This window comes from Oryx dammah, unplaced genomic scaffold (genome assembly GCF_014754425.2).
Source record: "Oryx dammah isolate SB20612 unplaced genomic scaffold, SCBI_Odam_1.1 HiC_scaffold_2, whole genome shotgun sequence".
NCBI classification, from domain to species: domain Eukaryota; kingdom Metazoa; phylum Chordata; class Mammalia; order Artiodactyla; family Bovidae; genus Oryx; species Oryx dammah.
The window spans coordinates 170,760,422-170,882,317 of NW_024070186.1; the positions used below are offsets into that span (position 1 = coordinate 170,760,422).

Sequence of the window (121,896 nt, forward strand, 5' to 3'; positions counted from 1 at the left end):
AAGAAGGAGGGGTAGCCTGGTGTCTACCCCTTATTTTTGACAGGAACTGCCATGCAATGCCTTTCAAATGATTAATTCATTGGCCTGGCATTTGTTGAATTTCTATCAAGTGCCAGGCATTCCATTAGGTGTTAGAGATTCAGAGATAAGGTGCCCCTGTTCTCCAAGCACTCACTGTTTATCGAGGAATGCAGATCTAGGAATAATTAACACAGTGAAGATCCCCTGGAGGAGGAAACAACAACCCACTCAGTATTCCTGCCCGGAAAACCCCTTGGACCTCTGAGCTGGCGGGCTACAGTCCATGGGGTCGCAAAGAGTCAGACATGACTGAGTGATTGGGCACACACACACACACACACACAACAAGTGCTTGTAACACAAGTCTACTCGGTCTTCCAGAATACAGGTGTGGGCTGGGTGAAGGATTTTTGATCTAAAGCCTGTGCGAAGCAACGAAGACCCAGAGGTATCCATTGGATGAAGAAGATGGAAAGAATATTCCATGCATGGGGGAAAATCAACAGAAAGGCTCAGAGGTTTAACAGTCCGTGACCTGCTGGGGACACACTTGGGAAAGGATAATCTGAGGCTGTAGTCAAGAGTGCTTGGGGACTTTCGTTCCTGGTGGTCAGTTGTTGAGGTTAGTAGGCAGTAACTGAGCCAAGAGGCTGCAGAATCTGCTGGCTCTTTGTCAGATTACCCAGAGGATCGTGAATACTGCTTCACACAGGCAGTCTGAGCATAACGTTCCAGGGAAACAAAAGCTGTTTCAGGAAGGTAATGTTATTCCAGTGCATCTGAAAGGTGGGATAGCTGACGCCCTCCTGTATAGGGCCACCATGATTCTTAGAGCTGATGAAATGGCATATGCCATATATCAACTGACTACGACTTCATTTCCCAAGAAGCTGGATTGACTTCAGTTTATCCTCCCAGCAGTCACTTGGCTCAACTCTGTTCAGCTCACCGTGAACCAGTAATCTGATAAATAACTGAGTTTGGGGGAGATCAATATTTATTGATTTGTATTAACTGCCACCAATAAAGCAGTCTTTACCATGAAAAAAAGAGTGCCTGGGATTCCAAAATTGGGGGGTGAGAAATCTTTGCAGGCCTTCTTTTTTTAAAACTGCTTATTTATTTTTGGTTGTTCGGGGTCTTTGTTGCCCTGCATGGGCTTTCTCTAGTTGCGACAAGCAGGAGCTACTCTTCACTGCAGTGCACAGGCTTCTCATTGCGGTGGCTTGTCTTGTGGCAGAGCACAGGCTGTAGGCACAAGGGCTTTGGTTGCTCGTGGCTTGTGGGATCTTCTTGCACCAGGGATCGAACCAGTTTCTCCTGCATTGCCAGTGGGTTCTTATCCACCGAACCACCAGGAAGTCCCCTTGCTGGCTTTTTAAGAAGGGTAATTGCGTTCATAATTCTACCTATGTGCTCTGTTATAAAGTAATGGCAGTAGGCCAATAATTAGTGAATAATTGCTGAATTCTCTCCTGGTTAGTTCTAAGCTGAAAACAGCCCTCTTTGATGTTAGCAACAGTTTCTAACTAGAGTGTAGGCTCCATGGGTATTCATCCTGGAAGACAGTGTTAGGTGTTTATTTACTTGGGCATAACATTTTACTTTGGCTACAAAGATTGTTGCCAGGCCCTTTCTAGCTTCTTGGACAGTACTACCATAGAAATGAGTATCATTTCCCCAAGGAAAGGAAAGCTTAGGCAACAAAAGCTTATATATAATATATATATATAATTATATATATATTATTTATTTACTTATTTTTGTATGTATTTATATTTTGGCTGTGCTGGGTCTTCGCTGCTGCGTGCAGGGTTTTTCTAGCTGCAACAAGTGGTGGTTACTCTCTAGTTGTGCATGGGCTTCTTATTGCAGTGGCTTCTCTTGTTGCAGAGCACAGGCTCTTGGGTGTGGGGGCTTCAGCAATTGTGGCTCACAGGCTTAGTTGCTCCACGTCATGTGGAATCTTCCTGGTCTGGGCATCGAACCTATGTCCCTTGCATTGGCAGGTGGATTCTTACCCACTGTACCACCAGGGAAGTCCCAAGAAAAGCTTTTTATTAAAAGAGATAGCTTGTGCACAAAGGAAAAAGTGGCAAAGAAAAAAACACACAACTACAAAACAAAACTTTCAGCTCCTGGAGTAGAAAGGGTGAGTTGCTTTTATGACAAAAGGGAGGGTTTGTCTGATGGAGCACTGAAGACTTCCAGAAATCGTCAACCTTTGATTATCAGCAGGTGGCTCCGTGATGACTATCAGGAATAGGAAGTGCTTCTATGAGGGGGAAGAAATGCATGAGAATTTTCTGTAAGAAAGCACAGGAACAGATAAGGTTACAATTTATAGTTGAGCTTCTTGTCTTGTGGCAACTAGCTATACTCCTTAGTGTAACAGAGATAAAGTTAATCTTTCATTCCGCCCCCGCCCCCCACCCTGCCAGGTTTTTTGTCTCTGGGCCCGAGATCCCTGGGGCCTTTGTTCTTAGCTCACAAGGTCTGTTTTTCTCAAGGCCCTTCCCGGTCCTTTTCCAAAATGGCTATGCTCTTGTCTTCCTGTCTCATGATACCATCAGGGAGAATGACACTGTTTTGATACATTTCTCTGTATTGACAATAGGATGAGTGCTTATCTAACATGGAGCTGAGACTTCCCTGGTGGGCCAGTGGTTAAGGCTCCATGCTTACAATGCAGGGGACCCAGGTTTGATCCCTGGTCAGGGATGTGGTGAAAAATAAATAAATAAAATAAAATGGAGGCTGGCAATATTTTTTTCTATAAAAGCCCAGATGATAAATATTTTAGGCTCAGTGGGTCAAAAGGGAAAATCTGGGCTATTTCGTGGCTGCTTGTATAACAAGAGAGTAACTACTCCCGCCCACCCCACCTCCATTCCCACTCATTGGGGGGGTGGGTTGTATAGCTGCTTTGACTCCAGTTGCCTCAGCTGGGATCATCCACCTGACCAAGAGCAGCTTCTCAGTTTATATGACTCATTGCCTCTTTTCTTCTTCTTTAAAAAAAAAAAACAAAACCCACAACATTTATTTGGCTGCACTGGATCTCTAGTTGTGGCATATGAGATCTAGTTCCCTGACCAGGGATTGATTCTGGGACCCCTACTTGAGAACGTGGAGTCTTAGCCTCTCGACCCCCAGGGAAGTCCCAGACTCACTACCTCTTAAATATAGTAGTAGTCGCTTCTCCACTAGACCATGAGGATCTCATTCACCATTGTTTTATTTATCTTTGTGTTCCCACTTTGTATAATTTGGAATCAACACACACACACACGGGGTATTTGTTTATAATAGTAGCTAGCATTTATTGGGTGTTATTGTACATTACCCACTGTACCAAGTAACTTACAGGCTTTATCTCTTTTGTCACAATAGAGACAGGCACCACTCTTATCTCTACTTTAAGGAAAGGAGATTTGATTTTGGAAGGTTATGTAATTCTTTCAATGTCATATAAATTGAGAAGCTGGAATTGATATATAATTAATGTATGATTTGTTATAAGGTATATGCTATACACTTTCCCTGCAAGCAGTTGTTATTAATGAGCCTTTTTCTTAAGCCGGTTAGTCATAATGAGCTGTAATACCCCGGATCAGTCTGTGGCTTAGTTCTCCATTTAAAGCTCTACTTCCAGAGAGAATGAAAATCAACAACTCTTTAATTTTTTTGTACCACTCGCATCTGAAAATTGCTTTTTTCTTTTCAGAACCCACCAGTATTCCTTCAGATTTCAACACCAAGTTTATAAAAGTACAATTACTTACCTTAACCTCATTTTGGAAACCTTCACCTGGAGTCCTGACCTATCTCAGACCAGCAAACGTAACCAGACTGCCTCTTCTAAGTATACGTTTCAGGGTTGGGGAGAATATTCCAGCCTCAGATAATAAAGACATTATCAGAATTTTAACTCATAATAAACTGTGCCAATGAACAGTTTGTTGAACAGCCAAATGAACTTTGCTTTAAAATAAGTTGGTTTTTAAAATAGATTTCTCTTGTGAAAGCATTCCAGCATTCTAAGTGGAAAATAACATCACTTTGGGTAAAGATATAAATACAAATCCCACAGAAATGGACATTGAAAAATGTGGCTTCTTTTTTAAGGATACCACGTGGCCTCATCAAGCTATCAGAAAGATTAGTACAATCAACGTATTACAGTTTGTATTTTCATTTTTTTAAATAGCAGGAGTTTCCCTTTTTCCCAAGGATTTAAAACTGCTGATTTGATTGCATATATTAATGATAACTTCCAGATGTTCAAGCTGGTTTTAGAAAAGGCAGAGGAACCAGAGATCAAATTGCCAGCATCCGTTGGATCATGGAAAAAGCAAGAGAGTTCCAGAAAAACATCTATTTCTGCTTTATTTATGCCAAAGCCTTTGACTGTGTGGATCACAATAAACTGTGGAAAATTCTGAAAGAGATGGGAATATCAGACCACCTGACCTGCCTCTTGAGAAACCTGTATGCAGGTCAGGAAGCAACAGTTAGAACTGGACATGGATCAACAGACTGGTTCCAAATAGGAAAAGGAGTACGTCAAGGCTGTATATTGTCACCCTGCTTATTTAGCTTCTATGCAGAGTTCATCATGAGAAACTCTGGGCTGGAAGAAGCACAAGCTGGAATCAAGATTGCCGGGAGAAATATCAGTAACCTCAGATATGCAGATGACACCACCCTTATGGCAGAAAGTGAAGAAAAACTAAAGCACCTGTTGATGAAAGAGGAGAGTGAAAAAGTTGGCTTAAAGCTCAACATTCAGAAAACGAAGATCATGGCATCCAGTCCTATCACTTCATGGCAAATAGATGGGGAAACAGTGGAAATAGTGGCTGACTTTATTCTTGGGGGCTCCAAAATCACTGCAGATGGTGATTGCAGCCATGAAATTAAAAGACACTTACTCCTTGGAAGGAAAGTTATGACCAACCTAGACAGCATATTAAGAAGCAGAGACATTACTTTGTCAACAAAGGTCCATCTTGTCAAGGCTATGGTTTTTCCAATGTCATGTATGAATGTGAGAGTTGGACTATAAAGAAAACTGAGCACTGAAAAATTGATGCTTTTGAACTGTGGTATTGGAGAAGACTCTTAAGAGTCCCTTGGACTGCAAGGAGATCCAACCAGTCCATCCTAAAGGAGATCAGTCCTGGGTTTTCATTGGAAGGACTGACGTTGAAGCCGAAACTTTGCCCAACTGATGTGAAGAGCTGACTCATTTGAAAAGACCCTGATGCTGGGAAAGACTGAGGGCAGGAGGAGAAGGGGACGATAGGATGAGATGGTTGGATGGTATCACCGACTCAATGGACATGGGTTTGGGTGGACTCCAGGAGTTGGTGATAGACAGGGAGGCCTGGCATGCTGTGGTTTATGGGGTCGCAAAGAGTGAGCGACTGAACTGAACTGATTAATGATAATCAAAGTTCCTGTGGGACTGTTCTCTTTTATGTTCTTCCTTTGTATCATTGGATTATTTGTGCAAGAATGCTCTAATATAGGGATAGTTTCTTTTTTTAGATTTCCAATTACAAGCAAAAATACGTGGTATGGTATGTTTTATCAAATCTTCCAAAAATGTTAGTTGTTTTTATATTTCCTCCCATTTTCTGTCCCATGCTTCAGTATTTCTCTGTTCAGAATTTTAAAAAATTAACTCAAGCTGGAAGCCTTTATGCATTGCAGATACTTGGAAAAAAGAATAATGGCAAGATATTATGCTAAGTGAAATAAGCCAGTTACAACAAGACATATGCTGCTGTGTGAGTCCACCTACATAAGATTTCTCATGTCAGAGAATCAAACTCACAGAGACAGAAAGAAGAGTGATGGTTTCCAGAGTTGGGGATAGTTGGGGGAACGGGGATTTGTTTAATGGGTACAGAATTTCAGATGAAGAGGGTTATGGAGATCGATTGCACAACAGTGTGGATGTACTTAACACTACTAAACTGTGCATTTGAAAATGGTTAAGATGGTAAATTTTATGTGTGCATGCTTGCGTGCTAAGTAGCTTCAGTTGTATCCAACTCTTTGCAACCCCATGGACTGTAGCCCCCAGGCTCCTCTGTCCATGGGATTCTCCAGGCAAGAATACTGGATGGGCTGCCATGGCCTCCTCCAGGGGATCTTCCTGACCCAGGGATGGAACTCGTGTCTCTTATGTCTCCTGCACCGGCAGGCAGGTTCTTTACCACTAGCACCCCCAAAACTTTCTGTGTATTTGACCACAGTCCAAAAAGAATAACTGGATTAAACCAGCAATTTATAAACCATTTAATATTTATAGATTTATTTTTAACTAATAAATATATGCAATTTCTGAGCTTCTGTATATAAAATGCACCAGGTAAGCACAGTTGTCTTGTTGTTGCTGTTTTTAATTTTATTGATTATTTGTTTTGGGGGCTGCACCAGGTCTTAGTTGCAACATGTGGAATCTAGTTCCTTGACCAAATATTGAACCCAGGCCCCCTGCATTGGGAGTGTGGAATCTTAGCCACTGGACCACCAGGGAAATCTCAGCAGAGCTGTTTTAAGAATTGAAGAGCTATAGTTAGGAATTCAGAGAAAAATCAACTTTAATGTAGTGCAGAATAAGGGACCAAGTAAGTGCAAAGGACATTCTTGGAGGACAGAGGGTGTGTACATATGCACAGTTCAGGAACCTGCAGAAGAGCCTTTTATCTTGCAGAGGCTAATCAATACTCCTATGATTGGATTTTATCTTGGGTAAATAGAGTTGGTTCTTAAGAATTGTGATTAATGAACCTCAAGCGTCACCAATGCTGAGCAGCAGGTAGTCACCTTGAAAGAAAAATAGAAACAACTTTATAATCATCTTAGTAGATATAGGTACTTAGGTATTTTACAAACACTAGGTCCCCAAGTGACTGACTACCTATAGCAGAGCTGCACCCCCAGCCAGGACTCCACACAGGCCTTGATATGAAGGAAAAATAAATATTAAAAACATAAATGTATGAATCAATCAAATATACAATAAAGTAAAAAACACTAGACTCTTCTGGTTTATCTTACCCTCAAATTAAAGGAAGTATTTTTATACTATTCAGCCATTAAAAAAAGAATAAAAATTTGCCATTTGAACAACATGGTTGGACTTGGAGGGCATTATGCTAAGTGAAATAAGTCAGATAGAGAAAAACAAATGCTGTATGATATCAGTTGTATATAGAATCTAAAAAACACAACAAACTAGTGAGTATAACAAAAAAGAAACACTCAAAGATACAGAGAACAAACTAGTGGTTACCAGTGGGGAGAGGCAAGACAAGGGGTAGCAGAGTAAGAGATACAAACTATTATGTATAAAATAAGCCACGAGGCTATATTGTACAGCACAGGGAATATAGCCAATATTTTATAACAACTCTAGATGGAGTATAACCTTAATTAGGTATCACTATATTATACACATATCATACATCAACTACAATTTTTTTAAAGTGACATAAAACATTTTATAGGATGAACAAATTTTTAAAGTTTAAATCTTTGACTAGGTAATGTAATTCCATATTGCAAAATCCGAAAAGCATAAAATAGCACATATTAAAGCCTTCAACCTTCAGAACATTTCTACTGATAGACATCAAAAATGTTATTAGGGGCTTCCCTGGTGGACCAGTGGTTAAGAATCTGCCTGCCAGTGCAGGGGAAACAAGTTTGATCCCTGGTGCAGGAAGATCCCACATGCCACAGAGCAACTAAGCCCGTGCCACAACTCCTGAAGCCCTCACTCTCTAGGTTCAGTGCTCTACAACAAGAGGAACCGCTGCAGTGAGAAACCTGAGCACTGCACCTAGAGAAAGCCAGTGAGCATCGATGAACACTGCTGCTGCTGAGTCGCTTCAGTCGTGTCTGACCCTGTGCGACCCCGTAGACGGCAGCCCACCAGGCTCCCCCATCCCTGGGATTCTCCAGGCAAGAACACTGGAGTGGGTTGCCATTTCCTTCTCCAGTGCATGAAAGTGAAAAGAAAGTGAAGTCGCTCAGTCGTGCTGGACTCTTTAGTGACCCCCATGGACTGCAGCCCACCAGGCTCCTCCGCCCATGGGATTTTCCAGGCAAGAGTCCTGGAGTGGGGTGCCATTGCCTTCTCCAACGAACACAGTGCATCCCAAAATAAATACATAATTTTAAAAAGTGTTACTGATCTTATAAATCCTTTCATTCAAGCATATATATATAATGATTCATTATATATATATCATTTATATATGCAAAGTGCATATACATTCTAGTGTTTCTTTACAGGCTTTTTTAAACTTAATATATATCTCAGAGATCTTTCCATTTTGGGTGTCAAAGAGCTTTCTTATTTTTTTTTAATGAACACACAGTATTCCATTGAATAGATGTATCATAATTTCACTTGTTTCCTATTGATGGACATTTTTGTGGTTTCCATTCTAATAAATATTTAAAAGCAATAATAAATTTGGACCTAATAAATACATATTGACCAATTAGCCACTAGTGATTGAGCTTCAACTTTAACAATTCCAAAGGCTGTTTAGCCCATTCCTGCCCCCAAACAAACAAAATCGTAAGTGATCTGCCTATACCTAGTTAGTGGCAGAGGCTGGACTAAAATTTGACCTCCCTGAGTATGAGTCCTCCTTCTAGCAAATCAGTATAATTATTTCATTGTGTTGTAGTTTCCTTAAAAAATACATTATCTCAGAGATTTGAAGTTGAGCTCAGAAAGGACAATGAATCTTTTTACTTTATTACCAGAACATTTTAATTTTTTTAAGGATGGAGTACATGAACATGGTTAGCAAAGAAAAAGGGAAATAGTACTAAAAGCTATACAGTGAAAATAAATCTTCTTCAGCTTTTGAACCCCACCCCCCTGCTCCCCAGTCCTTAATGGCCCTTTCCCAGAAGGAATCATTGTTTTTAGTGTCTGGAACACCTATCCAGAGTCTGTGCAAAAGCCAGCATATATTTTTATACAAGTCTGTGTGTTTTTAAAAAGTGACTAGCAGGATACTATGCATCTTTTTCAGTACCTTCCCTTTTTCTGTCCCTCTTCCCTTTTAAAGTTTTTCTAAAGTTGTTAACAAAGGTATGTATAATCAAAGCTATGGTTTTTCCAGCAGTCATGTACAGGTGTGAGAGTTGGACCATAAAGAAGCCTGAGCACTGAGGAACTGATGCTTTTGAATTGCAGTGCTAGAAAAGACTCTTGAGAGTCCCTTGGACTGCAAGGAGATCAAACCAGTTAATCCTAAAGGAAATCAACCCTGAATATTCATTGGAAGGACTGATGCTGAAGCTCCAATACTTTGGCCACCTGATGTGAAGAGCTGACTCATTGGAAAAGACTCTGATACTGGGAAAGATTGAGGGCAGGAGGAGAAGGGGATGGCAGAGGATGAAATGATTAGGTAGCATCACTGATTCAATGGACATAGATTTGAGCAAACTCCAGGATTATTTTTTGGTTCATGGGTCCACCTTCTCCCCAGGATTGCCATCCTCCTCAGTAAAGATGTCTTTCCTTTTACCTGACACTTGTCTCTTGGTATCGGATTCTTGAGCGAGGAGCAGGTGAACCTGAGTTCAGTAACAATATGGAGAAGATTTTCCAATACCATTATCGGATTATATTATGGTGAAAGTGAAAGTCACTCAGTCGTGTCCGACTCTTTGCGATCCCATGGACTGTCCATGGAATTCTCCAGGCCAGGATACTGCAGTGGGTAGCCTTTCCCTTCTCCGGGGAATCTTCCCAACCCAGGGATCGAACCCAGGTCTCTTGCATTGCAGGTGGATTCTTCACCAGCTGAGCCACAGAGGAAGCCCTGTATCATGATGAACTGCTATTAAATTAAATAATGTATTACTTCTGAAATTTAACATTCACTCCGCTTAGATTTTTGTACTTTGTGTCTTGCATTGCAAAAAGCTAACATATTTGAATATTGAGAAGGGAAAGGAATGCATATTTGCATTACAAAAGGATTCCCAATCATTCATTTATTTCAAGATTCCAATTTTGACTGTTTTCTCAATGGATTGTCTTCTCAACCACCACCACCTTCCTCCAAAGGACTATTACCTTAACCTTGGACTGTTAAACTCAAATCCTAACTCATATCCCCTATTTTACTCTTGCCTTGGGGTCTTGCACACACTTTTCTCCTTGGTTTAAAAGTGCTGTCCCCACATAGCCTGTTGACCCTTTCACCCTTAGTGATTTTTAAAATTTTGATTCAATAATCACTTTCTTAGGGAAACTTCCCAGAATGCCTCACAGATGTAAAGTATGCACTTCATAGAACCCAACAGCAAGTAGTATGTCGTCTCCTTTAAAGGACTTAATAGATTTGTGCTTGTGTGCTAAGTCACTTCAGCCATGTCTGACTCCTTGCGACCCCATGGACTATAGCCCACCAGGCATCTCTGTCCATGGGATTTTCCAGGCAAAAATACTGGAAATTACACTCTTGAAATCCTGAAAATACACTCCTGGATTTTCCAGGAGTGGGTTGGGGATCTTCCCAGCCCAGGGATAGAGCCCACATCTTCCAAAGGATATTAAAGGCAAAAATGGAAACTATATGACTGTTCATAATATAATTTTGTATACTGTTTTACCTCTTTGTCCTCCAGTTGTTTCATATATGTTTTGTGTCTTCAACTGGACTAAAAGTTCACCTCGTTGTTGTTCAGTTGCTCAGTCATGTTTGACTCTTTGCGACCCCGTGGACTGCAGCACACCAGGCTTCCCTGACCTTCACTATCTCCCTGAGTTTGCTCAGACATATGTCCATTGAGTCGGTGATGCTATCCAACCATCTCATCCTCTGTCAGCCCCTTCTCCTCCTGCCTTCAATCTTTCCCAGCATTAGGATCTTTTCCAATGAGTCAGTTCTTTGCATCAGGTAGTCAGAGTACTGGATCTTCAGCTTCAGCATCACTCCTTCCAATATTCAGGGATGATTTCCTTTTGGATTGACTGGTTTGCTTGCCTTGCTGTCCAAGGGACTCTCAAGAGTCTTCTCCAATACCACAGTTCAAAAGCATCAATTCTTTGGTGCTCAGCCTTCTTTATGGTTCAACTCTCACATCCATACATGATTACTAGAAATACCATAGTTTTCACTATATGGACCTTTGTTGGCAAAGTGATGTCTCTGCTTTTTTGTTTTCCCCTCCAAATTCCTGGTTAAATAAGGACTTGTTTATTTTGAGGGAAAAAAAGGTCCCGAACACCAAGCTGTTCACAAAAATAACCCACAGTATCAACTTTAAAAAACAAACTTTAAAAAAACAAACAAACAAACAAACTTTAAGTCTATTACACTAGTTATTTTTCCAGAGGATGCATTTAACATGCCAACTCTCATTCACAAAAATACATTGTTACATTTGTGTTTAACAGCCCCACATAACACTGTTATGTGGGGTATAACACAGATACCTCCAACTCAAAGCTGCTCTCAGGTTCTACTCAACTAATGAGATTGCCTTTGTAGTTAGCGAAGCAGCTACTGTATGAATGGAAAGAACTGTACTCCCTCTATAACAAGAGATTATTTTGGAGACAGTTGATACATCCTTTTTATTGTTAAGTCATAAAGACGTATCAAAATTAAAGCAAAAATTACAGGGTAAAGACTTACCGTAACTACTAGGAGGGTCAAAGGAAGTGAAAATGGGCAATATGAATTAATGAACATGGAAAGGACAAGGGTGCAGAGAACAGTGAGCATGTGCTGAAGAGACTAGGGGAGAGGATCTGGTGAAAATTTTGGTCTTAGACAAGCGCCTAGGTAAAGAAATCATGGGACAAGATTTCTAAACCCCGCTATGTGCTTAAGAGTCATCCTCACCATTGGTGCTGTCTCTGTTATCCTCTCTGTTTCATCATCCTTGATCAACTCCATCTGGTCATCCCCCTGATCTTCACTATCGTCATCATCCAGTAGGTCCCCCTCCTCAGCAGAGTCATCTGCACCCCCCACTCAGACTCCATCCTCACATTAGTCTCATCTTGCTCAGGGAGCTGCCGCTCTGTTCCTCTTCTGACTTACCCTTCTTCATCTCCACTCCTTTTTTGCTCTGTTGCTTTTCATTTTTTTCCCCCAGGCTTTCCAGTAAAGAACTCACTTTTTCTTTTATCTGGGTTAACTCCTTCTTAATGGTCTGAAGGTCCTCTTTCAACTTTCCAGACATAGAGGGAGATCCCCACTGTCTGCTCTTAGGATTGAAGCCACGTTTGCCCCTTCATGAGGTGTTTCCTGAAATCTGCTGGCGTTCCGAGGGCACCACAGCCCGAGCAATAGGAGGAGGAGGAACACGTGCTGGTAACTGTACAGCCTGTCATAATAATCCTGTTGAAAGTCACGGTCCAAGTCAAAAGATGGGCTGAGTGGAGGGGACGGAGAAGGGTGTTCTGGTACTGACCTGTAATCTGCGCTGCAGATCGTTTCACACCTGCTTTTCCTTGGTTCACTTTTGGCTCTGCAGCCAGATTAATATCTAAAACCTCGCCACCAATCATCCTGCCATCCTGTCCTGCCACAGCAGCCCGGGCGTTTCTCTCATTAACACACTGAATGAAGGCAAAACCCCTATGAACAGAGCAACCCACGATTTTGCTGTATTTTGAGAAGATTGCCTCCACGTCGGATTTCTTGTCCACAAGGGTATTAAGATTCCCAATGAACACACGAGAGTTCATGGAGCAAGGATCCATCTTATTGGTAACATTGTTGGCCATTGTCTTTGATGATACGGTGCCTCACAAAGCTGAAAAATGTAGCTGAAGATCAAGAAAAAAGTCACGGGAGGGGGAAGGGAAAAGAGATTCGATTCTGAATCTCCTATCCCTGGGGTTCTACGTGGAGAAGCCAATTGCTGCTAGAGGGTGGCAACGCGGTTGCAATCGCTCAGTCTTCGCCTCTTCACAAAACGTGTCTCTGTTTTTTAATATGCTGTCTAGGTTTCTCAGAGCTTTACTTCCAAGGAGCAAGTGTCTTTTAATTTCGTGGCTACAGTCACCAACTTCAGTGATTTTGGAGTTCAAGAAAATGAAATCTGTCACTGTTTCCACATTTCACCCATCTATTTGCCATGAAGTCATGGGAGCAGACACCAAGATAGTTTTTTGAATGTTGAGTTTTAAGCCAGCTTTTTCACTCTCCTCTTTTGCCTTCATCAAGAGGCTCTTTAGTTCCTCTTTGCTTTCTGTTGTTAGTTAGTGTGGTGTCATCTGCATATCTGAGGTGGTTGATATTTCTACCGCAATCTTGATTCTAGCTTGTTTACCCAGTGTGGCATTTTGCATGATGTACTCTGCATTAGAACTTAAATAAACAGGGTGACAATATACAGCCTTGATGTACTCCTTTCCCAGTTTGGAACCAGTCAGTTGTTCCATGTCTGGTTCTAACTGTTGCTTCTTGACCTGCATACAGGTTTCTCAGGATGCAGGTAAGGTGGTCTGGTATTCCCATCTCTTTCAGAATTTTCCACAGTTTGTTGCGATCCACACAGTCAAAGGCTTTAGCATAGTCAATGAAGCAGAAGTAGATTTTTTTTTAACTCCCCCGCTTTTTCTGTGATCCACTGGATGTCAGCAATTTGATCTCTGGCTCCTCCACCTTTTCTAAATCCAGCTGAACATCTGGAATTTTTCGGTTCATGAATTGTTGAAGCCTGGCTTGAAGGATTTTGAGCATTACCTTTCTAGCATGTGAAATGAGCACAGTTGTGTTCACTAAGATCATGATTTATACCAGTGGTTCTTAATTTGGCAATACTGCCTCCCTGGGGCATTTGGCACTGTCTGGAGACCTCTGCTTGTCACAGTGGCACAGAGGGGAATGCTACTACCACCTAGGGGGTGAAGATACCTTGGGGGTGAAGACAGGAGATACTGCTAAACATCCTACAATGCGCAGGACAGTCTCCTCCTCTCATAAAGTATTATCTGGTCTAAAATGCCAAGGTTGATAAACTGCTTTTATTTCTCTGGGACAAGGAAAGCTCTAAATTAATGTTCTTTGGATATACTTATATTATTTAATCAAATATTAAATACATTAATTATATTGTATATAATTTTATATTACATACACAGTATATGAATATTTATTTATAATTGCATACATAATATGTGAATATGATATATTAATTAGTAAATATATATACATTATTAATATTCATTATCTACATGAAAGATATACAGTTGACATCTTGTATTAATGAATGTTTTTATAAAGATAAATGACTCATAAAATAACTGTTGACTCTTTGGAAAGGGGAAAGGAACAAATAAGATATTTATTATTGGCTTTGCTATTTAGAATTATTCATTTGGAACGTCCCTGCCATTCAGTGATTTGAAAAACATTTCTGGAGCATTGATAGTGACCCTTTCATCTACAGCAAAAATTCATTGGAAGCCATTTGGTACCATATGATCTCATCTCTCTAGACTGGGTTAGAGGAGGGCTTATTGTTGTTATTTAGTCACTAAGTCATGTCCTACTCTTTGCGACCCTATGGACTGTAGCCTGCCAGACTCCTCTGTGCATGAGATTTCCCAGGCAAGAATACAGGAGTGAGTTGCCATTCCCTTCTCCAGGGGATCTTCCCAACCCAGGGATCATATCCATATCTCCTGCATTGGCAGGTGGATTCTTTACCCCTGAGCCACCAGAGAAGTCCCTGACTCAAATTTGGCCAGTGAGAAATTCTTTTTTGGTGCTTTAATATATCCTGTAATCTTAGAACAAATTCTTCTTTTCTGCTTAAACTAGTTAAAGATAGCTTCTGTTACTTTCAAGCCACGATTGTGGCTTTACCCAAAAGAACTACTCTGGGGATGAGTGTAAAATTCATCTCTAGAGGAAGACTGCTCTTTTGAAAACAGTTTAATGGGTCATCTGGGTACATGAAAGTAAAATTTCACTCTAGAGTGAAGAAGCTCAGAGCAATTATGAACAATGATAATACCCAGTGATACAAAAGGATGACTACATTGTAGGTGAGGTTGTATCTTTGCAAGCACATGTTCTTATTTGTTTGCTTTCTGTTGTTGTTGCAGTTGGAGAAGGAGGGGTCTTCATCAGTACTGGTACTTTTTGTTTTTAAGAGTTGGAGACAAAAAGCCATGAGAGTCTGAGGAAGGCAAGGCTGGATAAAGGAGGCTTTTATCCTGTCACGCTGAGGTGGCCCATGAAACAGAGTGAAGTGGCACCCCACTCCAGTACTCTTGCCTGGAAAATCTCATGGACGGAGGAGCCTGGTGGGCTGCAGTCCATGGGGTCGCTAAAAGTCGGATACGACTGATGTCTTCACTTTCACTTTTCACTTTCATGCATTGGAGAAGGAAATGGCAACCCACTCCAGTGTTCTTGCCTGGAGAATCCCAGGGATAGGGGAGCCTAGTGGGCTGCTGTCTATGGGGTTGCACAGAGTCGGACACGACTGAAGTGACTTCGCAGCAGCAGCAGCAGAGGATCCACAATGAAGGAGCATGACCTGAGAACTCCCACAGAAGATTATGCCAGTTTTAGGATTTTTTCTGTATTGTGCTCAGGTGTTATTGAAAACAAATTTAACACATAAGCTTTGTCATAACTGTGCTTCATGAAAATAAGGAAGAAGCTGTGTTCAAGCTTATGGACGAAGTATTGCAGGGAGTGGCACAAGCACTTAGGAAAGTTCTTTGACTGTGTCTGGTATATCTCCAAGAGCATCTCTACCCTAAGACAAATTCTTGCACCTGTGAATCAGGAGGATGTGTAAGAATATTCATAACAATGTATGTAAGAGTAGGGAGAAGCCGGGAAAGGAAACAATCTAAATATTGGAGACAGGAAAATGGATTGAGAAATCATGGTTGTTGCTGTTTAGTTGCTAAGTTGTATCCAACTCCTTATGACCCCATGGCCTGTAGCCCTCCAGGCTCCAGTCTGGGATTTTCCAGGCAACAATACTGGACTGGGTTGCCATTTCCTTCTCCAGGGGGTCTTCCTAATCCAGGGATCAAACCCGCATCTCTTGCATTGCAGGTGAATTCCTTTTCTCTGAGCCACCAGGGAAGCCCATGCTATGTGGTAGGAGAAACACAATTATACACAACAGGATTGGATTCTAGAAGCAAAATGTTGATTGAAAAGAAACAGCAGTATGATGCCACATTGAAGTAATTTTATCATTGAAAGACAAGAGAAAAGTTGAAATGATTTTTTAAAAACTCAGGATAGTGGTTACCTTGAGAGGAAGCAGGCAGATGGTGGGGGTCTGGAAGGAGCATATAGGAAGCATCAGTAATACAGGCTGTTTCATAAGTTGGTTGTACATTCACAGGTCTTCACTTTACTATGTTTAATAACTTACATTAACATACATTCTTTAATACATATCAGACTTTTTACAAGTGACGGAATAAAGTAACTGTCAAATTCCTTGACAGTACAGTTAAACTTCTACTGGCTGAGAGTGCAAAGAATTGTGATTTTCCTTTTTCTTTTTAGCTCTGCTTTGTGGGTATAGGGGAAGAGATTCCCACTTAAACAGCTATCTTGAACATCTTTGTGAGCTACCACACAGTTTCCTTGGTTCCTGGGACATGGATGATTTCTGCCCAGCATTATGCAGGAACTCTGAAGCAGTGAGGCAAGAAATGGTGTGCCCATATGGAGGCAGCAGAAGGACAATAACTGATTTTACACCATTGCCAAAACAGAACAATGCTTTATATTTTAAAAGTTGCTGTACCTAGTTTATGCCCTTTTGATATAGTTCTATACAGTTTCCAAAGGTTGCAACAATTCCTTCTTAGAAAGTGAGGGGAGGGACATCCCCTTTTTCCCTCTGCCTCCTTCCCACCCACCCTGCCTTGGCACCTGTTGTTCCCTATGTTTGGAAGACCCTTCCCTGCTTTGCTGATCTGGCTGACTTGGTACATCTTTAAACATTGTAAGTTTAAGGGTTAATCCCTTTTGAAAACTGCCTTCTCTCACTCTTTGATTTCTAATCCCAGAATTATCACAGCTCTGAGATTTTTGGATGTGTCATCAACCCCGTTTCCAGGAGGGTAAGATTAGCTTGGGTGTTTGTGAGAATAGCCCAGTAGGTAGGAAGAAGCAGGTTTCTGGGTTAGGCTGACTTGTTCAAAACCTGACCCACCCCATCTTTCTGTGGGTTTAGATTAATCACAGGACTTCCAGTTCTTCATTTTTATTATTGCTTTTTATTGGAGTATAGTTGCTTTACAATTTTGTTATTTTCTACTGTACAGCAAAGTGAATCAGTGATATGTATACATATACCCACTGTTTTGCAGATTTCCTTCCCATTTAGGTCACCACAGAACACTGAGTAGCATTCTCTACGCTGTACAGTAGGTTCTCACTAGTTATCTGTTTTATGAGTGCCTGCATGCTAAATTGCTTCAGTTCAGTTGCTCAGTCGTGTCCAACTCTTTGCGCCCCCATGAATCGCAGCACGCCAGGCCTCCCTGTCCATCACCAACTCCCGGAGTTCACTCAGACTCACATCCATCAAGTCAGTGATGCCATCCAGCCATCTCATTCCCTGTCGTCCCCTTCTCCTCCTGCCCCCAATCCCTCCCAGCATCAAAGTCTTTTCCAATGAGTCAACTCTTCACATGAGGTGGCCAAAGTACTAGAGTTTCACCTTCAGCATCATTCCTTCCAAAGAAATCTCAGGGCTGATCTTCAGAATGGACTGGTTGGATCTCCTTGCAGTCCAAGGGACTCTCAAGAGTCTTCTCCAACACCACAGTTCAGAAGCATCAATTCTTTGGCGCTCAGCCTTCTCACAGTCCAACTCTCACATCCATACATGACCACAGGAAAAACCATAGCCTTGACTAGACAGACCTTAGTCGGCAAAGTAATGTCTCTGCTTTTGAATATGCTGTCTAGGTTGGTCATAACTTTTCTTCCAAGGAGTAAGCGTCTTTTAATTTCATGGCTGCAGTCACCATCTGCAGTGATTTTGGAGCCCCCCCAAAATAAAGTCTGACACTTTCCACTGTTTCCCCATCTATTTCCCATGAAGTGATGGGACCAGATGCCATGATCTTCGTTTTCTGAATGTTGAGCTTTAAGCCAACTTTTTCACTCTCCTCTTTCACTTTCATCAAGAGGCTTTTTAGTTCCTCTTCACTTTCTGCCATAAGGGTGGTGTTATCTGCATATCTGAGGTTATTGATATTTCTCCCGGCAATCTTGATTCCAGCTTGTGCTGTTTCCAGTCCAGCGTTTCTCATGATGTACTCTGCATAGAAGTTAAACAAGCAGGGTGACAATATACAGCCTTGACGTACTCCTTTTCCTATTTGGAACCAGTCTGTTGCTGTGTCCAATTCTCTGCGACCCTATGTACCTTAGCCCTCTAGGCTTGGGTTCTTCAATTTGATTGAGGGAGGCTCTGACTCCAGAAAGTTAAAAGTCGACAGACCAAGCCACTGATTGGCCCCTCCCGGTGTCCCCGCCCCTTCTCTGGGAAACTCAGGGCTGGACAGACACCTCCCAGGCAGCTCTCCGGTCTCATTACAGTTGTTCAGTCGCTCATTCATGTCCGACTCCTTGTGACCCCATGGGCTGCAGCATGCCAGGTTTCCCTGTCTTTCACCGTCTCCCGCAGCTTGCTCAAACTTAAGTTCATTGAGTCAGTGATACCATCCAACCATGTCATCCTCTGTCGTCCCCTTCTCTTCCTGCCCTCATTCTTTCCCAGCTTCAAGGTCTTTTTCTAATGAGTCGGCTCTTCACATTAGGTGGCCAAAGTACTGGAGTTTCAGCTTCAGCATCAGTCCTTCCAATGAATATTCAGGACTGATTTCCTTTAGGATTTACTGGTTTGAGCTCCTTGCTGTCCAAGGGACTCTCAAGAGTCTTCTGCAACACCACAGTTCGCCTTCTTTATAGTCCAACTCTCACATCCCTACATGACTATTGGAAAAACCATAGCTTTGACGAGACGGACCTTTGTTGGTCCAACTCTGAGTCAAAGTTGGCTCAGTACAGTGCATTGGCTAAATCGCTTCAGCCATGCATTCTTTGCGACCCCATGGACTATAGTCCTCCAGGCTCCTCTGTCCATGGGATTCTCCAAGCAAGAACACTGGAGTGGGTAGCCATGCCCTTCTCCACCCGACGTTCCCGACTCAGGGATCGGCCCCAAGTCTCCTGCATTGGCAGGCGGATTCTTTACCGCTGAGCCACAAGCGGAGTCCACAGCCGCCGTCAGCAGTTAGCTTGGCGGGGAAAGTCCTCCAAGAGGAAGAAGGGGCCTGATTCTCGGCAGGAATTACGCTTTGGCGGCGCTCTAGCCTAGACCGGGGTAACTCAGCTCTCCCCGTGTGGGGCTTCTGATTGGCTGAAGCCCGTTGCTCTCACGCGAGTCTTCCGGGACGGAGGCGGACCTAGAGGGAGAAAGACTTCCTGCACAAGCCGCAGTCGTCGCGTTTGTCCGGCCGGATGGCGGCTCCTCTGCTTCACACGCGGTTGCCCGGAGATGCGGCCGCTTCGGCCTCTGCTGTCAAGAGGCTGGGCTCGTCGAGGACCGGGTAAGAATCCAGGACGCTTCCTTCTGCGCGTCCGGGACCAGAGCACTGGACCGGGATTAGGAGAGCGGAGCTGAAGGGTCTGGGCCAGAGTTCATGGAATGGGTGGGAGCCGAGGGAAGAGGGTCACTTTAGGTCGTCAGGAGTGAGCCCGTGACCCTTAGATGGGTAATAAAGGTGGGAGAGGGGCTGGGAAAAGGAACCTACTTGGTTCCAGAGTCCCCTTTTCTCCCCACTGGGCTCCCTCATATTTTTCCAGGCCTGGGTACTACCTTATACTCCTTTACTCTTCCCTCCTGCTTCTTCGACTAGATTCAAAAAGAGATACTTGGGCTATTTGGATTATTAACCAAATGATGTCACTGATGGCAGATTGTGTCTTTAAGTTTTTGTTTGCTTGAAGGTTATTTTGACGCACGTTTGCTTAACAGTGTTTTATATCTAGCTTAACTTTTAAAACCCGTAACTCCCATAAAACACTTTGGGGTTTAACTTTGAGAGTCTTTCAGTTCAGTTCAGTTGCACAGTCGTGTCCGACTCTTTGCGACTCCATGAACTGCAGCAGGCCAGGCTCCCTGTCCGTCACCAACTGCCGGAGTCTACCCAAACCCATGTCCATTGAGTCGGTGATGCCATCCAGCCATCTCATCCTCTGTGGTCCCCTTCTCCTCCTGCCCCCAATCCCTCCCAGCATCAGAGTCTTTTCCAATGAGTCATCTCTTCGCATCAGGTGGCCAAAGTATTGGAGTTTCAGCTTCAACATCAGTCCTTCGAATGAACACCCAGGACTGATCTCCTTTAGGATGGACTGGTTGGATCTGCTTGCAGTCCAAGGGACTCTCAAGAGTCTTCTCCAACACCACAGTTCAAAAGCATCAATTCTTCGGCGCTCAGCTTTCTTTACAACTCACATCCATACATGACTACTGAAAAAACCATAGCCTTGACTAGACGGCCCTTTGTTGGCAAAGTAATGTCTCTGCTTTTTAATATGCTGTCTAGATTGGTCATAACTTTTTTTCCATGAGAGTCTTTAGCAGGATGCTATGTTTTTTTCATTGACTTGTTTAAAAGAAACAAACTGTGGAATTCTTGGCATAATATCATAATTTTTTTTTTAAAGTACCTACTTTGGATGTTAGAGTTGGGGACAGTATATCAAAAGAGACAATGTCCGTGCTCTCAACCGAGTTTGAAGTCTAAGGAGGGAAAGGCAGTAAATCAACGATAATTTCAGATAGTGGTAACTACTGTGAAGAAATAAAACAGTGTGACGGTAGGGAAGAGGGAGAGGATGGGTACTTAAGATTTCTGATATGGGGGGAGGGGTAAAAAAAAAAAAAAAGATTTCTGATATGGAAGGCCTCTCTGACATTTAAGCTTCAACTTGAAAGAAGACAAGGGTCCAACCATGTATACATCTGGAGAATGAGTGTTTCTGACAGAGGGTATAGTAAGTTATATGCGAATCTGACTGGTGAACTTGAATAGCAGAAAGGACTCTGGCTGCAGTATGTAAGGGTTGGAGGTGAGGTCAGAGAGATAGGTAGGGGCTAGATTAATGTAGGACCTTGAAGATGATAAGGAGTTTAGGTTTTTTATTTTAAGTAAAGTAGGAAACCTTTGGAGAATTTAAGCAGAAGAGTAGCATGATCTTTTTTAAGTTTAAAAAAAAATAAAAAATACTGGGTTGCTGTGAGCTTTCTCTAGTTGCAGCAAACGGGCTCCTTTCGTTGTGGTGTGCAGGCTTTGCACTGCGGTGGCTTCTCTTGTTGCAGAACACAGGCTCGGGGGTGCCCAGGCTTCAGTAGTTGTGGCGGCTTATTTAGTTGCCCCTTGACATGTGGGATCTTCCCGGACCAGGAATCAAATCCGTGTCCCCTGCATTGGCAGGCAGATTCTTAACCACTGGACCACCAGGGAAGCCTGTCTTTAGTTTTTGAAAGATTTTTAGATCACTGAATGAAGAATCCGTTGATGGGGGATTCAAGTGGGAGGAGGGAGGCCAGTTAGGGGGCTTTAGCAGTGGTCTCACTGAATGATGAGATTGTTCCTTGTCATGCACTTAATGGCTTTATACTTTTGGTTCTGTAGGCTTTCAGACATGCTCTCACTAGAGAATGATTTCTTCAATTCTCCCCCAAGAAAAACTGTTCGGTTTGGTGGAACTGTGACAGAAGTGTTACTGAAGTACAAAAAGGTAAGAGGGGATAGTGTGAGGTTTGGTGGGTTTGTCCCTCAGATTTATTGAAATATAATTGATGTATTGAGGTTTGATTTTTGGTGGTCAGAATAAAATTATAGCTATTATACTAAAGACCAATAGGCAGATAAGATGGAATTTAGATATCAATATTGAAGTCAAATCAGTTTAACAATAGCATGGTGCTCTCCGCTCACAATTAGAATAGTAACCCTTTTTCTGAGGTTTTATACCTTCAGATGCTTTATTTAAAGCTTTATTTACGCTTTATTTAGTGTCCTTTAAAATCTTTAGCAAGTGGTATAATTTTAAAAAACCCATTAGATCAAAGCATTTTATTTCTTAAGTAGTTACATAAGCATTGCTTTGGGATAATAAACCAGCTCTATTAATGGGCTTTGTTTCCATGTCAGTTTAGAAGCGATTCTACTGTGTCTCGGTGATGGTGGGAAAATGTGCATTCTGTGTAGTTTCATGTGTGACCTGCGTTTATATCCATATATATGCATGGATACTGTCATGGTCAGATGTTAGTACACAGGTGTACACAAGTGTACCCAAACACCCCAGAACTGACATGTAAGTGTTACAGTTTTCTTGTTGCAATAGTTTAAAGTCCTGCTGTTGGTCTTTAAAAGGAAAACCCAAGCAAGCAGAAATTCATTTTTTTTCCTTCTTCTTAAGGGGGAAACAAATGACTTTGAGTTGTTGAAGAACCAGCTGTCAGATCCAGAGATAAAGGTAACTAATTTTGTGTTTGATTATTAGCAAAGTTGTTACCACTTTGTTAATGTTATTAACAAAGATGTTAATTTGCACTTTTTGTCCTGTTCCATTCTCTAGAACTTACTTACTTGGTGATCCTGCTTTAACGGTTCTCAACCAGGGGCATTTTCACCCCTGAGGGAACTTAGTGATGAATTGGGGACATTTTTGATAAGGGAACAGTGGTACTGTCATCCAGTGAGTGGGTGATAGGGGTGCTGCTGAAAAGCATACAACACACACAGCAGCCCTTCACAACAGTGCACGATTTGGCCCAAATCCCAGCGGTCCTGAGGCTGGGAAACCCTGCTTTAATTTGCCCTTTTAGAACCCGTCTCCTATGCTGCATGCAACGCTCATGGCTCTGCAGTGCCAAAACAACAAAATGAAACCAACAAACGATGACTTGTATTTCAACCTACTACCCTGTTTCAGTGTTTTTGGAAATGGTTCGAGATATGTACGCGTCAAGTAAATGTTATTCCCCCTTTCTTCCTTGACTGCCCAGTTGTGGGAAGAATAGTCTGTTACTGTGGGCAGTGGTGGTCAGATTGCCTGGGATAGAATCCCAGCTCCATTGTTTCCCAGTGTGTGATCTTGGGCACATTCTTTAACCTCTCTGCCTCTGTTTCCCTTCTTGTAAAACCAGAGAAATAAGTTCTTTAAGCATAGAGGTCTTTCGAGGATTCAGTGAGAGCAGTGTCTGACTCAGAGGACTTTGTAATTGTTCATGTCGACAGTCTGCACTTTTCTCATTCGTGTTTAAATCCACTGTGACGTCCACTGCTATATGTACTGTGACAAAGGTTACTGATGATTTCCTACATTTTGATTTCATGGACTTTCTCTTTCAGCCCCATAGTAATTTCTTGTAGCAATTTGTACAATTGACTGCCCTTTTCTTAAAACCTTTCCTTCAGTTTCTTTGATCTTCCTGTCTTCTTACTGCTTATCTCTCATCACTCTTGACAGGTTCTTCAGAAATTTGGTATTGATTGGATTTCCTAACTTACCCCGTCCTCACTTTACAGATTCTTCCTGTGTGATTGCCCTATGGTCTCGTGGCTTTGGGATATATCTGTGTCCTCATAATAGAGCTATTTGCATTTATAGATCAGATTGCTCTTGTGGACTTCAGACTTTGTTCTTTCTTTTTTAATTTTAATATCACTTATTTTTTTTATCAAAGTATAATTGAATTACAACGTTGTGCGGACTTCTTAACTGCAAACCCACAGGTGTTACAGATGCCCTGGGTTTAGCGTTTTCTCTCTTGCAAATCCACTTCTATACAGGCTTTATGTGCTTAAATGATTTATTGCTTGTCTGTCTCATGTACACGTCCCCTCCATCCCTTATATCTTAACAGTGCATCTGAGTCATCTCTAAAGCACATTCTAGAAATGCTATTGCCCTGCTTCATGCCCACTGAGGAATAGAGGACCAGCCCCTTAGCATGGCCTGCAGCAGACTTGGAGTGTTCCATCTCACTAGAGACTCTGTTTCTTGAATTTGCCACTTTACGGCTTTGATGTGCCTTTTCTTTCTGCCTGTGAGAGGTTCTTGGATCCACTTTGCTTGCTGCCTGTTTGAGTATGGGCTCTGGTTACATCACCTCCCTCTCTTACTGGCTTTGTGATTGAGGGCAAATTACTGCATTTCAGTGCCTAGGTGTCCCCAGCTATGAACCAATGGTTCTATCTATCTCATGGAATGTTAAAAGTCTTAGAATAGTGCCTTGCACCTAGTCTTATATTAGTGTTTTTTATTATTATTACTGTAATTATAAGACTATTCTTTGAGACCCAACTGAAAGGTCATCTTCACTAATGAACTTTCCCAGATATTGTCTAAGCACATGATTGTGCCCTCGTTGAGACCATGCCCCACACTACCAGCAGATCTCTAATTAGAAATCTGGCTTACAGAGACTTCAGTGATATGTCTGGTCCCTCATTGCTCTCCAGATTTATCTGTTGGCTTGCTTGCTCACAGTATACTCCAGCCAGACTAAACTGCTCTTGGTTTTCTGAAGACATGCTTTCACCTTTGTAAAGTGTAAAGCCCTTGAGAGTACTCAGTCTGTTTAAAGACAATGGAAGCATCACTTCGTCTTTAAAGCTTTCTCTGACCTGTGCCTTCTTCCCCGGGTGCACATTCTTTGTGTTCTACTGTATTTCATATCAGCACATCTCCAGGGAATTTTTATAGACTCAAGAATCACATCAGTTATGTTTATGTTAGTTCAGAGGAGTGTTGAAATAATTTGTTTCTAATGATTGTTCGGTACCATAGTCTCTGACTGGTTTACTTGAAAACTGGAGCATTAAATGTCCTTATGATTTTGTTGCACTTGTTTTAGTGGAAAAGTGACAGACTGGAGCCAACTTTGTGTGTAACTTAGCTTGACCTCTCTGCTTCAGGTCTTGTTACCCTTAATGAATGTGGACATTATGAAGTTAAACTGAGGTGCAGATGAGTTGTGACTTTATTTTCCGGCCAGGTTAGTTAGGGTTTCATCAGCAAATAGTGTCTTGGAGGTTTGTCACATAGATAATGCATAGGAAGCTCTCACTGGCTGAGTGGAGGGGCGGGAGCGCCACTGTGTGGGGCGGGGCACTGTGGGGAAGTGGGCGGGGCATCGATCTAGGCAGCCGGTTTTGAACCTAGTTTTTTACTGGTGAAAGTGAAGTCGCTCAGTCATGTTCAACTCTGCGACCCCATGGACTGTAGCCTATACACTCCTCCATCCATGGGATTTTCCAGGCAAGAATACTGAAGTGGGTTGCCTTTTCCTTCTCCAGGAGATCTTCCTGACCCAGGGATTGAACCCAGGTCTCCTGCATTGTAGGCAGATGCTTTACCGTCTGAGCCACTAGGGAAGTCCTTTTTTACTGGTGTGGTGGGCAAATTAATCTTATTAATTTTTCTTAGCCTCAATTTTTTCATCTATAAAATGAGAATAACAGTAATCCCTTTGCAGCATTTTTAGGATTAGCGAAAGGTATATATGTATGGTGTTAAGCACTGTGCCTGGCACATGGTGTGTACTTCCTATAAGTAGTCTAGGGCTGTAGATCCAGCCCTGTCTGTCAGTAGTTTATCACTGGGGGTTCAACATTGTCTGTTTGTAGTCTGTTGCTAAAGGTGCAACACTGTATTATTTTTATTTCTTTATTTCTCTTTTCCCCTACTGAATCTTTACCAGCATTAACCATTTTCTTTAAAAAACTAGGGGATTTTTTTTTTTTTTGGCCATACTGTGCAGCTTGTGGGATCTTAGTTCCCTAACCAGGGATTGAATCTGCCCGCTGGAAGTGAAAGCAAAGTCTGGACCACCAGGAAGTTCCCCAGAATTAGGGGCTTTAATTTTTTCTTGCACATGTGTGTTGTATATATGCTTGAATGCAAGCAATATCTATTAAGTATCACTGATACCTTATTCTCTACATGGCCTCTTTTTTGAACTTAGCAGGTTTTCCTGTGTCATGGAAAGTATTATGAATAGTAATTTTATTGTCTGAAAAATATTTAATGGAGTAGTGGAACCATCATTTATATAGAACACATTTTGATTCCTTTAGACCCATTTGCATGTTGGGTTAAAAAAAAAGTTACATTTATTGATGACTCTGGTTAATCAGCTTAGACTGAATATTATCCACAGGCTTGCAGGTCATCATGAGTATAGAGGAAGTAGAAGTACCTGTTGGTCTTTGTGGCCTTAGAATATTTGATCTGTTAGAATTCTTCACTTTAAAAAAGTCCCAGGTGTCAACATTTACCGTTTGAGGTGTTCTCACTTTTCTAGGGCAAGCAAAAATGATTAGAATTAAATATTGCACTTGATTAAATATTGCACTTGATTCCTTTCCCTGATATCAATTACTATATTACTTCTTCTTCTTCTTTGTTTTTAGAAAAAAGGAAAATTTATTGTAACATCTTTTTGTATTTTGATACAAACTAAGAAATCCTCATCCCAATTTTGGCTTAAGTCCAAGTTTGTGACTTTCCCCCCCTAATTTAAATATTGCTGATAGATGACCAATGCCAGGTAATATAATTTCTCTGTTATTTTAGAGGACTTGTGATTTTGAAAGTACTTTTCTTTTTTTAACTTAAGGATGACCAGATCATTAACTGGCTGCTTGAATTCCGTTCTTCCATCATGTACTTGACGAAAGACTTTGAGCAGCTTATTAATATTCTGTTGGTAAGTTCACTATTTATTTCAATGACTTATATGTAATTCAGTACTTTGAAAATAGTATCTGTTGAAAATAGTATATATTGTATATGTTGAAAATAGGATATATTGTATCAGTAAAATGTTTCTTTTGTCTTTCCCTCCCATCTCTAGAGATTGCAGTGGTTGAACAGAAGTCAGACAGTGGTGGAGGAGTATTTATCCTTCCTTGGTAATCTTGTATCAGCACAGACTGTCTTCCTTAGACCATGTCTCAGCATGATTGCTTCTCATTTTGTACCCCGTAAGTCATGGCTCTTTTCTTGCTTCAAGTTTTCTTTTTAAAAATTTATCTCCGTTAAAAAGGCTGCCTTCCCACTGTATTTTGGAGATTATGCCACCATGGAAGAGGCCAGGATACTTACTGGAGCAGCAGTAGTTCTGGTACTTGTCTGTTCCCTGTAATGACCTCCATGGAAGTGTCTGGATTTATTTGTTGCTGTGATTTTTATGGATTTAATTCGCTTTAGTGAGCTTCTTGTGATGTCTTGGAACTCAGGGATTTTTAGCTGCTTAAACTTCATGCCCACATTGTAAATTTTATTGTATTAAGTTTGGATAACAGAAAAATTGCTTTTTTTATGTAGCTATTGCTTGTTTAGATCGTTAGAAGTATAACATATTTTCTTTTTTCCTCTAAAGCCCGAGTGGTTATTAAAGAAGGTGACGTAGATGTTTCGGATTCTGATGATGAGGATGAGAGTAAGTACAAAGAGGATTAAACAAAGGCCACCTCTTGTGTCTGAGTGAATGTGTGCTGACCGCTCACGTATCCTGGTTCCTCTAGGACTTAGTCTCACAGGTAGACGGTAACAAAGGGCAACCTTTGATGGGGTCTTTTTGTTATATATCTAACAAAAAGAATCTCAGTTATATTTAACTGATTACTATGCAATCAGTTGCCATTACTGGCATTATTTATAGTCTTCATTGATAGTCATGGAGAAAAGTCTTGAGATTATTATTTTGCTGACATGTGATTATTTAACTGACAGATGATTCTGTTTTGGTCAGCAGACGATCTTAGCCTTAAGTAGGTAGTTTTTCAATTTTCAGTCTTGTCTTAATGCTCATGCTCTCCCTTTTCACCTGTAGATCTTCCTGCAAATTTTGACACCTGTCATAGAGCCTTACAGATAATAGCAAAATATGTCCCATCGTGAGTATACTTCAGTTACTTATTTTGTATTGTGGTGTTTAAGTCTCAAGAAAATTATGATCAGTTAATAGAAAATTATAAAATGTTCACAGCATCAAACCTGAAGTTGTATGCAGCATGTTTTTGTATTTCATTGCTGTCATATCACAGTTTAGAAAAAATGGCATTTCAGTTCTCTATTCATTGTCTTCAATTATTTTTCAAAACCTGTATGCCAAGTCTACCCTCCAGCTTTTTATGGTGGTTGGACTTTTGCTTTTAACTTCAACAGACAAAATACCCAAAATTTTTCAGTGAGAACCGCCTATGTGTTTGTGTATTGTTTTAAGAATAAAAATTAGCTCTATGTGTAGGTTTCTTTTGGAGGGGTGAACTTCAAATTGCCCCAGTAAGTTTAGCACATAAGCTAACTTTAAAAAGTCCAAGTTGGTAATTTTTTCTCCTTTTAAAAATAACATGTGTAGTGGGAAGTGTTTAGATTTTAAACTGAAGCTCTTTGTTAAAACTTTTGTAGAAAAAAAAGAATCCTCCTTTAATATGCTGATGATATCAAACTCAGCAGAAGCTTATTTTTCCCTAAGTTGTTACAGATTTTCTCTGAGGTGTTTTCACTTCCAGTTGTTTGAGGTAGGAGTTGCCTTTTGCCTCTTGTATCCATATTTGCTCTTAGAATGGAAATGTTACCTTCTGAGAAAGTCTTGTTATCATGGATTTATTGAATTTTTTTTTTTTTTAATAGCACACCATGGTTTCTTATGCCAATACTGGTAGAAAAATTTCCATTTGTTCGAAAATCAGAGAGAACATTGGTAAGAAATCTTTTCATGGGGGAAATAATGGAAAAGTTGTTTTGTGTGGTTTAGTTTTAGGTGAATTTGGGTCTTTTTCTTCAAAGTTTTGTCTGCTGAATTTTAAACTCAAAACTAAGAATATGACTCATTCCTTTCTTAGCAAGCCACTGACTGAGGATTCTTAGTGCCTTTTCTCTTATCCCTGTGTGCGTGTCAAAGGCAGAGTCCATTTCAGAAATATCTAGATAGAACTTAATGTTAACACAGGTAGGAATTGCTGGAAGATAATAGTTCATTTATTACCAGCTGTAAACATGCCTTATTTGAAGGCAGAGCCTTCTGTTAATGAAGTCTTGGAAGCCTTTTGCATAATACTTAGATCATCTGTGTAGCGTTCAGTAACTAACAGTGGTTTCCTTCTAAATACAGAATATTTTTTTCTAAATAATGTATTATAGGTATTAAATAAAGAGTTAATAACTTCTGTTGATATTTGTGAGTGTGTGCTTCAGCTGGAATGTTAAAAATTCTGTATCTCTTATGAGCATAGATGCTAAAATTCTCAGCAAAATACTGGGAAACTGAGCCTAACAACATACAAAAAAGAATTATACACTGAAATTTATCTTAGGAATGCAAAGTTGATTTAATACTCCCAAAGCAATTAGTATAATAGGCTGTATCAGTAGAATAAATGGTAAATACCACATGATCATCTTAGTAGATGAGAAACGCCAAAACCATTTTGTGACAAAAACAGAAGAGAACTTCCTCAGCCTGATGAAGGGCATCTGTGAAAAAAATCTTTGAAAAATTCAGAACTTGTCTTTATACTCAGTAGTGAAAGATTGAAGGCTTTCCCCCACAATAAGGAACAGAACAGGGGTGTCCACTTTTGCCACTTCTGGTCAGTATTATTCTAGAGTTTCTAGCCAGGGCAGTTAGGCAAGAAAAAGAAAGGCGCCCAGATTGGAAAGGAAGTAAAACTGTCTCTTTTTGCAGATGACATGATCTTATATACAGAAAAATCCTAAGGAATTCACAAGAACACTAGTGGTAGTAAATGAGTTCAGTATAGTCACAGGATGCCAGATCAATGTATAGTGATCGGTTGTGTAGGACAGTGGGGAAGAGAATAAATAGTCTTTTCAGCAGTTGATTCTGGGACAGGAGTACGTTCATATGCCAAGAATGAAATAGGACTGCTGTTCACATTGTATACAAAATTGAACTCAAATTGGATAAAACTGTTAGAAAAAACGTGGGTGAAAATATTTGTGATCTTAGACAATAATTTCTAGATATACCATAAGAAACCACAGCAAAGACAGTTGAATTGCATCAAAATTAAAACCTGTTGTGCTTCATAGTCTTCAAGAAAAAGACAAATAATGGAAAAGTATTTGCAAATTATATATTGGATAAAGGACTTGTATCTAGAATATTTAAAGAACTCTTATTGAACCTAATTTAAAAATGTACAAAGAGTCTAAAGGGGTATTTCTCCACAATAGATATACAGATGGCTAAGGAGCATGTGAAAAACTAAACATTTTTAGTCATTAGGAGAACACAAGGCAAAACCACAGTGAGATACTGCTGCTTACCTACTAGGATGGCTGTACTCAAAATGATAGATAGTAACAAGTGTTGGCAAAGATGTGGAGAAACCAGAACCCCCCACGCTCTGGTGGGGATGTAAATGGTAAATGGTACAGCTGCTTTGGAAAACAGCCTTACAGTTCCTCATAAAAGGTAGAATTGCCATATGAACCAGCATTTCCACTGCCCCCAAGGGAAGTAAAAATATGCGTCCACCTAAAAACTTTTGCACAAATGTTCAAAGCAGCTTTACTCGTAGTAGCCAAAATATGGAAGCCAACTGTTTAGCAGCTTATGAGTAAATGGAACGTGCTATGCCTGCAGATTGGAATATCAGTCAACAATAAACACGGTTTACTTGCTGCAACATGAATGAACTTTGAAAACATTATGCTAAAACACCACATGTTGTAATATTCTTATATGAAATATCTATGCTAGGCAAATTTATAGAGAAAGAAAGTAGACCAGTCGTTACTTAGGGCTGGGAGGAGGTACCTTACTGGAAGATACAAGGTTTTTTTTTTTTTAGGGTGATGAAAATGTTCTGAAATTGATTATGGTGATGGTTGCACAACTCTGAATAGTTGAGAACTATTGAATTGTACACTTAAAGTGGGTGAATTGTGTATCAACAAACCTGTTTTAAAAATACTGTAGGAGTATATAAATCATGATTATGCTGATATTGTGTATATAAACAGTGTAGTTTCTGTGTTGCTTGATAGTCTTTTTTTCTATCTTTTTATGTTTTAGGAATGTTATGTTCATAACTTACTCAGGATTAGTGTGTATTTTCCGACCTTGAGGCATGAAATTCTGGAGCTTGTTGTTGAAAAGCTACTCAAGTTGGACGTAAGTATTGGATAATCTGTTTTCTCTTCAATTTTCTTTTCCCAAATATTATGTTATAGTATTTGTTAAAATAATTGAAACAATAGTAGCAACAATAGAAGAGAATCTGCAGTTCCACCTTTGATTCGTTGAACATTTCTTAAACATTTCCTTTGAACATTGGTGTGTTATTGCTTATAGACAGTCCTATCTCTCATGGTTGGGGAACAAGGCATTAATTAGAAAGTCATATAAGTGGAAAAGTTTGTGGTAAATGCTGTGGGTGGAACACATGCATTATGAGCTAGAAAACCTGTTGTAGTCAGAAGTTGGGAAGACATTCCTAGGAAGTGACCTGCAATAAGTTGCAGAGGGAATGAGAAAGTGGTGGATTCTGGTGACACGTGGAGGAAAGGGCCTTGACTGGATTGGAAGTAGAGGAGTTGGGGGTAAGGGAAAGGAATCCCTCAAAGGTAGCTCCCTGTGGAACAAAAGCCTGGTGTTGCCATAACAGTATTAAAAAACATCAGGAGGAAGTTGCAGGGTGATGAGTTCCTCTTTGGATGGGTTGAGGTGAGGGTGAGGGAACTGGAGGGAGGACAGTCAGCCGGCAATTGAAGCTGCAGGTCGAGGACTGAGAGCAAACCCGACAGGAGAGAGAAAGTGAGATTGGAAGTGGGAGGAAAAGCAAGAGCCTGGACACCCAGGGAGGATCAGGCGTCTCTCAGCAGCATGAGACGTTGCTGGCCTTCTTCAGGTTGAGGAAAGCAGAGTCCTTGGATTTGGTGTTTTGGAGGCAGTCTGTTGCTGCGGAGAGTGTGGCTGCTGGAGACCCGCTGAGGGTTTGCGGTGTAGAGAGAGGAGGAAGCAGGGGTGAGAGGCGTGTTTCAGGGTTGGGGAGAGGAGGTTTGTGGAGTGAGGAGATAGAGGTTGATGGAAAGCACGCTGATCCTGTAGTGGGGAGGGAGTTCTAGGGAAGACCAGAGGTTGGGTGGGCTTGCACATTGTTCACTTGGAGTTAAACCTCTCTGATCACCTGCATCCATAATCTTTATAAAGTCCTCTGATGTATGCTTATGGAACATTTTAGAGTACATTTAGGAAGAAGGTCATGTATATAGACATATTAAAAAGTCATATTTGAATGATATGTTAAACAAGCTATCTGGAGGGTTATATGCTAAAATAAATTTTCAGTAATTCAAAATTGACTTTGGTTTAATAATTTTCTCCATTGATTGATCGTGTGCTCTTATACTCCATGCGTGTGCCTTGTGCCTAGTAAGTGCTGGGATAAATGTTAAATTTTGAAGCTGTCTGATACAGACCGACATAGCACAGTTCGTATTGATTTTTATGAAAATATGTAGTACAGGGTGCTTGATTTACAATCTTGTCAATTCATTCATGACCGAGTTTCATATATAGGTTTGTGCCATAATTGTGTATTGAGTTACAGTGCTGTATAGGGTGCTAGTGTGAATATCTTTAGAACATGTACATTAGATGAATTTCCAGTTGCTGAATACTGTGGTTGTATTTTATATGTTTTTATTCTTTTTTTTTTCCTTTGTTACGATGTAGGTGAATGCATCCCGGCAGGATATTGAGGATGCTGAGGAAACAGCAGCTCAAACTGGTGGAGCCGATGCCACAGAAGCCCTATTTAATATGGTCAGCATTTGTGAACGTAGTCAGACATATACAGCTCACAGTCCCAGAGGGTGGCAAGAGACAGCTGATGGCTCCTCACCTTTGTCAAGGCTTTGGGTTAAAGCAGTAGTTTGGCAAGCTTGAACATGATTCTTTAAATGGGTAGTTTGCTGCCTTGTTGCTTATCGACTAGTAGAGTTCATTTCCAAGGCTTTGAATTTGGGTTTGGTGAAGTCTGTTTCCCTTTTATTCTTCCGTCTGTTCCTTAAGTTTGTTTCTGTACACCACATATTGTTTGTGGAGGAGTGATACGTAGAAAAGCACGTCAGTGTGATTCCTGTGTTCTACAAATTGTGTACCTTCACGCAGTGCCTCTCTGCTCGGAGTCGTGTCTTAACTTGGGTTCACTGGGAGGAGCCTGAGATGGGGATGCAGTTGCCCTTGGGACACAGGGTGTGGGGAAGCAGGAAGGGCAGGGGAAGGAAGGAAGGGAGAGTTGGGTTTTGACTGGAAGTCACTGCAGCCTGATCCCCCCCAGGAGCTCTGGAGCATGAGTTACAGGACAGAGTTAGTCCTACCTTGAGACTGGGGGGAATGGCCTCTTGTGACCTCATGTCAGTTACTAGGTCTGATTGGGAGGGTTGGGAGGAGCCAAGGCAGTTCTCTGGGGAACGGGGCAGCTGTGAGCTGGCAGCCAGTGCTCATAGCAGCTGAGGGGGTGGGTGCCCTGTCCCAGGAAAGGAAACCTGGCACCAATAGTTTGTGCCAGAAACTGGGGGAAATCTGTGATGTTTGCACGGTCACACTGTAGGTTGCTCTTCTACGTGAGAGTCAGAGGCTGGATCTGTGCTTTCATGTTGAATTCCAAGGGTGATTCTGATTCATGCCTCTGGTTGACAGCCTCTGCCTGGGAAGACTTCTGGCTTTTCTCTTTATCTTTTAAAGGAAACAGTTACCTCAGAGTTTTCTCCCTAAACTACTTTTACTGAGTTTTTATAACATCAGTTTTTACTTTACCTTCAAAGGATGAAGATGAAGAAGCTGACCACGAAACCGAGGCTGATCCGGGAAGGCTCGATCAGATGGTCCATCCCGTGGCTGAGCGCCTGGACATCCTGCTGTCTTTACTCTTGTCCTACATTAAGGACGTCTGCTACGTGGACGGTAACAGCCTGCAGTAGCCACAGCTGGGATGCACTGTGTTGGGCATACTGATAGAAAATCACGATAAAAATCCTTGTTTTGAGTATGAGGAAAAGAAAGTTTAGAGAGATTGTTTGCCAACGTGACATTGCTTGAGAATAGTGGGACTGGGACCCAGACTCAGTTGTGTTTGTCTTCAAAGGCCTTGGTGATCTTTTCACTGCCTACTGTATTAAAAGATTATATACGGAGTTTGGACAGTTTAAGGTGGACCTCAAGTTGGAGACATTTAAGAATGGTATAGTGGATATTTTGGAGAAGGAAATGGCAACCCACCCCGGTATTGGACAGAGGAGCCTGGTGGGCTACAGTCCATGAGATTGCAAAGAGTTGGACATGACCCAGCATACGTACACATAGTAGATATTTGGGGCTTTTCTGGTGGCGCTTGTGGTGAAGAATGTGTCTGCCAATGCAGGAAGTGTTAAGAGGATGCGGATTTGATCCCTGGGTCTGGAAGATCCCCTGGAGGAAGGCATGGCAACCTACTCCAGTATTCTTGCCTAGAGAATCCCATGGACAGAGGAACCTGGCAGGAACCATGTGATTGCAAAGAGTCAGACACGACTGAAGCGACTTAGCATGCATGCATGCACACACTTGGTGTTATGTTTGAAATTCAGAGTCTGGGTACTTTTGGTTGTTGCAAGTGTTGATGGACAAGTTGATATGTTTCTTGCCCTTAATGGAATTTTTAGATTTTTAGTCTAGACACTTTGCCTTGAAAAAAGCAGTTTTTTTTCTATTTGCATTTCTCAGATTTAAGAATGAAACTCAACCACTCAGAATAATAGGGCTTGAATCTGAGTTGAGTATGTTACTACTTTAACTTTTTTGCTGCTATAAAAGTAATACATGTTGGTTAGAGAAGATTTGGAAAATACAGGAAAGGATTTTTTTTTAAAAGACAGTTTATATGGTCACACTCCTATTTGGAGAACCATTATTAGCATTTTTTTATTTTTTTCTGTTCTGTTTGCATGGGTGTATGTTTCTCTCAACGGATTTGGGGAATCACACTGCTGCTGCTGCTAAGTCGCTTCAGTCGTGTCCGACTCTGTGCGACCCCATAGATGGAAGCCCACCAGGCTCCCCTGTCCCTGGGATTCTCCAGGCAAGAACACTGGAGTGGGTTGCCATTTCCTTTTTCAATGCATGAAAGTGAAAAGTGAAAGTGAAGTCACTCAGTCGTGTCCGACTCTTAGCGACCCTATGGACTGCAGCCTACCAGGCTCCTCTGTCCATGGGATTTTCCAGGCAAGAGTACTGGAGTGGGGTGCCATTGCCTTCTCCGGCGGAATCACACTATATGTAGTATTTTATAATCTTCCCTTTTTACCTCTTAAGAACATTTTCTCATACAATTCACGGTTCTTCTGAAATAGTTATTAATCTTATGGATTTAACTGGTTCCTTACTTTTTTCTTCCCCCTGCTTTATTTGCCATTGTAAGTAACAGTGTAATGAACGTACTTATACCTATATTGTCACTTGTTTGCTTGTGATAAATTCCTAGCAGTAGAACTTGTAATTGGCGATTTTCCAATGTGTGGAATTACAGTGGTGTGTGTGAGATGAGGGCCCACTTCCTTATCAGTCCTGGATTTTTATAATTAAAATGGAAACTCTGTGCCAGATAAAGATGGCGTCCTATGCCCCCACCCCCGACCCCCATTAGCTTCATGGATGAAGTATTTCTTAATGGTTTTGTTTGCTTTTTAAAAATGTAAATGAAACTCGTGGCTTGAAAATAATGTATAAAACTGAAATGCCAAATTTTCTTCACAGGTAAGATTGATAACAACAAAACAAAAGATTTATATCGAGATCTCATAACCATCTTTGACAAGCTCCTGTTGCCCACCCATGCCTCTTGCCATGTGCAATTTTTCATGTTTTACCTCTGTAGCTTTAAATTGGTGAGTATGTCATTTGTGTTATCGTAGCTTTTGTTATTCTTGCCCCAAATTTTCCTTAAAAAATGAGGGGTGGAGGGAAATGTTGAAGAGGGACCATGAATCGACTATTTCTTTGTCTGGAGCTCATTTTACTTAGTGCCTCTAGTCAAATAGAAAACCCTTCTCAACCTGTGGAAGGAGGAGAGGGCATTGCTGCCTATCAGCTGAAGCTGTGCTCTGAAAACGTCATCCTGCGTTTGGTCCACTAGGTGGTGTCCTTCCTTTTAATTCAAGCCTTCACTAAACTCTCACATGGACACAGTTGTAAAGCAATTATATTCCAATTTTTAAAAACCTCATATACAGTATGTAACTTTATTTTTTTTAATTCTGTTTCAGTTGATATTAACTAGCCCAAACTAAAGTTTTAATCCAGGATTTTAAAACTTAAGAGTTTGTTTTTCTGTTTTAAGAACAAAGCGAAAGAACACAGGACTCTTCTTTGTGCTATTTCATAGCTTCCTAGTCCTAGTCTAGGAGAGTACTGTTGATGGGTAGGAAGGTTAAACTCAATCTGCCCCAAAGCATATATTAGTAGCTTTTGAAAAGAGCTGTTTGAGAGAAGCTGGAGGTTGCATTCTTTGTTGAAAAGAAGTGAATTGGTCAGTTTTTCCCCTACAGTTAGCATAATTAGTCAAATATCAACTGTACTTTAATCCTTGTTTCTGTTTCTGGTTGAGTTTGTTATGTGCAGTCTGGAGGATATGGCAAAAGGGATTCCCATGTGAGTGTGGATAAGCACTGCTTTCTAGTTATGGCTAAATATCAGCGTCATAGAGCTTTATTTATTTGTTTATGTTTTGGCTGCACCCTGGCAGTGAGAACACTGAGTCCTAAGCCCCGGGCCGCCAGAGAATTCTCACTTAACAGAGCTTTTACAGATTGCTGGATCCCAGCGTCCTATCAGGGATGTGTGGGGTTCTAGAGCCCTAGGCCTGATGCTCATCTGGCTTGGGCATCCATTGAATTGTTTAAAGCTGGGGAATGCCTTTTGTTTTTGATAGTATTATCTCAGAGTGTTTTCAAAATAAGAACCATGATGACCCTATTCATTATTTAGCAGTATAACGGAGATACTGGAGCTTTCCCATGTTGGTGAGTTAAAAATCTTAGAATTCTGCTACCTAGAATATCTGAAGCATTAGAAAAAGAGGAGACCAACACCTTCTCTTTTTATAGGGATTTGCGGAAGCATTTTTGGAACATCTCTGGAAAAAATTGCAGGATCCAAATAATCCTGCTATCATCAGGCAAGCTGCTGCAAATTATATTGGGAGCTTTTTGGCAAGAGCTAAATTTATTCCTCTTATGTAAGTAACCTGATTTTCCAAGTGCTTTTCTTATCATGCTTTAAAAAAGAATATAGTATTGTCTCAAGTCAGAGAAATAACTGCCTTATTTTTGTGGCCTTTCTTTAAAGTGGAAATTTTGTTTCTCCACTCTATGCAAGATGTTTATATTTCCAAGAGGCAATTTCAGAATAAAATGTCTCATTTTTAAACTGTAAAACCTCACATGCAAAGCTTTTGTCATCTGTATCATTGCACTTAAACATGAAGATCCATTTGTCTTCATGGATGGGTACAGTGTTGTATACTGTTTTGATTCTTTTTATAGGTTTGTCATTTTTCATTTGCATTCCGAATCAATTGTATCTGTTAAAGCTGAAGAAAAAAAATCCCCTTTGAAGGTAATGGATCTGTTTAGGAGGCCGGTGCTGGGCCTGTTTCTTCTAGTGATCCATGAAGATATCCTTGGGCCAGAACGCTATTAAAAACCCTTCCCTGACAACTAAAAGCTGTCTGGGTATTCTGTCCTAAATTGTTGACCACAGGACTTTATCAGAATCCCCAGGGAATGGTGAAGTCAGCAGGTTGTTTTTCTCTTCTGAGATGTGGGTAGACATGCTTCTTCTTTGACCATTTTCCCTCAAGAGGACTGGGAGGCCACTGGAAGAGCCCTTCTGAGTTGACCAGGAGAAACTGTTCTCCAGCTCTTGACTCTTTAGGCCGCCTTAGGGGCCTTCCTGTTGTTCATGGAAGGTCCACATTCTTGACTTTGTAATGGAAGGCTGCCTTTCCACCTGCCCATCCTTTCCTTTGCTTGCTTCTCCTCTATGCCCATGGGTAATAGATAAAGAAGCCAGTGGACAGATTTTTCTTAGTTTGCAATGAGAGGCAATTGTGTGTTTTTGTGTTACTCTAGTGTGTTATGAAGCAAGTGAAGTTGACTTTAATTTTTCTTTTCTCTAGTACTGTAAAATCATGCCTAGATCTTTTGGTTAACTGGCTGCACGTATACCTTAATAACCAGGATTCAGGAACAAAGGCATTTTGTGACGTCGCTCTCCACGGACCATTTTATTCAGCCTGCCAAGCTGTATTCTACACGTTTGTTTTTAGACACAAGCAGCTTTTAAGTGGAAACCTGAAGGAAGGTCAGTGATGTGGGGTTGATAGATATGAAACTGGATTTTCCTATGTACTAGTTACCCTTCAGAATGAAGATTTATTACTTTTTTTGACAAAAATCGTTTGTTAGAAAACTACATGTGCACTCAAGCTTTTACAAATAATTTCTAGCAGCTTGTGGGCCCCTAAAAGTCCAGTAAGCCTTTTTAACAGTCGATGGATTTGTGATTGAGAAGCTCCACTCTAGAAGGTGGCAGCAGGAGTCGTCAGATGTGAGGTGTGGCTCAGCACTTGCGCTGTGGCCGCGCCAGGCTCGGCACTTTTGATCCTCAGCCCCCGCCCCCATGCTGCCCCCATCCCATCCCATCCCATCCCATCCCTGCAATGGCCTAGTGAACTGTGGACGTCATCCCTGCTTTACAGATGAGACCAAACCCCAGGAAAGTAACTTACTGGCAGGATGAGAGATTAAAACCAGATGAGAGATTAAAACCAGATGAGAGTGACCCTGAAGCTTGAGGTTATTCCAGTTATGCTCCTGGACCCAAAGACTCGAGTTAATCTCCTGGTTTTCAGTTTTGCTAATTTCTAAGAGTTAAAATTTGAGTCTACCAGATGAAGCTTGTTTCTTGGGTTAGTGTATTACAGTTGAAGGCAGTCCCCAAGAACAGTATCAGTTAAGTCAGTTTAAATTGTTTCATTTTCATGAATAACACAAATGGTTTAATATACTGTTTGCTCTAAGCCAAAGTTTCTCAGACTCTGCACTGCTGATACCTTAGGCTGGATAATCCTTTGTTGTGGGGGCTGTCCTGTGTATAATAAGGTGACCAGCAGCATCTTGCACTCTCTACCCGCTCGATGCCAGTGCTAGCCCTGTTCGTCCTCTGTTGTGACAACTAAAACTATCTTCCAGACACTACCAGATGTTCTCTTGAGGGCACTGTGGACTTCAGTTGAGAATCACAGCTCTAAACTGAAGCCTGTGCATGTTGCATTACATGCACTTTCTTATATCATGACTACTAAAAAGATGGGGGCTTAAAAATAGGTGTATGAACAGTAGTAGGACAAGATGTTATCACAAGGTAAGTAAAATCAGTGCTTTTCTCTGTAAAAATAAATGCTAAGAGTCTTAGTTAAAGAGGATCTATTTCTTTTCTTTTTTTTCTATTACAACATCATGATTTATTAAAGCACAGCATTCTGTACAACAAAGGGCCTTAACAGTTGTCTATTCTCAGCCAAGCTTCTCTATAAGTTAGCTTTCCTTAATAAAAAACATGTTATACTTTAAATTAGTAATTTAACTGATGAGGAAGTTACCATAATACCTATTTTAACACTGAACAAATCTAACCACCTATTGGACATTAATGTAAAATCCTGACATAGAATTTGATTTAAAACTTCTCAAAATAAATTCATTAAAACAGGTTCCCTGTGAAAATACGTAAGAATGAAAGCTAGTATAATAGCAGGTGTAGTCTTTACATTTTATTAACCTTAAAAGATACTTTTCTAAAGAGTCTAATAGAGACATTAACTGTGCAAAAGCTGATGAGATTTACAGTCTTAAATACAAGCACCAACACAGAAAGGATATTGTGTCAGTTCAGTTCAGTCGCTCAGTCGTGTCCGACTGTTTGTGACCCCATGGATCACAGCACGCCAGGCCTCCCTGTCCATCACCAACTCCCGGAGTTCACCCAAACTCATGTCCATTGAGTCAGTGATGCCATCCAGCCATCTCATTCTCTGTTGTCCTCTTCTCCTCCTGCCCCCAATCCCTCCCAGCATCAGTCTTTTCCAATGAGTCAACTCTTCAGATGAGGTGGCCAAAGTACTGGAGTTTCCGCTTTAGCATCAGTCCTTCCAAAGAACACCCAGGACTGATCTCCTTTAGAATGGACTGGTTGGATCTCCTTGCAGTCCAAGGGACTCTCAAGAGTCTTCTCCAACACCACAGCTCAGAAGCATCAATTCTTCGGCACTAAGTTTTCTTCACAGTCCAACTTTCATATCCATACATGACCAGTGGAAAAACCATAGCCTTGACTAAATGGACCTTTGTTGGCAAAGTAATGTCTGCTTTTCAATATGCTATCTAGGTTGGTCATAACTTTCCTTCCAAGGAGTAAGCGTCTTACTTTCATGGCTGCAGTCACCATCTGCAGTGATTTTGGAGCCCCCTAAAATAAAGTCTGACACTGTTTCCACTGTTTCCCCATCTATTTGCCATGAAGTGATGGGACCAGATGCCATGATCTTAGTTTTCTGAATGGTGAGCTTTAAGCCAACTTTTTCACTCTCCTCTTTTACTTTCGTCAAGAGGCTTTTTAGTTCCTCTTCACTTCTGCCATAAGGGTGATGTCATCTAAAAGTCCATTAATTCTACACTTAAGAGGATCATTTCTTTATGTAAGCACAATCTCATTTATGAGTTACACACGATATGTAGTTTAGGATCCATCTACATTATGCTTGTAACTGCATGCTGCTGCTGCTGCTGCTAAGTCGCTTCAGTCGTGTCCGACTCTGTACGGCCCTGTGGACTGCAGCCCACCAGGCTCCTCCATCCCTGGGATTCTCCAGGCAAGAGCACTGGAGTGGGTCTGTTTCTTGTAAGCCTTTACAGAATTGCATTTTTAGTCACTTTCATCAAAATAGATACATCAAAGGATCTCCTAACAGAAATATACTGAGGCACGAGTTGGTTTGCTCACCTCTTGGAATAAGTGTGGTGGTGTTTTTAATATACGAGAGAAGTATAGTCATTGATTCCAAGACAGTAGTAAGTACCTAATTTTTCCTTCTACCTCCATAGTTTTGTTACAAAAAACAAAAAACCCCCGAAATACAGTGAATGCACACTTGAAAAATAGGCTCAACTTTACTGATAATTTAAGTTTTGTAAGGCTTGCTGTTGGCTTTGTTAACTGTCATATTAGTGTGTGTGTATATATATATGGAATTCAGGAAGGAGAAATTCCATACTGTACAGTCATTACCTTGAGGGAATGGAGAATTCACTGTGCTGCTCAACTGCTTAATGAGTCCGTGATTATTAGCAGAAGTCAGATCACATGTTCTGTGTTTCCCGCGCTGCAGTCAACATGTGCTGAGCTTGCACGTATCTGAGTTCCAAATTGTCTTATAAGCTCGTAGCCCACTAGGAGTGTATCTTTACTTTCCTGGATCTTTAAAAGAGTAAACTCTTTTCTTTAGAAAAGTTGGTTTGGTCGTAAATGTGTGTGGTTAAGCTAAACTATGTTCTTTGGGCTTTGCACTATGTGAATATCTACGTGAACCTTTAAAACATTTGTGCAAATACCCTTAAAAAAAGTTTTTTTTAATATATAGAACAATGAGTGTTGCTTAGACTGTTGTGTTTGTACCTTTAAAAAAAATTTTTTTTGTTGTTTTTTAATCAAAGGTTTAAGGTACCTTCAGAGTCTAAATTTTGAACGGATAGTGATGAGTCAGCTGAATCCTCTGAAGATTTGCCTGCCCTCGGTCGTTAACTTTTTTGCCGCAATCACAAAGTAAGTTCTTTCTGCTTTATTTCTGGAAGTTACTTAAAAAGTAAACTTATGTTAGTATTGTAAAATTCCATTAAATTTCTGTAATATTACTTAACAAAATTCATAACGAAAAGACATTTAAAAACCAGTAACCCAGTGCCTACAGAAAACACTGCATCGAAGGCGTTGTTTTTGTACTTTTGGTGGCATTGCAAATTGCTACTGCTTTTTAGTCTAAAGAGGATCATTCAGCAGAAGCTCAGGCACTTTAAGTTCGCAAGCCAAGAGGTACAAACCACAGATGTTTATTAGAATGACTCCTATAATAGTAATAAAAATAGACTGGACACGAGATAAACATCCAACAAATAGGGAGATGGTTCAGTGGAGGCCCTGTGGCCGCAGCTGATGCATGGCATTTGTTGTGTGCCCAGCACGGTTCCAGTAAGCACTCTACACAGAACTCACCTATTCCTCACACTGTCCTATGACTGTGTTACTAACCGCTGTTTATAAACGACAAGGGAGGGTCACAGAGAGATTGAATGACTTGGGAGAAGTCATGGGTAGACTGTGGCAGAGCTAAGGTTTGAATGCCAACAGGCTGGCTCCTTTGTCAGCATTCACTGAACTATCCTGCTTTGTGTAGAAAGTGAATTGGAGACCTTGGGCCTCTAATTAGGATATTGAGGACAGAAAGAAGTGTTAGTCGCTCAGTTGTGTCCAACATCTCTCGACCCCATTGACTGTAGATCGTAGATTAAAATGCTCAACAGATGGTGCTATTAGAAGACAAGGATAATTTCCGTTCCCCTAGACATCAGCACCCTCATTTTTCCTTCACTGGGTATCTAGTCTAAGGATTTCTCTCTCTCCTTAGATCTCAAAAATGATAGTGAAAAAATAAGAAACCAACCAGCAATAGTGCCTAGCGGGTGGACATTTCTAGCATGTTGTAGGAAGATAGCCTCTGGAAGAATAAGGATGGATGGAGCAAGGCAGAGGCTGCTGCCTGTAGAGTATGTGTGGGTAGGAGTAGGGGCTGCAGCTGAGGGGCAGGCTGGTCATAGAGGCTCGAGATTTGGGGCTGGGATTAGCGGTGGAGGTGAGGAGTAAGATGGGAGTCTGTAAGCAAGAGGTGGAAATAAAGGTTTGTGTCAAGGATCTGAAGTATTATTCTGTAGCTGCTGCTTCTGCATACTTATTGAGTTGACCATGTGGACCCATATGGCTGTCTTTTGATGTTGACTGCTGTGTAATTTTCTCGTAATTTAAAAAAATCGATTCTTTGTTGGGATTTAAGGAGAAGGCAATGGCACCCCACTCCAGTACTCTTGCCTGGAAAATCCTGTGGGTGGAGGAGCCTGGTAGGCTGCAGTCCATGGGGTCACAAAGAGTTGGACATGACTGAGCGACTTCACTTTCAGTTTTCACTTTCATGCATTGGAGAAGGAAATGGCAACCTACTCCAGTGTTCTTGCCTGGACAATCCCAAGGACGGGGGAGCTTGGTGGGCTGCCGTCTATGGGGTCGCACAGAGTCGGACACGACTGAAGTGACTTAGCAGCAGTAGCAGCAGCAAGCTGCCTTAGTTTTCCAATGTTGGGAACATGGTTGTATGTGTGTCCTGGCGCACAGGCATAGACTCCTGTCACCCAGAAGTGCAGTTGCCGGGCGATAGAAGTATAAACCTTCAGTTTTACCAGATCCTGGAAAGTGCAGTTTTGCCATACTACCTTCCCACCAAGAGTCAAATGTGATCCTTGGCTAATGGAATCGAAACAGCCATACTTAAGATTGCAGTAATGAGCTGAGAGCCTGAGAACAGATGCCTGAACGAGTACCGTGGGAGGGAAGCGGGGTGCCGGGGGAGTTAGCAGAAGTGAGCTAAGTCTTCATCGCCAAGAAGCGGCCCAGTGAATGATCTTGAATTGCTAAGTTATAACCCACAAAGGGATTGACCGTGTCTTGGTCCCATGGGTTTTTATTGCAAGGTCTTCTGTCCACTTAACTGTTTTCACTCTCTGTTCCTTTCTTTACCATTTTCTGAGGTTGTGATTCAGTAAACCCCATGTCTCTCCCTTAGGACCCGTCTTAATTTCTTCAGTAGCCAAGTCTCTCCATCAACAATGCGTATTTTCTCTCAGTGGAACCCAAAGCCCTTTTTTTCACCAACCCACTAATTCTCTTACAAACAGTAAAAATAAGTAGACAGCTACATAATTTTGTAAATTATAACAATTACCGTGAACCCATTTGTTTTCAGTGAGTGGTGCCTGTTAATAATCTAAGCCCACTCTCATAGTCTTAAAAGTGATAGTACATTTTCTTCCTCTTTCGCCAATTGTAAATAGTAGGCCCAGAGGACTGTTCCCAAAAAGGATTACTTTCTACTTTATGCTGTCTTTTCTTGTAGTTGTTATGTTCAGTAAGGTCTATGTGTTGGGGTGGCTGTCACACAGAAATGGGCATGTCCATAGAGTAACTGTGGCACGTTAATGCTTCTGTCGGTGTTGGTTTTGTTCCACAGCAAATACCAGCTTGTCTTCTGCTACACTCTCATTGAGAGGAACAACCGCCAGATGCTGCCCGTTATCAGAAACACTGCTGGGGGGGACTCGGTGCAGACCTGCACGAACCCACTGGACACCTTCTTCCCCTTTGATCCTTGTGTGCTGAAGAGGTGGGTGTTACACAGTCGCCCTTTCGGTGGTGAATTTAAATGTGGTATGTATATGCCTTTCCCAGGATCAGCACTTAGGGTTTCTTTGTCATGCGTGGCTCTTCTAGCCTTTGACAGGGTCTCGTGGTCTCCTTGTGTGTATTCCAGGCCCAGTGTGGAAAAGCCAGTTTGAGGCTGCTGAGGGTCCACCTCAGTAGGAGCCCAGATTGATACCAAGGGGTTTTTGTCATCCTTGAAACTTGTTGGTTTGAACATAGAAGAGGCTGGAGAAGGAGGATGCTGCCTTTTCTTTGCTCATAAATTTCTCCCAAATGACTCGTTCCTTCCTCTAGAGACTACATCCCATAGTCTTGCACGATATAAGCAAATGCCAAGTGATTTATCTGGATGGGTAATTATAGAAAACCTCAGGCCAGTCTTAAGGAAGCAGAATTTCTGTTATGACAGTCTGTAACTAACAGCAAAGGAAGTTCTAGAATAATAGTTTCACCTTCAGTTTGGACATACTGTAACTCACTGTCAATCTTTGCACAGTTGAAGTAGTTTTCACTTGAAAAGATGAGAAACAGTAGGTGTAATACTCCGTCTGTGTGAGTGGATGTGCTCTTACAAAGGAGCCACGGTAACAGATCCTGCGTAGGGTATTTTTGGACACTATTATTTGAGTTATAGTTTTTACTTTTTTATTTTGGATCTTGTGAGAAAAGAGCTAATAAATATATGACTTTCGCTGTTAGTATTTATTTAATTTGATTTTGAAATGTGATCTTTTTGACAGGTCAAAGAAATTCATCGATCCTCTTTATCAGATATGGGAAGACATGAGTGCGGAAGAGCTTCAGGAGTTTAAGAAACCCATTAAAAAGGTAAATAAAGTTGTGATTTCAATACACTTTCTGGGAATCTCCTATGTGGCGACAGATCACAGTAAAAGAGTTAAAGGCAGTGTTACATTTGAATGCTACATTTGTTCATTCAGCCATTACAGAACACCAGACTGAGGTTATATTCTTATGAGAAGAGTGTTTGCCTTTTGTTTGTTTGTTTGTTAAAGGTTTATATATTTATTTTTGGCGGTGCTGGCTCTTTGTTGCTGTGTGGGTTTTCTGTCGTTGGGATGTGCAAGGGCTACTCTGTTGTGGGGTGTGGGTTTCTCACTGGAGTGACTTCTCTTGCTGCGGAGCACGGGCTCAGGTGTGCGAGCTTCTGTGGGTGTGGCGCGAGAGCTTAGTTGCTCCACAGCAGTGGGATCTTCCCAGACCAGAGGTTGGACCTGTGTCTCCTGCATTGGCAAGTGGATTCTTAACCACTCGACCACAAGGGAAGTCCTGCTTGCTTTTTAATGAATTGTTCAAACCAGATATCTCACATGCTGACTCTGGGACATGAAGGATAATTAAAAATCAGCTTAACAAATTTAGATCTTTACCACTTGATAGTTACCACCAAGAAACAGTCTCAAATTTGCTTATTGCTGAAACATCCCCAGAAGTTCACACTAATTTTGTAGGTCTTCATGAATAGGTGGTGAAGATAGGAATGTCACCATCTGTTTCTTTGTGGCACATTCATTTCTTCATTAAAAATCAGATTTAATATGCCTTTCTTTTTCATAAGTTATCATTGGAATGCTTTTTATTTTTATTTTTTCTTTAAATTTTGCATTTGAGGAAGGTGGTTATTCATTCCATGTTATGTTAGATTGAGTAAGAGTGATATATGATGTTACCTGTCCTCCTTGAACTTAAAATCTGTTTAAAAAAAAACCCAGATTTTAAAGAGATGTTCACAGTATGTCATGAGCAATTGTGTGAGTGGTTTGTAACAAAGAAGTATGCATCAGAGGAAGCCTTCAATATGAAGATTTTTTTTTTCTTCACTTTTTTTTTTTCTCCAGAAGTAGCACATTCCTGAGGAAAGGAATTCTTGAAAGCATTTCAAACTGCTGCTTGCAATCTTGTTTGTAATCTCTGTTTTTGTGCAGGAGGTGGTAGAAGATGAGGAAGACGATTTTTTGAAAGGTGAAGTTGGAATTACACCAAGCTCCTTTGACGCACATTTACGCAGCCCTTCAAGTAGTGTGGGCTCCCCACCTGTTTTATACCTGCCGGACCAGTCCCCGCTGGTCACAAGGATTTGTGACTGAGGCTGACACTCTTCCCGTAGTGCCCTTCAGTACTGGGTTTCATCCTATTTGAGTGTTTCTTTGAACTTGAGCAAGTACATGCTTCAGGCATCTTACTTTCAAGTTAGACTTACTCTGGTGTCTGAACAGATGTGGTTGGGTTTTTTGTTTTCTTCTTCTTTTTTTTTTTTTTCTGTTTTGTTCCTGTAGAGACTAAAGGAAAAGACAGAGTATCATGTGCAATATTTTACAGTGGAGTTGGTGATAAATGTTGAAAGCTCAGCTCATACTTACAAGAGTTTGTTGACATGATATCTTTTCACTGAAAAGTCCTCTAGGACACTCTTTAAAATCTTCAGAATGAGTTTAACTATTTTGGATACACTGTGTACCCTCTGCCTAATTGCATTTGTGTTCTGGAGTTTCTGTGGGGTGCAGGGAACATAGGAGGACAGATGGGGGAGGCGGCCAGGGCTGGTCCTGGATGCTGCAGGTTGGAGCTGGCACTAAAGGAGATCTCCAAGGACTTCAGAAACCAATAGACGCCTGGAGGGAGAGAGAGAGGATTTAGAGAAGCAGAATCAGACAGATCATACATTTGTGAGTGTAAAAATGGATTTAAGAGGAAAAAAGGGGTTCTGGGTTAATGTAATTCACATTGACTAAAAGAGGGGTTGAACTTTTATAAAACACAGTATTTTATCTTGAGGCTCCTAAGAGTGCAGTTAGAACTGGAACTGCTTGTTCGTAGTGGAATGTTATGTTGGTAACTAAGAATTCCTTTGTCCAAAAGTGGGGGAAGAGAGGGGATTTTAGGTTATTTGGTGGAATGGTTTTGCTAGCAACAAGAGGCCAGGGTTACAACGCAGTCCCTGTCTACTGACTATTCATTGTATCATGAATTCCAGCTCACTGAAATCCTCCTCTCTCCAGTCTCTTTTTGTATTTTTATAACCAAACACTGAGAGAGAGGAGTCTAAACAACATTGCTGTATAACAGACTTATGCAAGCGCTGCTAGAGTCATTTTGAAGCTCCTGCATATTTTAGCTTCATTTGTTATCTGTGTACTTTTTTGTTATTTGTGAAAATGGACATCTTTAAATATATTTATTTTTCTGTCACTTTTCCTATTCTTTATTTAAAGTTAAGCGATATTTTCTTGATCACAAATATTTTGTAATGAAATACTTTTCTCTTTCCTAGGGCTTTGTATGCTCTTGTATATTACATTGATGGCAATGTAGAATTTGGAGTTTCAGTCTGTAAATACGTTTTTGAAAAACAAATTTTTATTGTTTTAAAAAGTTTTGGATATTGGTGATTTTCTTTTGGTGACTTGGTGGAAGGTCCTTTGAGAGCCTTTAGGTTCTCTTTTTAACTGCGGACAAAAAGATGGGATTTTTGTATAGTGCATAAAATGAGTGATTGAAAATGTGTCTATAGAAATTAACGGTGAGTGGAGTCTTTGTGAGTTGGGGAATAGCTTTAATGTAGAAGGATATATTTACATAGAAGTCTAAAATTTCAAAGGAGTTGGAAAAAAACAATCTATTGTGAGGATAAAACAGTGACATGGTTAACTTGGAACTTTTGTTCTTACACTCTCTGAGCTCCATTTTGAAAATAAAAGTGGAAATTAATAACTGCTTGTGAGGATTTGATGAACGTTCACGTAAAGTCGGTTGTTTCACCACCTTGGGTAAAGGGAGATACCCCGATAAAGAGGCTTGTCACATAAACGTTCTTTTGATTTCTGTGTTTTTTTTTCTCCTTAATTGATCTGTATTAAAGCACCATTTTGCAATAGAATACTGAAATTGAGACTTTACTAAACTGAGACTTTATTAAAGAGGCAAAAATAATTGTCAGTGTGTTTGCAAGTTGTTGTTTAGTCACTAAGTTGTGTCTGACTCTTTTGCAACCCCATGGACTATAACCCACCAGGCTTCTCTGTCCATGAGGTTTCCCAGGCAAGAATACTGGAGTGGATTGCCGTTTCCTTCTGGAGGGGATCTTTCCAACCCAGGGATCAAACCCACGTTTTGTGCATTGGCAGGCGGATTCTTTACCACTGGGGCACCAGGGAAGGCCAGGTTGCAAGTACTCAGAAATAGTTGCATATTGGTGATGAGGATCACTTCCAGGTGCGTCTAGAGGGCATCCCACCCAACTGGTCCAACGAGAACAAACACTTCCAGAAAGTTACAGGTTTTTAAGGAACATCTGTGAAAAAAAAAAAGTTGTTTAATCTTTGGAATCATGTGAAAACAGGATTTTTCTATCCCTCGTACTCAAAAGCAGGCTTTCAATGGAGTAGGAGTCCCAGGGTCCATCATTTTGTCTGCCAGCTACTGGTGCGCCTTCTTTAATGAGAAGTGGCTAATTCTTAAAAGATGTGAAAGGACTTATAGTGTCGAGGGTGTCAGACCTGTCTTCTTTCTGAGGTGTGACCCTGAGCAAGTTACCTAGTCTCTCTGAACTCCACTTTGAAAATAAAAGTGGAAATTAATAATAACTACTTCATGGTTGTGAGGATTTGATGAATGTTCATGTAAAGTCAGTTGTTTCACCACCTTGGGAGAAAGTTATGCAGGAAGCATGGAAAAGTCTTTTCAAGGCGAAGATAACTTCCATTTCTCCCATGTTTACCTGTTCAGTACCAAGTTAAACTCAACTGGAGGAGAAGGGTCCGAAGGCTCTGCCTGCCAGGCAGTGCTTACTGCAGCATCCTAGAGACAGTCTAATAATTTTTGCTCTGTGTGAAGTGCGTCCCCCTTGATCGTCTCACCATTATGACTTTTCTGAAATTGTTTTGTTCATTGTGGAGTCGGATCTATTTGAATAGTATTGGCTCCAAGGTGAGAAGCCTCACACCAGTGTACCTGTCCTCAGTAGGGTCTGTAGGGCATTTTGCTGATCTTTACTCCCAGGGTTCTTAGCCCATCTCTTCAGTTCAGTCGCTCAGTTGTGTCCGACTCTTTGCGACCCCATGAACTGCAGCACGCCAGGCCTCCCTGTCCATCACCATCTCCGGGAGTTCACTCAGACTCAGGTCCATCGAGTCCGTGATGCCATCCAGCCATCTCATCCTCAGTCGTCCCCCTCTCCTCCTGCCCCCAATCCCTCGCAGCATCAGAGTCTTTTCCAATGAGTCAACTCTTCACATGAGGTGGCCAAAGTACTGGAGCTTCAGCTTTAGCATCATTCCTTCCAAAGAAATCCCAGGGCTGATCTCCTTCAGAATGGACTGGTTGGATCTCCTTGCAGTCCAAGGGACTCTCAAGAGTCTTCTCCAACACCACAGTTCAAAAGCATCAATTCTTTGGCGCTCAGCCTTCCTTCACAGTCCAACTCTCACATCCATACGTGACCACTGGAAAAACCATAGCCTAGACTAGACAGACCTTAGTCGGCAAAGTAATATCTCTGCTTTTGAATATACTATCTAGGTTGGTCATAACTTTTCTTCCAAGGAGTAAGTGTCCTTTCATTTCATGGCTGCAGTCACCGTCTGCAGTGATTTTGGAGCCCAACAAATAAAGTCTGACACTGTTTCCCCATCTATTTCCCATGAAGTGATGGGACCGGATGCAGCCCATCTCTTAGTGCCTATTTAATGTCAAGCATCAAGCATTATTGTGCCTACTTGCGTCCTAAGTCGCTTCAGTCACATCTGACTCTACAGACCCTATGGACTGTAGCCCACCAGGCTCTCTGTCCATTGAATTCTCCAGGCAGGAGTCATGGAGTGGGTTGCTCTTTCCTCCTCCAGGAGGTCTTCCCAACCCAGCGATCGAACTCGCAGCTTTTTAGTCTCCTGCGTTAGCAGGCAGGCTCTTTTACCACCTGCCCCGCCTGGGAAGCCATGATCTGAAAGAGATCATTATTAGGGATCTCTAAATGTGTGGGGCTAGCAAACTTCAGGCTCCATTTTTTCATCTTAGAACAGTTTATGTTTATCATTAAATACAGCCCTTTGAAGCAACACGTAGGTTCGCAGACTTGCTCTAGTTCACTACGATGAACTTAGGCGACCCCAGTGCCCAAACTCAGGCCAGGTTGGCTGAATTGTGAGCCTGGCTGCCGCTGCTGCTGCTGCTAAGTTGCTTCAGTAGTGTCCGACTCTGTGCGACCCCATAGACGGCAGCCCATCAGGCTCCCCCGTCCCTGGGATTCTCCAGGCAAGAACACTGGAGTGGGTTGCCATTTCCTTCTCCAACGCGTGAAAGTGAAAAGTCAAAGTGAAGTCGCTCAGTCGTCTCCGACTCTTAGCGACCCCATGGACTGTAGCCTACCAGGCTCCTCCGTCCTTGGGATTTTCTAGACAAGAGTACTGGAGTGGGCTGCCATTGCCTTTTCCTGTGAGCCTGGAGCTGAGCGCAAAGGCCCTCTGGAGAAGCGCGGCTCCTCCCCATCCTGCGTGTCTTTCCACGCTTTCAGGACTACATTTCCCAGGGCCCCTTGCGGAGGAGGCGGGTTCCCTCAGGTTTGTACTACGTTTCCCATGGGGCCCTGCGACCCCGCTCTAGGTTTCCTTAGCCTCTTGGGACTGCGCCTCCGTCGGACTCCATTTCCCGGGGGCACGCGCGGCGCGGCGCGGCGGGGCGGGGCTGCCCGAGGCTGGGGGCGGAGGGCGGCCCCGGAGTGGGGAGGCCACTGCCTCCCTGGGCCTGCCCGGGCGGCCGCCTCCGCGATGCCGCTGCTCGTGGACGGGCGGCGAGTGCGGCTGCCGCAGTCCGCCGGGGACCTGGTCCGAGCCCACCCGCTTCTGGAGGTGAGCAGGGCCCGGGCGGGGGGCTACGAGGCGGGCCCAAGGGAACCGCAGGCGGGCCAGAGCCCTCCTCAGCCCGCCGCCGCCGGCACCACCAGCTCTCCCCGGAGTCAGGCTCGAAACTTGGCGCAGCTGAGGTGCTGTCGGCACCTCCGGAGCCCGGGCTGGAGGCGTCTGTGGGGCTTTTACCTTCTTTGGGCCTTACAGGGCATCTGCGGAGGCCCCCTTCTTTTTCCAGAGGAGGGGACGGGGGCCCAGAGAGGTTAGGTGACTTGCCCAAGGTCGCCCAGCGCCGCGGCTGGAGGACACGCCGGGACCCCCTCTCACATATAGGGCGGTCCCAGCCCCCAGTCCGGATTTTGACCCGTTTAGGCGAATCTAGGCAGCGCCCTGGGTCACTCCCTCGCCGCGCATCCCCACCCGCGGTGAGTGCACCACCCTCCTGGGGGTTTCAGGAAGCCGGAGGCTGTTCGGGGTGTGGGCAGGGGCATCCCGGCGGGTCCTCTGGGCTTCTAGCCCCGGGGTGTGGGGCTCCCGGGTATTTTTAGAAGGAAGGAAGGGCCCTCGGTATTTTTGCCCCGCTGGGCTGTGTTGAGGACCACACCCTATGGAAGGCTTTTTGTTTCCTGCTTTTGTCCTTAGATAGACCTCTGAACCCTTATTCCATGCATAAGCAGAGACTGTTTGGAAAACGGTTTTTACTGAAAAAAAAAAAAAAAAAAATCGGAACCAAACCTCCCACTTGCCTCTGATCCAGTTCAACCCATTTCATGGATTTAAGAGATGCCCGCTGAGCCCCTCATGTGCCTTGATTATGGCCTTTGCCTCTTTCCTCACAGTCAGGGTATGTATAGGGTGGGGATGGTTTTTATGTTTTTTAGCCACAGAGTGGCTCAAACACCATAACTGTTAATTAAGTGCCATACCGGGGAGAATGCCCCTTTTCACTCTGCAAAGTGAAGCTCAGGAATCTGGCCAAGTCTGTGGGCTTAGGAAAGATATTCTTGAGGTTTCTTCTGTACCAGTTGGGTGGTGTGTAATGATCTTGTCCAGCAGGCTTGTTCTGTTTATTTTCCCTTGATCTCCTCCTCCCCTTGCAAGAACGCAAGCTTCCTGAAGGCAGAGTATGCGTCTTCCCTTTGTATCCTCAGAGGCTAGGGCAGACCCTGGCCGTGAATCTGTGCTTTGTAAACATGTGTTACACAAACAAGTGAGCAGAATGACCCCCGAAAGATGAGGCGATGTTACTGACAAGGGAAGAGGGGACAGCTCTGTGATTCTCAACTTACATTTCAAGAAAGCCGTAGTAATATCAGCCAGCACATACTGGGCGCCCAGCGGACACTAGTCATCGTGTTCAGCACTTTCCTTCCTTGGGCTGCGTCACTGCCACACCATTAACTGCTGAAGTTGGGACTGGGGCTCAAAGGGGAAAAAGTTGCAGCTGCCTAAAGAACTTAGTGACACTCTATTTTTATGTCTGTTAGAAAGTTTCTATGAAAAAGTTAGTCCAAGGCAGCACCCTAAGTGTGGAGAGAAGGGGAATGAGGTGAGATACCAGGAACCTCTAGAAGGGAGGTTTGGCCTCTGGGGAGACTCGGCCTAGAAAGGCTGTGGAGTGGGGACCAGTTTGCCTTACAGGAGTGTGGCTGGGGTGCGCAGCCACTTCCACATGCAGTGGCCTAAGGGGAGAGGGGAGGCATTCTCGCTGGGCCAACTGGACTGTGCCCCCCTGGCCCCTGGGCAGGGCAGGAGGGGCTCTGAGGGCGGGTGAACTGGCTGGTTTCCCTGGCACAGAGGGCAGGAGGGCCTGGCACAGAGGGCAGGAGGGCAGAATGGGAGGCAAGCCGGGAGAGGTCAGTCATACGTAGGTTGCAGAGGTTTAGATGGGTCGTTAAGCTGACACACAGTGTAGAGAAATGAAAAACTTAATTATTATTTGTTTAATAGCAAGTAGTATCCCCTTGGTAAGAAAATGAAGTCTCAAAAAGAAGAAAAAGGAATCTGTGACCACAACCATGCTTCACACTTTGGTGAATATCCTTACAGAGGTTTTTCTTTGTATATGACGTACTTTTTTACCTGATAGCGTACTGTATGTTCTGTTCTATAAGGTGTCTTTTTTCCTGTGACAGTAGGTTGTGAGTATGCAGTAGCAGCAGTTACTAGCCCGTCTATAGCTGTGTTTCGCGTAGGATAATAATAACAGCAGCAACAGTAATAGCAGTGCTGTGGAGCTCACCAAGCATCCCAGCCCTAGGAGGCAGGTACTAATACTGTTCCCATTTTACAGTTGGGGACTCTGAGGCACGGAGGGTGGAATAAGTTGCCCAAGGTTTCACATGCTGCGAGAGGTGAACACTGGAGGGTTTGCCTTTGCCTCTGGAGCAGCGCTGTCCAGTACTGTAGCCACTGGCTACAGGTGGCAGTTTACATTTAGTTAAAATTCGATAAAATTAAAAAATCAGCTCCTCAGTCACACTGTGCTTCCCAAGTGGCTCAGTGGTTAAAGAATCCACCTGCAGTGCAGGAGACTCAGGAGATGCAGGTTCTGTTGTGGGCTTGGGAAGATCCCCTGGAGGAGGGCAGGGCAACCCACTCCAGTATTCTTGCCTGGAGAATCCCGTGGACAGAGGAGCCTGGCGGGCTACAGTCCATGGGGTCGCAAAGAGTCAGACATGACTGAAGCAACGTGAGCACACACACAGTCACACTAGCCACGTTTCTAGTGCTCGACAGTCATGAGTGACAGCGGCTGCAAGATGAGACAGCAGTGCAGATGCTGCCGTCCCCATAGAGAGCACCCTCGGACGGTGCGGTCCAGAGCCTCCGCTCTTATCCAGCCTCTGGATGCTCAGAATCCGGTCCTGCAGCATCTTAAGACGTAATGGTCCCATGGAATTCCGCATAATGTAGTTCCTGCTTTTAAGCATGGGAGACATTTCTGCTCTTTCCCCTTTAGGAACATTCACAGAGCTGAATCTTTATAAATCCCTGTAATTATCCCATGGAAGGGCTTTTTGAGCAGAAAAACCCTGTAACAGAACCAGTGTTTTGAAGCAAGGATGTGCAGGCAGCCATCCCAAGGATAGAGTGGGTAGGGGAGACCTCAGGGTCAGGACCGGGGAGCAGAGGTGGGGAGTAGGGACAGCCACTCCCCACAGGCCTGCTCCCAGTTAATCCTCCCACACCCTAAGCCCAGAGGACGGGTTGAAGCACAGGGGCTCAGGCTCTGCCCAGGTCACTCACTCCAGGACGGTGGGGGGCGCCCCCCGCCCCCTGCATTGTCATGCCTTGTACCTTTCGCTGGGGGCACGAGTTGCAGGAATTGAGGCGAGAGGCACATGGGGTTCAGTGGAAGAATTCTCACCTCCCACACAGGAGACCCCGGGCCCTATTCTCGGCCAGAGTATCATTGTGCTCCCATTTCTTGGGCTTCCCAGGTGGCTCAGCAGTAAAGGAGCCACCTGTCAATGCAGGAGACGCAGGTTCGATCCCTGGCTCAGGAAGATCCCCTGGAGGAGGAAATGGCAACCCACTGCAGTAATCTTTCGTGGGAAATCCCATGGACAGAGAAGCCTGGTGGGCTACAGTCCATGGGGTCGCAAAGAGAGTCAGACACGACTGAGAGACTACACAGCTGCAACAGCAGGTGTGAGGGAAGACGGGATGGAGATGGGGTAGGGCCCTGTGGGGGGAAGAAGGCTCAGTCCCGAGGGCTGGGCTGGGCGGTGCTTTCATACTTGCTTTCCCGTTTTTGAAGGAAGAAAGACAGTCTGGCAGAGGGGTGAGGGGGACTTAGTTGTCCTCTGGGGTGCACCCCAGCAATGGGGGAAACCCAGGGACAGTCAGCTACAGCCACGGGCCGGGTTCTGTTGGTGGATGACCCACCAGCCCAGAGTGGTTTCTACATTTTTAAACGATGAGGGGAAAGAAAAGAATGCCTCCTGATATGTGAAATATGAAGTCATTTCGTGACACATGAAGTCTCATGAAATTCAGTGTTCATTGTCACCCATAAATATTTTCTGGGGACACGGCCATTTGTCACGTGTCCTCTGTTGATTTCACACTGAGGAGCTGAAACCGCACGGTCTGCTAAGCCCCAAATAATTACCGTCTGGCCCTTTGCTGAAACAAGTTCACTGACCCCGGGGATAAGAGGACAGTTCCCTCAGATAGGAATTGAGAAATGAGGATGAGCAGTAGCAGGAGAGACTGAGGGAAAAGGTGTGGGTGGGTATGTGTGTGTGTGAGAATCTGAGCGTTCAGAACATTTAAAAAAAACTTGAGAAACCTGGGCTGCTTTTATTTCAGAAGGGATACGAGTTTATATAGTAGGGCTGTGTGTTTTTGCTTAGAGGAGAACTTGAGCTAATCTTATTTTCCTTTTTGAAAGTGACAGACCAACGTCGCTGTTTTCCCTTTCAGGCCGTCCTCTCTCCCGATCAGCGCGCTTCTGTTTTTCTGGGAAACAGTAGGCACTGTAGATCAGAGACGTTGTGATTTGGGGTTCTTAGGTAAACAAGTGATAATTCATTTCTCAGAAATAGCTTTGCTTTTGGGTGGTGACCCAGTTGTGAAAAGGAGCGGTAAAAATTTGCCTTGACTCCTCCCTCCCTCTCCCCGAAACGAACCAAAGTAGGTGAGTATTAAAGGAATGATTAAAAAAAAAAAAGGAAATTCTGCGTTCTCCTTTATCTTACCTTGAATTGAGGTGAGAAGTGCTATGAAAAGGAAGAGCGCTCACTGCTCTGAGGTGTGAGTTTTTGCACAATCGGCTGCATTTCTTCTCTGACTCCAGGCCGTCGGATCGCACACTGTGCTTCATTCAGTCCTTGTTCCTTTCTTTTGAGAAAAATATTTTAAATTGAAGTATAGTTAATTTGCGATGTGTTAATTTCTGCTGTATAGCAGTGATTCAGTTTTATGTATTTATATTCTTTCTCATATTCTTTTCCATTATCATTTATTACAGGACACTGACTGGTTCCTTGTGCTACATACAATTAGGACCTTATTGTTTATCCACTCTGTATGTAATAGTTTGCATCTGCTAATCCCCAATTTAATTCCTTTCGGAAGTGGTTCCTCACTGTTTCTCACTGTAGTTCCTCATTGTAACTGCTGCCTTGCTTCTAATTAGTGGAAGTTTATTAGAAGAGAACTCTTTATAACTCATCAAATGGATTGTCATGTTCTCTTCTATCTCTTGTATTTTGTCCGGTAAGCCAGCACTAACCGAAATTAGCCCCAGCTGTGAGGAATGGCCAGCAGCCAGTCTATAAAAATGTTCCCTGGTCTAGACAAGTACCTACACGCTCTGTATTTGCACACGTGGTTAGGAAATTGTTTATTGAGGAGTTTATTTGTTGTAAGTAAGAAGGAAATTAGGATACATTTTAGTGATGCATCAATTTGACATTTTTGAAAAAAAAAATTAATTCTCATTAAAGAATTAATTGGGCTTCCCTGGTGGCTCAGACAGTAAAGAATCTGCCTGCAATGCAGTCGATCCAGGTTTGATCTCTGGGTCAGGAAGATCCCCTGGAGAAGGGAATGGCAACCCACTCCAGTATTTTTGCCTGGGAAATCCCATGGACAGAGGAGCCTGGTGGGCTACAGTTCTGGGATTGCAAAGTCGGACACAACTGAGTGACTGGGCGAAGAATTAACTGGCCACCTGAGTTTTCCCCACTCCAGATTTACTACATAAGAATTTATACAGACACTCAGTGGACACCTAATGTTACCCTACCTTTTCGTTAATTTGCTTATTTATGAGTTCTCCTGTTTGGTTCTCTGCTGTAGCCTTTTTTTTTTCTTTTGGGCCATGCCATGTGGCATGTGGAATCTTAGTTCCCTAACCAGGGATCCAACCCGTGCCCCCAGCATGGGATGCTCAGTGTCTTAACACTGGACCACCAGGGAAATCCCCTGGTTTTCTACTTTAATAACATAATTACCTCATAGGGCGTTTGGAGAATAGAGGAACGACAGCTGGGACAGGTAAATGACGTGCGCTGGCCTTGTCCCAACACCATCATGGTTATATTGGTGGCTTTCCTTCCAGTATTTCCCCTGTATGGAGTAACATTTTCAGCATTGTCGCACTAATAGCATATTTACAGCTTAAATTTCTTTCCCACTCTTGTGTCTCACTCTTCAGTTTTACATTTCTCAAAGCTCCTTTCCCGTGGTCTTCATTGTTCGTGACTGTGGGGTTAACAGCTGTGAGCCGGTTCTGCATAATTTGCTTACCTTTTCGGTTGTCGTCCCCAGCTTCGTGCCGTTCCCAGTAACACAGGGATAAGCGCATTGGCATTTGGGTTATTCCTACAGTACAGGTTTCCAGCGGGGGGATTACTAGGTTGGGGCATAGGGAAGGCTTTGGGCCCATCCTCATTTTTAAAGAAAGTGAAGAAGGGCTGTAATTTCTGAACCACTCACTCCACTAGTCCATCTGATCTGATTCTCTTTATAGTTGCAAAGAATTGTAGAAAAGGATCTTTGCATCTTATTTCATAGGTTTTAGAATGTTGTTCTCTAGGGTGAAAAAAACCCAGAACTTCCTTGCTTTCTTCATTGTTCCACATGGTAGTGTTTTTATTTATCCCACTGTGTTTTTATTTTAGCCTTTCTGTCAGATAATACACACACCTCAGACCTCACGAGGGTCTGTTTCCACCTAGGGCGCACTTTGGCTCTCTCCATCTATCTAGTTACTCAATCCTCACTAATTTCCATCACTATTTTATTTTTTTTTTAATTAAACAGGAAAGAGCCAGACTTCTCAGAGGTCAGTCTGTTCAACAAGTGGGACCCCAGGGCCTTCTGTATGTTCAGCAAAGAGAGCTTGCAGTGACCTCCCCAAAGGATGGTAGGTTAGGAACCAGTGAATTGGGCCTTCTCCCCAAAGGCTAGTGGATATTTTATTTTATTTCTTTTTTAAACAGGCTCCATCTCCATTCTGGGTTCTGATGATGCCACCACTTGTCACATTGTGGTCCTGAGGCACACAGGTATGACGAGAGACACGCAGGAAACTGTTCCTTACCTGGACCCACCGCGTGGGACCATGAGCGTCTCAATTTGCGTTTCCTGGCTCCGCTCACCTCTCCTCCGTCTGCATGGCCCCTCCCCGAGGCCCTGGTCAGATGGGTTGGCTGGGCAGCCCAGACGTCTCTGTTTTTCCTTCTTGCAGGCCGTTCAAAGATGAGGCGGTCCGAATGGACAGGCGTAGACCTGGGCTGCACCCCGAGTTCTCATCGGGAATAACATGAGTCGTTTCACCCTTGTTCTTCAGGTAATGGGGCTACCTGCTTGACACACTGTGACGGAAGTGACACCAAAGCTGAGGTCCCCTTGATCATGAACGCCATAAAATCCTTTTCCGACCACACTCAATGTGGAAGGTGAGCGCCCCGCTCCTGCGTTGCGTCATGTGGGGAACTTGGCCCTGTCGTGTAGAGGAAGCTGCCGGGGTGCCCGCCCTTGCCTCAGCAGCTGCTCAGGGCAGAGTGGGCGACAGGACTCGGGGCCGGTCCCGGAAGGAGGGTCTGACTTTGACCTGCAGTTGTGTTCTCAGTGGCGCTTTCTTGGCCTCTGTGTGTCCGTCGATGCCTTGTGGCACCCCAGCAGTGAAATCTCTCCCTTTCTTCAGGAGGTGTTTGTTGAGTGTTTCCTGTGAACTGGAACTGCTCATAGGTGCCAGGGGCCTCGCAGGGAATGGAGGAGACAAAACCCTGCCCCCGGGGCTCACAGTCCATGGGGCGGAGACGCCAGCAAAGCAGAATGTGAAGTAGTGGACGGGCTGTGAGGAAAAGGAAGGTGGGAACGAAGGGGGTCAGTGTTGCAGACTGTGTGCAAGAGCTGGCGCCCGCCTGGGCACCCAGCACAGCGCCCCCCTGCTCACCAGTGACAGACTGCTTCCCACATGCGGCCCCCGGGGTGGGCCCTCAGGAGCCACATGGCTACTTAAGGGAGCTGCGACCCCAGCCCGGCTGTCCGGCTGGTGCTCACTGTTGCCTCCCCTTTCTCTCTCAGCGCCGGGCCTGGCAGGCATGGCTCTCATCTTATTTGAAGTCTGGGGCAGGAGTTCACTGGAATGAACTAGTCTAGTCATACACACGTTCTTCAAATCCCAGGGATTTAAGGAAGGCCTCCTCGCTGTCACAGTTTCCCTAGTGGAACACAGATCCATTTTTAAGTTTAACTCTCCCCTTGCCGGGTCTGTGATGGGCTGGGCTGGCCTCAACCTTGTGTCCTGTCAGACGCTGAGCCCGGCAGTATATATAGCTGGACTGGGCTCCAGGCCCAGGACCATGGTTCTCAGCACACTGTTGTGAGAGAGAGGGTTCAAGGCCACCAGATGCTTCACGCTGAGCTGCTGACGTGGAAGATTCTGGGGCCTTCCTCGGGAGGGTTCTGTCAGTTGAAGGGAGTGTGAAAGGTGGCTGTACTCTCTTGAGCTCGGGTCCCCAGGTCGTCACAGGCCGAGGACGGTAGTTAGCAGAGAAGTGAGCTTGGGAAAGGCAGGGTTAACAGAGTTGGTGCGGGTTTTCCAGCTGTAGGCTTTCCCGGAGCTGTGGTCAGCTGCTGTGCTCTGCTGTGTGCGTGGTGGCTGCCCTGGGGGCGGGCAAGGCCTCCGAAGCTTATTGAACCCCGAGAATGCTTTTCTGTCTCGTGCGGCCAGTGCTCAGGGCGATGCACTGAGGAAAAAGCTGCTGTCATAGATAAGCATGTGCATCAGACGCTGAACCAGTTTCCTTCTCTGTAAAACAGAGATGAGACCCCTGTCTCTCCAAGACGCTGGCCTCCTGGTGGCGGGGATGCCCCCGCGCAGGGCCGGGTCAGTCTCGTCCCTCCCCGACCCTGCACCAGGCCGAGACTTTTAAGAGGTTTCTGAAGCGTCCCGCTCAGGGCGGGTGAGTAGTGTGACGTAATCGTCATCTTCCAGACCAGCCTTTCTTACTTTTGCCTCCCGGTGGCATCATGTTTGAGACACAGCGCCCCTGGGCCCCCGGGCAGAGCCCCAGTGTGTGCGCCATGGCGTGAACAGGGCCGGGAACCAGGAGCTGAGTGAGGCTCAGGGCAGACCCAGGCCTGCCAGGCCGAGCCGTCCCGCCTCTGAGCACCCACTCCCGTCTCTTTGCCAGGCTGGAAGTACACCTCGTGGGAGGCTTCAATGACGACAGGCAGTTGTCACAGAAACTGACTCATCAGCTCCTTAGTAAGTTCACTTTTCCCCTCAAATCTGATAAAAATGTGTACCTGTTTTTGCTTAGATGAAAATCTCAATTAGTACAGAACCTACGAGGGGTGCACCTGCTGGGAGCCACCCAAACTGCTCAGCTTGGAATCTTCCATAAACACTGGAGAGCAAAGAGCTAAACGTTTAGAGCTCATGGGATGGGGACATAGTTTGCCTTCAAAACAGCAGGTGATGCCTCACAGTAAGCCTGTGAATTGTGTGTGGAAAAAAACACCACCTTCCTGCAGAAATGTTTTTGTTAATCTGCAGAAAGTTAAAATAACCCTGATAATACTATTTTTTCTTGGTTAAATTAGCAAATACTACCTTGAGAAAAAACAATGTTCTGTGATTAACCATGAAGCAGCGAGGTGGCCATACTTGCACCCTGCAGTACTTTGGTGGAACCTGAACCTGGAAAGCCTTTTGGCATCATGGTCCATCACAGACCCAGTAATTTCTCTTTTGAGAATCTTTTCTAAGAAAATTAATCTGAAATGTGCATAGAGATTTACACCTGAAGGTGGGCAAAAGATTATTTACCATAGGAAATCTAATGTCCACTAGTAGAGGCATAGTTATACGTACCATTAAAAAATATTTAACGAAGAGGTTTGAATTGCATGGGAAAATAACATGTACAAACAATCAGTGTCTGCACGGTGTCTGAGCTCAGCTGTGCATGGACAAACACGGCAGGAAGTACACTGTTAAGTGCTAGGATTATTAGCAGGAAAAGCCCATTCACTTACACCTTCAAAAGCCACAGACTCCTTATACTCTTCTAAACTTTCCAAATGTTTCATAACGGTCAGATTTTTTTTATGACCCATCAGGAAAAAACGTTCTTTAGGGAAAGATTAAACTCTTATGACTGTTTGTCCCGCCAGCTTCTCAGAATAGGGAGAAGAAAGGAAAAGTCTTCGTGGCAGTTTTCTCTGGGCCTGATTCTGGGAGCACGTCTGACCCTTGGCAGGCAGGGTGCTGGGCGTCCGCTCAGGGGTATCCGCCTCCGATGGACAGGCCGGGCTGTGGTCTAAGGGTGGTGGATCCCACCCTCCATCCCCCTCTTGACTTGTTCAGCGTATGCTCTGCTACTTAAGGGAACTTTTTTGACATGAGTTTTAAAATTCTCATTGTAGGTGAATTTGACAGACAAGAAGATGACATTCATTTGGTGACATTGTGTGTGACAGGTGAGCTCCGCCATTCCTCCCAGAGCAAAGCTGTAGCTTTGGGGGATGTTTTGCCCTTGCCCTGAAGGCAGGACCCCACGTCTGTGCCTCAGTTGCAGACGGCACCACGTGTCGTTGGATTGCTGCCCTCTTCTGGCTTTCCCCATATCTGCTGGCATGGCCCTCCCTGCCCTCCCTCATCCAGATCCTGCGCAGCCTTCACTGAGATCCTGACCTCCCACCCCCCGAGGGCTCTCCTCTGACCTCCTCGGGATTCTCAGCAGCCTCTTCCGTTTTCTAGGAAGGGTTGGGGCCGGTCCCGCGAGGAGCTGCCACCACGTGTGTGGGTGACCGGAGACTCAGACTCTGGAGGGGCAGTTTGTTCCAATAACCTGACTGGCCCAGGCTTGGCTGGGAAACGGGACACGGGCCCTTTCATGTTCTGATCCCCCCCTTTGCAGGCGGGGGCCTCCTTCTTGGCCTCTGTTTATAGAAAATGAAAGCAATTATTTAGTATTTCTTTAAAATTAGATCTTAAAATTCCTTTTTTTTTTTTTTTTTTAATGTGTTAGAATTAAATGACCGGGAAGAAAATGAAAGCCACTTTCCAATAATTTATGGCATTGGTAAGTAGCATGTTGGGCGGAGGGTCTGTGATTTCACACTGCTTAGAGGCCGATTCTGCAGCTGGTGGGCCCGTGGCTGTCAGTGTGGCAGAGCCTTGGGCCCGGGTCCTGACTCCTCTCTGGATCTGCTGGGCGAGCCTGGGCAAGGAGCTTACCTTCTCTGACCTTATATCTATGAGAGAAACAATGTCCACGTCCTAGACTGTGAAGGGAAACAGGTAGTGAATAGAAAGCCTGGGCCTCACCCGGTTAGGGGACAGCTCGATGTCAGTGGGCTCTGCTCCCCCAAGAGGCCCCTCTGCTTTTCTCTAGCCAGAACTCAGGGCTGAAATGGGGCGATTTGAATCTTCCTATACTCAGGGAATAATTAAGGTTTTGATGGAGAACAAAGAGCCTACAAAGCAAAGTGAAACCATCAGGCTAAAGATGGTTAGCCTGAAAGAAAGCCAGAGTGTCCCTTCCTCCTGTGACAGCCCCTGGGACTCCTGAGGCTTTAACAGGCTGGGACTGGCTGTCTTTATTTATTTACTGTAAGTATTTATTTGGGTGCATTGGGCTTAGTTGTGGCACGTAGGCTTTTGTCTTGCGGTGCCTGGGCTTCTCTCTGGTTGAGGCACCTGAGCTCAGTAGTTCAGGTGAGGGCTTAACTGCCCTGCTGCATGTGGGATCTTGGTTCCCTGACCAAGGATTGAACCCGAGTCTCCTGCATTGGAAGGCAGATTTTGAATCACTGTACCACCAGGGAAGTCCTGAGACTGGCTCTCTCTACAGAGGGCTTCTGCCATATCCTTAACATTTGGTTTATTTGGCAGGATGTTCACTGCTTTATTCTCTATTCTTTGTATGTCAGAAATAGTCATAACCAACACACACCACCAGCCCTGGCGCCGATCCCAGGCCACGTCCGCAGCCGTGTCTTGTCAAGGCTTGTCTTCCTTGTCACAGGGCCGAGCAGGGAGGCCTTGCCACGGGCTGCCTGAAGAGATGGCGCATCTCCCGGGTGGGGGTGGCCCTTGGTCTGGAACCAGGTCTTACCGGGTCCAGCTCGGGCCTCAGCACTTCTCAGTGAGATGCCTGGCCAAAGCATTGCATTCTCCCTTCCCAGCAAGGGAGAGACTACCATCACGTAACTTTGCTCAGTCCTGTCACGGGCAATGGTATGAGTGTGAGACTTACCAGTTCCTTTTGCCAATTGGAGTTGTCCTGTTGTCCTCACAGCTGTCAACATCAAAACTGCGGAAATCTACAGAGCCTCCTTCCAAGACCGAGGTCCAGAGGAGGAGCTGCGGGCCGCCCGAGCTTTAACAGGAGGACCAGTGAGTCTGCCAGCATCTTGTCTTCACAGGATGAAGGGAAAAGGGGGTGGGAGGGCATCAAACTCCAAAGCCTTGAGCTTTATCCACTTGGAAATGAAAAGTTTCTGACAGCTTCTGGAAAGCTGCCCATGATCAGGAACCACCACACACTCATAGCACGTAGAGAAGAAAGAATGTTTTAGGTTAGAAGCTCAAGACCCCAGTTCTCTGCCCTGAAGATGTTGGGGACATATGTGACTCTCCCTGCATCCAGATCCAAACAAAATGAACCCCTTGTACTTTGTAAGAACTTTACCAGTGAAGTTACTGCAAAGAAAGGAGAGCTAAGTGGGGAGAAGAGGCTTTTCTCTTCTCTACTGCAGGTCATGCTGTCCCCAGAGGAGGTCACTGGAAAGCAGTTTGCTGGGATGAATTGATGACCCCCAAAGAATAATCAGATCAGTTTAAAAGTCTGGTTGCCTTTGGGTCTTTTTAGTTAACTAACACCTTCATTTTAAAAGTTAGGAAAAAAAAATAAGACTGACATGCTGTTTGAGGAACGAGTGAAAAAATCCTTTAAAAACACGTAACGTGAAAAAAACAAATAGTATCAGAGCACCCAAAAGAAGTCTGCTTTCTTAGGAAAACCTGCCATTTTCACTGGAAACGTCTGGACCCAGTGGTCTGTTCTGCTAACCCTTTGACGTTGTTAGGTTTCCTTTCTCAGTCTCTCAGGGAGCAGAACAGTCTTGATTTAGCTAAGATTCAGGACATATTTAGAGAAGGCAATGGCACCCCACTCCAGTACTCTTGCCTGGAAAATCCCGTGGATGGAGGAGCCTGGTGGGCTACAGTTCATGGGGTCGCTAAGAGTCGGAGACGACTGAGCGACTTCACTTTCACGCATTGGAGAAGGAAATGGCAACCCACCCCAGCGTTCTTTTTTTTTTTTTTCACTCCAGCGTTCTTGCCTGGAGAATCCCAGGGACGGCGGAGCCTGGTGGGCTGCCATCTATGGGGTCGCACAGAGTCAGACACGACTGAAGCGACTTAGTAGTAGCAGCAGAACATAGTCTCAGTAACCAAAATTGAACATTGCTGGTTAAGCTGGAAACTACCATTGGCAACATTTGAGAATTTAGGGAATTGATCATTCGGCAAATTTTTATGAGTTGGCTTTTCCCTTCTCTTGAGGAGGCAACAGGCATGTGTGGTTTTAATCTCCAAGATGACTTAGGGGTGTGAACAAGGAGGCGAGGGGCATGGCCTTCGGTCAGACACACGGGGTCTGCAGCCCAGCCCTGACACTTAAAGACACTGGCAGCATGACTTTGGCAGCAGGCCCATTTCTGAGCCTCAGGTCTCCAACCAAAATGGAAAAAAACTACCTCCTGCAGGACTGTTGTCAGAACTAAACAAAATGATGTCTGTTGCCCACCAAGTGCAGTACTAGACTGGTGGGAAGTAGTTAAGCGGCAGCTTGTTGCAGTGAGACAAAACTTGAAAGAAGCTTCTCTACCAGATAAATGCCTCAAGTTCGAGACGACACGGGAGCTTGCATTAAAGGCAGCATTTCTGCCGATAACACTCCTTAAATTCTGCCCCTGAAATGTTATTTTTTTTAGATGATTAGCATTTATGATGCAAAGACAGAGCAACTTCGTATAGGACCGTATTCCTGGACGCCATTTCCCCATGTGGATTTCTGGTTGCAGCAAGATGATAAGCAGATCCTAGAGGTGAGCATCTACAGGCTGGGCACCTCTCTGGCCTCTGGTTTCCTCATCTGTCAAAGAGAGTGTAGACGAGACAACAGCAGCTTTCCCTTCGGTGTCTGTGGAGGGCACCATTCGCAGACCCTGCTGAGCTGCTCCTAATGTTAGTCGGGGGTGAGTGGATCCTGGGTAGATGTCTACGCAGCAGAGCAACAGGCAGCCATCTGCTTTGTTCTCATTAACCCAGCACACCTGTTTCTTATGTAACTTTACAAATTATATATATTTATACAGTGATCCGAGAACAGCCTGATGAATGTGTAAGGAGCACAGAGACACTCTTGACAGCTTTATCAAAGTAGGGAACAGAACCGGTTCTCCTCTCACACCCCAAATCTTGTTTTTCCAGAACCTTTCCACGTCACCTCTGGCTGAGCCCCCCCACTTTGTTGAACATATTAGGTCTACCTTGATGTTTTTAAAGAAACACCCTTCTCCAGCTAACACACTGTTTCCTGGGAACAAGGCTCTACTCTACAAAAAAAATGAAGATGGCTTATGGGAAAAGATCTCTTCCCCAGGAAGCTAAAAATAGGAATTACCAAAGAAAGCACCTCTCTGACACAACAAAAGACCCCTGGCGAGGGCAGGGAAGAATGTGAACTTGGAATCTTCCTCCATTGAGTCTGAGGTCTCTCTCCTTACTCAGTGTTTTTCAGATGACTTTAAAATAAAATCTTATTTTGGCAAAGGCATTTGTGTAGGTTTTCTTCTTGGTTAGTATTAAGAGTCCAGAGGAGAAGCTGGCTTTCTCACTATTCTATAACCAGCTATTTCAGATACTTGGGTAAGTCTGGGTAAGTCTTCCTAATTCTGCTAAATTAGTGAATAAAGGAAAAATTGTCGTTTAGTTTGTTTAAATGCAGCGGTGAGAATTTATACATCTCAGATTTTTTTTAACCTCAAAATACTTCAGAAGCATCAGATTCAAACCTGATATTATGTATTTTTAGAAGCCTTTATTTTTTTGAAGTTGCTGTCCAAAAGGAAGTCACCGTGCCCAATTAATGCTAAGATTTATGAAGTGAACTGGGAACAATTTCAAGAACCTTTATTGAAACCAACATTCAAATAGTATCTCAAGGGTGAAATTGTTTCAGCAAAACCAATTTAACAATTTCAAATATATATAAAAACATTTAAAAATTAATCTTGTTAAAGGTAATAATTTCCCCTTCCCCCATTTTATCTGCTATACTTCATTGCACCAAAGAAACAGGGAAGACTTGTTAATCATTTGCACCAGGAAGAAAAGAAAACTGCATTTTGACAAGTGCCAAATGTCAGAAATCACATCAAATCAGAGTGTAATTATAGGCTTAATATGGTATAACTAAGGCTTTCAATTCGACAGTCCCCAAACCCCATGTGAATTGCCACCATCTTAAGGTCTCCCATAGCTTGACTGCTAGACTGAAAGGCACAGGGGCTGCTGCCGATGGTAAAGGAGGTGATGCAGTACTTAGAAACGGGCCGTAGTCAAGGGTTTACTTCAGTTATTTCAGCAGTCACCTGGCTTGAGCAGCCTGAGAAAGGCTGCCCCTCTGGATCTTGTTTCTGAGTTGGGCCCAAAGGGCTAAGCTGCTGTGAACAGACACTCCAGAAGTTCCTGTGAGAACAGGTCAGAGGTGGACTTAAATTCAGAATTTCAACATAACGAGGTGCTACACAGCATATTTAATACGAGGATCTTAAGAGTAGGATCTGTTGAGTTTTCAGATATTAAACATAGAAATGAGTACAGTCTGTACTTCTGTGCCAATTTAAAAGCTTTACCAGTATTTAAAAATATACATATACATATATATATATAATATGGTTGAGAAGAGTCTGTACAGTTACTCTGAATAGAGGAGTTTTAATTTGTTTACAAATAGCATATAAAGGGAGACACAGGCTGGCGGCAGAGTGGAGCCAGAAGCAGTTCCGGGTCCAGCCTGACCTGCCGCCGCTCAGCGGACACGGCCCTGACGTCTCGGGGCAGCAGCAGCGGGGTGCGGGAGATGGCTTCTGACGCTCCTGTTACAACCCCATCATGCCCACTCCTTCAAGCCAGACAGTCCAGTTGCATATTGCGACCTGATCCAACTGAACACCAAGTAAGACAGATGGCAGAGATCACCGTCTGTCTGTGCAGCAGGGCCCCAGGGAACCCGGAGAGTTCTAGAAAGCTGTCTCACCAAGAACGTACTATGTGCAACTTATAATGTCTTCCATGTGTCTGTTTAGAAAGAGAAGCGCAAGTATTTCAAGTGGCAGGCACTGGAAATTCTCATGTTTTTTGTGAATAAAAAGTGTTTATGGTAACGGGGGGGAAATGGTATTACTACAGTTGGGTAGACAGAAACAGTAGTTGTTGGTTGTTCTACAACACGCACAAAATCAGACATGTCAACTGCCCTCCTGGGCCTGGCTCTCAGGCACACATTTGTGCAACCATCCCAGTTAAGCACAAATAACAGTAATTTCTCTCATATCAGCATGTGGCACAGTTCACATTTTCAGAATAACTTCATTTCCCTGAAACAATATTCAGTACAGTCTCCAAGCAAACACTGAGTTTTATCTTAAGCTCTCTGGCTCTTCTACCTGCGGGCGGTCATCTTGCAGGCCCTGGGCCCTGTCCTGGAGGGCTCCAGGTGGCTCGGCTTCCAGAGGGGCGGGTGCCCCTGGGTGCCGCTCAGGGCTGTTAGCCTCTGAGGCCTCTTGCCCACCCGACAGTTGCTCCATCTTCTCCAAGTCTTCGATGTGACTGACTGAGCTGGTCTCGCTGATGGCATCCGAACCACGCAGGGACCTTTTAAAAGGCTTCTGGCCTAGAGGAAGATCAATGAACAGCACTGACGGTTCAGGAAAGGGCACCCCTGCGGCATAAGCCAGCTGTGCTCTAAGCGATCTGTATTTAATCACAGCAGAAATCCCAGGGATCCCTGGCTCTGAAGCATTGAGTGATGAGGCGAGAAACGAGAGCTGACGGGACACTAACATGCCCCCAGCGCCAGGGACCATGAGGGAGCCCCAGCTGGGAGAAGCTCAGAGTGGACACGGTAAGCGTGATGCTCTGCAGGTGGCTCCCCAAGGCTCAGAGACGGCTGAAGGGGCGGAGACGTGCGTGTGGGCCCAGTCGCTTCAGTCGTGGCTGACTGCCACCCCAGGCTCCTCTGTCCTTAGAATTTCCCAGGCTAGAATGCTAGAGTGGGTTGCCATGCCCTCCTCCAGGGGGTCTTCTGACCCAGGGATTGAACCCCTGTCTCTCAAGTCTCCTGCACTGGCAGGTGGGTTCTTACCACTAGCGCCACCTGGGAAGCCCAGGGGCAGGGACCACTGTTCTTAAGTGAAGAGAAATAGAACTTCGGGTTGAAGAACCAAGAAGACAGGAATGCAGGTCACAGAAGCGTTATGTGAGGCCAAGATCTTTTCCCCAGGGAAATATGAACAATGTTCTTCAGTGTCAGTGAACTCAGGCATGGGGACTGACGTACCTGGAAGCCTCTGTTTAATGCGAGTGCCAGTGGGGGTCTGAGGCGGTGTGACCCCCGAGCCTTGCACTTTGTAGACGTACGTGTGTTCCGTGGACTCCAGGGAGCCTGCGGGAAGGGGGCAGGGAGGTGTGGGGTAAGCGCCCAGTGCAGGGGACCCTGCGGAGGCCCGTCAGCCTCGTTCCCCATGAGCTTCCTGCCAAGGCTCCAGCTCCCCTGAGCCAGCTGCTGGCGGCTGAGCCATGAGTGCTGGCCCCGTGGGGTGTTCCAACCTCGACCCCCCAGCCATCCTGTGTAGCCAAGCCTGCAGTGTGGCCCGAGCGTGCCTGGAGAGCCAGGCCCTGGCGGGAAATGTCTTTTAGCAACAAGGAGTGGACGCCTCTTGGCTAAAGGCTGAGGCCTGGCGGGGAGCGTCAGATTGTTCCCTGCTGCCCTGTGACCATGTAGTCATCGTTTCCTGGGGAAGGGCCCAGGTTCGGGGAGCCTACTCCACCGGCAGAACAGCAACTGGGAATACTCGCTGTTTGAACTAAAAAGGCTACAGACTACAGCCTTTCACTTGCCCCGTGCAAAAGCAGCCCTTGACTGGGGCAAAACACCCAGGAGAGCTGCAAGAATTAACACTGATCTGAACGGACAGCTGCGTGGGCTTGGACCCCAGGAAGGGGAGTCTGCTGGGGGCATGGGCACCTGCCCCCGCGCTACTGCAACCATCAGGACAGGCGAGAAGGATGACAGTCCAGGCAGACAAACCTCGCCTCCTCTCAGGTCCTGGCCCAGCGCCTGATGTGAAGCCTGGGACGCAGACATGGCTCCTCATCCCAGGACACCTGGCCAAACACTCCAGATGCAAGAAAGTGGGAGGAAGGTAGTCCTACCTGCCGTCAGGTTGAACGTCCTTCCTTTTTGTGATGCTTGTACTGGAGAAAACCAGTTCAGCACGGATCCAACCACGGGGATCTGCCGTAACACCCCCTGCAAAACACAACCGTTGCTCCAGGCTGTCGTCCGGAGGCCAGCTCCCAGCCTGAGTCCAGCCAGGGGCCCAGCCGGGGGCCTCACCTCTTCCAGAAGCCGCTCCTCATTTGCCTTCTGCAGCTGAACCTGAGCTTCCTGGATTCCTTTCCGAACCACTTCTGTCATGTTTTCCAGAAGCTGTGTTAAGACCAAGAAAGGCATTATCTGTCCAAGCTGCTTGCTGGGGTTCTAGAACTATAAACACAGCACTGGGGATATTTTTCAAAAGTGTGTTAGTAAATGGTACTTTAACATGTCAGTGTGAAAATATAGCAGAAAATGAAATAGAAGAGGTCAAGATGCTAAAGGAGGCCTAGTGTTAGGCACCGCAGTGACTGGCCTCATTTGCCAGGAAGAGAAAGAACTGCCCCTATGATCTGAATGTCCTACCAACAGGAAACAGACACAACAGGGACTTCTCTGGTGGTCCAGTGGTTAAGAATCTGCCTCCAGTGCAGGGGACATGAGTTCCATCTCTGGTCTGGAAACTAAGACCCCACACGTCTTGGGGCAACTAAACCTGCGCGTCACAGCTGGAGAGCCTGCACTGCAGGAGGACCCAGTGCAGGCAGAAGGGAAAAACTAAGACAGAGCGCTCAACATTCACGGAAATGGAGGCGGAAGTGACACAGGCGGGGTCCAAAGGAACTAAGGTGCCCACCCAAGAAAGCTGGCTCCTGGGCTCCATTTCAAACCCCCTTTCTTCTGCACCCCTCCTACCAAACGTGAGCTGCATGACACAGGCGTCTGCCTCCTCTCAGGCCAGCCTCGTGCTGGTCACTTTTCCCTCCCTTTGAGGGATTCCTAATGACTCATATCTGGTGTGGAGAGCGTCCCGTAAGCCTGACAGCCTAGTCCTCTGTGCCAACTGGCCGAGAGCAGCAGGTCTATTACGGACGGGAAGTTCTGTTACCCGAAGCACCATCCCATCCAGCCCCAGGACCAGCTCTGACCAGCTCTCCCCTGGCCTTGCGGGGCAGAGATGATGTGAACACATCTTCCCAAACATGCATGCACCACCTCACTTGCTCATACACGTCTTTCCCAGGCTGGCTCATGAGTTCACCGAGGGCAGGGACTGCCATGGTACCTGCTCAACGCCTGGCTCACAGGCGGCCTTTACACACCTGGGCAAAGAATGAATGGACAGACATCGCCAAGGGAAGCTTCTTCCTTTGTGACTCCAGCTAGTTGCCCAGGGAAAACCCAAAAAAGGAATGAGGCACAGATTACTCTTACAGACCCTTGAGTTCTCCTCGATTTCTCGGGCTGTAACTGCGATGGTCTCCACTAGTTCGGAAACATCAATGTCATCACTCGCCATGCCAATATAAATACAGCTCTTCATGCTTTTATACTCAGGGCCTGTGGGCAGAAACAACAGACCAACTTGGTTCCCAAGTCTGCTGTCACGAGTCATACACAGGCCATTCCGTGCACACCACGCAGCCAGGGACAGGGCAGCCTCCGCTAGGGGCTGAGGGCATGGATCTACTGCGGATTCGGGACCCAGCGAGGCTGTGGCAGGGGCAGGAAGCTCTCTCATGCTATGAAGAGTTACACCACTTAAGACAGCCCAACTCCCTTTAGGCCAGTTAGAAAACGGCTTCCAAAGTCCACAGCTGACTTATAGGAGTAATTACCCATTTTAAATGTAAGGTCAGATTCCAGTTCATTTAACTTTTTCAGGAGCCCAGCATGGATTTTTTCCCCTTCTGGATCCAATTTCAAACTGCTCTTATCATCATTAGCGTGTTCATACCTATAAACAATATCACATAACAGCACTTCAGTAATCTAAAATAAGTGTCCCTCTAGACACAGGATGACAGGTGGAGGAGAAGCTGCTGGAAGTTACCAAGGGTGTGGAAGGAGACACAGGGCAAAGGAGCCGCTCACAGAGTCTCAAGAGTGAACCTTAAGAATGTCCCAGGGGAGCCCAAGTCTCCAGGTGCATGAAATGTACAAGGAGGGGCGTGGCCAGGAAGCCCCATCACTCGTAAGACCAACTGGAGGCTTCTCTCATCCCGAGAGGGGACAAAGGGACTCAAGACGCCCACTGAGTCAGAGGTTGGAGGGTCTGCCCCCACTGGGAAGTGGTTCTCCGGGGTGAGTTGTAGCTCTCTGTTCATGTCAGTGGTGCACTAGTAACTTTCAAGCTGGAGCAGAAAGAACACACAGCAACTCCTGCTTCCCTGAGTGCGTGCTACGCTGCTTGCCAGCTGTCCTCTTAAATGCCCAGGTCTGGGTGAACTTGCATCAGACCTGAGTGCTGTGACTACACAAATTCATTTTAGATTCCTAAGCTGGTTCACAAAATGATCTGCCCACGGTCTTACCATACCTGACAACTCCTATTCCAGGCCAGTTGGGGTCGTCAACATACAAGAGGCCTGCTGTTGCCTCCACCTCCTGCTTGAACTCCTCTCGCAGCTGCAGTGTACAGGTCAGGACCGGCAGCTTGCTCTGGATGCAGGCCACCAGCTGATCCACATCCTCTCCCCGCGTCCCTAAAACTGGACACATGCACAGAATGTCAGGGAAGCACTTAAGCAATGGCTGGAAATGAGGGAGCTGTGCTCTCACTTCCACCATCAGAACATGAGCAGTTCTCAGTATAGCCAATCAGTTGCAGATGAGGAGTCAAAAAAAAAAAAAAAAAAAACCCACTAAACCCAGATACGTGAGGATATGAGATATTTATGGATGTGAGAGTTGGACCATAAAGAAGGCTAAGTGCCAAAGAATTGACGCTTTCGAACTGTGGTGCTGGAGAAGACTCTTAAGAGGCCCTTGGACTGCAAGGAGATCTAACCAGTCCATCTTAGAGGAAATCAACCCTGAATATTCATTGGTAGGACTGATGCTGAAGCTCCAATACTTTGGCCACCTGATGTAAAGAGCTGACTCACTGGAAAAGACCCTGATGCTGGGAAAGATTGAAAGCAAGAAGAGAAGCGGGTGACAGAGGATAAGATGGTTGGGTGGCATCATGACTCAATGGACATGAATTTGAGCAAACTTGGGAGACAGTGAAGGACAGGGAAGCCTGGTGTGCTGCAGTTAATGGGGTCACAAAGAGTCGGACACGACTGAACTACAAACCCAGATATGGAAGAAGCAGGTGTTAAAAATTCACATAGCTGACAGCCTAGGTGTAGACACATTTTGTTCTTACACAGAAGATAGTATTCAGTTCAGTTCAGTCGCTCAGTCGTGTCTGACTGTTTGTGACCCCATGAATCACAGCACGCCAGGCCTCCCTGTCCATCACCAACTCCCGGAGTTCACCCAAACTCATGTCCATCGAGTCGGTGATGCCATCCAGCCATCTCATCCTCTGTCATCCCCTTCTCCTCCTGCCCCCAATCCCTCCCAGCATCAGTCTTTTCCAATGAGTCAATTCTTCACATGAGGTGGCCAAAGTACTGGAGTTTCAGCTTTAGCATCATTCCTTCCAAAGAACACCCAGGACTGATTTCTTTTAGAATGGACTGGTTGGATCTCCTTGCAGTTCAAGGGACTCTCAAGAGTCTTCTCCAACACCACAGTTCAAAAGCATCAATTCTTCAGCGCTCAGCTTTCTGGTCCCATCACTTCATGGGAAATAGATGGGGAAACAGTAGAAACAGTGGCAGACTTTATTTTTGGGGGCTCCAAAATCACTGCAGATGGTGACTGCAGCCATGAAATTAAAAGACACTTACTCCTTGGAAGGAAAGTTATGACCAACCTAGATAGCCTATTAAAAAGCAGAGACATTACTTTGCCAACAAAGGTCCGTCTAGTCAAGGCTATGGTTTTTCCAGTGGTCATGTATGGATGTGAGAGTTGGACTGTGATTAGCCCCTCTGATTTAACACACAGTGAAATCCTACCACAGAAATCAGATTCTTCTTGAAGAAAGACTCTGCTTAAGCCAGGTGATAAACGTTGTATCAGGTTGGAAACAAGAAGACAGCCCGCAGTTCTCACTCTATTAACATGGAGGGGGTAGCTTTTAGGGGGTGGGGGAGGGGCGGCAGGGCAGGGCAATGATGGTGACAGTACCAAGTGCTTCTGAAGGTCAGAGCCTGAGAGTCTCAGGGTTCACTGCACCCTCACTTCCACTGATTCAAAAGCCTGTGTGATCTCAGCCTCAATACGTGCAGCATGGGGTGTCCACAGTTACTTTTTCCAGTTCCAGACGCCCTGCTCAGCAGGACCGAAGGCTCCCAGAATGTCCTGAGGCCTCTGGCCACAGTCACGACATGCGGGACAGGTGCCTGCACTTCCCTACTCTGAAGTCTGTGGGAAAAATACCTTTCCAAAAATGCCGAAAACACCTCATGAAAAACCATCAAGCATTCTCTGAACATAGATCATCTCAGAAAAAAGCACAATCAGATTTCTGATGCATCTCTATACAGCTTATTTTTAAGTGCCTACTATAAAATATGCCAAGCACTACCCAAGCCACTGCATGTTCACAATCTCACGGTTTGATCTTCACATCACCACTGTGAGGTGGTGGGGAACAGGTCTGGAGACAAGAAACTCGCTCCCGGTCCCACGGGTATGAAGTGGCTGAAGGGGGACAAGAACCCCCAGGACTTTCTGTCATAAAAGTCCACGTGCTTTCAGCTCTGTTGCTCTCTAAGTGATCTCGACCTTCACTGGCCTGTTTGGTGCCCAGGCTCCATTCCAAGTACACTCAGTCAACCAGAATCTCTGCAGGTGGGGCTGGCCACTGGGGGGGGGTTTTCAGAGCTCTGCAGGGATTCTAAAGTCACTCTGGACTGAGAACCACTGAACAGAAAACAAAAGGTCAGAGGACATCAAGACACAGGAATTCGAGTGACTTCACAGATCTCTCTTTGTGAGGAGGTACCCTGGAAAGGGGCTTGTCTACCTAAACTCAGCCAAATGAAAAGTAAAAGCCTCCCCAGGGAGAGAAGATAGCCTCATGGGGGAAAGCGATCAGTCTATAGCCCAGACTCTGACAACCTGGCACCGGTGCCCTCAGAACAACACCGAGGGTGCCCCACGGAGACCGCTTACCTGCTGCCGTCATCAGAGGACTGAACCGCACGCATGTGCCCTCAACCTCCAGATCCATGACCGTGAGGCCGCTCACGCGCACCAGCTGCTTCAGCTGTTCTCCCAGCTGCAGGGAAAGGGGCAGAATGAACGCACTCCAGCAAGGAGGGCACCCATGTCTCCTCGTCCACTCAGCCCAGACCCAAGAGGGTCCTGGAGGTGAGTTTCCTTTCATCTGTGATTTTCTTTGAATACTTATGGCACCTTCATTTTAAAAATCGTAAATTTTACATTTTTTCTTTTTCTTTTTTTTTTTTAAATTAATTAATTTATTTTTAATTTTTACTTTACAATTCTGTATTGGTTTTGGCATAGATTGACATGAATCCACCACAGGTGTACATGCGTTCCCAAACATGAGCCCCCCTCCCACCCCCCTCCCCACAACATCTCTCTGGGTCATCCCCGCGCGTCAGCCCCAAGCGTGTCATATCCTGCATCAGACATAGACTGGTATTTCGATTCTTACATGTTATTATACATGTTTCAATGCCATTCTCCCAAATCATCACACCCTCTCCCTCTCCCTCTGAGTCCAAAAGTCCGCTATACACATCTGTGTCTTTTTTGCTGTCCTGCATACAGGGTCATCATTGCCATCTTCCTAAATTCCATATATATGTGTTCTTACTACAAAAATGTTTGCTGTAGAAAAAATCTAGGCAATACAGGTAAACCAAACCAAACAAAAACTTACCCACAATACACCACCGAGAAACACCTACTGACTGTTGACATATGGTATAACCCTCCCCCATCTTCTGTGCATGTGAGTCTGTTTCTTCCGTTGCTGCTATGAAACAGGATATACTACATGCTGCGTAGTAAGCTGCATTTTCCCATGCAATTCACAGTGACCATTTCCCTTCTGCCATGAACACGCAGCTACATGGTTTATACTGGCTGTTCTGAACTTCACTGCATGGGTGTACCTTATTCACCCAAACACCTAGGTTAGGCATGTCCAATTATTTTTTTTAGGCTACACTTTGCAGCATGCAGGATCTTAGCTCCCCATCCAGGGACTGAACCTGGGCCCCATGCAGTGGAAGCTCTTGAGTCCTAACCACTGGGGGCATGTCCAAGGTTTTGCTAGGGTTGGTGCTGCTCTGGTGAACACCTTTACATTGTTTAGAATACTCTTGATACTGAAATCATGCCATGATTTCAGTGTCAAAAGACAGCCAAAGCAAAGTGCCCCTCCACCGAAGGCATGCAGGGGAGGGTTCATGTGCCTTCAGGGATGAGCAGAGCTCCACAGTGCCTGGACCGCAGGCCATGCTTGGCTTGTTGTCATTCAGCCTTACAGGGCAGGAGAGAAACGGTTCTGTGAAGAACCTGCGGGAACAGTGCTGAGAGGACCTGCCGGAACTCGTGCAGCCTCTGGGGCTGTGGTTTTTGCTTAAGAAGCCCAGGACAAAGCCCATGCTTCACAGGGGCTCCCCCGTGAGTTTCTGCCTTCCTAGAGGTGACCATGCATTATCCCAACCATCCAGACGCAGCAGGAAGGGCACGTGACAGCATTCTTACCCAGCGGTTCAGGGCATCACAGGAGTGCCTCTCCCGGCCGACAGCTGAGGGGGCAGTGCTGGGCACTGGGATGGCATTAATTCCTGGATCTGAAACAAAACAGAGAGAGGTTTGCCTCCCAGAAATAGAGCCAACTACAGCAACCCCCGCAACCCATCTCACTTAGTGCCCAATGTGAACCTGAGAGAAAAGTCTCAAATATTATGAAAATCAATATGCTTACATCTATTTATACAAATGTAATTTTTAATTTCATTAAAACATTTTCTCTCTCAAGGAATTCTGAGCAGAAATCAAAGCATAAAAATTGTAAGTCACCAACTAGTTCACAAGCACCGAGCCCTGTGCAGGGGAGTTGGCCCAGCAAAACGCCAGGCCTCACAATGCAACCGGCCTCCTGCGATTAACGGTCGAGGTGCCCGCTCGTGCCAGGCACTGTGCTGGGCCTGGGGTTAGGATATGAGGCAGACAAGGTTTTTGTCAGGCTGGCGCTTATGTTCTATGGGAGAAACAGCATAAAGAAATGAAATCACTAAATACTGTTGTCAGGGCCTTGATAGAAGATGAGGCTCTGAAATGATATGAAGGAGTCGGTCACCTCCGACAGGCAGGGAAGGCTCCACTAGGGGGTGGGCACTGCAGGGACCCGAAGGCGGGCAGGGGCCAGGAGGATGAGGCGGGCAGCGGTGCCTCAGAGGAGACCAGTCTGACTGAAGCACAGCGAGCAAGAAGAGGAAGGCCGGGGGAAGGGGAGGGCTTGGATCCGCAGACTGTGTGAGGCCTGGTCCAGAGCCTGGACCTCATCCATCGGGCACGGGAAGACACACGGGCTATGGGCAAGGAGGTGACAGGATGTGGAGAACGGTCTGGAATGGGGTCCATGGCTGTTGGGTGAAACATGAGAGATCCCTGGACTACGCAGGGCGCCTTTGGGACATTATTTACAAATAGAGATTCTTGAATCCGCTTACTGAATCAAAACACTTAGGAAGGAGGGCCCCAAATTCTGTTTTCAAGGGACTCTCTCATTCATTCCAGCAGTAGTCCAGGGACTGGTGTTTGGAAACCACTGGTTTAATCACAGCAAACTGTCAGTAAAGTGCTAAGGCAAATAGGCCTGGAATTCTTGTGAACCTTATTACATTTTTTTGCAATGATGACAAGATTTTAGCAATCAAAATATTTTGGACTACCTAGTTAACATGAAGTGGTTTAACACTCAAAGCCCTTACACACAGAAAAATAACCCTCATTTAAAAATCACCTACCAGAGCCTGGTAGTTCCTGGAAAAATCTGAATACCACCACTGGGGAACTGAGCTCATCTTCCACCTGAAACATGGAATCCAGTTATTACCAAGTGACAGGAAATTCCAAACACCTACAAAGTCAAACAGCGAGCCTGGAAACTAGGCCGCAGGCGTTGCCCTTAGTAAGCACACAAAGAGAATCCCCTGGTGGTCCAGTGGTTAGGTCTCAGTGCTCCCACTGCCAGGGCCTGGTTCAGTCTCTGATCAGGGAACTAAGATACCACAAGCTGCGCAGCAGGAAAAAAACCAAAACACCAAAACCAAGAAAACAAACAAACCAAAAAACCCAACCACCACCACCACCACCGCCGCCATAGCAAAAAAACCACATCAAGTTCAAAGGTTAATTTCAGTTGCTGGAGAAACAAAAATCAAAGGTTTAGTAAAATTCTTAGAAATAATTATAAGCCAGTCCTGAGAATACATTATAATATGTGACACTGGTACACTGAGAAGCAGAAGGAAATTTTTGATAGTTCTGGATAAACACGGGTCCAACACAAAAGATCAAGAAAGGCAAGAAAAAAGTGGCACCAGAATCAGCGTTGAGAGTCCAAGCTTTCAAGAATCCAGAAGTGAGGCCACTGCAACCAGGACTGACTGGAGCCTTTGCTACTCATCCTCTACTCACCGTGCTGAGCAGAAGGCAAGTCCTGCTGGCGTGTGGATAACCACAGTCTAGAACTGAGGCTGTGTTTCTCTAAATCACCGAAGCAGCACTTACATTCAGGACAGGCATCAGACAACCATCTTCACTAACAGATTTCCTAACAGATGAAGACGGCCACTGCATTAAGACTGCCCAGCCCGAGGTTCCCTGATCTCCACTGAACAAATGTACAGTCAGCCATCAGCTTCCCCTTGGGGTCAGGACACAGAGGGAGTGTCAATGCCCTTGACAGACAGTGGTGCTGGAGAAGGAGGTGGGAGTAGAGGGAGAGGGGCTCTCTAAGCATTCAACAACTCCAGCACTACAATTCTAGTCTTGAAACCTATTTCCCAAGGCACTGGTAGGGCCACACCAGGACAGGCCAGCTGGGGAGACAGGCCCAAGACCTTCCCCACTAAGCTGTTCAAAGGAACCAATGTGTGTGAGTCTGATTAAGCAACAGGTAGATTTGAATCTGCCAATTATTTATGGAGTCAATTCTTGTGCTTTCATATCCACTATCTCTTTTAATTTTCACATAAATAAATCTATTAGTTATCTTTAAAGTCAGAGTGGTTTAATATATAGAATGGAGTAAGCATAAAAAGTAAATGGTAACAAAGTGACAGAACTCTACATTCCTATTTTCAGAACAAGGTAGAATTTGAGTGCCAAGACTTCTATAGTCTTCTGTTTCTTTCTTTTTTGAGCCCTGTGGTCTCAATGTCAGTGTGCATAAGAAATACTGTACAGGGCTATGTATGTAGAATTCTGGTTCTGGCCACATGGTAGACCAAGCTAATACTGAAGTCATCAATTCTAAATACCTGAAATGCTTGATTAAATGTAATCAATAACCAAAAAAGGTTCAAAGCATTGTTAGGCTCACAAAAAAGGTGAATCCAGAAAGAAGAGAAAACAGAAAGAATACTGTAAGCTGAGCTGCAGGGTCTGGGGGAGGGGAGCACAGATGGGGCCTGGAACTTTGCATTAACATCTAAGGTTGTGGGTTTTTAAGCCCATGTGAGGGGTAGTGCTTAGTTTACATAAAGCCAGGACCCTTGAAAAATGCTCTTTACGAAAAGAGAGAAAAACTTCACCCACTGATCAGTAAGAAAGCTTCACTCTACCTAAGGCTCTGCAGAAAGAGACAAAAAATTCTTTCATGAGAAGAAAACATCAGGTGTGTTCTGCACCTGTGTGTGACATCCTCTGTGGGACTCCTAAAGCTGGGAAACCAACATAAATAAATGGACCCTGGCAAGTCATACAAGAGAAAAAAAATCTCACTTATAACAGAAAAATTATGTAATACAGGAAGCAAGAGTCAGCAGACACAACTGAGAGGACGATTTGTGGCCCCCAAAACTGAGACTGAAACAACCTCGGAAACACATGGCGATCACTGTGTTTAAACAGACAGACAAAGGACCAGAAATCCTGCTTTAAAAAGATGATTATAAAACAGAATAACTTGAAAAAGAACTGAAGAGAATATCACAGAATGAAAGAGGTCACTCGAAGTAAAAAGCTCAGTGAATGGATTAAACAGCAGATGAGATGCTGCTCAAGAATAAATGACTGAACTCAAAGAAGGATCTGAAGGGAGGCTCTAGAAGGCAGCAGAAAGAGATGGAGGTGTCCAAGAAAATTGATGGAGGGCGGAATGACAGGTTCAGTATGCAGCTCGCTGGTTTCTTGAAGGGATGACATATCTGAAAAAATTAACTTTACAGGATTAACAAAAAAAAGAATTCTCATGTTAAATCAGCACAAGTTCCAAACAGGACTGAAAAAAAAAAATCCTCACTTAGATGTATCATGGTCAAAGTGGCAGAACAACAAGGACATAAACATGAAACCATGGTCACTGTCCCACGGAGGCATTCTGGAATTCTCGGGTGTAATGGTGACAGTGTTAGAGTTTCCCCTCACAGGCCGACTTTAGAATCCACTCCAAGTGCTTGATAAGAGTCCAGTAAAACAACAGCCTTATCAGAATGCAGTTGCCGAGGAGACTGAACTGGCACCCTGCGAAAGCGGGTCGTGAGTGCCACCCCCGGCCCTGGCACTGGAGGTGCTGAGCTGGGCAAGTGGGACCTTGTTTCTGCAATGGGAGAGGCTCCTGAAGGGCCCTCCAGATGGGAAGGAAGAAGGTCACAGGCACTGAGAGAAGGGAGTGACTATGCAGCAGAGAAGCTTTTCTGAGATAACCTGGGGTCAAGCCCTGGCTTTGCCACATACTAGTTCTGGGACTCTGGACACACAGCTCACCTGAGCCACAGAAACGGAGACGCTGCCACTCGACCCCAGAGGCTTACTGTGAGGGTTCACAAGTCAGTGCCTATGAAAGCACCAGACAAAGGCTGGAGCAAGGAACAAAAGGCAATCAATAATCACCTCCACTTTATGGTGCCTGATGGCCTCCATTCTGCCTTCCCACATATTAGCTGATGTGCTCCTCCCAACGAGCCACCGAGGCAGACGGATCCATTCTCCTCTAACTACCCTGAGACAGAGGGTCCACTGGCAGAGGACAAGGCTTTGAGAGTGCATCCCAGTTCTACGCTGCCTCAGCACTTCCTATCTTATCTGTGCCTTAGCTTCCTCCCCACTTAAAAAAAAGGAATAACCACTGTGTCCAACTCACAGAGTCTGTGTATTTATTCACACTTGAACACCTATTGTATGCTAGGTACCACAATGGGTGTAGGATATAAAGTCATAAACAGACAAAAGTCTTTGCCTTTACAAGGCTTTTCCAGACAAAAACAGACAAGGAACAAATACAGCCCACAATTTCAGGCAGTAACAATGATGAAGGAAAAAACCCAGAGCACAGAGAGTGATGGATGGTGAGTGTTACTCCAGTTGGGTGAGGGCTCAGGGAAAGCCTCTCTGAAGAGGTGATATGTGGGAACTAAGATCTGAAGGATAAGAAGCTGGTAATGAGAAGAATTAAGGGGAACAGTGTTTCCAGGTATGGGGAACAGCATGTACAAAGGAGATGTGTGATGGTTAAATGAAACAGGCATGGAAGGGGGACTTAGTATCACGCGTGCTACCCAGCAAGCATGTCACAAACAGCAGCTGCAATGGCGATGCTGACGATGATGATGGTGGGTTACCGACAGGAAGATGATGATGGCGGCGTGGATGGATTACTGCCAGGCCACAGTGCCTCATGGTGTTTACCAGTGACTGTCCCCTCTATTGAGTAAAGCAGCCATTGGAAGGAGGGAAGAAGCAGGGTTATGCCTGGGCTGTATGTGGCCTTACAAAGAAGTCCAAACCAGCTGGCGATTAGTGAGCAACATCAGCTCCTCTTGGTTTGCAGGAGAATGAGGACGGAGAGGAGTGAGGAGGAGCCCAAGAGGGCTCAGCAAAGGAGCGACAGGAAATACACTGCCTGTACCCCACCAGCGTGCTTATTCCAGTCCATAATTTAGTCTCTCTGTTTGCAATCAAGAGTGTCCAACCAACATACCTTCACCGACAGCTGAGCTCACTACCAGAATGAGTCAGCGTCACAGGGGCCCCGTGGCACAGCTGAAATTGGAACCCAAGTCTCCTGACTTAACATTGATCCTCTGCTTCTCCGGTGGGGCCACTGTCCCCTTCCAAGCTAGGAGTGGAGTCACCTCAGGTCAAGTGAGTAGCTCCCAGCTCCTACTCAGAAGGTGGTGAGGGAAGCAGCCCCTCATCAGGCACTTAAACTGAACCATGTACTAAAGTGGACACAAACTGCACTCACTTGAACCCCAAATAAACTCAAATGTTAGTTTTAAAGTTAACTATATCCTGTAGAATTGTCAAAGAAACACCCCTTCATGCAAATGCTCTCTGGGATCAGAGGGCTTCACAAAGAGTGGCCCAAATCACTCTGAGAGACAAAACAATTTTCCACTCGAGGAAGATGGGTGTTCTAAAAATCCCTGGAAAGGTGAAATCAATGGTGCTTATTACATCTTTGTGCAATTTTAGAATAAAAACTGTGGATGGATTATTTGAAAAGCACTGTAGGTGTTCAAACAGTGTATGGGGCAAATTTCTAGGCTTTCTACTAACTGCAGAATTAGGTCATCAGGACATGTATGACTTTCCCAAAGAATGGTGGTTAACTGGAGCTGCTGCAATTCCATGGACATGCACCAAATCTGGAGAAAATCATCTTAAGTCACTGAAGGTAAAAGTTACTGACTGTAAGAGACCAAATTATATACTGTACCAAGATTTTGATGTGGTTCACTTTCTTCAAGCTTTCTTGCAATCGTTGACTCTGCAAATGACAAAAGAACAGTTTCATGTAATTTCATATTAAGAAGTAGTTTTCCTAAGGGTCTTTGCAAGTCTGCAAACAAGGATCCTGGGCAGATAAAGCCATCTGCGACTTGATGATTTCTAAATTTGGCTGCCAATTTTTGCATGTCAACATCTGCAAATATTCCCCAATATGCCAGTTACAATTACATTTAGTGATTCCAGAAAAGCTTTTTCTAATTAGATATATGTGAATTTGTCATGTTAGCAATATAGAGGTCATTCATTCATTCAAAAAATACTGAGTGCAAGGCAACAAAAACAAAATTAAACGAGCAGACTACATCAGACTAAAAAGCTTCTGCACAGAAAGGAAGCCATCAACAAATGAAAAGGCAACCTATGGCACGGGAGAAAATATTTGCAAATCATTTACTTAATAAGGCGTTAAAATCCAAAGTATATGAAGAACTCATACAACTCAATAGCAAAAACCCAAACAATCCCAATTAAAAAATGGACAGAAGATCTGAATAGACATTTTCCCAGACAACAGGTACATGGGAAGATAAAGATGCTCAACATCGCTAATCATCAGGGAAATGTAAATCAAAACCACAACGCGATGTCACTGCACACCTGGGAGAATGGCTGTCATCAAAACAACAAGAAACGACAAGTGTTCACAAGAATGTGGAGAAAAAGGAACCCTTGTGCACCCTTGGTTGGAATGTAAATTGGTGCAGCCACTGTGGAAAACATATGGAGCTTCCGCAAAAAATGAAAAATAGAACCACCATATGATCCAGCAATTCCACATGGGTTATCTGCACTGAAGAACAGGAAAATACTAATCTGTCAAGGTATGTTCACTTCAGAATTATTTACAATAGCCAAGATACGTAAACAACCTAAACATCCATCAAAGGATGAATGAGTTAAGACGTTAGGGCATATAATAATACACACACACGCACACAATGGAAAATAATTGACCATAAAAAAGAACAAAAGCTTGTCATTTGCAACAACATGGGTGGGCCTGAGGGCTTCCCAGCTGGTGCTAGGGATAAAGGACCCACCTGCTAATGCAGGGGACAGAAAGACAAGCATTCAATCCCTGAGGCGGAAAGATCCCCTGGAGGAGGGCATGGCAACCCACTGCCGCATTCTTGCCTGGAGAATTCCCATGGACAGAGGAGCCTGAAGGGCTACAGTCCATAGGGTCACAAAGAGTCGGACACAACAGAGCCTCTTAGCATGCACACATGGGTGGGCCTGAAGGGCATTACCCCAAGTGAAATAATTCAAACAAAGACAAATACCATATGATCTCACATGTGAAATCTAAAACAAAACAAAGCTGACAGTTACAGAGAAGACTGGTCTCTGCTAGAGGTGGTGGCTGGGGGAGGTCGGTGAAGGGACTCAAAAGGTAAAAAGTACAAACTTGCAATTATTAAAAAATAAGTCATGGGGAATATAGTCAATATTGCTGTAGTAACTTTTTTTTTTTTGGCCATGCTGAGTGGCATGCAGGATCTTAGTTCCCTGACCAGGGATCGAAACCGAGGCCCCTGCAGTGGAAACGCAGAATCTTAACCACCAGACTGCCAGGGAAGTCCTGGAAACTAACTCTTAATATGCTATCACTGGACCTTATACTTTGGGGGAGCTGCAGAGACCAAATGAGAGCCTGCATCCATGGTGCCCCATGGTGCCGCACAGTGCTTGGCACTGAGTGTAAACACTCTGGAACTGCTTCCCATGAAGACGAAGAGGAGAAAAAGGAAGAGAAAGAGGACACTGATTTTTGCTCAGGGAACGTGAGGCCTGGTGTGGACTACAAGGCAGGACGGGACATGGGAGACCACATCTGCTGAACCTCAGTGGGCTTTTCACACGTGCATTTAGCAGCGTGAGTCAGCAGCAGAGGCCAGGCCTCAGGAGGGTTTGCGATCCACTGTGGTGTCTGCTGGCAGGTAGATGCCAGAGCGCAGGGACCTCAAGTATCTGGTGGCTAATGTCATCATTATTCTCTTGTACTCTGTAAACCGAAGGGAGCTGAACAGCTCTCCCTGGAGTGCCCCAACCTTCCCCAAACTAAGTTACCATGGCAATGAAGGTTTCTCCTTCAGAAAATCCAAACCTCGAGATGAGGGCCAAGAGCCTCATGAGAAAATGTTTTTTAAAATGTGCTTCTGTAAACATAATGAGCATGAATCTTAATAATACTTAATGCAAAAATGAAAGTACTTAATTTAGAATGTTTATATTTCATTAGAAACTCATGTTAAAATATCCTGTTATAACAAGACCCCTATTACAGTAATATGAAAATGCTAATTTTTCTTAAATATAAAAATGACACAAGGATGTTCGAATTCCAATAACATATTTAAAACAAAGATTTATTTTTTCTTGTTTTTGGCTACACCCATGCAGCACGCAGGATCTTAGCTCCTCAACCAGGGAAAACAAAGATTTATTTTTAAAACTATCTGCATACCTTACCATATGATTAGGCCCTACTGTGAGAGCTTTACATGTACGAACTCACTAAGTCCTCATGACAATCTTTCATTACATCATCACCTCTATTTTACAGGTGGGAAATCAGAGGGACAGAAAGGTGACATCATGCTATAGACTTAGGTAGAACTCAGCTCTCAAAAACTGCGTACATAAGGCAGTTTTTGTTTTCTGAACTACAACATAATTATATAGCTTTCACAATTAGAACACCTCAAACAGAGAATTAGAATTGTCCCAAAAGCTTTGCAATTTGGGAGCCCAAGCCAGCAGGTGTTAAAAATATCCATGCCAGCCTTACTACCCCCAGCCATCATATTCTTTTACCCTCAAGAGTCGGTCAGTCAAGTGGAACGCTTATCCCGGCCTCCGCATCCTCCTCCACTCCTTGGCCGTCACCGTGACTTCTTTTCTCCCCCATGCTGACACCGACATTCATTTTAATCTGACTTCATTTGGACACAAATACTGGGACAGCCCCAGCAGTCTCTCCCAGAACTTTGAACAAGAAACCTACATATGCAGGGCAATTAGTCTGCTTGCTTATGAGAAGGGAAATCCAGACAATGAGGTATTGAAGGCAGGGTCAATCAGTGAAGGATTTTTCTGTCTGTTTCTCCCATGGAGGATCTGTGACTTGTGCGAACTTCAGGTTTCCACTCACCAGCTGACAGGCATGCTTGATCCTCTCCACAATCCCATCAAGTCCCAAGTACTGTAAAGACAACCACAATGGCAGGGCACGGAGCTTGTCTGCTGGCTTATTTGATGTAAGACCGGAAACTAAAGTCTAAAAAAGTCAATATAGGTTTATTACTTAAAGCAATGAAATCACATAGCAAAACTAACTACTTTCCATTTACTATGCACTTAGTTTGTGTCAGATGCTATGCAGGCACTTGGCTTGCATTATTTATTTGATCATCAAGCAACTCCACGAGCAAAGTGTTCTAGGCAACTTGGCTCAGAGACCTTGCTTTTTCCAAGGGTTTGTAGCTAACATGTGGCAAAGCGGGAAGAGAATCCAGACAGGTTCATCCCAGAGCAGGAGCTCTTAGCCACTCAAGACGTAGCCCCTTCCAAGGCTGTTCTGAGCATCCTCAAATACTTGGCCAGAAACACATGAGCAAGGCTTAACTGTTTAAGAATCACTGAAAACTTATTTTGCAGTTGCCTATCACTAAGCGGTTCACTAACAAGAACCATCACTACGCTTTTAAGAATTACATCATTTTGTAACTTTTTAGACAATGTGGAAGATCACGAGCCTTAAAATAATCTTAATTATTAATTCCACTGTGGGAATCCAGTCTAAGGAGTAATTTGAAACACGAGTGATACTCATTATTTCAGTAACAAAAATTTGAAAACAGCCTAAAAGTTCACAAATGGAGGATGACTGTGGTACTTAAATGATGGAATATTATACAGTGATAAAAGTTTTTCATAAATATAGGGAAGTAAGGGGAGAATAAATAGAAAAAAATATATATGGCATAGTTTCCCTTATGTAAAAAAAAGATTTTTTTTTAATGAAAAATCACAGATGTAGCATTAAGGAAAAGATGCACTTTTTCCTTTTTCTGTAATTTGCCCCCAGACTCAATGATTACTAGCCACTCCCTCCTCCCTCCCAGTGAGAGGAAGTTTACCAAGGCAGGATCGTCATGCTTATAGAGGGTCACGGCCGGAACAGCTGGCAAACCCAGCCACGGGCCCGGAGTCAGCGTCATGCTGTCACATTTGGTTGCAGCCTACCACAGAGAGAACAACTTCCTGTTAGACTATCAGGATCCAGTCAACCCAGCACCCTCTTCCATTCATAAAAACCATCAGGGATTAAGTGATTTTAAATTCCTTCTTAAAAACACAGTATCTAGTAAATCAACAACATACCAGCACTGAAGAGGAGACATAACCTAGAGCCAAGGTTGCCAGATTCACACTGGAAGAAAAAACACAGACCTGAGAACTAGTTATTTACTGCTGCTTATTCGCTAAGTATGTACTTACCCCCCCAAAAAGAAAAACAAAACAGCTGTGCTGTTCCACGCTGCTGTTTACATGTCTTTCAGCTGTGTTGGTAGCATTTGCAACAGCAACATAAAGTGTGGTACATATATTATACAAATTCCAGGAAAACCTGGGAAAATGCATTTTAGTGAAAATGTTTCGGGGGATGGCTTCTACTTATCGAGTGTAATAAGTGTCGTACTTTCTATCTTGGTAGGTATTATATCCAAGTCATCATGCTTCCCAGAGGGACAATATTAAGAAGCAACGCACCGTGTATGTATGACGTGCTGGAAGTGGACCCCCAGGGCTGCCCCACATCCTCCTCGCCTTTTGTCTTTGCAGCACTCCAGCAGCCTTCTGGGAATCCACCCCCACCTCCTCTGTGAGACCTCAGCCTCGAAATCACCTAAACTATCAGAGAATTACATTTCCCTGGCCATGGTGACTGGCTCAGCATGAGACTTCTGGCAGGATCTCCGACCCTCTGGACACAAAGATGGAAAGGCGGCTGGAGTTGCTGCAGCCACCCTGCACCAGAACAGGAAAGGCTATCTGCCTCCAGCCGGAGCCACCGCAGGGGACGTTCAGCCAAGTGACTTGGTGGCGTGGTGCCTACTGCCGACCCCAACACTGCTCTGAGTTACGGGAGCCAATAAGAGCTCTTTACTATCTGCAACCCAGAGAGTCCTTGGGCTTCCCTGGTGGCTCAGCTGGTAAGGAATCTGCCTGCAAGGTGGGAGACCTGGCTTCAATCTCTGGGTTGGGAAGATCCCCCGAGAAGGGAACGGCCACCCACTAGAGTATCCTGGCCTGGAGAATTCCATGGGCTGTATAGACCATGGGATCACAAAGAGTAGAACATGACTGAGTGACTTGCACCTTCACTATCACTTCACCAGAGTCCTTAGAGATAAATGTGGCGACGGAGTGAGCTCTTCCCAGGCACTCTGCAGGCCCACCGTGGACCCACACTCCCCTCCACTCACCCCTCCACGTGGAGCCATATGCCGTATTGCTCACAGAGCTCTTTCAAACGCCCAATCTTATCTGTGTGCCCCACTGCTGCAGTTCCTAGGATAAAACACACAAGAAAGGACACAAATTTTTCTGAGTCTTTACAGCATGATAAAAGCTTCTATATACATTATCTCCCTTTGAGAGAAGAAATATATCTGTTGAGATTTTCCTTGTAAACTGGCTTAAAAGCAACCACTGCAAGCTGATTATTTAAGGATTATTCAAGTTTTGAAAAATAAAAAAATCAAGCTTGCTGTCCATTTAAATCCTCTCTCTATATATCTATATACACTATTTTCTATGTACTTGATCTGTTGTTTCAGAATATATTCAAGTTTCCCACCAAGAGTGTGGGTTTGTCAATTTATACCAGTATTCTATCAACTTTTCCTTTATATATTTCAGTTATATTCATAAGCATTTATACATATCTCTGAGTAGATGCCATGAATTATTACTATGAAATCTATTTTATCTCACAGCAACCCTGCTATAGTACTTTTGTTCTCAGCATTTGCCCAAGATGTGTGTGCGTGCTCAGTCATGTCTGATTCTTTGTGACCCAAAGGACTGTAGCCCGCCAGGCTCCTCTCTGTTCCTGGGATTCTCCAGGCAAGAATCCTGGAGTGGGTTGCCATTTCCTCCTCCAGGGCATCTTCCCAGCTCAGGGACTGAACACTCGTCTCTTGTGTCTCCTGCACTGGCTGGCAGATTCTTTACAGCTACACCAGCTGGAAAGCCCTCACCCGAGATATCCCTTACTTTTTGTCACTTTCTGGGTTATTTTTATTTAGATGTGTCCTCTATAAAAAATAGAGGGCGACCTCAGTTTGATCCCTAGGTTGGGAAGATCCCCTGGAGAAGGGAATGGCAACCCACTCCAGTATTCTTGCCTGGAGAATTTCATGGACAGAGGAGCCTGGCAGGCTACAGTCCATGGGGTCACAAAGAGTTGGACATAACTGAGCAACTTTCACTTTCTATAAAATAATAGAATTTTTTTAACCCAATATGAGGGGTTCTTTGTTTAAATTTAGAAAGCATTCTGAAGTCAGCTTAAACACATTACACACATTGACCCAACCCCTTGGTGACATTTACATGGCAGGCTTTGCTGGGAAGACCCTCTTTATAGAACATGAGTAAAATGAAGTGTCGGCATGCTCCCAATTGTCCTAAATTCCCAGTTGGCAGAAGCCACCTAGTAAGATTTCAGATCTTCACCAACTGATTTAATGAACACAACTAAAGACAAGTGCTTCTCTTGCAGAGGCTATGCCAGGGAAAAGGCTGAAAACTCCACCTCCCAAACCCAAACCCATCTCAAATTAAGAAAAAAAAATCTTAAATGACACATTAAGTTTAGCTAGAACAAAATCAAAGGCCAAGGCATGGGTTGGGTCACATGAGCCATCAAAACATAAAGCACAACGCTGTGTTTAAGCAACTGGAGGCCACATTCACATTCTCTTCACCTGGTGGCAGTGTCAGCTGGCTGAGCACTGGGACGTGGGGTCTGGGGAACGCAATGTGGTCACGCTGGTAAGTCACTCAACTGCGTGTAAACTGAAGCCCCTCCCATTTGTTAAGTGATTGACAGTACATTGGTTCTGTTTCTATTTAAATATACACTAAATCAGGCAGAAGAGACAGTTTTTCTGTGGCAACAAGGTGGATGGATGCTTTTTCTGTTTATTATTGTTTTTTAATAATTAACTTTACTGAATGAAGTATAATTTATGTACAATAAAATCCACTCATTTATGTGCGTGCGGTGTGCTGAATTGCTTCAGTCGATTCAATGAATTTTGACAAACGTATACGGCATGTAACCAGCATAGCATGACCCCAAAAGTTCCCTCATCTCCCCCTGAAGTTTCACTCTTCTCTCTACTCCTCACTGGCCCCAGGCAACTGTGATCTGTTTTCTTTGCTGTCATTTTATCTTCTTAGAATTTCATATAAATGGATCATATACTATGTAACTTCTTTTATGTCTGGATTTGGCACTTAATTAACATGCTTCTGAAATTCATCCATGTGGATGTGTGTATCAGTAGTTATTTTCATTTACTGCTTAGTAACCCATGGTTTGTTTATCCTACAATTTATTCATTCACCAGGGGAGGGGAATCTGGGTTGTTTTCAGGCAAGAACACTGCATCTCTACAGCAGCCTAAGAGTTTCAGTTATTCTGCATTCTCACTAGTGTTTGGCACCGTATTTTTTTATATTCTCCATTCTAACAGATGTATAGTAGTAGCTCATTGTGGTTTTACTTTGCATTTCTCTAATGACTAATGATATTAAGCATTTTATCGGCGCTTATACATTCATGTATTTCTTTGGTGAAGTGTCTACTCAAATCTCTTGTTCACTTTAAACACAGTGTTATTTATATCTGTAATACTGAATTATAAAAACTCCTCGTATGTTTTGGATAGAGTCCTTTGTCAGGAAAATGGTTTGCCAATATTTTCTCCTAGTCTGTTACTTGCCTTTCCATTTTTTTTAAAACACGGTTTTCTGGATAGCAAAAGCTTTTTTTTTCCTTAATTAAATTATAGTTGATTTACAATGTTGTGTTAGTTTCAGGTATTGTTGTTGTTCAGCTGCTAAGTCATGTCCGACTCTTTTGTGACCCTATGGACTGCAGCCCACCAGGTTCCTCTGTCCATGGGATTTTCCAGGCAAGAATACTGGAGTGGGTTGCCATTTCCTTCTCCAGGGGATCTTCCTGACCCAGGGATCACACCTGTCTCCTGCTTGGCATTCTTTGCCACTCAGCTACCTGACAGCAAAGTCATTCTTTTCCAGATTCTTCCATTAAGGTTATTACAAGATATTGAATATAGTTCCCTGGGCAGCAAAGCTTTTAATTTTTGATAAAGCCCAATTTATGGTTCTGCCTCTTGTGTCCCTAGAAATCTGTCCTCAGTCAAGGTCATAAAGATCTTCTATATGTTCTTCTAGGAATTTTACTGCTTTGGCTTTTATGCTCAGGCTTACGAACTATTTATAAGTAACATCTGCATGTAGAGTGAGGTAAAGATTGAGGTTCAAGTTTTCCTATATTGATATCCAATTGTTCCAAAACCACTGATGGAAAAAGACTATCCTTTTCCCTTTAAATTACCTTTGGCATCTTTGTTAAAAAAAAAAAACCTAAGTGACCATATTTCTATGGGTGAGTCTATTTCTGAACTCTCTTTTCTTTGGTTAAGCTCACACTCTCTTATCTTGCAGCTGTATAGTAACTCTAAAAGTCAGACAAGGTAGGTCTTCCAATGCTGTTCTTTTTCACAATGATTTTCACTCATCTTAGACCATTTTATGTCCATATGAATTTTAGAATCAGCGTATCCATTTCTATCAGCAAGGAGATCCAACCGGTCCATCCTAAAGGAAATCAGTCCTGAATATTCATTAGAAGGACTGATGCTGAAGCTGAAACTCCAATACTTTGGCCACCTGATGTGAAGAACTGACTCATTTGAAAAGACTCTGATGCTGGGAAAGATTGAAGGTGGGAGGAAAAGGAGACCACAGAGGATGAGATGGTTGGATGGCATCACCAACTCAATGGACACGAGTTTGAGCAAGCTCCAGGAGTTTGGTGATGGACAGGGAAGCCTGGCATACTGCAGTTCATGGGGTTGCAAAAAGTTGGACACGACTGAATAACTGAACTGAATTGATCCATTTCTGTAAGAAATTGGAAGTCTGCTAAGATTTTGATATGGATTGAGTTGAATATATAAATTAATTTGGGAGAGATCTGACAATAATATCAAGCCATTCAACCCATGTTTATGGCACACTTTTCCATTTATTTGGGTCTTACTGAATTTCTCTCAGCAACATTTTGTAGTTTCCAGTGTATACATCTTGCATTATTTTGTCACATTTATCCATGAAGGGTTTTTTGATGCTATTATAAATGGCCTTTAAAATTCAATTTCAGTTGTTCACTACAACCTTGATGGATTTGCTTATTAGTTCCAATGGCTGTTCTTTGTGGTTACCTTAGGACTTTCTATCTTACAATCATGCCATCTATAAATAAAGACAGTTTATTTCTCCTCTCTAATCTGTCATGGAACTATTTTTGTCATGTCATGTATGTGTCATGTAATTATTTTTCTTGCCTTACTGCACTGTCCAGAGCTTCAAGTACAATGCTGAATACAATCTGGTGAGCATAGCAGAAAGCGGTAGTTGACTTGCTATCTCAAATGTGGAGATTTAAGTGTGACATTTAAAAATTCAATTTAGAAAGGAAGCACATGATGGAGTAGAAAAGCACTTACATCCTAACTGAAAAAGTATATACACACAAACAAGAACTCCCAAAACAAACCAACATTTTACTATTATAATTCTCACCATGGTACTGATACTGTCTACCTCACATTCTTAAGACTTGATCTCTTTTAGGCTAAGTACCAATCTTCTTTTTTTCCCAATCTTCTACCTTGTGTGTCCAAAATGGAAGCTTCAGGTTCATGACACCTACCAGCATTTGCAACAAGAAGCAAGGGTAGTTTTCCTCGTTCTATGTCGTCTTTAATCAGTTTCTCCAGGAAGGCAACATCCTGGGATGGAAAGACACACCACAAAATCATGAGACAACCAACAAAAAAGCTATACAAGGAAAAATGATAACTTCTGAATGAAGCAGATACTCTCAAAATTTAACAATTCTTTTCTAGACAATTTTCCTTTTTATCCCTCTAATTATAGATGAGAAAACAAAATCATTTTACTTGAAGATTAACTAAAAACCTCAGTTAAATGAGATTAAAGTTAGAAACTACATACACAAAACCAACATTTCTCTACTTTAAAACATTTATGATTTAAAAAATTCTCTTAAACTGTCCCCCTTGTCACCACAAAAACAGCCAAAAATGTATCTCTAATGTTATGCCAACAAAGGTCTGTCTAGTCAAAGCTATGATTTTTCCAGTAGTCGTGTATGGATGTGAGAGTTGGACTATGAAGAAAGCTGAGTGCCGAAGAATTGATGCTTTTGAACTGTGGTGTTGGAAAAGACTTTTTTTTTGCAACTCTTTTCTTTTTCCCCCTCTACAACTTTTTATTTTCTTTCCTGCAACATGTGGTTGCAGTCTTGGTTGCAGCATGTGGGTTTTTTTTTTAGCTGCAGCATGTGGGATCTAGTTCCCTGACCAGGGATTGAACCCAGGCCACCTGCATTGGAAACATGAAGTCTTAGGCACTGGACCACCAGGGAAGTCCCCTAGAGAAGACTCTTGACAGTCCCTTGGACTGCAAGGAGATCAAACCAGTCCATCCTAAAGGAAATCAGTCCTGAACATTTGAAACTCTAATACTTTGGCCACCTGATGCAAAGAACTGACTCATTGGAAAAGACCCTGATGCTGGGAAAGATTGAAGGTGGGAGAAGGGGATGACAGAGGATGAGATGGTTGGATGGCATCACCGACTCGATGAACATGAGTTTGAGCAAGCTCCGGGAGTTGGTGACGGACAGGGAAGCCTGGAGTGCTGCAGTCCGTGGGATTACAAAGTATCGGACACAACTGCGACTGAGTGACTGAACTGAACTGAATGTTATTCAATGATGTATCTAAACCAGAAAACCTAACTACCTTGAAAAAGAAATGCAGAATCCTAAAACCTATCCCTTCTGCTTCTGACTTCAGTATGGAAAGCCTCACCATTTGTACGTCTGAACATAAGCAGAATCCAATCCCAAGGATTATGATAAACAACCTTACTTTCAAAATCTGCCCACTCATAAATCCAGGTTATCAGTGATAACCATTTGAAAGAATGGTTTAGGAGTTTCTGATGCTTAATTGAACTCCAAGTTTCTACTTAAAGCAGGTGATACAGTGATTATAAAACTCCTTAAGAGCCAGGTGCTGCTCACCTTTCTGCCAGTTAACCTGTGTGGACATTCAAACCTGGAAGCATGTATTAGGGAATGGGAAGATCTAAGCACCCCATGAATAAGCTAATAATTATCTGGAGGCCAGCGAACAGAGCCACAGTTGAAAGGAAGATACAGTTTCAAAACACAATTCTTTCTTATTTTAGAAACTTACCATCAGAGCTTACCACTGTGTTTTACCATTATAAACTTTACCATCAGAGCTTACCATCTGATGCTGGGATCCAAACACAGTGTTACAGGGCACCCGACACAAGCAGGGAAAGGGCAAGCCAAGCTGTGGGGAGAAGCACGCAATTTCACAAGAAGGATCTTTGTCTCCATCCCCTTACATCCCCGAAAGACTGTGGTTCTAAGTCACAATTATTCTTTTAAAACAATCCCTCCCTTAGGAACACTTAATATTATAAATATATAGATGTTAAAGTATATTTAGAGAGTCAAGCCAAAAAAATCAAGTGGTGGAGGAGGGTGGGGTGGTAAATTTCCAGAAGCTGTCTTCTAAGAGGATACAGACAATGTAAAATTTTCTAAATGAGTCAATTGAATGAGTAACTATCAACTCATCTTCTAAATGAGTACCTATTCTTTGCTGTATTTTAGAATATGCCAAAAAAACAAAAAACTTTTCCAAATGGAGAAACAAGCTGAGCCTTTAGCATTTTGGGGGGTAATTTAGGATCTTCCCTCCAAGGATTAGTGGTAGATAACACCGCCTAAAGGCATTCAAAGAACAAAACGTATTTATGGGCCCACCCATTCCTAAAAAACAATCAATATGGAGCAACAGATGTACATATCTCAAGAGAAATGAAGTGTTATAAAGACAGTAATTGTCAAATAAATTTTATATTCTTCATTTTTAGCTTCCAAATCCTTAAGGAGATTATGTTTTAGGAATTTTTTAACATTTGAACATATTGCTCTATATAACTAAGACTTGTAAGCCTTATAGACCAAAAATTTAACGAGCATTTTATTCACATTTTTTTCCTGTAAAGAATCTTTGCTCTAAATTATGAAAGTGAAACCCAAGTAAAACACACAATAAATAATTACAGAAATTGAAAGTGAAAATGTCGTCCCATTCCCCACACCCCTCAGAACCCCCAGTTGAGCCACAATCTGTCACTGTTGGGCTTCCCTGATGGCTCAGACAGGAAAGAATCCACCCGCAATGCAGGAAACCCAGGGTTGATCTCTGGGTGGGGATGATCCCCTGGAGAAGGGAATGGCAACCCACTCCAGGCTCATTTCCTGGAGAATCCCATGGACAGAGGAGCCTGGCAGGCTACAGTCCACAGAGTCACAGAGTTGGACACGACTGAGTGATTAACATTACTCCTGTTAATAGGTTAGTATAGGACTTTCCAGATGTTTTCCAGGCAAAAATATAATGTATTTATATATTTTTCCAGGTATTAAAAAAATGCACATTAGCATGTATATACTTTTAAAACATGAACACCTGCCACCTGCCTTTCCCACTTAACACCCTCACATATTTTTTGAAGAGTCGATTGCTATCCCAAGACAGCTTTGAGCCCCTAAGAGCCTGGCTCACAGCAAGTACCCAATAAGTAATTTGTTTCGTGTTTCTACAGAGGTATTATAAAATTCCTCATTTTGTATACCCTTAAGAAGAGGGCATGATTTCTTTTTTTTTTTTTTTGATGTGAAAACGGGTAAAAATACTCTGTATTGCCAACTTGATTTAGTCCACTTAGGTTAATATTTGTTGTTGCTGATTAGTCAACCAAGTCGTGTCTAACTCTTTTTCAACCCCAAGGACTATACCCCATCAGGCTCCTCTGTCAATGGGATTCTCCAGGCAAGAATACTTCTCTTCCTCCAGAGAAGAGGAGGACACAATTTCTCGCCGCCAGTGACCAAGGCTCAGAAACAACTCAACTCCCGAGTCTCCCCTATGTGTCTCCTGGGGACTTCTCCCATCTTACAGAAGACAATCCCTCCAGTTCTATGGGTTTTGCTTTAAAATGTTCTTGGCCAAGAGGCTTAACAGGTTCTTGACTCAAGGTAGCACCCTAATCAAGCTTTCATAAACTCCAGAAAAGGATAATGCTCTTTGATCTAATAATTCTAGATTGGCTCTGAAAATCCATCTGAGGAATATAACCCAAAGTATAGAAAAAGCTTTATGCACAAAGATGTCCATAAGAGCACTATACAAAGAAAATTTCCCAAAAATGGTCATAAAAAGCTGAAGAATACAAACACTCTAACTGTCCAAAAAGAAAAAAAAAATTTTTAAATACTATACACTCACTTGAAGGAATATCATGAAGGCATTAAAAATATACTTTACTTTGAAGGACTGATAAAACATGATATGCGCCTGTTACAACAGTAAGTGAAAAAAGCCATGTATAGCCATGTAAAAACATACATGCCCTCTGACTGAGCGAAGTCTGAAAAGAAATAAAGTAAAATGTTGACTATGGTTGCCTTTGGGCAAATAAAAAAGACATATATAGCTCTCTAAACTTATTAATACACACTTACATCTAAAAATGACAAAAGACGCATGTCAGAAAATCATCTTTCTTTTCACTTGGAAAAAAAAGCGGCTAAAGAAATAGATCAACACACTTGAAAAACTTCTAGGACAGAATAAAGCATCGTTTCCTTAAACGATTGCCCTTATGCCACATTACCTGATTACAGAGGTACTGGCCCAGGCCAGGCCTAGCAGCAGCACTTAGATAGATCACAGGCTTCCTGTTATATAACACGTTGAACCCATCCACTACGAAGTCTTCATAACGGGAATGGATGGCAAGCCTACAGATCTTTGCGAGTCCTTCTCTTTCTTCTTCGTGGAAATAAGCACAGCCATTTTCATACCTGTTAAGAGACACTCACATGTCAGTATGTTCTTACCTCTGATTTTATAAGTCCCAGTCTTATAACCATGGAAGTAAATCTTTTCTCAACCTAGAAACTGTCACCCAGATCAAAGGAGATAGGAATCACCCTCGTCTCAGATGGCTGAAAACTCACGGCAGCTGGAGGTTATAAAGAACAAAGGCAATGACCCTTTATCCACATTGAGCTCCTGGAAGAGTAGGAACTAAGAAAACCAGCAAGAAATAGGAATGCCTCAGATATAAACAGGCTGAAGATCATGGATTGGCTTACTTTACCAGAAAATCAGCACTGGATAATGTAGGCATGGTTTTTTGTAGTGTCAGCCCTAAAACGTCCAAAGTTAAGTAAAACTGTCAATAATGCTAGTCAGGCTAAGTTTTGCTTTCACTATTATCTGCTTGGAAACTTTTATTCTTCTCCATCTCTAAAGAGAAAGAGAGAGAATTACAATTACAGGTGTTGGATTTTTATTAGAAGAAAATTTCTCCTTTGCCACACAGGCACTCATACTCTCGCCAGGCCAAGCTCCTTCCCACCATCTGAAAATGAGTCTCCCAAGTTATTAAACGTTCCAACGTTAGGTAAACATTCCTTTTCCATAAAAGTAACAGCATAAAGAAACACAAAATACCACTGGTCTTTATCTTCTACTGACTCCTTACTCGGCTAGAATTCCTTAATAATGACAGTATTTACCACTGTATAAAGCAAATTTCAATTTCCCAACACATACTCATCTTCCTTATGACAACATTTCCTTTCTACTAAAACACAGCTAATACTTTAAATAAAAATACTCGAATCCAGGGACCTCCCTGGTCCAGTAGTTAAGACTGGGGGCATGGGTTCAATCCCTGCTTGAGGAACTAAGATCCAGCATGCCACACAACACGGCAAAAAAAAAAAAAAAAAGAGAAAACTCCCCCAAACTTGCCTCCATTTCACTGCTACATCTTCTATCAACATGTGCCAACTAGGAATCTTCTTTCTCTTTCCTTATTTTTATTTTTTTTAAATCACAGAAGTATGATAACACATTTATAGGAGACTTAGAAAATACAGAGCAAGATTACATATAGTTCTACTATATATAGTACCAAATAAGAAACTGTGGACATTATTCAACAGTACAGGCTCATGTCCTCAGATCCTCGCACGTATTAATTCATTGGTTCGTTTAATCCTCACAATGTCATCAAATGGATATTAAGTCTATCTCTGTTGCACAGATAGGAAAACTGAAGCATGCAGAGTGGTTAAGTAACTCTTCTGAAAGGAAAGAGGCAGATCTGAATCTAGGTAGCACAGCTCCAGAAAAGAGACTTCTCACAGCCTATATCCAACTCATAAATGCCTTTACCGGAAACTAAAAACTTATTACCTGAAAATTCTGCAGAGCCATAAGGTAGTGTCTGAAAGTATCCTAGTAGTAAGTTTTCTCAGCTTCTCTTTATCCAGAGTTGAAATGTAAGCTCCCAGACTATGCCCCAACAAAGATATATGACCTTGTTCTCCAATATTCTGAATTCTGTTAATCAAAAATATTAGATTTTTTAAAAGATATTAATCTAAGCATAAATAAATAAAACTTAGAGACACAGTATTCCACAAAAATTTCTGTCACATTTGAAACGCACTTAATGGCCTAGAAGGCAGAAATTGAGATTAAATTTAGAAAATTCAATGTGTAATAAGGTATTCATAGCTTAGAGGGAAATTTTCTTTCTGAATTCAAGTGCTAGGAGATAAATGTCCTTTTTATTGAATACCAACTAAATACACAAACTGTTTTTAAATAATTTTCTCCAAATAAGTTTTTTAAATTAAATACTAGCTGTAAGAACTATAAAGAGTAGAGCTGAGATAAAATGTGCAGAAAACAATTTAAGAATTAATAGATGAAGATCAAGTCCCTGCATTAAACAGCTATGTATAACAATTCAGCAAATTCAAGGGGAACTAGGTATTGCTTTGCATATAATTAAAGTGGATGGACTAATTTCCCTTATAAAGAATAAATGTAATAATGAAAATGACAAAGAATCAACAGGATTCTGGGCAGAGACAGTTCATAGAAAAGGAAATATAAATGGGTCTTAAAACATACAAAAAAGACACTTAAACTGATTTCTTAAGAAAAGTGCAAACGAAAACCATGCTGAAATATCATTTCTTACCTATCAGACTGGCAACAATCCATAAGTTTGCTAATACCCTTGTAGGCAAGTGTGTGGGGAAAAAGGTCCTCACACACACACAGAGTGGGAATGTAAACAGGCACAAGTCCATGCAGGGAAATTTGGCAATATCTGTCAAATTTATAAATATACAAACTTCTTCGGTCTAGCAATCTCACTTCTAGGACTTTAACCTCCAGAAACACTACTTTGAGGAAATGACAGATGTACAGAGTTACTAGCTGCAGGAATGTTTGTAAGGGTAAAACATGAATCGGAGACTAGTTAAATAAAATATGGCTCAGCCATTAACACTGTGTGCATGTTTGGTCATATCCAACTCTTTGAGACCCCAAGGACCGTACCCCACCAGCCTCCTCTGTCCATGGGACTTTCCAGGCAAGACTACTGGAGCAGGTTGCCACTTTCTCCTGCAGGGGATCTTCCCGACCCAGGGATCAAACCCACGTATCCTGCACTGCAGGTGGATTCTTTACTGCTGAGCTACCAGGGAATGCCCAGAGCAACATCAAACAGCTCTTAAAGGAGAAAGTGCCTTGTGTACTGCTATTCCAGGAATTTCAAGACATAAATGAAAAAAGGAAGACACAGAACAACGTGCAGAGAATTTAGCTCCTGGAAGCAGTAAGCATAAACATCTGGCTTGGGTGTACGTATACATGAAGTATCTCTGAAGAATACACCAGAAACTGGCAGCTAATCTCTAGGAAGGAGAACAAGCTAGGGAGGGAGAGATAAGAAGGAATACTGCCTTTGCATATTTACCTTTTCTATCTTTTTGAAATCTGAACCAGAAGAATGCATTACTTATTCTAAAAAACACTGTATTTAAAACAATTAAAGAGAAAACTAGATAAATTGCTTGATAGTGCATAAATGGAAATAAGATAAGCAGATGATTCACAGATGGCATGGCTTGCCACCAGTGAATTCAGCTGCAGTACTTCTCAGCAATCAAAAGCCCAGGAACAGAAATAGCCAGAAACAGAAGCACACAGCAGCTACCCTCTGGCCCCTGCACCAGCCCCTCCCTAAGACACAAGACCATAAAAATGACAAGGTTTTAGTAAATGATTTCCTTTTACAAAATACATTATCTAAAACATGTCAACGTCTCCCTGAAGGAAGTGAATGTTGTTGTAACTTCATATATAATCTGGAATGAAATAAGGCTTATCATTGCAGCAACTTGTATGAATGCAATCATTATCAAACCCAAGAACACAGATACTTTCAAAGAGAAGCTGCCAACCGTTCTCCATTACCGGGTGCTCTGGGGCTCCTCGTCTTCATCTCCGTGCATCAGATTCTGAACTAACTGGAGGATGCTCACCATGTCTTGTCCACTGCGGAACAGAAAAACAGTTGATAGACGGGGAAACAGCACACACCACTCCTTCCCCTCACCACAGTCTCTCACTATTTCTCTTGTCTCAACTAGCTTTGATGTGTTTCTATTACAACAGAAATAATGTTTTGAGATATAGTATACACCATCTTGTTTTTTAAAAATAAACCATAAGTTATCAACTGAATTCTGAATATAACCATACATATATTAAAGTATTAGTTGCTTAGTTGTGTCTGACTCTTTGCAACCCCATGGACTGTAGCCCACCAGGCTCCTCTGTCCATGGAATTCTCCAGGCAGGAATCCTGGAGTGGGTAGCCATTCCTTTCTCCAGAAGATCTTCCCCACCCAGGGCTTGAATCTGGGTCTACTGCACTGCAGGCAGATTCTTGATCATCTGAGCCACCACAGAAGCCCCTTACTTGTGATTAATTAAATCTTCTACCTGAATGTAAATTTGATTTTTAAAAACTTCACTAGCTTTAGCAGTATTTCTCTTCCAGTTCATTTGAGTCTTGGAGACTACTTAGTAAGCATATTATAAGGGTCAAAATAGTCCTTATAAGCTGCTGGAAGATCACAAAAGCAGCAAGAATACTCTAATACCACTGGGTATATCTAAGTTTCCCTCCATGTGGGATTCTTGTCTGTTTGTTCTAACAGAGTTAAACATGAAATGCAGGCATCGCTTATTACCACCTCTTCCCCAAACTGGATAAACTGGAGACTTGCTTAGAGTATAAACAGACTTACTTCTGTCCAAGATACGTTTTTAAATGCTCGTTACGTGAGGTGGAAACACACAAGAAGAATGTGAGCGGGGCGTTCGTTAGCAATGGCAAGGTGACTTGCAAAGCATGTGATGTCAACATGCTACCACTCTATTAAGGAGAAGGTGACATAAAAAGTTCTCCCTTTTGAAAAGCAATGTCCCCAAACCCATCTTCCTCAAGGTGCTGACCTTCATATGTGAGTGACTCTGGTCCTTGGACTCTATGCAGAAATGAAGCGAGGTGACCTTCAGGAAACCCTATGTTACAGAGCTGTGAGGACGCCATTAGTCCATGAAAAGCACTGAACTCTGCGCCTGGGAAATTGGATCTCGGATGCAGCTATCAGCATTATTAGTGTGAACACCCTGGACTGGCGTCATTAATGCACTCCCACTCTGAATTACAGATGCTCCTGGTAGTATCTCTTCTAGGGAAACTTCTGCAGGATGAGTAGAACCCTATAATTCCCTTCAGCAGGCCTGGGTGAGGAGACTTAGAAGATCTGGTTCCTGATCTCAGCTGGAAAATGAACTTCACCCATAGAGAACTTCCTCCATCCACTGGGATCCTTCCTTTGTTCTTTTGCAACCCTGAACGTATTTATATTCGGGTCAAAGGACGGCTTAAGGGAGTTGCACTATTTACCTATGCACAATTTCCTGGTTATAAAAAAATAATAAGTTTGTCTGAAGGAAACTGGGCCAGGACTTAAAATCCAAATTAAGTGCTGCTGCTGCTGCTAAGTCATTTCAGTCGTGTCCGACTCTGTGTGACCCCATAGATGGCAGCCCTCCAGGCTCCACCGTCCCTGGGATTCTCCAGGCAAGCACTGGAGTGGGTTGCCATTTCCCTCTCCAATGCATGAAAGTGAAAAGTGAAAGTGAAGTCACTGAGTCGTGTCCAACTCTCTCAGCGACCCCATGGACTGCAGCCTACCAGGCTCCTCCACCCATGGGATTTTCCAGGCAAGAGTACTGGAGTCGGGTGCCATTGCCTTCTCCAAACATCCTGTAAAAACTGTTGGCTGAACAACTACTTATTTTCCTGATATTTTCCCTGCTACTTCAAACCACAAACATTGGACAGATTTCCTTTAGTTGCCAAAAAATAAATCACTCTACTAATAAATGAGCTGATGCTTTCCTTTCATTTTCTTTTCCTTACTATGCAATACAATGGTAAATCTTATCAAGTTAAAATAACTCTCACAATAAAGCTCAGTCTACCAGATCGCTGGTTTCAAGGATGAAACAAGTATGATAGTTGAGTTATATTAAGAGTCTGTATATGCTTCTAAGAGGCTGTGTTAAACTCTGAACGGGGAAGGGGGAGAAACAGTAGGTATAGCAGCATCACCAACCAGCCAACAGCATTTCACTTTTCTGATGTTACACTGCACAGAACTCTCAATTTGCTTTGTGTTCATTAAAACTGTAAATCAGTGATGGTAAAATCTTGCTTTAAAGAAAATGTACACCCCACGTAAAGGTGCTTATCTGTTGTTGTTTTTTAAACCTTTTATTTACTGCTGGAGTACAGCTGATTAACAATGTTGTGATAACTTCAGGTGGACAGCAAAGGGGCTGAGCCATACATATACACGTATCCATTCTGCCCCAAACTCCCTTCCCATAACATTGAGCAACTGTGCTAAACAGTAGGAAAAAGAGCTTCTCTTCCTTGCCACCTACCTGCCTTGCAGTGGCCCTGGAATATCCCCTGATAGGAGCTTCTTTCCATTTTCCTCCTCTGTTCTTCTAATTTAAAGGAAATAAAAAATTGTTATATTTCTAACACTGGAGCATGAACATGTGATAATATTGCTCATAAACTCTAGTAACTGATGTGGGATTGGAAACACACATTACCCCACCCCCACCCCATCCCAGCCCCCCAGGCTGGGCTATAGTTTAATTTCAGGAAAAGAATACTAAAAAAAAAGAATAATACTTCAACCCATTTCTTATTTACTTGACGTACTATATGACCTGAATATATAGTAAGAAGTATTTCTAGAGTCAAGTTAATATATTAAGTAAATTTTAATAGGCAGAAGTGAAAATTGTAAGTCCTGCCCCTCAATTTCAAAATCCTTTAATGATAAAGCACCTTCCACTCAAGACAAACACCAATTTTAAAGTCAGCTGCAGCTAAGCATGATGTTCTGAAAGCAAGTGGTGTCTTCAACAGCAGGAAACCAGTGCCACCAGTTTCGCAGCAGGCTGAGCGCGTTTAATGGGGTCACGTCTGTTCCGCAGGCTCACCTCTGGCTGTCCTCGAGCATCTTCATGGCCTCCTTCAAGTTTTTTCCCATTTCAGCTAGAGTAGGGTCTGCTATCTGGAAAAAAATTTTTCAAAAGGTTAAGTGTTAACAACCCTCTAATACTTCCACAACAGAGTTCATCGAGAAAAAAACTAAATTTTAAGTCCATCTTCTTCTGGATTTATTATAACATACTTGGGTTATGAAGCACATGCTTGATGTCAAAATTCCAACAGTACAAAGTCCCAGCCCCCCGGAGGCCACTTTTGGCATGTGCCTCTCCAAGCTTCCCTCTCCTCACGTGCGCTTCTCCACACTACTTTTTTCCTGCTTTACAGTGAGTACCGTTCCACATCAGTAGGTCCGCTTCATTCTCTTTAGCGGTTACACCTTTTTGCATCTGATGGATGTATTATAGTTTAACAGTCCTGAATTAATGGACCTTTTAGGTTACTTGAGTTTTTCACTATTAGAAGAAAGTCCACAGAAGTATGAATAGCATACTATTTGTTTTACGGCTGTAGCAGGCTGAAAAATGGGGCTTCCCTGGTGGCCCAGTGGTAACAATCTGCTTGCAATGCAGGAGATGTGGGTTCAGTTCCTAGGTTGGGAAGATCCCCTGGAGAAGGAAATGGCAACCTACGCCAGTGTTCCTGCCTGGAAATCCCATGGACAGAGGAGCCTGGAGGGCTATAGTCCATGGGGTCGCAAGGATCGGATACTGCTCAGCGGCTAAATCACCACCACCAAGCTGAAAACTAGCCCCCCAAAAGACGTTCATATCCTAATCCCTAGAACTTGTGAATGTGTCCCTCATGTGACAAAGTCTTTGCAGATGTGATGAAACTATGGTCATCCAGGTGAGCCCTGAGTGCACTAGCATGAAGCAACGTGAGAGAACTGGAAGGAGACCACACACAAGCGCAGAGAGCAGGTGCTGTGCTGCCAGAGCAGAGAGAGACCTCAAGATGCTGCCCTTAGAACTGCCACCAATAAAGGCAGGGTAGCTGGCAAGCAACAAGCTGGAACAAGAAAGCAAGGGACACCCCAGAGCCTCTGCAGGGAGTGCGCCCTGCCATCCCTTGATGTCAGTTCACCGACAATGATTTCAAACTTCTGGCCTCCAGAACTGACAGAGAATACATTTCTGTTGTTCCGAGCTACCCAGTTTGTGTTAACAGGTTATAGCAATCACATGAAACTCCTACATTCAAGAATTTGCAAGTGCTTCTAAAACCTCCGGACACTTACACAAACTCGTAATACTGACGTCTCCAAAGAATTTATCATTCATATCCTTTTGGATTTTAGTACCAAGTGCACATCTACCGCCCATTCAAAACATAGACGGAACTAAATTTTTTAAATTCTCACAGAATTAAAACATTCACTCTTTCTTCTTACATCTCCGTAACAATTTTTAGGGAGACAGTCTTGTTGCCATGAATTTCTATGTAGCATGAGTTGAGTTATAAACAATTACAGAAGCTCTCTTTTGTTCCCCTCTTAAGTGTACTTCAAGTGTATTTATCTGCATTTTCCTCCAGTTGTCTACTGTACCTGGTAACAGTTTATCTTATGTAGATGTGCAATGAGTATTATCTTTAGTGTTGCATTACCTCCTCAAAATTGTGTTCTTTTTCTTAAAGAAATTCTGTTTACCAGTTTGAGAATACCGGGGTGGGTAGTCATTCCCTTCTCAAGGGGGAGCTCCCAACCCTCAGATCAAACCTGAGTCTCTCACATTGCAGGCGGATTCCTTACAGTCTGAGGCACCAGGGAAGTCCCAGTGTAAGTATCAGAAAATGTTAAATCAAGAAGGGACCTGAGGGGTCTAGTCTAGGAATTGCCAACCTGCGTTCTTTTGAGCCTTAAGACTCTTGGGAAGAACTTTAGGGAGAAGGGGCTCGGCAGCCACCTGGAGCTTCCAGCTCCGCTCCCCTTTAAAGTCAAATTTCCAAAAAAGGAAAAGGATAGCATGAAAGCCTCCGTTTCCAGTCTAACATCTTAATTATTTATAACTTACTTATTTTTCCCTGCACTGCACGGCAAGTGGGATCTTAGTTCCCCAACCAAGGATCGAACCAGTGCCCCCTGCAGGGGAAGTGCAGAGTCCTAACTACTGGACCGCCAGGCCAGGGAAGTCCTGGTGTGACACCTCAGAGAGGAAACTAAGACTTGGAGAAGGACAGTGACTTGCCTAGGCTCATGTAACTAATCAAAGACAGAGAGCTGCCAGAACCCTGGTTTCCTGATCTGTTTCTGTCTCTATTACATCACACTGATTCTACAAGGGGTTAGAAAAGAATCATGTAGCCACATCTGACCTGATTTTTACAAAAGATAGAAAAATCACTTAAAAAACAACAGGTGTTTCCAATAAAAATCACACTTTAAATGTAACCACAAGGTGGGTGAGAGAGCAATTTAAAAGGGTCTCCTTGTTCTTCCTTAACAGTTCTGAGTAGGAGGAGGAACAAGATAATGGTCAATAGAAGTGATCTTGCTCCCCAGTCTGCTGGTCAAGGTCCTTACCACCCACATCTCCTGTGACACTCCATCTTTGAGCATCTGACCAAATGCAAAGACAAACAGTTTGGTTGATCAATTACTCTTCCCTGTTTCATACTTATAACATCTGTCCTGTCTGAAATGTCCCTGTGCCTTTTATCTACCGCTAACCACCTATTAAATCAGGATCCACTACTTTCAAGAAACCCTTGTGGATAAAATCACTTTCACTTTTTCACATCCCCTCTAATGATATCGATACCATTTTTTCATACATCAAACATCTGGACTCACTGACTGACAAATGATTGTACTAATATTCACGGGAACAGCAGGATGGAAGGCTTGAACCCGAGGCCATTCCAATATGTATCTGCCCAATTTCTCACATCCCTCACTGTCAACTGTGTTACAGGTGGCCTTCCCAGTACAGGTATCCTCCCCAGTAAGAGCATATGCTTCTTGAAGGCAGCCATTCAGACTCCCACTGGTTCTGCCTTCTCTTACAGGCCTCAAGGGCTTCCCTGGTGGCTCACTGGTAAAGAATCTGTCTGCAAGGCAGGAGATGCAGATTTTATCCCTGGGTCAGGAAGATCCCTCGGAGAAGGAAATGGCAACCCACTCCAGTGCCTGGAGAATCCCATGGACAGAGGAGCCTGGAGGGCTAAAAGTCCATGAGGTCGCAAGAGTCAGACACAACTGAACAGCTAAACAACAATAGGCCTAAAATGTCTAAAGTCAGCCTGAGTCTTGGATTGCCATATTGCCTCTGAAACCCCTCAGGAAGGCACAGCATACTGGATATCAACATATTGGCTCTAAGTTCAACACAACTAACTTTTCCTATAAGATTGAACAGATTTTTCAGTTAAGAATAGACAAAGTAGTTGACTTAAGAAGCAGCTTCATATGATAATACTTATTTTTAAACACCAGAATCACATGTGATGACAAGACGCTGACTCTGAAAGAGGCAGAAGGGAAGTGCAGCTTCGTATTTCCCCATCTGAGTCTCTCTCTCAAGAGCACACACTCATTGAGTGGAGAGGCTGACATTTAAATAGTTCTTGCTCCTACTCTCTTTTAGGGAGTGAAGTGGGGGCAGGGGGTGGGGTAGCAGATGGGTAAGGAAAATAGCACGTTTTAGTTAAATGTGAATAGAATGTGACTCCAATGCTATAGAACCGCATGGGCTTGTTCTGTTAACAGGATAATCCAAAATATAAAATGTTACCCAGCTGCAGGATATCAGGCCTTAAGTCAAAGAATGCTCTAAGAAAAATATTTATCAATTGGTTACTTAAAACTAAAAGCCATGCCTCCATACACTTCTACTGAGGACAGTGACTACTTTCTTCTTCACATTTCCCAACCTCAATACCTGTTACAGGGCCAGACAAAGGACTTGTGTGATAAATGTTAAAAAACAATAGCAGGGCAACAGCCAGACACAAACCAAAATGAGCAAAGAATTAAGCTGAATAAAGATGTCCAGCATGAAGAAGACTGTTTTACACTATTCAGGGAAGAAAAAAATAGTATTCTATGCCAGCTTCCTGGGAAAAATGTCGTATTTTTCAAACCTTAGCACCTAACACAGGGCCTGGAGCAGAAAAAGGACTCAATGAGATGTGTGATCCTTAACTTACTGTGGTCCCTCATTACTAACACTTACTGAATTGCTCTCTATATTCCAGGCATCATCTAATTAACACCTTTATATACATTGTTGTTGTTTATTCGCTAAGTCAGCTTGACTCTTTGTGACCCAATGAACTGCAGCACGCCAGGCTTTTGTGTACTTCACTATCTCCCAGAGTTTGCTCAAACTCACATCCATTGAATCGGTGATGCCATCCAACCATCTCATCCTCTGTTGTCCCCTTTTCCTCCTGCCCTCAGTCTTTCCCAGCATCAGGGTCTTTTCCAATGAGTCGGCTCTTCTCATCAGGTGGCCAAAGTATTGGAGCTTCAGCATCAGTCCTTCCAATGAATATTCAGAGTTGATTTCCTTTAGGATTGACTAGTTTGATCTCCTTGCAGTCCAAGGGACTCTCAAGAGTCTTCTCCAGCACCACAGTTCAGAAGCGTCAATTCTTCAGCACTCAGTCTTCTTTATGGTCCACACATGGTCCTGACATCCATATATGACTACTGGGAAAACCATTTATCACTGACTATACGGATCTTCATTAGCAAAGGGATGTCTCTGCTTTTCAATACGCTGTCTAGGTTTGTCATAGCTTTCCTTCCAAGGAGCAAGCATCTTTTAATTTCATGGCTGAAGTTATCATATGCGGTGATTTTGGAGCCCAGGAAATTAAAATCTGTCACTGCTTCCGTTTCTTCTCCATCTATTTGCCATGAAGTGATTACATACATTACTTCCTAGCAAACTCAAAGTTACAGAGTTAGCAGGCTTCAGAGCCAGAATTTAGAACAAGGTCTGAGGATTTCCCTGGCACTCCAGTGGTTAAGACTCCAAGCTTCCAATGTAGGAGGTGCAGATTTGATCCCTGGTCAGGGAACTAAGATCCCACATGCCTTGAGGTGTGGCCAAAAAAAAAAATTTTTTTTTTTTTTAATAAAATAAGGTCTGAATTACTCTAGAACCAGTGCTCTTAACCACTAGGCAATATTGCCCCTCAATTTCATCAAATAAGAAAACAAAGCAACTTACACTTTGAAAAAGTTCTTGTCTCAAAATCATAATTAGAGCTAAGTAAGGTCTCATTTTAAATGTAATCCTTGTTTGACTGATGTTTTCACCTAGATAAATGTTAGTTTATCGGAAGACTCTTCCTATGGGTAAAATTTCTATTCTACGACAGCCTCAACTGGATGATCATAAACTTATTACCCAAACCAGAGCATACTTAAGAGTCAAGGCAGTACTATTAATAATTAAGCCAGGACAGCAGGTACAAACTGGGACAGTCCTGGGCAAACCAGGATGTACAGTTACCCCAGCCTTCACTACAGTGTTTACTTCCTATCTTAAATCAGTATTCCACCGAGTGAAGGCCAGGCAAATGTTTGCAGTGCTGGCTGTTCATGAGTTATAAGGTAAAACCAAAGACAACATATAATTCAAAAGGAGTGCACTGCAGTGCAGGTACTGCCCATGGCACTTTTCTCAATGCTCAAGATCGCACAGTGTTGTTACAAGAGACATCTTTTCCTCCCTATAAACAATATATTTTCTCTCATTTAAATCTTGAGTACAGGGACCTGATTAAAAATTGGAGGCTAACTAGAAACAATTCCTGAAAAAAGGCCCCTTTATTAACAAAAAAAGCAACAGAGTCTAACCATCCCCCCCACCCCCGCCTTGTTTTTACACAAAGGGGCTGCTTCCTCCAAAAGTTTATTACGTAGATGAATTTCCTGGACAAGATAGGGATATCTTTGTCTCTAAGACAGAGTTCAGGATGAAGGAGGTTAGTAGGCAAGAAGACACTTGAGGTTTTTTAGACTCCTTATTGTTGTCCAGTCGCTCAGTCATGTCCAACTCTTTGCGACCCCATGGACTGCAGCACGCCAGGCTTCCCTGTCCTTCACTCTCTCAAACTCATGTGTTTGCTCAAACTCATGACCATCAAATCAGTGATGCCACTCAACCATCTCATCCTCCATCATCCCCTTCTCTTCTTGCCTTCAATCTTATCCAACCATCAGGGTTTTTTCAAATGAGTCAGCTCTTCACATCAGGTGGCCAAATTATTGGAGCTTCAGCATCAGTACTTCCAAACAATATTCAGGGTTGATTTCCCTTAGGATTGACTGGTTTGATATCTCTGATGTCCAAGGGACTCTCAAGAGTCTTAGAGTAGCAGTCACTAAGTCATGTCCAACTCTTGCAACCCCATGGACTGTAGCCTGCCAGGTTCCTCTGTCCATGGGGATTCTCCAGGCAAGAATACTGAAGCAGGTTGCCATTTCCTTCTCCAGGGCAAGAGTCTTATACAGCACCACAATTCCAAAGAACCAGTTCTTTAGGGATCAGCTTTCTTTACAGTCCAACTCTCACATCCATACATGAAAGTGAAAGTGAAGTCTCTCAGTCGTGTCCAACTCTTTGCGACCCCATGGACTATCTAACCATCCCTTTTGAAGTCAGTTGGCGTTTAGTCTGTTTCCCTTCCATCATCTTTTCTGCTGTCTTGAAGCAAGCCAACCCAGGCTGAACATGAATGTGGTGTTTCAAGATGCTTTTCTAGGAAAGGGCCCTGCAGCCAACACACACTTCTGCAATGGACTCCTAGGGTCTCCACTCAACTGGGGTCCTTCAGCTCTCAAGAGGCTTGGAGCAATTATACTTTTTAAAAACAGAGCCCAAATGTGCAACAAAGCATATACAGAGTGTGTATATCCACTGGTTCACTTTTTAATTACAAAACCACATGTACACTACTGAAAATTCAGAATCCGTTATTAAACTGTTAGCCATTAGACTGCAAATTTGTAAATTATATTTCAGCTACGGCTGATTCTGTGTAATGAAGTGGATTCCGTATTTTTGCTTCAATTATGTCTAACAGAGATGCGTGGCATGGCTTAATGCAATTTCAAAGCTCCTAAGGAGAACCATTTAATTGCTCATATAGTAACTGTCAGAGAACCAGACAGCTCATTTTGTAAAACAAGCCCTGCCATTCATTCTTTTATAAGCATTTTTTAACAATGACTTTTATACTAGTGGATTTATATCACTTTCATGTGGGATATTAAAATAGTCTTCCATTATCAAAAGAAGAAATAGTATATATGTAATGTTAAAATATCACTAAAATTCCCACAACATAAATGTTAGAGGAAAAAAAATTGAAAGTCAAATGCAAGATAACATAGTAAAGGAGGTCTGGAAGTAACTCTCAACTTTTCAAAGTTGTAGGAAACTAAATTTATTTGGAAGATAAATTATTTGAATTAATGGGGGAAAAATACTTATTTTTGCCTTTGGCTAGAATTATATCAACTCAGTTATAAGGTTAATACTCCTATTATTTGGATTATGTTATATTTATCATTTTATTCTATTTCATTTTTCTGAAAAACTGCTGGTCATGATCTGCTAAATTGATCTGACATCTCATATATAGGATGTAACCTGCAGTTTAGGGGATGGGGACTCACATCATTTTAATGGATGTCACTGAAAATTCATACCCGGTAATTAGTAACAGAATAAACAAAAATTTGTTAATAGACATATTTTATTAACTGAGAAGTTGTTTGTAATAACCTTTCAAAAATGGACACTACAGCAGAAGAAGAATAAAATCCCAGGGCCAAAGATTTGGGAACCACTGCTCTCCAGGGCGTCCCTGGTGGCTCAGACGTTAAAAAATCTGCCTGCAGTGTGGGAGACCCGGGTTTGATCCCTGGGTTGGGAAGATCCCCTGGAGGAGGGCATGGCAGCCCACTCCAGTATTCTTGCCTGGAGAATCCCCATAGAGAGGGGAGCCTGGGGGGCTACAGTCCATGGAGTTGCAAAGAGTCAGACACGACTGAGCAACTAAGCACAGCACAGCTCTACATACGCTTAAAATTTTCCAGCTTTCAAGGTGCTTAATTGAGCCCTTGAACACACTTTGTTCAATTAAACCAGCCCACCAAAGTGTGACCCAAAATTACATTATTCACTTTCACACGAAGGACAGGAATAAAGGACAGAAATGATATGGACTTAACAGAAGCAGAAGAATACACAGAAGAACTGTACAAAAAAGATCTTCACGACCCAGATAACCATGATGGTGTGATCACTCACCTAGAGCCAGATATCCTGGTGTCCGAAGTCAAGTGGGCCTTAGGAAGCATCACTATGAACAAAGCTAGTGGAGGTGATGGAATTCCAGTAGAGCTATTTCAAATCCTAAAAGATGATGCTGTGAAAGTGCTGCACTCAATATGCTAGTAAATTTGGAAAACTCAGCAATGGCCATAGGGCTTAAATGTCAGTTTTCATTCCAATCCCAAAGAAAAGCAATGCCAAAGAATGTTCAAACTACTGCACAACTGCACTCATCTCACATGCTAACAAAGTAATGCTCAAAATTCTCCAAGCCAGGCTTCAACAGTATATGAACTGTGAACTTCCAGATGTTCAAACTGGATTTAGAAAGGCAGAGGAACCAGAGATCAAATTGCCAACATCTGGTGGATCATTGAAAAAGTGACAGAATTCCAGAAAAACATCTATTCTGCCTTATTGACTATGCCAAAGCCTTTGACTGTGTGGATCACAACAAACTGTGGAAAATTCTGAAAGAGATGGGAATACCAGACCACCTGACCTGCCTCCTGAGAAATCCGTATGCAAGTCAAGAAGCAACAGTTAGAACTAGACATGGAACAACAGACTGGTTCCAAATCAGGAAAAGAGTATGTCAAGGCTGTATATCATCACCCTATTTATTTAACTTATATGCAGAGTACATCATGTGAAATGCCAGGCTGGATGAAGCACAAGCTGGAATCAAGATTTCCGGAAGAAATATCAATAACCTCAGATATGCAGATGACACCACCGTTACGGCAGAAAGCAAAGAAGTAAAGAGCGTCTTAATGAAAGTGAAAGAGAAGAGTGAAAAAGTTGGCTTAAAACTCAACATTCAGAAAAGTAAGATCATGGCATGCGGTCCTATCACTTCATGGCAAACAGATGGGGAAACAGTGGCAACAGTGACAGACTTTATTTTCTTGGGCTCCAAAATCACTGCAGATTGGTGACTGCAGCCATGAAATTAAAAGATGCCTGCTCCTTGGAAGAAACACTATGATCAACCTAGATGGCATATCAAAAAGCAGAGGTATTACTTTGCTGACAAAGTTCCACCTAGTCAAAGTTACGGTTTTTCCAGTAGTCATGTTTGGATGTGAGAGTTGGACCATAAAGAAGGCTGACAGCCAAAGAATTGATGCTTTTGAACTGTGGTGTTGGAGGAGACTTTTGAGAGTCCCTTGGACTGCAAGGAGATGCAACAAGTCTATCCTAAAGGAAATCAGTCCTGAATATTCATTGGAAGGACTGATGTTGAAGCTGAAACTCCAATACTTTGTCCACCTGATGTGAAGAATTGACTCATTTGAAAAGACCCTGATACAGGGAAAGATTGAAGGCAGGAAGAGAAGGGGATGACAGAAGATAAGATGGTTGGATGGCATCACCGACCCAATGGACATGATGAGCAAGCTCTGGGAGTTGGCGATGGACAGGGTGGCCTGGCGTGCTGCAGTCCATGGGGTTGCAAAGAATCAGACATGACTGCATGACTGAACTGAACTGATGTGACTATACACAACTGCCAAAACTAAAACTGTGTGTTTTTAGTGCATATAAATTGTTCCTTAATTTTTAAAAAAGGAGGGCAAATTGATTGAGTTGACCGAAAAGAAATATTCAGCAAATAACAATACAAGTGGTAACAAAGTTCACAAACGGTATATGAATAATGCCTATTTTAAAAATGCAGACCTAAACCTTCAACATTTGCATTAGACATAAAAAAGTCACTACACAGACATTACCACAACATCATAAGTCAAGTATGGTGTTGTGGTTTAGTCCCTCAGTCATGTCCAACTCTTGCAATCCCACGGACTGTAGCCTGCCAGGCTCCTCTGTCCGTGAAATTCTCCAGGAAAGAACACTGGAGTGGATACTCAATCCCTTCTCCAGAGGATCTTCTTGACCCAGGGATCAAACCTGGGTCTCGTGCATTGCAGCCTGATTCTTTATTGCTGAGGCACCAGGGAACCCCAAATCTACTATACTTCAATTAAAAACAAACAAACAAATCACTACCTTTCTTCACTACTCTTCAAGGCAATCAGATAAAGCTCTGAATTGATGTTTTTAACATTCCACCTACTCTTCAGCTTTCCACAGCTTTCTAAGCAGGTTTAATCCTGGATAGTGATAATCATGCAAGTATCAACTCTCCAAACACCATACATTTTCCTCCCAGGTGAAAACATAAGAGAAAACATAAAGAATGCCTGCTGTCTAGCACTAAACAAGTAGCCCAAATACTACACATCTCTGAGAAGCAGTTTCTCAGCAGTAGCAGCTGCTCCATGAACACAGCTGATGTTCCTTCGGGTTAACCATGAGAGATGACAGGGCCCCTCCAAGCCGACAGAGCACTATGCAAACCTGGCCTTCTCACTGGGGCCTCAGTTTCTACATTTCTAAACACTTTTATGCAGTGCCAACAGAAAAGAATTTAATTAAGAACCAGGTACTCTCATCTGTTTGTCTTTTAAAAATTGGACACTCTTGGAAAATCTTTTATTTTTAACTATCACAGACTCTATGCGTGAGTGTTTGAGAACATGAAGACATCCTGTACTTACTGGCTTATTAAGCAAAATATTTTAGTTGAAAAGGGATATACAAATGTGCATAAGGTGTTAGTATGTAACCTTACAAATCCCTCAAGAAAAGAGGCAGAAAAGAACAGATAGGAAAAAGGAGGGGCAAAAATAAACAAATAAGAGGGGAAAAATCTGGTATCAGTAGGGATGAAACACAGTTAGTGACACCAGATCAAATCTGACATCACAAGGAAAAAGGGCCATCAATTCACTGCCATAAGATACATGCTGGGCAGGCTTCCCTGGTGGTTCAATGGTAAAGAATCTCCCAGCGAATGCAGAAGACACCGGTTCGATTCCTGGTCTGGGAAGATCCCACATGCCACAGAGCAACTAAGCCCGTGAGCCACTGCTGAAGCCTGTGCACCAAGGGCCCGGGCTCTGCAACAACAGAAGCCACTGAGATAAAGAAGCCGCACAGCACAGCTAGAGAGTAGCTCCCTATCGGCATAACTAGAGAAAAGCCCGCTCAGCAAGAAGACCCAGCACAGCCAAAAATAAATACATAACTAAATTTAAAAAATTGTTTTAAGATACATGCTGGGAAGACCAGGGATCCAAAAATTTCAAAAACTGTATATTCCAAGAGACTACTACTTCTGGAGAATCAATTCACTTAGACATTTTATCATGAGTGCCAATAACTACAAGGAAGGAAAAATACCCCAACAAGCAAGGTCTAGTTCTAAAAAGTTTACTAGTTTATTTGGAATCACATAGAACCACATACTTAACTCTGGAACAAAAAAGAAAACCGCCTAAAGAAAAGCATGCTATAGTCACTGGAAAAAATAAGTCACTAAGACATGCTTCTTTAAGAAGGTGTTTCCTAGGACTTGGTGGGGGGATCAATTCAGAAAGATAAAGATATCCATTGCCCTTATCAATACAATTACTTCCAAAACTGAATTGGAATTATGCAGATTTAATGTTGTCAACCTTATCTTAATAAGAATTCTCAGGAAAGGAAACCATCAATTCTTGAAGCCTCTATGTATCTTTAGGCCTTTACTGAGTAAAACTGTGACTCTGCTAATATTCAGCTATTTCCAGGGGCCAAAACCAGCAGTTTCATAGGACCCCACCCATTACAATGCCCAGTCTAATAAGCAATTCAGTCTCACTAGGTTACTGAAAGCCTTATAGCAGCAACATGCTCAGTGTCACTGAGTTGCACCTTCAAATTGAAGACTTTATTTTGCTGTTTCTACTTTTTATGCATATAGAAAAAAGATCTTAGAAAAGTTTACTGCCCCTCAGTCATTTGAAACTCAATGCCTTTTCCATGGGCATTAGAAAGTAGATAGGGCCCCAGGCTGGACTCAAGAACTATCTAACATTAAGGCAGCTAAACACTTAACATTTGCCACAAAGGAAACAACAAAAACAAAAACTATTGTGATAGTAACAGAAATTAAACAAATATTAAACTCAGAATAATTTTATAGCCCTTAAATATTGTTTGGAGACAATGGATTTGATTTTAGCTAGATAAATTTCTGAAAGGAAGTTCTGGATACTTTCAGTGTGATTGGAGGCATATACATATACATATCTTTTAATATCTGATTTAACTTCAAGAGACAAAATGGCTTCTTTTCTCTTAATTTATATTCTACCAGCAGTAACACTGGGAGCTTCCCTGGTAAATAATCTGCCTGCAAAGCAGGAGACCCAGGTTCAATCCCTGGGTAAGGAAGATCCCCTGGAGAAGGGAATGGCAACCCACTCCAGTATTCTTGCCTGGAGAATTCCATGGACAGAGTCTGGCAGACTAGAGTCTGTGGGACTGCAAAGAGTCAGACACAACTGAGTGACTAACACACACTTAAGCAGTATCATTAGGCACAAATATAAAGCAAAAAAATGCATATTTACATTTAGAACAAACCTAGAAAAGTCGTGATTCTGAGCTAAGTATTTTACCTAAAGAATCTCTTCCACATAAACTTTCGGACCACTCACTCAATGCCCTTTGTTTCTTAATTCCTGTGCTTCTTTTCATCCCTCTTCGCTATACAAAGTGCTTCCCTGATAAATCAGTTGGTAAAGAATCCGCTTGCAATGCAGGAGACCCCGGTTTGATTTCTGGGTCAGGAATATCCCCTGGAGAACGGATAGGCTACCCACTCCAGGATCCTTGGGCTTCCCTTATGGCTCAGCTGGTAAAGAATCTGCCTGCAATGCGGGAGACATGGGTTTGATCCTTGGGTTGGGAAGATCCCCTGGAGAAGGGAAAGGATACCCACTCCAGTATTCTGGCCTGGAGAATTCCATGGACTGTACCGTCCATGGGGTCACAAAGAGTCAGACATGACTGAGTGAACTTTGACTTGCTATACAAGGCTTTGCCTAAACTTGTATGCCCCTTACTGTAACCTCTTTCAGAAATCATATCTTATGCATCTTGTGTCTCTTTCTGAACTCAGCACAGGGCTTTGACTACAGATGACCAGCAATAAAAAACCTGAAGTCAAAGTAGGTTTCTGCTCTGGGTGAAAACAGATGACATTAAGCTCAAGCAACTGCTATCTATAATTATAACTCAAAAATCCTAGATAAGATGGAATACCCAGGCCTGGGGAACACCAATAGCTCTACTGTTAACTATTGCATATCTTGAATAAATTACATCTGAAATCTTGAATAAACCAAGAACCACAGATGTCACAAATGTTTGGGATCAGGAACTTTGCGCCATGTTTCCCTGATACCCAGCATTTAATAATCACTTACTGCCCTAGGCACCAGGCACCTACATGCAAAACCCTCCATCACAATAATGCAGAGGTCAGCTTTAAATGAACATTATAGGTGATCATCTCCTCACGGAAGTCTTCCTTTTCTCTGTAGGAGTGGGATCCACAAAGGCATATCACCGAAACTATTCAAGTTTGGCTCATGGGGAGCTCTTCCTGTGAGCATTTAAGTAAAGAGCAAGGATGAAAACTCTGATAGCTCTTATCAGTAGTGGTCAGCAATGTTCCCACCATGCAGCTCCTGCTCCTCCTCATAAACAGTGAGGTGGCAACAGAATTTTCCAAAATCAAGTCCAAGGGGTAGGGGCCACTCAGCTCTGGATGAGCACAACAATCAAAAATGGGCTTGGTGGTAACTATTTAGGTTAGAAACAGGCTCCAAGTTGCCTCTCTTAGAAACAAGAGTTAGATATACAATAAATAAATTGGCCCCGCTCTACACCACTGTCCAACAGAACTTCTGGGGCGATGGAAATGTGCTCTTGTCTGTACTGCACTACAAACCACGTTGTGACTGCTGAACCCTTGAAATGTGGCTCATGTGACTGAGGAACTGAATTTTAAACTTACTCAATTTTAATTAATTAGATTTAAATTTAAACAGCCAAATATGGCTGATGGATGGTGCAGCTCTAGATCCTCTAAGTCAGTGGTTCTCAACCAGAGGGGGATCCTCTCACCCCCAGGGGACAACTGCCTCAATCTGAGATGTTTTTGGTGGTCACACTGTGGAGGAGGAGATGCTACTGGCATTGAGCAGGTGGAGGTCAGGAATGCAGCTAAACACCCCACAGTGCATAAGATGGCCCCCACGGCAGAGAACGACCCAGCCCAACGTCAGGGGTGTCGAGGAGACATCTGCTCTAAGTTTACTCAAAGCTGGAATTAAAGTAAATGCAAGACAAACTGCAATACACCTTGTCTAAACATAATACCTAGGAAGAATGAGATTTTTTTTCCCAAGCAACAGGAAAAGGTCTGGGCTGTTCTACAAGTTTAAAGTAGCAGGTTTTTACTAACAGGTGTATGTAGGTGTGCTGAATACCTCATTAAGATCTTCAGCATCAGTGTTATTACTTCCTGTGGCATTTTTTAAACTTGGATCAACATTTTACTTAAACATAAGTAAACACTGTGACACTCGCTCCTTATGAGTTGCACACACAGTATTGATGGTTTGAGGCTCCTGCTCCTCTGGTTTGAATTTCTTGCCCCTTGAATTACACTGGGCTTCCCTTGTGGCTCAGCTGGAAAAGAATCCGCCTGCAATGAGGGAGACCTGGGTTTGATCTTGGGTTGGGAAGATCCCCTGGAGAAGGGAAAGGCTACCCACTCCAGTATTCTGGCCTGGAGAATTCCATGGACCATACAGTCCATGGGGTCACAAAGAGTTGGACATGACTAAGCGGCTTTCACTTTCACTTTAATTACCCTATCTCTAGTTCTTCCGGACAATAATTTCGAATACAAAAAGACAACTGATATATTGTGAAAGAAAAATCAAGGCAAGTAAAAGGCTCTGTCATCACAGGTTTGCAGTCTGAATATTAAAGAAAAAGCAAGCATACAAAATTACATTTGGACCAAAGGAAATGTACTGAGTGATCCTATTAAACAACGATGGCACAGTACAATGTAGAGTGAGAGAGATTACTTGAAATTTTAGAGGATGGGTATTAAATAACATTGTGGTTTCTGTAGCTAGTATTAATTATGCAGGGATCAGTTTAAAGGGGATCATTCAGAAGTGCTCAAAAAGTTCTTAAATTTACACATACTAGCAATGTAGAATTTAACACAGAATCGTCTGTTCCTCAAAGAAACCAGAATAATGGGCACAATGCAATGTTTTACTTTGATGCAAACTATTTTTCAGAACACAAAATCCTCAACATTCTTATTACAGCAATGCTTTTTCTTTTCTGCCCACTTAGCACCAACAGAAATTGTTCATTACAAGGAAAGCCCTCTATCGCTTCAAGGAATATAAAAATAAGACACAGTACTAGTTCTGAAAAACTTACATTCAAAGTTTCCACACTGGCCAAAGGCAGAGACTTCCAGCCCACACGTTCTGAATTCCTAAAAGATCACTGTAACTGTGAATGCGCCAGGCTTAAGCATGTCGGAGTTTCAGTACCTCTTCAGATCTTCATTTGAAGAGTTTAGATCTTTTATCATCAATTAACTCTTAGGGACCAAACACTGTGATATACTGATCAAATACCAAAAAAGTAATATGTAAAGCAGGATTCCAACTCACTCTTTCCTAGATTTGCCTGTAATGAACTATTCCTGGAGGAAAACACTCTGACACAAAGCTGCTCCCATCTTCTTTATGAAATTGTAAAGGAAACAACACCGAGGGGAAATTGTTAGCATCATTTGGTATTCAACCACTGGTCCACATACGCTATAGACCCGGGGTTCTTGGTCTTGGCACTACTGATAATCTCTGGCATGGTGTCTGTCCTGAGCAATGTCGCATGTTAGCGGAATCCCTGGCCTCTACTTACTAGGAACCAGAAGCCCCTCCCTAATTCCTGGTTGTGACAACCAAAATATATATCCAAACGTTGACCAAATATCCCCCAGTGTGGGAAAAACTGCCTGGTGGTTGAGAAACACTGATTTAGACTGAAAACTCCAAAAAAAGATAGACACTGTGTTCATCAAAAGCCTGGAAAGACTGTTCCTAGCCAGAAACATTCACCACAGAGGCAGTGGAAGAAAAACATATTATCTTTGCCTTTTCTTGATTCCTTCCACCCAATTTATGAGAAATAACCAACGTGTAGGCTAAATCGCATGTGAAGACCTCTGGCTCAACTTGTACTTAACTCCCTTCAACTGGCCAGTGACAAGTGAACAAATCTATAGCAGCTGCTGCATTGAAAAAAATGACCAAATATTTGCCAGTTCAAAATTAAAATAAAGCAGTCTTGAAACACTACCATCGCTCCAGAACCCCACATAACTGAAAACCCTGTCTGGACAAGCAGACTCCCAAGGAAGGACTCCGGAGGCGGGCAGAAAGTCAAGGTCTGAAGGTAGGGATCCGTGAAGAAACCCAAGCTCTGGTTCTCGTTTACCCGCCCTAAATCCGGGACAATTAGAATCCATTTCACATGCCAGAGCGGTCAGCTAGGTACACCACGCTGCTGTTCTCCCAAGAGGAAGGAGACCAGAGGAAAACGCTCCTTCCAGTGGTTTTCCGACTGACCCCAGGGTCTCCCTTGGCCACAAAAAGGGGGAGCCAGAAAGTTGCGCGGCAGCAGTATCTCCCCAAACGAAATTCACCATCTGCAGAAGCCCCGCCCCTTTCTGGACCTCAGGGGTCTTTAAACTACCGCAGCAGAATCACGTGGGGACCTTGTTTAACCCACAAATTCCAGTCTCGCCCCCCTGAGGTTCGGACTTCGAGGCTGAAAATCTGGACTTTTTTTTTCCTTAACCAAGGGCCCCAGGTGACTCCAAGGCAGGCTAAAGAAGGCAAACTCGGAGACCGCAGACAACCTACAGGTTTGCAGTTGGCTTCGAAACAACTGGGGCTTCATTCCAGGCGCTTCTGGGGCCGCAGACTGCTGGCTCTGTCATTCGAGAGGGCGAGCCGAGCGGAGGCAGGCGCCACGGTCGGCCCCGAGGCCCCCGACTGGGCTCCGGGTCGCTCGCAGCCCCCGCACAGAACCCGGCCCCGAAGATCCCTCCCGGTCCACGGGGACCCTAGAGACCCCCGAGCCCCGTGACGTGACCAGGGCCCAGCCGCGAGGGCCGAGACGGACGCCCTCGCAGCCAGGCCACCTCAGGCGGGCCCGTTAGCCCCCGGTCCCCTCCCGGGTCACAATGGCAGCTCCCGAGCGGCAAACAGTCGCCGCGGAGGAGGGGGTCTCGGGTCGCCGCGCCGCGTCCATCCCCAAGCTACGGACCTTCTTCTCCAGGGACGCGTCCATGGCTGAGGCGGCCGGTGGAGCCCGAAGGAGGCTCGGCAGTCCCAGGCGCTACTTCCGCCTCCCGCGCCCCGCCGCCGTTTCCACGCTGGCAGCGCTGACGTCCAGCGCGCCCGCGGCGGGCAGGGCCGAGATGAGGTGGGGCTGCCCGACAGCGCCGCTGGGAGGGAAATGCGGGTCTCGGGGTGCAGAGGTGGGGGCGGGGGCGGGGCGGGGGCGAGGCGCGGCGAAGTGGGGCGGGGCCTGTGGGGCGGTGCGCGGCGCGGAGGGGCGGGGCCCGCCTGGGGGCGGGGCGCG

The 121,896-nt window shown here is 43.5% G+C and overlaps 5 protein-coding genes and 1 pseudogene across 7 annotated transcripts in view; 4 read left to right on the forward strand and 2 right to left on the reverse strand.

Moving 5' to 3' along the window:
* LOC120882482 (cytochrome c oxidase subunit 7A2, mitochondrial-like) overlaps positions 1 to 920 on the forward strand; it is a 2,148-nt gene extending 1,228 nt beyond the window's left edge. Inside the window, exon 2 of the mRNA XM_040266503.1 lies at positions 678 to 920. Coding sequence (XP_040122437.1) covers positions 678 to 920 — 243 coding nt within the window. The remainder of the gene's footprint in view (positions 1 to 677) is intronic.
* LOC120882471 overlaps positions 1 to 4,343 on the forward strand; it is a 7,676-nt gene extending 3,333 nt beyond the window's left edge. Inside the window, exon 2 of the mRNA XM_040266500.1 lies at positions 3,749 to 4,343. The gene's annotated coding sequence lies outside the window, so the exon portion shown is untranslated. The remainder of the gene's footprint in view (positions 1 to 3,748) is intronic.
* Positions 4,344 to 11,753: 7,410 nt separating this feature from the next.
* Positions 11,754 to 12,928, reverse strand: LOC120875054 (annotated as a pseudogene).
* Positions 12,929 to 19,512: 6,584 nt separating this feature from the next.
* Positions 19,513 to 48,666, forward strand: RRN3 (RRN3 homolog, RNA polymerase I transcription factor). The gene is made up of 18 exons (XM_040256741.1): positions 19,513 to 19,645; positions 21,737 to 21,842; positions 22,530 to 22,586; positions 26,737 to 26,826; positions 26,974 to 27,103; positions 27,502 to 27,561; positions 27,955 to 28,018; positions 28,758 to 28,827; positions 31,168 to 31,266; positions 32,830 to 32,919; positions 33,924 to 34,062; positions 35,890 to 36,020; positions 37,239 to 37,369; positions 38,312 to 38,496; positions 41,907 to 42,015; positions 44,525 to 44,677; positions 45,456 to 45,543; positions 46,662 to 48,666. Exons 1-18 carry the CDS (start codon positions 19,557 to 19,559, stop codon positions 46,821 to 46,823), a joined length of 1,953 nt encoding a protein of 650 aa, XP_040112675.1. The 5' UTR covers positions 19,513 to 19,556; the 3' UTR covers positions 46,824 to 48,666.
* Positions 48,667 to 51,409: 2,743 nt separating this feature from the next.
* Positions 51,410 to 66,394, forward strand: NTAN1 (N-terminal asparagine amidase). 3 transcript variants are annotated; one of them, XM_040256754.1, is made up of 10 exons: positions 51,410 to 51,578; positions 58,353 to 58,455; positions 58,532 to 58,597; positions 58,882 to 58,990; positions 60,734 to 60,807; positions 61,971 to 62,024; positions 62,576 to 62,629; positions 63,848 to 63,945; positions 65,550 to 65,663; positions 66,049 to 66,394. In XM_040256754.1, the coding sequence occupies exons 1-10, from the start codon at positions 51,498 to 51,500 to the stop codon at positions 66,226 to 66,228; spliced, it is 933 nt and encodes a 310-aa protein (XP_040112688.1). In that variant the 5' UTR covers positions 51,410 to 51,497; the 3' UTR covers positions 66,229 to 66,394. The 3 variants fall into 3 exon arrangements, with proteins under 3 accessions (XP_040112688.1, XP_040112704.1, XP_040112697.1); XM_040256763.1 differs by lacking the exon at positions 58,353 to 58,455 and having other exon boundaries at positions 51,422 to 51,578; XM_040256770.1 differs by lacking the exons at positions 58,353 to 58,455; positions 58,532 to 58,597 and having other exon boundaries at positions 51,411 to 51,578.
* A 339-nt stretch (positions 66,395 to 66,733) lies between these two features.
* PDXDC1 (pyridoxal dependent decarboxylase domain containing 1) lies at positions 66,734 to 121,684 on the reverse strand. Its single transcript, XM_040256733.1, has 23 exons — positions 121,579 to 121,684; positions 104,002 to 104,075; positions 103,429 to 103,494; positions 100,879 to 100,959; positions 98,797 to 98,943; positions 97,202 to 97,391; positions 94,735 to 94,803; positions 93,105 to 93,183; positions 88,558 to 88,642; positions 87,452 to 87,500; positions 87,208 to 87,309; positions 86,220 to 86,345; positions 82,992 to 83,042; positions 78,073 to 78,136; positions 76,805 to 76,893; positions 75,236 to 75,341; positions 72,540 to 72,711; positions 71,839 to 71,957; positions 71,439 to 71,560; positions 70,241 to 70,333; positions 70,057 to 70,153; positions 69,182 to 69,286; positions 66,734 to 68,515 (listed from the first exon to the last, which is right to left on the reverse strand). The coding sequence occupies exons 1-23, from the start codon at positions 121,600 to 121,602 to the stop codon at positions 68,262 to 68,264; spliced, it is 2,364 nt and encodes a 787-aa protein (XP_040112667.1). The 5' UTR covers positions 121,603 to 121,684; the 3' UTR covers positions 66,734 to 68,261.
* Positions 121,685 to 121,896: the final 212 nt, after the last annotated feature.

What these genes read in the sequence shown, in the direction of transcription:
- RRN3 (XM_040256741.1), top strand. Translation starts at nt 19,557, where the DNA reads ATGGCGGCTCCTCTGCTTCACACGCGGTTGCCCGGAGATGCGGCCGCT. An exon ending in AGCTTATTAATATTCTGTTG is followed by an intron (nt 26,827 to 26,973) that starts GTAAGTTCACTA and finishes TCCCATCTCTAG; the next exon opens with AGATTGCAGTGGTTGAACAG. An exon ending in TTTTTTGCCGCAATCACAAA is followed by an intron (nt 42,016 to 44,524) that starts GTAAGTTCTTTC and finishes TTTGTTCCACAG; the next exon opens with CAAATACCAGCTTGTCTTCT.
- NTAN1 (XM_040256754.1), top strand. Translation starts at nt 51,498, where the DNA reads ATGCCGCTGCTCGTGGACGGGCGGCGAGTGCGGCTGCCGCAGTCCGCC. An exon ending in GACCACACTCAATGTGGAAG is followed by an intron (nt 58,991 to 60,733) that starts GTGAGCGCCCCG and finishes TCTCTTTGCCAG; the next exon opens with GCTGGAAGTACACCTCGTGG. An exon ending in ATGATAAGCAGATCCTAGAG is followed by an intron (nt 65,664 to 66,048) that starts GTGAGCATCTAC and finishes TTGTTTTTCCAG; the next exon opens with AACCTTTCCACGTCACCTCT.
- PDXDC1 (XM_040256733.1), bottom strand. Translation starts at nt 121,602, where the DNA reads ATGGACGCGTCCCTGGAGAAGAAG. An exon ending in CCAGGGCCACTGCAAGGCAG is followed by an intron (nt 100,960 to 103,428) that starts GTAGGTGGCAAG and finishes TCTGTTCCGCAG; the next exon opens with TGGACAAGACATGGTGAGCA. An exon ending in CATTAAACAGAGGCTTCCAG is followed by an intron (nt 68,516 to 69,181) that starts GTACGTCAGTCC and finishes ATCTTCCTCTAG; the next exon opens with GCCAGAAGCCTTTTAAAAGG.